This window comes from Echiichthys vipera (genome assembly GCF_963691815.1).
Source record: "Echiichthys vipera genome assembly, chromosome: 12".
NCBI classification, from domain to species: domain Eukaryota; kingdom Metazoa; phylum Chordata; class Actinopteri; order Perciformes; family Trachinidae; genus Echiichthys; species Echiichthys vipera.
The window spans coordinates 6,651,295-6,795,473 of NC_139837.1; the positions used below are offsets into that span (position 1 = coordinate 6,651,295).

The following is a 144,179-nucleotide window of genomic DNA, read 5'->3' on the forward strand; positions in this document are numbered from 1 at the left end:
CTCGAACCTGTGATATTTTCTAATAAGCTTACGCAAAACTGCCCAACCTGTGGGTTATGGGTCCACACAACTGCAGCTATTTAGCTAGTTCCAGTATTATCTAATAGTGATAGGCCGATACATCAGCCGGCCAATATTTGCAGTTTTAGATGTATTGGTATCGGCCAACTGCTGCTTTCGCCAATATTTTTTTATTACAGACAGGCGTCCACAGGCTGCTGCGTGTTGCTGGAGATGCCTTTTTTAAGTCCAATAAATGTTCCTTTTTTTCTTAATTCTCGTAACATTTGTTATCATAATTGTGTCACTTTTATGATGTAAATTGAGGGAGCAAAAGTCGTATCGGCTCCAAATATCGGCTCAAGAAAATTGGCTGTCCGTGTCGGTCATCGGCTAAGGCTGGTGGAAAAAAAATCGGTATCTGCCCTTAGAAATCCATATCGGAAAAGGTTACAACTTACAAATTGAATTTCTGACCTTTTTAGCATCTTTATGTTTATATGCTTATGCCATGCAAAAAAGACAGATTTAGGATGAAGCATCCAGTATGTTTTGTATCTGACTTTAAGCAGGATGGACATTAAAAATACGCAGGATTTCACACAATCACTGTTTGAAGTAATTACTTTTCCAGTTCTAAATCATGAACGCCTTTGAGGTGAATCTGTCCAAAACAATGTGTGGTCATTTGGAGAAGCTATAAACACATTAACTTTTAGATAGAGTTGGACATCATATCGTACAACCTCGTTTGTTTTAAGCGTACTCAGGAATTTAGAATCTCTTCAGCTGCATTTTAAGTTGTAAGTTTTACCAGCAGCACTTGAATGCAGCATTTCTCTCCCTATGGGCCAGTCTGTGGTCTTGTCATAGCCAGCCTATAGGCCAGGCGGGAAAGCTTTTTGAGCAAGTTGTGGGGCAGTCCACCGAGACACATGCACTCCCATTTCCTTTTCCCCCTCTTTTCCACAAGAGGAGTAGGAGTAGTGTTTGGTTGAATCACAATGCTCTCTTTCAGAGTGAGTGACTCGTAGGAATTTGTTGTAAAGGAAGACGCTGAAACGTGGCTCGGGTGGATCGGCTTTCCCCTAAGAAGGCTGCTGGCTTCATGACAAACTAGGCCTACTGAGGGAGACAGGCGGACCTGAAAAACAGCTTCTGAATTTCTAACAATCCACAATGACAAGTCCTTGTTGCATTCACATATGATGACTAATTATACGAAATTATCTCGTCATACAACAGTTTGTTTGCCTCTTTCCGCTTGGGCGTCTTCACAGTGACTGAGGTCATCTCTTTCACACATGGGTGCTGTCTGGTCTGTCTGCTTAGTGACACAGTGCAGGTCCCGGTCCAGGAACAGACACTGATATTTCCCACATCTGTGTCTCAGCTGATTAGCACCCGTCAGCAGCATGCCTGTAACCGGTTCCTCCTTATCTCTGAGCTTACCCTTAAAAAAAAAAAAACAGCCAGCTTGGAGACTCAACTGTGTCTTAAAGGCAGCAAAACTGTTCACTGGGCAACTTTTGGGTGACCCTGATCAGCAGAAGATGTCACAGTGTGTACAGTCGGAGTAGAGAGTCTCTGCCTCAGCGCGCACAGTGTGTGTTTCACAGAGGACGAGAGTTCATTACCGTTCACCTCCAGTTGTTTGCTGTGGTTGCAGGTTTATTGCCGGTTCAGCTGCGGAGCACAATCCCACTCAAACCTGCTGGGAGGAAAGGAGGAGGTCAAATGTAGAGAGAAATAGAGACAACGAGGGGGTAGGAGATTGAGAGTGAAAGGACAATGTTCTCTGAAATCTTTGGCTCACTGAACACATGAAGATAAAAGTGTATATTACTCCCACTATCTTTAATATAAAAGAATTACGTGAGGCTGAAATGGAGAATGTACAATCAGCAAACCTTTCCTTCAAGTAAAAAGGTTGAAGGTTGGGGATGTATGGAGCAAAAATGACTGACAGGTGAGGGAACAGATGCCCCTGACAGGCTTGTGCTACGCTTCTGAGGAGGGCGGGTAATCCCGGTGAGACTGCAGTGGACGTATCCAGGCCATAACTTCTTACGGATCTGGTGCTGCTCGGTTCAGATCCCTCATGTTTCTCCAGAGCAGATCAAGCATTCAGCCCCACTGGGGAAAGACACATATAGACAGAGAAGGGGGGGAGAGAGAAGGGTGAGGTGGTCCCAAGAGCTTAAAAGCATGTTTGTACTTTTGTAGACTTAACACGGGGGAAACAAGGGTGGAAAAAGTACATCAAAATGTGACACATCCAAATCTTTTCTTTATCAAAAAAGTGATCTTCTTCTTCTGACACATGGAGATCAGTTTGCACGTCATGAGGAGCACAACCTGTGATCACGGTTGTCTTCTCTGGCTGTGGAGGAGTTTTCGAAAGCCTGAGAAAATAATCCTGGTAATGCAGTCAGGGTATCGCAAATCAGCTTGATAATTCACATTAATGGCAGAAAGCTTTATCACTGTGGGCATTTACAAGCCAGGGAGAGTCTAACCTAAGATGCTTTTCAGATGCATAATGGGATTTTGTAGGATTTAGTGTTTTTCGGAGCTTGACCTACACTAAGGAGTCAAAGTCAGGATATATGGACCTCCTGTTGTTAAAACATGTCTTTCGAATACGTTATCACAGGAGCACCCCTTTAAATATTGCCCTACAATGGGAAAGTGGTGGAATATCCCTTTTGATTTTCTTACAATTACATCATTGTCTTTCCATTTCAGAAGCAGTTGAATGCAATACTTTAAAATCAACATGAAAACAGAATTACAGGTTTTTAAATGCACTCAAAAAAGTGAATGTATCAGAACTGAAAATATCATTTTATTACTTCCAAAACGGTGAGTTTAAAGCCCCTGAAAGGTTTATTTCAAATATTCATTATTTCTCTATAACAAGACAAAATGACTAAGGCTATACCAAACAGTTCAAGACTTGGAGGCTTCACCCAAAAAGGTTGACATTTGAATTCTTAATAAACATTTGAAAGCCGATTTAATGGTCTGCCTCGAACTTTACTGAGCAGCCGCCCGCTCTCACAAAGAAGCAGGCGACGACAAAGGAAACCTCGAGGTGTGTGACAAGCTCATGAACAAAAATCAAAGTTGAAATTTGAAAAAACACTCAAAAGAAAAGTGATTCAATCAGATTTGGCTGTCAGTGCTGGCAACGTAAACAAACAACTCCACAGCCGTCGCTACATTTTTGCTTATTCAAATGTCACCACATCCTAACTGGTGCACTCAATATATGACATAATTATTTTCCCTGTTAAAATCTGAGATAGATACAACAAAAGACAAAAAATACAGAATTGTAAATGTAAAAAAAAATTCTAGATATGTCAGAAAATAATGTGTTTATATCTGGAACCCAACACTCACAGAAAGTAGCTGATAAAAACAAAGGTTTTCAGGGTCTTTAATAGGTCTTTACATCTCTGGCATGCATGATCCCAGTGGGAGACCAACTCTGAACCCTTGAGGTGTTAGTGCTCGACCCTTTGCCCACCAGACGCGTGAATTCCGGCTGCACACCTGTTCCGAACACCACTCACGCCACCCAACATTAAATAAGCGTTGTTCCCCAGGGCCGAACAGATGCCGAAGCTGCCCCAGACAGGGACAAATTCTCAGTTCCTTCCTATTTCCTTCCTGTCCATCCCTCTAACACATAAACCCACACATTCACACGCTTCACAGATGCAAATGCAGGCATAGTCCACACCAGCCACGTGACATGTCGTTCCCAGGGAGCCCGCAGAACAGCCAGCCTGAGCCCAGCCCAACACCACAGTGGCCTGCTTCTTTCAGCCAACAGGCACAAGTGCTGGAGAGAGGCGACCAGACGATTTGAGTCGGATTGAGGGGTTCTGAGGCCTCTATTTAAAAGTGGACAAGCACATCATTTAAAAGACCTCAGACAGCTGTGGTATTTCTGAAAATGTATAAGGACACACTGTTTGTATGAACGACACGTGACCTGCTGCGTGAGCCTGTGTGTGTCTTTGAGGAGAGGAGAGAGAGAAAAAAGAGCTGAATTAATTATTCAAATGTTCCCGTCGCACACGCTCAAGAGTGGCGATTATTTTAGAAACTGTAGCCTATGTTTAGCTCTGCTTGGAGACAGGGGTAAGATTAAACACTCTCGGCAGATGATAAGCTATATGTTGAGTGTTCAGTGAGGTTTTAATAGACAACAGATACTTTATCTCTTTGGATAAGACGGAGAGGACGCTTTTATCTGCTGTCTCTCTCCGGTTCTCAAAATGCGATGGACTTCATCTCCTTACAGAATGCTGTCCTCTTGTTGAATTCAAGTCAATTCAATTTTATTTAAAGTGTCAAATCATACCAAAAGTTATCTCAGGACACTTTACAGAGTAGGTAAAGACCACACTCTATGATTTATTTAAGATTAACATAGACCCAACAATTCCCCCGTAGAGTACGGTGGCAACGAAAACCTTCCCTATACAGGAACGTCTGTCTGACAGGAACGTCAGACAGACCCAGCTCTGTGGAGGACGGACATCTGTCTGCACCGGTTGGGGAGGAAGAAAAGGAGAGAGAAAGAGAGAAAGACAAAGACAGACAAAAGACAGAGAGACAGACACACTTCCAGAGATGCAAGCAACCAAAGAGTAACATTAACTCTAACAATAACAATAGTAATGTGAATGTGACTCATATGTTATGGCAGTTAATACAGCAGAATAGTAGAAACAAGCACATCTAAGGTGATAGAATGAAGAAGAAGAAGAAGAATCCCTTTATTTGTCCCGCAATGGGGAAATTTCATTTTACACACACACACACACAGGCCCGAAATACACAGACAGGTCCTATATACATACAACTAATGGAGAGATGTTAGAGCGAGGGGGCTGCCAGTGACCGGCGTCTTGAGCAGTTGGGGGTTCGGTGCCTTGCTCAACAGCACATCAGCAGTGCCCAGGAGATGAACTGGCACCTCTCCAGCCACCAGTCCACACGGTTCCCAGCCAAGTCACCTATGGACTGAGCTACTGCCGCCCACAATGATAATAATTATGACTAACATGATCAGTAGCGGCAATAGCAGCTACGATACAGCTAGACACACCACTGATGGTGTTTTATGGCTACAAATGTTATAATTTATAAGACTAGTGACAGTAAAACATGACTTATACTTATGGAAGTAGAAGGAAGCGTCATGCAGGACCACGGCAAAAATACAAACAATCTGATAGAAAGTCCACCTAATATACTATATAATCAGTTTAAGTTTAGTTATGAAAATGAACTTGTAATTGTCTTACATTTAAATGATTAATAAACTGCCGCTGGTCACTTTTTTTGTATCTAATCACAATGTTTCAGTTGGTAGACCTCCATCAATGATTCAGGTGTTAGACAGCACCGGCTCCATACAATATACTACTAAATTCACTATATGGAAGTACCACCATAGGCTTGTCCAATTGTAAACAGTCCTTGTGATCTCATAGGAGCCACATTTAAACCAAAATTAAAATATTATACATGAATATAGTACTATGCTGCTTAAAACAATACAAATTGTGGACATGGTGACAAAAAAAAGGTACTAGTAAGTTTAAATAATTATTGAAATGATTATGAAAACATGCACTTTAACCTTTAGCTGAAGGTAACATGAGGCTTCGGCAGTTTGGATTTGATTAATCAAACTGGTATCAAAGGTTTCAGTCTCTTCAGGACTAAACTGTGTTTCTTTGATGAGCTGTGGAGGAGGAGGGGCATGTTAGCTGTGCATTTCGTCTGCAATCACTTACACCGAAACTGCTTTAAGAAGTATCCTCAGTGTTCCTCAGGAGGAACAATTAAAGTGATTGCACGAAACTGTGGATGTAGAAGTACTCAGATAGTGTACTTAAGTAAAAGTAGTAATATCACAATGAAATACTCTGTTATAAGTTAAAGTCATTTAATTTTTTCCTTAAGTAAAAGTACCAAAGTATTGTCATCAAAATATATTTTATCAAATGTTAAAGTACTCATTATGCAGAATGTTTCGTTAAGATTGATTTATAAAATAACAATTATTGATGCATTAATGTGTATATCACTTATATGTATATGTATATATGTATAGCACTAGAGATCATTTTAAACCAGTAGATAAAGTTATCAAATAAATGTCAACGCCCACTTGGACACAAAGATGAACTGATTCGATTTTGCGTCTCAGAAGTGAAGGTCGCTGTAACATTATAATGTTCCTGTCCATTATTCAACACCATAACTCAGGAACAGAAGGGGAGGCATTCTGTTGTTGAATTGGTGACTCTCAACCTGTGGTGGTTATAGATCTTCTGTGTCGCCAGGTAGAAGATGTGTGTAAGGTATCCATGTTTCACCAGAAGATACCCTTAATACCTTTAAATAAATGTGTTCAAAGTCTCCACTACATTCATTTTGTAAGTCTGCACAGACATGGATGTAAACTACAACTTGACTGGGCGGTAATTCTAGTTCTGACTGTTGCACGTTGCAAAACGATGACATCAACGCTGCTGAAACTTGCAACAAGTGTGATGATACCGTGTGCTCCACGCAGGCAGGCGTAGCAGGTTTTGTCTTTGAGACACCTGAAAACCTAAATAAAAGACGAAGGTGTACAAATATTCTCTTATTTCGACTGTGTTCAGACTCAGAGATAATAAAACAGTTGTGTTGAAGCTGTGTAGGCTGACTTTTCTCCCCCACATAGAAAACTGATCAGGAATCAAAAGGGGAATTGACAAAGAAGAAGAACCGAAACTGACATTAACACAAAAATTCCCATCCCTAAGTACCTCATACTTCCTGCACTGGTGCTTTCAACATCCATAAATACATGTGAAGATTGCTTTAAGACAGACTTGAAAAACGTGACCTTGTCCTTGGGCCTGTCTCATATGTTGGTGTACAGCTGAAGCTTGTACTTTGCTTGTGGTAATTTGATTAAATGCAATATTATTTAAGAATATGCACATTGCGGGCTACACGGTTAGCACTGTCGCCTCACAGCAAGAAGGTCACAGGTTCGCATCCCGGCCTCGGCCTTTCTGTGCGGAGTTTGCATGTTCTCCCCGTGTCTGCGTGTGTTTCCTCCGGGTACTCTGGTTTCCTCCCACAGTCCAAAGACGTGCACGTGTTAGGTTAATTGATGAGTCTAAAATTGCCGGTAGGTGTGAATGGTTGTCTGTCTCTGTTCGTCTCTATGTGCCCTGTGATAGACTGGCGTCCTGTCCAGGGTGGACCCCGCCTCACGCCCGATGTCAGCTGGGATCGGCTCCAGCACCCATGCGACCCCGACCCCGACCCCGGGATAAGCGGTTGAAGATGAATGAATGATGAATATGCACATTGCGAGCAAAATATAAACTCTTCTTAAAAATAGATTTTGACATTGGGCCCATCTATAAGACAGGGGCAAGATCAGGCAATGATGCAGGACCTGACTCAGATGATATTTCACTTTAGTGGTTCAGTCTTCTGACTTATTGTCAATCAAACAAATGACCTAAACTGACTGACATACAGCCTCTTTTGGTCCGGGTCAGGTACCCATTTACCAGGCTGGTAATCCAGCCCCCATGGTAGGCGAGAATATTCATTCATTCATTCATCTTCAACTGCTTGTCCCTGGGTCAAAGCCGATCTCAGCTGACATTGGGCGTGAGGCGGGGTCCACCCTGGACAGGATGCCAGTCTATCACAGGACACATAGAGACGAACAGAGACAGACAACAATTCACACCTACGGGCAAGTTTAGAGTCATCAATTGACCTAACACATGCATGTCTTTTGGACTGTGGGAGGAAACCGGAGAACCCGGAGGAAACCCACGCAGACACGGGGAGAACATTCAAACTCCACACAGAAGGGCCCCAGTCGGGATGCGAATCTGAAACCTTCTCGCTGTGAGGCGACAGTGCTATCCACTACACCACCGTGTAGCCCTTTAGGCGAGATCATCTGAAAATAATTTATTGAAAAAAAGGTTCTTACAGTTGTCTTGCAGTCACACCAGTTGGGAACTATTCATTATGAACACTTAGTTTTGAAAAGATTTACTCATGATTGATGAGCTCTCTGACTAAAGGGGTGCTCTTGTTTGTAAAAGTCCCCCCTCAGGTCTACATCCTCACTGAGACCCAGCTCTGGGGTGGCTTTTTACAGACAAAACAACAGTCTGCTTGTGGCTCCATCACAGTATTTCCAAGTGCAGATGGGAGAGTGCTCCTGTGTTTTCCTTAGCGGTGGACATTACATTTTAAAGTATTTTACTCCCACTTGGACTGTGAGGGCCTTAGATTCCACTGAAAGCCGTTTTTAGTGATGTGGGTGTATTGTTGTACTTGGCACGCGTCTTCACTGGTCACTGTTGTTCGCGGTTCCACTTCATGCACTTTCCCCTGCTCCCCTGCCTAATTTAAAAGCCTATTTTTAGCCTATATATTCAATAAATCTGTCACTTCATTTTTCTGCCCTGTGTTTGTTTACAAAATGCAGCGAAGCGAGGGTTTGGGGGGGTCACATGTGCTGTGGCGCTGCATGCATGTTGAGGGAGGGTGTGGTCGAGGCAGCTGGCAGCAGTTTTTGGAGGTTTTGATGTCTGTATCTACGCGTCCTGTGATCCTCCCTCTGACAGAGCTCCCTATCATTTCTGAAGGAATCTCTCAAGTGACGCACATGGGAGTTAGTCTTTAAACACAGACAACCTGCATGTCCTCTGGAGTTTCATCATTAGGAGGATAATTAACACATTAACTACCTACTCGAAGGTGAAAGAATCACTATTATTAAGCAAATCAAATCAATAAGATGTGTTTCTTTCTATTTCTCTGCCCTTCGTGTTATCACACTAAAGACCCAGGGGCAGTCCGTCCAATGTCTGACTGACTGATCAAGGCTTTTGTGTTTGTGCGGCAGCATGTTGTTAAAGTGAAATTGATTAATGATCAATACGTCCTGAAGACTACATTTTACTCAGCGGGTGAATCAGCGGTGAATGTGCTGCGCGAGCTTCCTTAGTCAGGCATCGGTCAGCAGCGGGCTACTGTATCAATCATGTAGTATGGATGACGCCTATAAAGTGTGACAGTTTGACACAAACATTACAAGAACGGTTTCACAGTTTGGGAAATACAATTGCTTTCTCGCTGAGAGTTGAATGAAAATTGATTCCACTGTCATGTCTGTACGCTAAATGTGAAGATGATAAGCATAGACTTATCTTAAATTAGCATAAAGATGGAAACCAGTTTGGTTAAGGTACATAAAAAAACACACAACTTGTCATCTATACATTTAGATATTTGTTCAAACAACGTTTTAAGTTAAGTTAACTTCAATCATGCTCGTAGGCAGACATTTTATCCTCGGTGTTGTGTGAGCCACGCTAGCTATTTTCCCCAGTCATTATGCTAACTTGTCTTTAGCTAGCATTAATTGTTTGCTTTATCAGCCAAAGTCAATTGCGTATTTTCCGAAATGTCAGTTGTTAGCATTTCTCATCTACTCAAAATTATTGTTTTAGCACTCACTTTTAACATTTTCTCTTAGTCTAAAGAATTGTAATTCTTGGTAATGACAATAATTTGGGGCTAATGTTCCCAATGCTAGTCTTTCAAAGTTACAACAATCACCTTCAGTCAGAAGTATTTGAATTGAAGCTGAAAATCCCTAAGAGAAACTGCCTACTCGTTCACACGCAGTCAAACTGACAGGCGCTCCCTTGCGTCTGTCCAAAAACAATATCACTCACTGTGACAAGGTCTTGCCTGCTCCCAGGCTCTCGACCCCCAGTTTCATAATAAAAAAAATCAGCGCTGGAAACTTTCTCTTTAGCTCTGCATTAAACAAAGCCTGTCTGTTTCTTCCACACCGGCAGGCACATTTCACATGTAACTGGTCATGTATGTTTTTTTTACACTAAAAGAAACACACTGGGGGTTGAGCTCTTGGGGTGTATAATTAGAGTCTCTGAACATGGGTGGTGCTGCAATGGAAAACAAAGCACACGCCACCAGATCCTGTCCTGTTTGAGGTGCTTGTGGGACTTTGAAGAGACTAACCTTGATTTTTACCTCCCGTTATACTTTGCAGGATTAAAAAGGATTAAAAAGTATCCCTACAGGCATCATAGCATGGATCTCAGGGCTTCATGCTGTCATCAAATGTAAATCAAGCGCATCCTAAGTGTTTCCCATTAATCAGTCGTGGATGTGACCTCTTGGCTAGCACAGGGTCCCCTAAAGAAAAGTTTGTGTTGAATTGGCAGAACAAAGAAATAATTATCTTGCTGCTAGAGAGTTGCTCTTAGACTTTTAAGTGAGCTGACTAATGATGAATCTGATTTTGTACTAATTAGATAACAGTGATGTACTTATTATGAAATAAAATGCCTCAAAAGACAAAAAACAGCCCATAAAAGCAAAATTACCAAGCAATTTTCTACACGTGTCCATCCAGCGTTGTTCAAACTGACATGACAACTAGAAGAGTGAACAAAAAAGTCTACTCAGTTAATTCAATATAACTGAAGGGGTGTCATATAATTGTAGTATTGTGGAGAGTCAAGAGAGATCAGGTTTTCCAACCAAACAGGAGGTGGAATATCCAATTAGCAGACTACAATGAAATCTGCAGCTTTTTGTGCTTGGATGGCAGCACTCAGACTCACACATGATTGAAAACCCCCAGTGATACATCACTTAAGAGCCCTCTTTGGTCTGTTTAGCCTTCGCCTTTAGTGGTCTTAGCACCTGTCTGTTGTGTGTCACATGAATGCCAGTAAATGATACACATCTGATTTATTTCAACGATAACACATCGTAGCACCTAGCTGCAACTTGTATTACCTGGTTGTATAAATGTGTATGTCAGAGTTTGAGCCTGTGGTCAGAAAAAAAAGCATGCATGTATCACAATTTGCTGAGTCTCTGTCCGTTAAGTCTTGACATCAGCTGGTGCAGCTCTGATGGCCTCGACCAATAAAATGACAAACATTCTTGCTGGACGGAAATTCAAGACTTGACTTTCTGATGCCATTTGCCATTCCAGTAATTCCTTTTTCATGTCTGAGTGTTGTGTGGGTTTCCCCCCCACATGGCACAGTCCTCTCACCAACTGCCAGTGCCTCTCCTTCTCTGAAGATGGAGACGCATTTGGCGGTTCACCAGCTGTTTCACAGAAAAATGTGGTGCTCTCGTCTGGCATTCTGGCACATGATCCTGTGGTGGACACTTCACTGCGGAGTTCCCTTGCAAGGTGGGGCCAGGGACCTACGAAGGGCGTCTCTTCGGGTGCCACATATTCAACAGTCTGCATCCATATCTGACGCAGTCTTTCTTCTCAGAGATAGCTACTGCGCTTTGATTCTGTGAAGGTCACAGTAACCACAGGCGCGATATGGTTAATCCCTTTGGATTAGTGCCGAGGTTTCTTGTGAGGCCTTCAAAGTATGGTTGAGTGTTTGCAGCTAAGCCATCTCTGCATTAACAGATGACCTCCAAAAGCAACACACGCTGTAATCGAGAGAGACAATAAAGAGGACATGATGATAAAGCTTGATTTGTTATCCTGGAGGTCTACAGTCAACATTTTTTGCGTGTCCGACAGTGGCATTGACCCAGAATTCACAATAACTCACTGAAGTCTCATTTCCTCTGTAAGGGATGGCCTTTCCCCCCTCCCACTACATCACTGCTTTGTTAGGGAGCAACTGAGGACAAAAGAAAAGCCTGTGTGAGCTATGACCCCTGCTGGTGATCTGAGGTAAGTGCATCTTCTTTGTCCAGTTATGCATATGAGAAATGTTGATGGTTTCTTACTGGCTTTGGGGCCTAAATGTATGTTTTACTTGAGCGAGAGATTACAGATGACACTGTTTCCAACAATGTAAGGCCTTAAAGCAGCTACTCTTTTGTCTCAACTGAGAATTTTTTCAAAAGCAAGACAATAGCCCCCCCTGTGGTCTGATGCTGATAATTACAAGCTGTATGTCCTGTGCAAAATTCCCTGTGAAGAACGACCGTGTCTCTTCAGTCGCTGATATATTTAGCTGTGAAATCTGTTTGACAGATCCCCTACAGCAGAGATTCCCAATTAAAGGGCTGGCGCTGCCTCGTGTCGGAGCGTTGAGAGCTGTGAAAACATGACTCGTCACTAATGAAGTCTGCAGCAGAGAACTGTCAAGTTCAGGACTTGTAGAGAATCAAGACAGACAACCAACAATTATTATCGTGTGACTTGATAGACTTCACCTTTTATGAGTATTTTCTTTAGAGTGCAATGATGTGTCTTCAGCTGGAGGTGCAGACGAGCAGTTTTGTGTATAAAGTGGAGATTGCAGAATCTCTTTGAATTGCTGTAGGTAGACTGTGGCAAGAGTAGTGTTTATGTCACAGTATACATTATACCAACAGAATGAGTCAGAGCTTGTCGTTGCCAAACAAACTGTGGTGCGGCTTGAAAGATAACTGTCACTAACCTGGCTGAAAGTGACGGGTGTATAGGAAACATCGACACAGGTATTGTTCCACAATAAAAATGATTGAGTAATTGAGTCTTTTCCCACTGTCAATACAGAAATACATCTATATATATAGGGAGGTTGTGCTCTAACAATAGTCCCTTTATTGCTGAACCTCCCATACAGTGTCTCTAGATCCAAGCACAACCCCCAGTGAGAGAATAAACGACGAAGCCCAATCAAAGATATGGAATTGTCTCTGCCAGCAAACAGGACTAATTGATTTCCTCTGTGTCTCTCCTGTAACACAGAGGAGTGGAGGACAGAAATAGGACAAGAGATGAAAGAGAGGGAGGCCATTAGAGGTCATCCTACGAGACTGCAACTGAACTGAGGGGAGTTTCTGCAGACGCTCTGTGTCTCGAGCCAATCCATCTCCCCGGACTGAGATTCATCAGGGAGAACACCTGCACCGCTCTGCACTGTATGCCGCTCTGCCTGCATGCTCGCCTGCCTGTCTTTCTGACTGCAGCAACATCTGGAAGAGGAGCAAGTGGATTCAAAAAGAACATCTGCACAGCAGCACGCAGCCAAGTAAACAAACACTCCCAATGAAAGTAGTCACAGTTCCCAAACACAAGGCTACATTGTTGAGCACCTATTTTCCTTTAATTAAGACCATATTAAGTATTGGCACTGTGGTCTTCACAGTTTATCTGGGAACATCACAACAGATTAGAAGACAGCCTGTTTGTGTCAGTCGCTGCATGATATATATCACACACACTGTGCAGGGATATGCTGCGATACACTGCAATTATAACTTTTTTATTGCTCCAAAGGAAAGTCAATTAGCAAGCTAAGCATATGAAATGAGTGCAAATCGGGGAGCAATATTCCAAACAGCACGCAACAATATGTTTTATGCAGAAATGCTCTGAATGTTGCACATAGCAGGGAGCAGCACACGGTATGAGAGGGAATAAATATATAATATGCAAAAAAAAATCCATTGGGCAAAAATGTTCTTTTATTTCTTTAACAGAACGTAGTTAGTTTTGTTCCCACTTTGCACATTGGCATTGAAACGCATTCTCAAATCCCCTATATTTCCTCGTGTTCTTTTCCATAAACGAGCCCCAAGACACAATACAGGATCCCTCCAATGCAGCACAGTTCCAACAGTGAGATTACACACTTGAGCAGGAGTGCATACTGTAAGTACACGCGATTGGCTCATGGCCGTCATGTGACTGCAGACTGTAGTCCCCTGTGTTAGGAAACAGTAATTGAGGCTTCCATATGGTATAGATCAGATGTAGCCTTCACCACAGCATTCCTTCAGCACAGAGGTTCCACGCTTGCATCCACAATGAAAACTGAGCTTATCAAACAGCTATCTGCAAACGACGATACTATATATTTTCTCTTGTTGTTATGTATCTCACTTATTGGACACCTTTGATGAACACTCTTTACGGAAGACAAAGGCTGTATTCTTGTGTTTTGATACTGATGTGCTGCAATAAAATAGTATAAGAGAAGATCTGGTTGTGGTGGGTGTTGAAAAGGAAAACAGTGGCGCTGGTGTTTGCAGTACAAAACACCCAAACTGCAAAATCCTGCCTACTTTCTATTTTTCTATTTGCCCACATGCATGCACAGCCACACACTGAACTAAGTAGGTGGTTATAATAACATTTACGTCCACTTCCTGGTGATGCTGTCACAAACCTGTGTATCCCATAATATCATATCATCACACAATACAGCATTTGTGAATATGAACTATATAGAACACTGTTTTAATGCACAACCTCCATTGCAGTATACAAATAATTTCCCAGCTTGATTGATAACACCACACCTTTGCAAATGGAAAAAAAAGGAAATGGATAGACAGGAAAAAGTGAAATTAACAGCATTATTTGATGTGACTTTATCAGTGAGCAAAAATAACAAAAACATTAATTTAAGTCACACACAATCCATTAAAATCTTAGCAAATACTATGAAAATCCCATGATACAAGACAGCTTACTTCAATTTATCATTATCAACTAAATTTGGGGGCGGAAGTAGCTCAGTCCATAGGTGACTTGGCTGGCTCAAGTCCCCATGTGGACCATGTATGGAGCATGGACTGGTGGCTGGAGAGGTGCCAGTCCATCTCCTGGGCACTTCCGAGGTGCTGTTGAGCAAGGCACCGAACTCCCAACTGCTCGGGGCGCTGGTCACTGGCAGCCCCTCGCTCTACCATCTCTCCTTAATTGCATGTATAGGTCCTGTTTGTGCATGTGTGTATTTTGGGTCTGTGTGTGTAACATGTATAATAATAAGAGTGAAAAAATCCAATTTCCCCTTGTGGGATTAATAAAGTAGTTCTTCTTCTAAATAAACATTTAAGCAACAGCACACCACACAATTAGACCTGATACCCTACATTATCTTAAACATAATCTTTATTATGTATTTATAGTCACTGTCCCAGTGGATAGGGATGAACCTGTGAGTTTGGTAACCATCCGTTCATACATTAATTAAATTGAATTAGCTTATTCCTCTTAAGGGCCCTCCTGTGGTGCCTCATGGACCCCACCTGACTCACCGAGCTAAGGGATTTGGGATCAGATTTGGTTTTAGGCATGCACGGGACAGGTTGTTTCTTTTTAGGTAAACCAAGTTCCAGGTAAGAACTTACAAAAGATACAAAAAATTGTATCTGGCATGTGTTTTATCAGTAAACTCTTTAAGGATATCACCTTAAAATATCGCAATATTATGTTTGAACTAGGATAACAACACTACTTATTGATATTTTATCCAGTTTTTAAGCCAGTTTCTGTTAGTAGGCCTATATCTTGTCACTCTGGTCGACTGCACCAAAGTCCCCCCCTCCATTCATCAACTAAATTGAACCAGTTGTTACATGAGAAACAATCAAATTAACCACACACGTAACTAGGTGACTAGTGAATGTTATATATATATATATAATTTATTTAAATATTTAATTTATACAGAAAGTGTCAAACACCAACATATAACACAATACATGGGAGAATATCAAATATCTTTTCACAGTTGTCTAAAAATGTTCTTTTTTGTTTTTGACAAAGGCTAGGGATTTATAAAGTGAATTTAATTCAATTAAAAAATGAGAAAATGTTGGTTTGGAGGCTGAATAATGTTTTGCTTGTGAATAAAATATTTACCAAATTAAATAAATTAAATTAACTAAACACTGACGACACTCGGGTGTCAATTACACCAGTAGGCTGAAAATGTTTTGCTTATGAATAAAATATTTACCAAATAAAATAAAGAAAATTAACATAACACTGAATACACTCGAATGTTAAATATAAATATTTTTTTATTTAAATATTTAATTAATACATAAAGTGTCAATTACACCAGGAGGCTGAAAACGTTTTGCTTGTGAATAAAATATTTACAAAATAAAATTTAAAAAAAATAAAATTAAAATAAATTAACTAAACACTGACGACACTTGAATGTTATATATAAATATATTTTTTATTTAAATATTTAATTTACACATAAAGTTTTAATCACACCAGGAGGCTGAAAATGTTTTGTTTGTGAATAAAATATTTACATTTTTAAAAAAAATAAAAAATAAAATAGAAATTAACAAAACACTGAATACACTTGAATGTTATATATAAATATTTATTTATTTAAATATTCAATTTATACATAAAGTGTCAATTACACCAGGAGGCTGAAAATGTTTTGCTTGTGAATAAAATATTTACAAAAATAAAATTTAAAAAAATAAAAATAAATTAACAAAACACTGAATACACTTGAATGTTATATATAAATATATTTTTTATTTAAATATTTAATTTACACATAAAGTTTTAATCACACCAGGAGGCTGAAAATGTTTAGCTTGTGAATAAAATATTTACAAAAATAAAATAAAAAAAAATAAAAATAAAATAAATTAACTAAACACTGAGACATTGAATGTTATATACAAATATTTTTTTATTTAAATATTCAATTTATACAAGTGTCAATCACACAAGGAGGCTGAAAATGTTTTGTTTGTGAGTAAAATATTTACAAAAATATTTATTTTTAAATAAAATAAAAATAAATTAACTAAACACTGAATACACTTGAATGTTATATATAAATATTTATTTATTTAAATATTCAATTTATACATAAAGTGTCAATTACACCAGGAGGCTGAAAATGTTTCGCTTGTGAATAAAATATTTACAAAAATAAAAATTTTAAAAATAAAAATAAATTAACTAAACACTGAATACACTTGAATGTTATATATAAATATATTTTTTATTTAAATATTTAATTTACAAATAAAGTTTTAATCACACCAGGAGGCTGAAAATATTTTGCTTGTGAATAAAATATTTACAAAAATAAAATTAACAAAAATAAAAATAAAATAAATGAACTAAACACTGACGACACTTGAACGTTATAACCGTTGGTCTTGGACGAGCCAGTGACGTCACTTGCTGGACTACAACAAAAAAAAAAGAGCCTGTGGCGCAGCTATATTTGTTAAAAATGCTAATAACCAACGGCGACAACATTAAACTAGTATTTAAACGAGTCATTTGTTTCACTACTTTTCCCCAAAATGCCGCCGAAATTGGTGTTTAGAAAAAGACGGTGTACTGTCTCTTTAAGGTTCCTCAGCTAGTCTGTTTCGTATTGATCAATCCACCATTTTCCAACACACAGCGGCGGCAGTGCTAACACAGCTCCGGCAGCGGCGAGAGAGAAGAGAGCCACCCCTCTCTACCTGGAGAGGAAGCCCGGGACCGGGGGGCAGTCATGGCAGCGAACATGTACCGGGTTGGAGGTAAGGTGGAGGAGGGGGGAACATTTCAAAACCTGTTTTTATAGCGGACTCGCCGTGCTCCACCGCGGGTCTTTGACGGTATTTACAGAGCGTGGTCCGTCTTTCCTTCCCTTCTTTTATTTCCCTAAAGCTAAAGAGCCTTGTGCTTCACAGATGATGATGGTGAAGAGGAGGATGGTGATGAAGAGTAGTGGTTCGCTTCACTACTGGATTCCCTCGTTTCTTTTGTGTTTGTTGCAACTTACAATGGTCCCACGCAACTACTTCGATATGCTGATGCACCTTAAGTACCATGCATTGTGGTTTTTTTGTATATTATTTAAGGTAACATGGCGAACGTATTGTAAAAGTTTTTTGCCTAGCATTCAACTATTGCCCCGCTACTTTTTCATAATGATAACTAACATTAGTAATCCACTAACCTGCAGAAACCCCGTAAGATTTGCAGAAAAGCAGCAAGTAGGTGATTTTATAGAGAACAAGGATGGAAATAAAAGTTCAAGCTGAGATGGGGAAATTGCAGTAAGAGTCTCGTTGCATGGTTAAAGATGCATTTTCACATCTGTAACAGGGTTGTATATTATGCAGAGGTGTCTCCAGTTCATACCTAATTAAGATTCCTGTTTTCTCCTCCCACTCATATTCTGCTTAGGTTGCTCTGATTCATATCCAGGTACTGTGTTTTGAAAAAAAGCCCATGAAAGTTACTGCAGCCATACAGTAGTTTAAATAAGACTGTTTTTTTGGGGCGGCTGTATATGAGTCTATGCGAAAGAACAAAATAGCACAAAAGAAAAGAGGATGGGACACTTATCAGATGCTCTACACAGTAAATATCTTGCAGAATTTGGACTCAATTTACCATAAATGTCACTGTCAGAGGGTCAGAACAAGCACTTAAAGGTGCACCATGACAGGTATAGTGTAGTAGATGGCAGGTGTAACTATTCAGAGGACGATTCCCGTACTTATTGGGAGCTGGCCTCGATCAAGCAGATGTGTTCATTAATGTTTTTGTTTGCAGTCTAATGTCCTTTTGTGTGGGTAGCTGAATTGTAGCCATGTGTATATCAAAGGGAAATGGACGGAAAGCAAGAGTGACTGATTACATTCTCAAGATATATTTACATGTGATGATGGACAATCGCTGTGACTTGGCAGGGTACCCAGCATCAAAAATAGCCCGAAGTGAACGCCATAGCCCTCCTATTTCGTCAAATGAAACAGGGTTTTCTGGGAGAGAACAGGATTATGTCCAGAGCTGGGCAGAAAGTTAACACTTCATCAGCCAAATGTTGCTCAATTTAGCCTCTTGCACTGAGATGCTAACCTGCGTGTGTTAGCGTTTGTCTTATCTGTAAAACAAACTGCAAAACAGTAAACATTTGTGATTTACACTATTTCTCTGCCTGTCTACCTACTGTACTTAGTAGCTTTAATGTGCTGTATTTTGTCCCTATGCTGTTGCACCCCGCAGTTCAAAGTGAAATGAAGGAAACTATTTACATTATATTTTAACAATGAGCAACCTATATCTGAGCTGTCCCGTCTGTCGAAAATCCCAGAGTCACGAGAGTCTGTTCACAACCTTGTGGTCTTCTGGAGAATCATAATGCCTCTCAGACACAGCAGTCAGATTTTTGACAAAAGCACAATAACTCCTGCAACTGTTGTTGTGGATGACATTGTTAACTCACTTTATTACAAAGCAACATTGTGCTGCACTCTTTGTTGATCTGTTCAAAGCTTTTGATAGTTTTGATGACCATAGTTGTTTTTTTTTAGAAAAAGCTTCTTTCTATGGGTTTCAAGGGAGTTCAAACTGTTGTTGATGGTTTCAGATCAAGTCCTTCAGTGGTTGATGAAGGTGTCCTTCAAGGATCGATATTAGGCCCACTGCTATTTACTGTGTACTGCAGTGCACATTTTTATGGATGACTTAATGCGGTTGAATGAGGTTCAACACTGCTTGAAGTGAGAGACAGTCATTCATCTGAGAGAAGCTTTACTAGCTTATATTTCCACTGACACTGGTGATTTGTTTAATTAGAAAGAGTGTGTGTAATGGTTGTTTTGAGTTCAATTAGATTTCCTGCATAAATAAAGCTTAACTAACCCAAACTAATCAGAAACCACAAAAGCATATAAATCATATTACAGAATAAACATACCATTAAATTGTTTGTACACAGTCACACTAATGCAGATCAAAAACAAGCCCAATTTAGGCCAAAAATAACCCTCATAATCGAGTGAAGTTTCTCCTGAGACCAATTCAACCCAACATTAGAACAAAGCAGAACCCTTGGAAAGATGGCCGCCACTTTGTAAGACAATGCAGGAGCATCTTGGAAAAGCAATGACTTCCCTTGTGATTGAACCGTGAACAAAAGCTGGCTCAATAGGCCCTGGTGTCTTTGTTTTTATCGTGCAGGCCACACGCCACTCTTCCTGCGGCGCTCCTTCCTAGTGCTTTCCCCCCATACACAGGAAAATGTTGGTGTCTAAGTATAGGCTATCATAAGTCTTATCGTCTTAATGGTGGGAAGGGAAGAGAAGCAAGTCCAGAGTTTGTACACTGGTCTCAGAAGTTTGAACCTCCAAACAAGAGTCACCAGAGCAGCTGTGGCTCAGGAGGTAGAGTGGGTAGTTATTTAATCTCAAGGTTGGCAGTGTGATCCCCTGCTCCTCTTGCTCTGTCTAGTTGCTCCAGATGGGAAAGCCAGCGCTTTGCATGGCAACTCGCCCCCATTTACCAACATACTCCAGGTGAATGTGTGTGTGAATGGGTTAATGAGAGGCAAATTGTAAATAACTTGGTCTGGAAAGGTATAAAGGTGCTGTGTGTAAACCGTATGCAGTCCATTTACAATTGACCAAGACAGGCTGCAAAGTTCACGCAAACATTACTCTCTCATGAGACAATGAGAAAATACTTATGAGATCTTGATTTGATTGCTTGAGGGATAGATTCACAACTTTCCAAGGCTCCAAGGTGTTAAAACGGTAGAAATGACCATATTTATACTGACCATTAAAAGATCCTTTCTAATGACAAAATCCACAGTCCTTGTTCTGTGCCAAAATGTTTATCTCAAGCCAATATCAAGCTTTGGTAGTCTTAATATTACAGACATCCCGAGGTTTTAGTCCTGTCTGAGTGCGCCGTGTCAGTATATATTCTGGAGAATGTCAATAAAAATATAGCGATTTTCACCTTTTCCTTAAAACGGTCTGGGAAAAAAACCCTCAGATAGTGCTAATTACGTCCGAAGACGACCCTCTGTAGTGACGTAGTTTCCACATTTTTTGAGCATGGAGGCGCTTGAAGAAGAACTCTTATTGTTTTTTAAATTTAAATTTAAATTTTTAGATAATCAAGTTTGTCCTTTTGGTTTTGTGTTTACTTCTATTTGTGATATTAGGAAGCTACATAGCACGCACATGGCGACAGGGAGGTGACGACAGTGCTTAATCCAGTAAACCCTCCCATTTCAGGTAGAATACAGGGGTTTCTTAATCCCGTGTGAATTGGCCATTTATATTACAGAGGTCCTGATGTAAAACTATTTTACCCCACGTCCCCACATTAAACTCATCCTGAATAGGGCTTTAGTCTTTCGTCATGAGGACTACCCCCATTCAAATGTCAGTCTGACATTAGCCTTACTTAGAAAAATCAAGTGGGTACCTTTCACAGTTACAGACTTTTTAGTAGAAACCCATTTTAGTAGCGCTGCAAAGATTGATCAATTAGTTGTCAACCATTGAACCAATTTCTATGGTGGTTTAAGTAATTTCTTCATAAAATAAAGAGTCTTAATGGTGAATCTGTTCTGGTTTATTTCCGCCTCTATTAGAGTAAACTGAATATCTTTTGAGTTGCGGACAAATCAAGAAAATAATCAACTGATTAATCAACAACGACCGTAATGTTAGTTGCAGCCCTACACCTCAGTGTTTCCTCAGTGTTTCTGTGCTGAGCTGCAGTGGAAGGGTGATAACACAAAGTGTGTTTTAAGACAGACTTGATCATTTGTTATCCTTTTAAATAAATTATTTTACTGAGGTGGCAGGAGTGTGACAGCTCTTGTACAGAACGTGCTTAATGTGTGGTAGTATTTACTAACTCGAAATTGACAAAACTGTTGTCATTGCCTCCATTTCTTTTGGCTGTTGGCTCGTAAAGATTTTCTCAAAGCTGCCAGTTATGATTCAGACCCTGCTGAAAGGTGTTGTACTGTTTACTCATCTACAAACCGACTAACTTACAAACTTTGACAGTGCCCACACTTTGTTTGGCTGGTGTTAATTTCCCAGGCTGGCAGGCGCCTCTCTCGAAGGTCTGGTGGGTGTACTTGCAGAGTTAAGTTTTGAGGCTTGCTCACCACGATCCAAATTCAGGATGATCCGTCGGACAGTTGCGTGACAAGTGTCCCCATCATCACGTGTTTAGAGTCCACACAGCACGTGCCTCCAACACAATAAACACTATTTGCTGCAAGCTAGACGTCTTGTGGCGTCTTTGCGGCACCTCAGCTATTTGCAACTGAAGAACTGGTCGTCTCAACTGCCCAAAAATAGTTTTTTGAGAGAGGAGTTACTCAGATTTGAACGAGAACAAGCTGCACTGGTGGCTGTGGCACAAGTGCACGACAGATGCATGATGGGAGTGAAGTTGCTGCCACTGTTTAACAACACAAAACAGAGCTTTCATGTGTTGCATAAAATTGTGTTCAGTGTGGGTGATCTCCAAGGTCAGTAAAGTGTAACTAGGTTAGGGCGATGGGTTGATCGTGTCAGTTAGAGTCATATCAAAGTGTGAAAATGAGATTCAGAAGATGAAACTACCTGCCATCAGACTACAAACATCCATCCATCCATCCATACTATGACAGTCTGAGCCATAATCTCTCCCATGGTTGCTGCTCATGACGACAGACACACATCTCAGTGGGAGTGTGTGTGTGAGTAAGCATCGGGTGGGGTTTGGGGGGGGTTTGTGCACATGGACAAGCGTGGGTGGAAGTTCATGTTCTTCACTTCCTGCTTCCGTCTCTTCTTCCCAGCTCTTTGCCCAGCACTTTTCAATACTGTCATATATCGTATGCTATATCTATAGACACCACTACTGTTTTTTTCTATGACTCCGTACTTTTTGAATCCCAATGAATTGTGTCCGTAAGTTAATGAAGTTGGCACTAGACTAGATACTTGATGTTTCATTTAGCTAATTTGGATTGTGTAGTTTAAATAAATAAAATAGGTTTTTAGGGAAAATTGCTGCACAGCTGATAGTGTCAAGATAACTTTATCCAGGGATGCACCTGAGAAGTTTGGTTTAATTTGTTGAGGTAATCTGTTGTACTTTGTGAGTTGGTATGACTCTGCTACTGGTGCCTCAGGCTTGTGTCTATGCCTGCTAGAACTGGTGCAATCCCATAAGGCTTTGCTGCTGGCACGTTGCATATTGCGTGGTAGCAAGGACAGGGAGTACTGCTTAAATGGAGTGCCGGTGCAGGCCGATCACCAAATGTTGGAAGATAGTGTAGTTGAAGCTGTTCGCACTAAAACACTAAAGCACCTGTTAACAACCTTTTTGGCCTGTAACCCTTTATAATATAGATTGCAAAAAGTTTTGAACGTTTTTTAGACTCCTGGAGAAATTAAATTGCAGTGTTTATCCAAAAAGTTGCAATAATATTATGTTGATCATCTTGCGAACTTTAGGTGTTTCCTGACCGTTTCACTGAGGTTTGGTAGAAAAAGGAAAATATCAGATATTACAGCTTTTTATTTGAAAAACAGTCTTTGCAAACTTTACAGTTATCTTTTGACAACTTTCAAGTGTTGGCATTGACAGGACAGTATAATACTTCTTCCATTCAGATGCCAAACCATACAAAGATCATTTTAGAGCCTTCACTGTCCTTCATGCATTTCGTACATGTGGTATTTTGTTTTCATAAGTAGGCACAGGTGGCATACTGGAATTATGCAAGTCAGTTTTTGGAAAGCACCCCCTGTAATGGTGATAATTCTGAGATAAAACTCAGATTGTCTGAAAAACATCAACAAAAAGTCAGATACCATCAGGACAAACTAACAGATACAGATTTAAGATCAGTTTTACCAACAAGATGAAGTGTGAAGACGTGTGTAATGGGTTGTGTGTAACATGCAGTCTTTTTTTGTTTTGTTTGTGTGTGTATGGTCATTTCTTTTACCAGTTAGTCCTCCACCGCAATGATAATTATTCTACCTTTTTACTGTATCTCATTTGAGGTGTTTACTTATTCGCCCACCTAACATCTCTGCTAGGCTGTTTACTTCTTTCCGTCCCCCTCTCTCTCTCTCTCTCTCTCAGACTCCATCAGTTATCTCATGTTTTTCCTCTCTCATCATTGCATCTTTCTGACTGTTTGTCTCTCTCTCTCTGGCCTGGTTTGAATCAGCCCAGCAGACTCTCTCTGTTCGGGCTCAGTAACATGCCATGATTGGCTCCCAGAAAATTTGACTGCACTGTGACATCACAGGTGCCGGAGCTTGCGGATTGGCTGACGCTGGAAGTGGGGGATGGAGAGTGGTGGAGGGGGGCTTATACGCGGGATTGAGGCGGCGGGAGGGCTGATGGGAAAACGGAGAGACTGAGTGACGCTGCTCAGTGCCTACAGTCTCTCTCTCTCTCTCTCTCTGTTGCTCTCATTTTGAGTTCCTCTCCAGCTCGCTCTCTACCAGGCTTCAGCTCCTCACATGGTGGAAACTGTCGCTTAACCGTTTTCCAACCATATTTGTTTTATTCTTGCTGGAGGCGGCAAGAAGGGGACATGAGTTGAACTTAAAAGTGATTCATTTTTTGGTAGCTTAAGTTCCAGAGCCAGGAAAAAGGAAGACTGTGCCCGATATCCCACCTTCACAGTGGTGCTAAATGTACTTTGAGAAGTGTTCTTGACACAAAAATAAAACATACTGTGTGGCGGCGAATCGCGCCCAACCCCACACTTAAACTGAATGTTTCACATGTGGTTCTGTTTCAGTTTGAAACGGTCGTGATGCAATTGGTCCCTCAGAGCTGGCAACCGATGAAGTGCCGCGGTTTGTCATGAGATCCGTTCTGTTTTTGAGCGTGAAACTACTTTTTGATCAGTGTTTTTGAACCCTGACAGTTTTATTTACCTTTTAATGTGTCCAGGAAATGATTTATTTTTTAGTAGGCATAACAGTGTGTCCATTCATCCAGTACGCACATTAACATTAGTGTCGAAACCACAACGGTTCTTCAATCTACCAATTAGTTGATTGAATGAACAATTTTGATCAATAATTGATAATTTTTTGTTTCATATCTTTTTAAATTTAGGGATGTTCCCTTTGACCTCTGGGAACTTTTCACAGTCATCTTTGACTGTTTCACATTTTATAGATGACTCAAACTCAGATGTTTTTGATACAGATGTCAATATTGGTTCAACTTATAGATTTCCTTATTGACCAAAAAGTTGGCCTACACAGGTTTTAAGCATCAACGCAGCTGTTTGAACACAGTGTAGATTAAATTAGAGAATATTTGTATTTAAAGCTCTCTCTTCTTTTTTAAAGGTTTTCTTAGTCAAAGAAGGAATTTGCTAGTCCTGCCTGCGTGGCGCTCAGTTCATTACAACGCCACGCTTTGGACCGATTCTGACTCTCTGCCGTGACTTCTTCTTGCTACAATCCTCCAGCAGCGTAGACTCAAGAGTTTGAGTTTGATGAACTGTCTGAAAAACAGCAGGCACTGATGAAAGGAATTGATACGCTCAGAGGCATGCGATTTTGGTTCAGATTCCAATTTGTTACCGGTTCTCTGCTGGAACCGGTGCTCGATTCCTATCCTCACTCAAATTTGAAGACATCGGGGCTGCAGGTGGCTCAGTGGTTAGAGCAGGAGTTCTCGAGGCAGCGGCCGAGGTTCGAATCCGACCTGTGGCCCTTTTCTGCATGTTGCCCCCTCTTTCTCTCCCCCATTTCCTGTCTCTCCTGTACTACAATAAAGGTAAAAACGGCCATAAAAATTATCTTTAAAAAAGAAATATTTTGAGGATATCACCTCAAACTCACAGAAATTTTCAGAAATTCACAAACGATAAATCTAAAAATAATCGATACATAAGTTGATAATGGAATTGATCGTTAGCTGGAGCCCTGATAGAAGAGCAGCACAGTGTTGTTCACCAGTGGGAATTAATCTTTTTTATCTACCAGGTCTTTTTTTGATTATTCAATTTCATTCTTTAATTCATAAAAATGAAGAAAATAATGAATTGCACCTTGGAATATCATAATTTTCCAGTGTGATGTATTCAAGCCCAAGGTGATATCTACAAATTGCAATTAATTCATGACCAACGGTCAAAAATAGATACCCAATTTCCTTGGTATTAAGATGAGGAGAAGTAGAAAATCCTCACATTTGAAGCACTGGAAGCATCATGTGCCCGGCCCTTTTGGCTTGAAAACAAACAACTGATTATCAACACAGCTAATTAATTTTCTTATGTAATTACTCTAGCATTAATCAAGTTTGCTGCTCCAATGCACTTTGGCCGCGGTTACTCATTAAATGGGATAGAGTCCCAGTCACTTTCTCAATCAGCAGTTTCACCGCCAGTCTGACGATCGCAGCTAGTCACAAGCCAGAGTCTCGAACCTCTGACCTCCGGGCCTGCTGCCTCTCCCCCTGTGTGTTAGAAAACGAGCGAGTCTAATATTTTGTCTTCATTTTCTGTCTCAGCGCCACTCAACTCCAAGTTGGCCTATTTGTTATTCAACAGCAGGATGAAGATGTCACAGTGGCAACGGAGTCTAGTAACAAGCTGTTCCAGGGTGAAGAGTAGACAGGCGTGATGTGACGATGTTGAGTCGAGTATGCGGCTGCCAGCAGAAGCTGTTATAGAAATTACACTCGACATGCTTTCTGAACTAGTGCCGCTGCTTTGGTTAACCCATGAGATGAAGTTCTTACATCTTATACAAATGATCATATTAGGAATTGTTGAATTGAATTAATTAATTTATTTTACACTGCACGTACCTACTGTCAGCCTTTAGTTATTTTAATTAGAGATCACTTACACACGGGATTTCTCCCAAAGACGGGGTGTGAATCCGTTTAAGTCTGTTGTGTAAGTGTGGGTGGAGATTAGAATACCAATAGGGTGAGTGAAGCAAAAGGTTTTCCAGTCGAAGGTGTGCCCCTTACTCAGAATCCCTTTGCATTGTCTGTAAGAGATGCATGTGGGTGGAGAGATTATGTTCATCTGCCTATCCTGTCTCTGAGATTTCTAATTGTTTCGGAGTTGAAGTTGGATGCACAATGTTGCGATCAGCTGACATAATGCTTCAGATGCGAAAATAACTCTTTAGTCTATAAATTGTAGACACGAAAAATGCTTTTCACAGTTTCCTAGAGCCCAAGGTGATGCCTTCAAATTGCTTGTTTTGTCTGACTAACCGTCTAAAACTGGAGTCCAAATTAGAGAAAAAGAGTATGAGGGCTGCACGCTATGAGGAAAATATGCTTTATGTGATGGTGATTATTTGCCATAAATAAAACAGGCAGTAAAGTGTACTCAGGTGTGCCTTTCTGCTGCTTTCAGTATACTGCCAAAATACAACAAATTACTTGTTGAATTAAAAAATAAACTGAAAGGAAATTACTTCCAACATTACTTTTATTGAACATTGAAGTGAACACAAAAGGCACCATGAAAACAAATAATAATCCAGTGCAGTTTTCTGCTGCTACTCTCTTTCAACAAACTCAAAAATTCCCCGAGTGTGTTTGTATTTTGCGATGCCTTTATTGTGCAAGTTTTATCGCAACGACGATAAAACAAAACTATTTATTGTGCAGCCCTAAACTGTAAATCGAATCTCATTACATTCCTATTGTGTTTTTGTTTTTTTTAAATTTGGGAATGGAACAGGAAGGAATCTGAATTTGCTTTTTATGTTTATTTATTTGCTACAATTGTTTAAAAAAGTTTGTTAAAAGCCCGAAGTATATTTTTCCACACAATTGTTCATAAAAAGGTGTAAAGTAAGAAAAAGGACTTTGTATAAAAGAGGCGGCCGGGACGTTATGACATAAAAACGTCTTTAAACAGAAAAGTAACCAAATCTGATTTCAAGGATGATGCTTACCATTCTGTTGGTCCAACTTCTCCGATGTGAGTATTTGTTACATCATTGTTAATCTAATATTTTCTGGTTTTGGACTGTCGGCCAGCACAAAACAAGACAATAGAAGATGTCACCTTGGTTTTATTTTTGAACTATTTTCAGTTTTACAGTCCAAACGACTTGTTGATTAACCAAGAAAACGATCTGCAGATTATTTGATAATGAACATGATGTTTAGTGGCAACCCTACTTGAGATTGATAGAAGACTTGAGTGCTATAATCATGTCCAAACCCTAAAGATATTCAATTTGCAATAACGGAAAACAAGAAAACCAGCTTTTAGTTTACACAGCTGGAATCAGAATATTTGGGGTTTATGCTTCACGATCTATCGAAGTAGCTTTAATGTTTGTCTGTTCACTGTTCTCGTATTCAACCAATGTCTTTATTCTGGAGCTACAGTATCTGTACCAAAAAGAAAGAAGTGGTCAGAGATGGACCATAGCCCACTTACTGCTGCCCCTGCTGTCCACCAAAGGCTTCGGAAAAGCTTCCTTTTTATGTTTTTTTTTTTTTTTGTTATGCCTAATGATGGCAATATAGGCCAGGCCTACTGGGGGATAATACTGCTCCTGATACTCTGAGCTTTTATCCTGTCTGTCTGTATCATTCATGTCTCATCAATGCATGTTAATTCATCTTCATATTTACCACTACGATTGTAATTGTCATTGTCATGTTGTCACCTTGGCTGCGCCTGTTTCTTGCTGTTCTGCTGTATTAACTGCCATAGCATGTAAGTCATATTTACATTACTTTAACGTTACTTTTGTGGTTGCTTGCATCTCTGGAAGTGTCTGTCTGTCTGTCTTTGTGTCTGTCTTTGTCTCTCTCTTTCCATCTGTCCGTCTTTTCTCTCTCTCTCTCTCCTTTTCTTCCTCCCCAACCGGTCAAGACAGATGGCCTTCCTCCACAGAGCTGGGTCTGTCTGACGTTCCTGTCTGTTATAGGGAAGGTTTTCTTTGCCACCGTACTCACCGGGGGAATTGTTGGGTCTATGTAAATTATAAATAAGTCATAGAGTGTGGCCGATACCTACTCTGTCAAGTGTCCTGAGATAACTTTTGTTATGATTTGGCACTATAAATATAATACAATTGAATAGATGCATTAAAGATGGTTGTTTTAAGAGTGTTTGTTCGTGGATTATTCCATGAACTCTGGCTAAGTCATAATAGAGCAAGATAGATCTGGATCTCAGTGCAGATCCTGGGTGTGCGATCATGATGAGTGCGTGCTTAAACCAGTAAGTGTTGGAGGTGCAGGAAATAAAAGCAGGAGTCATTGTGTATCGTGGTTTTGCTGGTGGAATTTCGGGCGATCTCTGGCCTCGTCGGTCAAGGAGACGAGGGCCTAGGGGTAGTGTGGGGGATGGGCGGGTGAGGTTCAGGGTGAAGGCAGGATAGCTCTAGCTCTAGGCAGCCAACCAAGTGTGGGGTATAATCTGACAGCACTCAGCCAAGACACATGCAGGGCTAAGACCAGGCACCCTACCAAGACTGGGGCCTATGGGGACATCCTGGTGAGAGCTAAGCCTCCAATGGCCCTGGAGCAATGCCAGGAGCCACACACACACACGCACACACACGCACACACACACACACACACTCTTGAATGCATGATGAAGTCACACATGCACGGTAAAGCTTGTGCAGTCTCTCATATACACACGCACGCACACACGCACACATGCACACATGCACACGCACACACGCACACACTCTTGAATGCATGATGAAGTCACACATGCACGGTAAAGCTTGTGCAGTCTCTCATATACGCACGCACACACGCACACACTCTTGAATGCATGATGAAGTCACACATGCGGGGTAAAGCTTGTGCAGTCTCTCATATACACCCACACAAATGTAGACACATCGTGCATGCAAACGGCAACACACATGGTGGGGTGGGGGGTGAACGGTAATAAGACAAAGAAAGCATGAGGAAATACAAGGCTGCCGTCTGAATGGAAAGCTTTGGAGAGCCAGATTGATTGTGTGTGTTGGTGCGTCAACATCCCATTCAGTCAGACCTCCCAACTACAACTGGATTTCTTGTGTATGAAATTAACCTAATCGAGTGTTGCACCCTCCTGTTGACTTATTAGGCTGTCATTGCCTGGTCCAACTGGAAAGCACCCTGAACGTTTGGATGACCTCGAAATGCTGACTGATGTTTCTCTTTTCTCTGTTCCTTTCTCTCTCCGCTCCCCACTCCCTCTTTCTTCCTCCTTCTTTCTGTTCCTCTGCAGATTATGTTTATTTTGAGAACTCGTCCAGTAACCCACTGCTGATCAGGAGGATAGAGGAGTTGAACAAGGTGAGTGTGTTTGAATGCAGCACAGATCTGACTGCTGTACATCCAATTTCATGCCTCTGTCTTAACCCTGCAAACCCTGCTCTTCCTCAGTCAGATTTCTTAGAGATTGAAGCAGATCAAATCAGTTTCATTAGTGACCATATCTATCCTAAATGCCTTTGTGTCTTCTCGACTGCATTCCTAAAAATCTACATTTGGCTTGTAGTGTAAAACAAATCTCTACTTCAGCTTTATGAGATCCCAAAAGGGCATTTTACAGTGGATTTTGGAGCCCACTTAACACTATACACCCCGGTCTGTTCAATGAAAAGGAATTTTTTTATTTGGCGAGTAACTAAAATATTAATATTGCACAATACTCTATCTTTTCCAGTTGTACTATCTATGTTTTGATGCTGAGGAATCAATACATTTGTCAATTAACATATTTGAATGAAAGAACAATATTGTTAAACATACTATAATGAGGATTATTTTTCTTTTTGAGTGTTCAAAAGATCCCAAATTTATTCCTGTAAAGGCCTGAAATGATTAGACGCTAAATCGATTTGTTGATCACAACTACTGAGCGGCTATTTTTAATAATCGATTAATCCTTGAAGTCATTTTTAATGCTAAAATACCAGTAAACCAGTCCCATTAACAGATAATCTAGGCCGTACATCTGTACTGATCAATAGCCTGACTCTTCAGTCGGTTTGTTTCACAGAACCATTTGAGAAGCTGTCATTGGGAACGGATTTAGGAAAGGGCAGGCGCTTTCAAAACATACCCGGCAGGTGATTGGATGAACCATCTGTTTTTCAAACTGTTCAGCAGAAGAGAGAAAAACATCTTTTCCATCGAGAAAAGCCTTCAGTGTCTTTTTCTCCCCTCAAGGACAAAAAACGCTCCAGTTCTGATCAAACTGATGCTTGGTTGCTACTCACGGGGGAAATGTTGGGTCTATGTAAATCATAAATAAGTCATAGTGTGTTCTTTACCTCCTCTATATGTGAAGTGTCTTGAGACAACTTTTGATATGAATTGGCAGTGTAAATAAAATTGAATTGAATTGCAGCCTCAAAACTAACCTCTTTACGAGCCGTCATTGTTGTTTTGAACGTTTTGAAGATTTCACCTTGGTCCACGAAATTGTAAAGGTGTTGTCTTTTACTATTTTGTCAACTAAATGTTCAGCCGATTAATAAAAAAAATGATCAGCGCATTTATCGACAATAATAATAATAGAAGTGTCAACATTTTGTGAGATGGTCATTAGTGATGATCAGAGGCTAGTGATGATCATTAATGGCAATAACATCATAATAATGGTTATTAGTGCTGACAATACAATTGCAGTATACCATTTTAAATGCAGTTTATTGCACTGAAAGCAGTAAAAACAGTATTGTGTTGCTGTCAGGTAAATCCCAGCCTGCCATCTTGTACATTGTTCAGTCAAGGAAGCAGAAAAAGAGGCCCGTCTCTGTGGACTAGTTACAGGTGCCCGCTGTCTGTCCCCCGTCCCGGGCCTGCGTTGGATAATATGGAGGCTGTTTAATGTGATTGACACAGAGCTCAGAGTGAGCCCTCTCTTCTGCCTGTCACTGCCACTCTCTCTGCTCCTCTGGGATTTCTGTGTTTCTTTTCCATAAGGTTTGAGATACACCTTAAAAAAGGAAACAGTGTAAGGGGAAAGTCTCGACAACTGCCTTCTGCTCAGGACTATTAAAACACAGAAAATTAAGAATCGGCCTCAAAATGAAAGCCTTTGTGCGTAATGCCAGTACAAGCCAATGCCTTTTTAGTTTTAGTGAGAATTTTTACGGCGTTAGATTGCTTGTTTTTTCTGACGAACGCCTCAAGACCAAAGATATTAAGTTTATTATCATATACGACAAAGGAAAGCAGAAAGTCCTCAATATGGAGGAGGAGGAACCAGAGGGTATTTGCCGTTTTTGCTTAAAAGAACTGACAGAAATTATTAATTTGTTATTAAAATAGTTTCTAATTGTTTTTCTGCCAATTTACATATAATTCAATAATGCAAAAAGAAGTAAGACTTTAACTCAAACCTGCCAAATGCGGGCAGAAAATTCATTAACTTGGACTGTTTGACCGCCACATGCTTAAACTACACTTTGATGCATCCCTGTGATCATCGTATGTCTTTTACCTTTCCTTTGTTTTTCTTACACAATGGCCCTCATTTATCAATCTTGCGTGAAAACAGGCGCAGATCTGAGCACAGAATTGGTCGTACAATAGGACCCACGTGTGATTTATGAAACATTCATATCTGACCAATCTCAGCGTATGAATGAGCGGGCCTTGATAAATGCGGCGGCTGAATTCGATCGTCATTAACATGTTACGCCCCTAAATATTCCTGGTTCGGAGGCCTCGCCCACTGAGGTCAAACACGGAGACAAGGAAGAAACTTTTCCGACACAGAGATCGGCATCCTGACACGAGATGGAGCAAAATAAAGATGTGCTTTTTGGCAGTCTTTAAGAGTGAAACAATTTGCGTTCACGATCTCAGACCAGATGTGAGATTTGATCGTAGCTCCCACTCACATCCAAGGAAATGGTCATACGCACGTTTTTCTGCCGTACGTTCGTTTCATTAGGGCCATTGAGTCTAATACCACCTCTCTAATCATCTTCTGTTACGTTCTACTTTAACTGGGCTCGAGTTAGGTTCACAGCTTTGAGTTACATGCTCATATAAATATTTATGAATTTATAATGGCAATGTAAAAGGGAATCATATTCCTATTCTGCTTTAATACGTCAGACTGCGTTAGGAATTTGCTGAAATGTAAGATTCACCAAAAAGACTTTAACTTACTTGAGGTGTTTTACATTTTTATTAAGTTCCTTATTTTTGCTGCTGGATGCCACAAGTTCAAAGTGCATCCTAATGATGCTTTCTCTTCTTATTGACTGTAAATCTGTTTACCTAATCAGGTCTTTTGTTATTATCCTCCGTTGTGGTCTGCTTCACTTAGCTTGTAGTCCAAGTAAGGACAATGCATAAAGAGAAAATTGCTTAATAATAATCTACATATTAAGTGCGGCTGCATCTGTACTCGCATAAAAAATTCCATGTGAAACATGCAACAAAAGAGCAAAATCTAAGTCAAAATGAACTTCTGCGTTTCATTCAGAACTTCTTTCATGTGTAAAGAGAAAATGGCTTATATTCTCATACATGAGAACCTTGTGTTTTACGTGTTACTGCAGCATTTGTCAAACAACAAAATGTGCATGTCAGTTATTCTCTGATTGGAAAAGTAGAAAGTGTGGGGTGTTTAAAGCGTCTGCAGAATGTAAAGAAATATGAAATGTCTGCTCTTTTTGCATTTTCTCTCTATCCATTCATCTTCCTCTCGCATCACATTTCACTTGTAGGATTAATGAGAGAGATTCTAATCCAATATGCTCGGTCTGTATCAAGATACAAATATGATATGTAACACTTTAAAGAATGACACTTTATCAATATTGTGATTTATACTCTATCATTCCATTATATTTGATGGGTATGGAGTAGTTCTTTTACCCAGAATTGAGTTTTTTCAGGTAGCATTTGATCAAACATTGTCATGCGGCTCCTTATTGGAAAACCAATGTCATCTCAGCATACCAATGTGGTATTACGAGGGAGAAAGACATCTCAGTACTGCACAGACAGCCCCAACACACCACACTGTCCTGAGAAATGCAACACTTATTGTGATTTTGGTGAATTGCTGTAGTCTCACACTGTGTTTTCAGCCATAGTTAAGAACTAGCCTTATCGATGTTTTTTTTTTTTTTTTTTCATCCGTGTGTGTGTGTGTGTTTGTGTGTGTGTGTGTGGGTGCTCTGTGTGCGGCACCACTTGTTGCCGTGGTAACGCCGATTGTCTCTGGTTTGCAGACAGCCAATGGGAATGTGGAGGCCAAAGTGGTGTGTTTTTATCGGCGCAGGGACATCTCCAGCACACTCATCGCCCTGGCAGACAAACATGCAAGTGAGTGACCGACCGACCGACCGTAACCCAGCCAGAAAAACAGCAGGCATTCAACAATTAAAACAAAAAACCCACCAAAAGAGTTCTTTTTGGGAAACCCTCTTCAGTTATTTTCCACTGCAATGTTATATGGCCTTCAGTCAAATTGAAGATTTCCCTGAACTGGAAAATACAACTCAATTGGCTGATCTTGTTATTTGGCTGTGTTGTTGTAAGGCTTGTTTACACACCAGGGGTGATACGAAATTGAATGAGTTTTTGTGCACTATTACTGGGCAGAGAAAAACAGTCCAGACTGCAGCAGCCCCTCCTCTGACAGGCCTGATTGCAGACAGCATTCGATCTGTTGGGCGTATCAATATGACGACACCTGTGCGTGTGTGCGTGCGTGTCTATGCATATGTGCTCTTAAGCTCGGGTGTGCAGCGTGTACTTGAATGTGGTGCTGTTCCCCAGAGCATGGAGCATATACTGCAGTATCTGGAACAGCTGGCAGACTTGGACTGGGCTCTCCTTCAAGCAGCCTATTAATGTTACGGGTAGAAGGATGTTTTTCACAGAAAAAGACATTAAAACAATGACAGATTTAAAAAACAAAATAGACCATAATGTTAGGAATAACACCCTCCGCAATGCCAAATCGGGCCAGGGGCGTAAAGTGGAGGGCAGCTGCGCCTTCTCTACTTTATACCCCCATACAGTACTTCTGGTGTATGCTGACTCGTCGGATGATTTGTTACACAGAATGTTGTAATACTGTTTTTGGTCAGACGTTTACACTGAAATAACAGTCACATTAACATAATTACCTGAATGGCATACAATATGTCTTCTTTCATGGTTGTCCAGTCTTTTTCTTGCATCTCTTAAAGCACTGAAAAGAATAATATCTGCAGTCCAGCAACAATTCAAATCTAGCCAGACAACCAACACAGAACATCAAAAGACAAAACACAACAAAACCCTAGAAGATATACGCCGCACACACATTCCGTATAAAGTTCAAATACCCATCATGCTCAGGTAGTTAGATTCAACCTTTCATATCCAATAATTGGGCAAGAAATGGGCCGCATGCTTTAAAAAGGTCTTCCCTCCATGCCGCTCTGTAAGTAACCTGCTCTTAGCTAGCCATTGCACTCAGCACCTCAATCTATTTGTCAAAAGTGAAAAGGTAGGCACTTCCACAATGTACCAGGCAGGTGATAAGATGAACCATCCGTCTCAAATGTGCTGCTGAAGCCGGTCGGGAGAAGAGTGAAAACATTTATCCATTGAGAAAAGCTATCAGTCCCATTCTTTGCATTCTTCTGAGGAAAAACTCTCCACTTCTGATCAAACTGATGCTATTGCAGCATCTACACTAACCTTTAGGAGATGCCATTGTTATTTTGAACATTTTCGCCCTCGTGCCCCACCCTCACTTTAAGATACAGTAGTTAGTGGTAAAATAGCATGGAAGAAGTGTCAGGTAACAAAAGTGTTTCTCTTAAAGGCCAGAGCCATTCTTGAATGCCCGGGTCCCCTCCCCACTGGGTGGTGGTAAATGATGCCTTCAAGGCACTGCGCCAGAGTGCCTGAAATCAAAGAATAAAGAAGTACAGAGGGATGCAGGATTGTTTCCCACCTCAGGATGCATTTATTTCATAACATGACACGATATGACATCTTTTGACCATGTCTCAATCTTATCATCTGTCTACAAGCCAACCTTAGAGGAGAGGAGATAAATTGTGAAATACATGCATTTGAATTTGATTTGGAAAACGTACATCTGTCATTTGAAAGAAGACCTGACTGTGGGCAGCATCCTTTCTCTTGGGTAACTGATGGTTATCCATCTTCAGTATAATCTTAGTGGGAAAATACCACCACCAACCACCCACATGCTGGCAGATTTGGGCTGTAATTTAGGCATAAAGAAAAAAAAAGTTTTAATGCAAAAAAGCAAGAGGGATGAGATGATGATGATGATGATTATGATGATGATAACACATTTAGTGTGAGTCCTGTTAGAGTCTTCACGATGCTGCATAATTTCCACTCCCATGTGCACATATAGAACTAAAAAGCATGAATGATACGTTCATATTTGTCAGAGATCTTCTTATTTTTCTTCAGCATAGAATATTTTCAGACTACTCGCACATTTTAGACCTGCTGTGAGGAGAAACTTGACTCGGTTCAAGACTGAGAATGATTGTTGACGTAGATATTTTTGGCACTCTACAAAGCTGTGATTGTGTATATTAATGGCGAAATTTTCATTGTTTTGTCGGTGTCATTGTATTGTTCAAATGGACAGAATTATGTTTTTGGACGGTCTCTCGACTTTGTGGTGTTGCACTCAGTTGTGTCTGCGTGGGTTTTCTCCGGGTTCTCCGGTTTCCTCCCACAATCCAAAGACGTGCAGGTGTTAGGTTAATTGATGACTCTAAATTGCCCGTAGGTGTGAATGGTTGTCTATCTCTGTTCGTCTCTATGTGTCCTGTGATAGACTGGCGTCCTGTCCAGGGTGGACCCCGCCTCACGCACGATGTCAGCTGGGATCGGCTTCAGCCCCCCCGCGACCCGACCCCGGGATAAGCGGTTAAAGATGAATGAATGAATGAATGAATTATTTTACTGACAACTTGACTTTAACAGGCCACATGATCCACTATGAATGTGCTGCACAATGCAATACAAACATAGAATAGAGGTTAATGTGTGTGACTTTTCTACTTTGTTGCATTGGGTGTTTTAAAAGACCAGAGGTGCAAAATAAAAAAATGTCAAGGTTGTTGTTATTTTGGGAACACAGTGACGCAGAGTCACTGTGTCTATTGCACATCTGGGCTGAGATGACAGGTTGTAGTAAGAGTATGTCGGATTAAAAGACACTCTTTAGTGTCCAATCTGGCCTCCTGCTTGTGCACATACTTGCGTGAAATAGAGCCACTCTGACTTACATTAAACATATACATACCTATAAACTTGAAAGCAAACAAAAATGGATCAGGCGAATCAAATCAGTGGTTAATTTTAGCACACGTTGATTTAACTCACTACACCATTAATGCAAGTAGGGCTGTCATACTAACATTAGAAACACTGCCATCCTGTAGTCCAGGCTAGCAAAACCAACCGCTAGACTTTGACTGGGTGTGGCAGGCTAAATGTCCGCGCTCTCTTTGTATGTGTGCGTGTGTGTGTGTCCTGTTTGAATGGAAGCACATGTGTTTGTGTAACTGCATGTGCTTATGTTGGTGTGTGTGAGGCCTGCGCCGTGTGTCCGTGGTAGGAGATTGTTTGTTCTGTTGGACCACACAACATCAGTGTGTCTCTTTAAGAAAAGTCTGTCATTATCTGCGCAGCACTTTTTTTGCAGCTTTAATTCTGTTGAAGATTTCAATTTATACATATTTTACTTATAATCTATGTTGCTTAACCTATAGAGTTGTATGTAGCCTGAAAATTGGCATATTGAATGCCAATAACACAATTTCTTCCTGAAAGTTGTGGAATTTAAACATCACATGTGTATTTGGTTTGCATAGGAGCCAAACAAAAATAGCTACAAACATACTGTAGCTTGGTTTACTTTACACAGAATTCCCCAAATGGCCTGGACAATATTATTGGCACCTTTTCAGAAGTTGCAAGAAAAAATTGGATTTCAAACCGGTGATTCACAGGCAGAATTGCCCGAGGACAGCAGTTAGAAAATCGTAGCCTGGCGTGGACAATGTCAAGACTTCAAGTCCATCTCCAGAGACATTGATGTTCCTGTGTCTACCATGTGTGATGTGATCAGGATGTTTAAGTCCATTGGTACTGTAGCCAACCTCCTGGAGGAGGACCCAAGAGAAAAGTTGACTAAAGATTGCAGGATTCAATGGTAGAGAAAGGACCTCAGGCGACTGCAAAAATAAATTCAAGCTGACCTTCAGACACAAGGTACGACTGTTTCAACTAGCATCATCTGCCGCCAACTCAATGAAAGGGGGGTTCTGTGGTCAGAGACCCAGGAGGACCCCGCTGCTAAGAGAGGGACACAAGAAAGCCACATCAAAACACATCATCTGAACAAGCCAAAATCCTTTTGGGAGAATGTTCTGTCGACAAATGAGACCAAATTAAAGTGTTTTGGTAAATCCCATAACCTCTGTTTACAGAAAAAAAAAAAGGTTCACTGACGTTTTGGATTGGGTTTGGCCCCCGGGGCCTTGAATCTGTGCGTGGCATCATGAAATTAGGAAATTAGGTATTTTGTAGAAAACCCGTTTCCGTCGAAGATCACGGTTCATCCAGCAGAACGATGACGCACATCAAAAAGCACCCAGAGATGTTTAAAAAAAAACCGCAGGACTGTTCTAAAGTGGCTGAATCCCATTGATCACCTGTGGAGCGATCTGAAACTCGCAGTTGGATGAAAGCACCCTTCAAATCTAAAAGAAAGTGGAGTAGTTTGCAAGAGAGGAGTGGACCGAACTGCCAGTAGAGAAGTGGAGAAATCTCATTGAAGTTAAAATGAAGTGTTTGACGGAGGTAATTTTCTCCAACAGCCATGCTACTAAATATTAATTGAGGGCATCAATATTTTGGTAAATGCCATTTCAGTTTATTTTATTATTTGAATAAAAAGGTTCTGAATCAAAAACAAAGTTACTGTAGTATTAACAGTGGAATAAAGAATTGTGGAGACCAAATACAGCACTTAACACCCTGCATCATATGATTGCATTGGCACACTGACGGACATAGCCAGAGCGGAGTGAGGTATGTATAGGCTCTTCCTATATAGGTCTCTTGGTTTTTGGCTGTTCTTTGCCAGCTGCAGTTCGGTAGGGGCTTCCAGACATTTGCAATATGTAAAAAATGCATGGCAGGAATGGCTGTGCACCGCACGGGTGTGGGCTGTATCCTGTCTGCGTTTCTGTAGCTGCCGCCCGTGTGTGTGTCTGTGTGTCTGTGTGTGTGTGATCTATATGCATGATGGACTTGGGTTTTTAGCTGCGTGTGTGTGTGAGTCATTGATCAAATATTTTGCTTCCAGACATTCTGAGCACTCCCTCAATGGGGCCTCCGACTCCGGCATTAGCCCCTCCCCTGTGAGCAAAGCAGCCTCCTGAGTGGTCAGCTTCTGTGGCGGACTTGGCATTTTACCTCACTGGCCCCTCCCTTCAGAGGTTTGAGTTTGCCATGAGTCGAACCTTTTTCTATTTTTAAGATGTGGCTCCTAGCTTCCATAAACAATAGACAACAATGTTGCCAGTGAACTGATGCACAAAGTAGAATGAGTGAAGTCAAGCTGGTCGTTGGATAAGTGTAGAATATCATGTTTTGCTCCAAAGTGGGTCATTAACTTATGTCACATCCCGTTTTTTGGATGCTTTTATTACTGTTTTATAAGTGAATTGAGTTGCAGTGTGGCACTGCTCCCGCTGGTAGTAGTTGTTGCACCACTTGAGCTTTGCAGCCACTCTATATTTGACATGAGATGAGGATACAGTATGTTATAATGGAACTACGTCCTACAGCGAGAGGATGAATTTCTCATTTGCAGCCCCAGCTGCAGAGCTTTATGAACTGTGTCCTTATCAGCGCTAATGATTACAAAGTTAAGGCAACATCCACACCTCATGTAGACACAGTTGTTGTGCCTTGTTATGGTGCAACGAGTTCATGTTGTTGTTGCTGCTGCTTTTTCATCTTATTTGTTTAAATATTCTAAACATGTAATTACTTTGCATTGTTATTGTTTGCAGGGAAGAAAGGAGGAAATGATGCTCAAAATTACCTTGTATGCTGCCTTTGTTGTTTGCAAACAAAGAGAAATTAAGTTAAAAATACTTGTGCTGCAGACAGAATGTTCGCATTATGTGCAGCAATATAGTTTTGAGGATGCTTTTATCATTCTGCTGTTAAACTAAACTTTTGTTTTAACGACTTGCCAGCTTTCATGTTTTTTGAAAAGGTTTAAATGTAACCCGGGTTACTGTTTACTGTGGTTACTTTTAAGAGGGAATCTCAGTGAGACCATCCTGATCTCGCAAGCTCCATTGTATTTTACTCGCAGATCAGTCTGGTAACGTGCGGCGGAGAAAATTTGGAGAAGTTAGCCAAGCGACTGAACCGATCAGAGTTGGTTTTGAGGGCAGGTTTAAGTGTGGCGCAACGAGAAGCGACAGTTCAGTGTAAACAACATGGCGGCTTCCACGGATGAGATGAGCGCAGCTATCGAGTAAGCAGCACGCTAACACTTTTTTCTCTTGGATCCTTCTGTTGGAATATGGACCGGGCAGCTGTAATTGTGCAAATATCCTTTGCTTTGCTTCGCTCCTGTTAGTACATGTTACGCTTCGTTGCTCTTAGTTGGTTTGGCCTGTATGTTGGTGATGGTTTATCCAATCAGCCACCAGCATTTTCGCCCCTTCCCAGAAGCTCTCCAAACGAGAGTTCCCAGAGGGATATGCAGAGCAAATGCGAGTTATGCGAATCAATCCATTTGGCGGAGTCAGGTTACTGACTTTCACACCAAAGTGTGTTAATTGGAAGAATCTATCCTGTGAAAAAAAGCTGTTTAATGTTTCTCTTCCCTGTCAGAGGAAAATATCCTGTGTGATGTCAACAAAGTTAACTTGCCTTGGTGTTTAGAGAACATAAAATTAGAATTTCGGAAAGCCTGCGTTACACAGTGGAGACGTACCAGCCGGGGAGGGACTAATGAAAAGACACATTTCAGTTGCAACATAAGATGTATGGGATCCAACTTAAAGTTAGGATCCTTCAAACTGTGTTTCATCAGTGTTGACTATAAAAAACAAATCTTCAGGACTAAATCTATTAAATACTAGGGGTGCACAATTCATAGGCCGCACATCGGTATTGCCCAATATTCGCCGTGCTGTCTGCGAATTAGGTGAAATTCACTGATGGCTGTGACTGATGTTTGTCTGTTGTGTTGCATCAATTTTGCGCTGGCTGAATATTGTGTTGGTTATTTGCGGTCGGACTCCAACAACAGTACCTTGCATATTCTGCTATTGCAGCTACTTTTTCAGAAAAGAAGCCGATCACTTTTACATTTACATTTAACAAAAAAGAAGGTTTTTGTTGGGCCGTGTTGGTACTGAAAATTTTTTCTCAATGACTACGGAGTTGTATTGCAGCAAGAAAAGACTTTTTCATTTGAAAAAGGTTATACTTAAGGTTGTTTCATTAGTTTTTATAATTGAATTTGTACCCATTCAAGCAGGACTTTAACGTTCTCTGGCACCATGCCTTATTTCAGGCATAGAGCAGTTTTAACTTATTAAAATACTTAATTCAATACATCATACACATTTTCTCCTGGTCAACTTTTCAGGCTCACACTTGAGTTCTTGCTGTAACCCCTGTCCAACATACAGTAGTGTAATGAAATGCTGAATGGCACATGGGTGAATAAATAACAAAACAACAAAAACAGCTATCGGACATATTGTTATTTTAAAGATCAATATTTTCCCATCTGTAAATCCGTATTAAGTACTCTTTTAAGCGCATGTAAACACACATAATGACACATACACCTTTCACCCATGCACCTCAAAGCTGAAATGATCTAGACATTATCTGGCAGGGCTGTTTGTTGGAACGCAAATGTATGAATCAGTCAGACCGTGTAGTTACTGTCCCAGCGAGCAATGGGCTTGTTAATGCCGTTTCTACGAAGCAGCAGCTGACACCGGAAGTAGACAAACCTCCGACAGTGAAGTAGAAGGGTGATTACACAAAGACGGCCATGAAAATGTTTAACTGGAGAGACAACAAGACTCAGGAACTTTATTAAATAGTCAGACAAATTCAAACAATGGATAGTGACAAATATACAAACGGGCTCCGTCGGCGTGGTTTAATACGCGTCATGTCCTGCCTCCTGAAGGTTCTAGTCCGCATTGACATATATGAGAATGACTCAATGTTAAGGACAGGTCATTCAAACATGATGCACTCATTCAAATAGTAAGTCCTCTTCTCACATTAACCTTATAATCCCGAACAGTGTAACAATGCAGATTTAAAAAAAGAAATTATTAAAATTTCCAGATATGTTCACTTCATAAAAGCCACTTTTTTACTTCTCTCTGTTGTTGTTATACTTTCCTCTGGATTAAATGAACTTGAAGCCCATTGTAACTGTAATACAGGGGACACAATGAGTTATCAGCACTACATTGTCTTGTTGTACCGTTTTGTTTTCTACTGTCTATGCTGCTCTTCACGATGCAGTTGTGTAAGTTGGAAATACTTTTTTTAAACTCGTCCTTGACCTGGCAAACACTTCGTAGCCTACAAATCTGAAGACACCATCTGAATCGCCTCATTTCATCTGGGAGTTAGAGCTAGGCGGTTTTGAAACTGTGATGTTTTGGGTAAAACTACCAATGATTTCATAAACTTAATTGTTTATAGGGGTTGCTAATTGAGTCATGGACAAGACAGTTATATATTGTCAGAAAATTGTATTGCTTTACAATAATGCACCCTGTAAGACCAAGTTAAGACCATATTTAACTTATGTCACAAAATTACCTCATTCAAACCCCCAGGTAATGTCTTCTCATGTCTACTTATTGATTTTATCTCGATAAATCTCCCCGCTTTAGTAGGACTTGTGAGTAAACTGTTATTTTCCTTTTGAGCAGATGCATCACGTAGCTGCCTGTGTCCGTCTCTAGACCATCACCAGACAGACAAACATACACTGTATCATAGAGGTGCAGTCAGTTTAAGGTAATAAGCTGTGCTGTGCTCTCCTCGCCTTCTCTTCTCACCCGCAGGCCTGCTCTCTCCTCTCCTCTCCCCTCCCCTCGTGGTCTCTCAGCCCTGTAAGGCGACCCATTCATCAATAATTGATAATTGGCTGGGACAGGTGAGATGGAGAGGCAATTTGTAGAGAGTATGGTGTCGGTGCGCTGCCAGGAGATTGGCTCGGAGGAGGACTGAGGTTGGGGAGTTGAGTTGCTATTCAAGGACGCTCAGCCAGGGGCCAGTTGGAAGAGCCAGCCAGCTGATGTACCACTACATATGCGTGCGTGCGTGCGTGCAGACCCTCAATTCGGCTAAAGAAAAACAAAAGCAACAAAAAAATACCTTGCACAAGGATAATAAAGGGAGAAATCGCAAAGAGCTGCAAATCAGGACCCCCTCTTCCAGGCTGAACAGATTCTTTACAAACACAGTAGATGAAACTAACAATATTTAAATTTTTAGCTTCCAAAAGAAGAGTTCCTCCTCGTTTTTTCTTGAGCCTGAAAACAAATTTCTCCAAGAAAGACATCACAGCAACTAGTACACCCCTCCCTGCTCCAATAAGGTATTTTATTTAAGTGAAAATAACGTCTTATCATGACTAAATTCCTTTAATTTCATGCAAGAGCACTCCCTTGTTTAATATATGGTCATTTGGAGGTCCGCATATTCATTTTCTTGCTTGGACTATTGCACAGGTCACTTAGTTTCCCTGCAGTGTTTTATAGTGTCGGCACCCTACACACCTTATTACCTTTTTATAAAATCAGGTACATTGAGCTTCAGGTGTAACGAGCAGAGGTGCATCACACAGCAATCAATCTCAGAACCCATCGGCTATCTGTCCGACATCAGTTTAACCTGTTGGGGCAACGGCTAATATTTTGGGCTCTCCGTTGCACGTCTGGGCCAAGACTTCCTCTTCCAAGCTGCAGTCATTGTTTACAGTCCGATTAGCAACTTGAGACTGGAGAGTGGAGTTGGGGTTGAGAGATGGCGTCTTAATAAACGGATAGCTGCATATGAATGCAGATCAATAACAAAAAGCCAAATTGTCGTCCCACAACAGCAGGGGCTCCGTGATTGCGTGACAGCTAAAGTGCTCCGCCTCTTTTGCTCTCCACATGGACAGATTACCTGTATGCAACCAAAGTCTACTCAAATATTCCTACACAGAATCTGTTTATAGAGATTACATACCAAACACCACATTTTTTTGTTTGGTTACAGTGCCGACCATGAAGCAAGACATCCCCAGTTTGCGTCCTGCAGTTTTTGTTGTTGTTGTTGTTGTTGTACCCTTATTTCCTGTCAAATCTCTACTATTGGCTGTCCAATCAAGGCACAAAATGCCTGAAAAATAGTAATAATGATAAGAAAAGTGTTCTTGCTACATAAATAATGAGACAAAAGGTGTCCGGCTTTGCAGCAATAAATCAAAGCAAAACATCTCAATGATGGAAGAGGGGGGAAAAAAAGCTTTTGAGTTTTTGCAAATTGAGAAACCGTGGAACAGCTCAATCTGTCGCAGTCAGGGTGGGCAGCTCTTACTACCTCTGCCAACCGATTTCCTGGGCGAAACCCTAGATGAAGTCAGTTATCTATGAATTAAGATTGTTTGCACTACAATTTTGCCTGGCATCTGTTTTGTTTGGGAGCTTTTTGTGTAGCGCTATTAAAAAGAAAAAAACGCCTCTGTGCCATTATGCTGTTATTATTCTTCTAACACACTTCCTGCATAACTTAAGTTGCTGCCATTCATTTTTCTTGAAGTTTGTTTTTAACGCTTCAACTGATCTGCTGTCAGGGAAAAGTGCACAAAAACATGCACATCTTGGGTTTTATTTTGCAGCAAGTCTTGTGTATTGCCCATGCCTTCCTCCCCTTCACAGTAAAAGCCAGTCCAGCCAGTAATTAATACACTCCTTTTGCAGTTTGATTCAGTTTTTGCAGTATATGAGATTATCATGCTAATTTAGTGCCTTGTAGGGGAAACGCAACCAGCACTACCAGTTTTGAGCTCATTATGAGCCGCTGTGCTGGATAACTACTGGAACATAAACCCATAAAATGTAAAGTAAAGTAAATGCAAAAGATGTGTTCATGCATTTAATGTAAAATTAGTTACCAGCAAAGTTGCCTCTCTAACGCACGCGCGGTTTGTGTTTGTTTTCCTGCTCACCTTCCTACAACTTCCCATCTTCTTATATTCTCTTTAATCTTGTGTTTTTCTTTTATTATTAATAACATCAGTCCATATTTTGTTGCTTTTACACGGCAGAAGATGGCGTGAGGCCCATGCTGCGAGTGTGTTTGTGTGTGCTTAGCCTGGGCATTGATGGTGTGTCTGCTGGGTGCTGAGTGCTGGGCAGAGTGAGTGAGGGAGCGAAGGAGTACTTATTGATTTTGGCCACACATCTCTGCTCCTGAAAATCCCTTGATTGCTTTTGTTCTGCTCCCCGTCTCCCTCTTTCTGTCTCGCTTCCTCTAATGAAACTCCAAATGAATTGGAGCACGTACTGACTGCTCTTCCTTCTCTCTGTTGCACTTCCTCTCTTTACCACTCTCTGTCTTCCTCTCGCTCTCCCCCGCTGATTTCTCTATTTCTCCTCTCTCTCTCTCTCTCTCTCTCTCTCTCTCTCTCTCTCTCTCTCTCTCTCTCTCTCTCTCTCTCTCTCTCTCTCTCTCTCTCTCTCTCTCGTCGTGTCTCTGTCTCTCGCCGTGTCTCTGTCTTCATCTCTTTTGTCACAATTTCCTCCCTCTCTGCTCTTCTATTTGTCTCTCTGTTTGTCTATTTTCCTGTCTATCTCACCTTCACTTACCTCCACTTTCCATTTCTCTCACCTTCATTTCCTCGCTCTCCTCTTCCACATATGAGGAGGCGAATGTGTAGTAGCGATGTTTCCTACCAGCAGCTAAATCTATTCTTATAGGATGACTCAGACACATGACCCACTCAAATGGGCTGATAGCCCTTCGACAGTGGCTCTGTTCATCCATTCACTCTCGGACTGATTATCAAGGACTGTTTTTCATCAATTCTGTTAACCCAAGCTACCACGATACTCAAGGTTACGCCAGTAGTAAAATCTAGGTGAGTACATGAACTCCCAGACACAATGTCGGACATGCCTAGGCTGACTTTAGAGAAATTAACTCAATCAAAAACACAAGTCTAAAGCGAAACGCCACCTGTTTTGCACACAAAGGTCAGTTTACTCCACTCAGCCTGTGAACACAGTTGTATACTGTTTTCTGTGGCTCTGGAGGAGCGTCATCAAATCTGAGAAAATAAACCTGATGGTTTTTTGATTATAGTATGAGGCCTGCATTAAAGACTGGGTGTGAGAAGTTTGAAAGGCAGTTTGAGATTGTAAACGTATGCGCCAGCGTTTAAGAGTTCAAGATCCAGAGTTCCTCCACTTTATAAAAGTGCAGTACCGAATTACCCCAAGCCTAACATGTTTATGTTAGGGGCTGGGGTCTGTCTATCCCAAATTATCCATACTGTAATCTTATGCTAACACGAATGTTTAAGCTGAAGCCAGTAACTTTCTATGTACCAGATTTTTTTTTCCACATCTGCTATATCCCAATGAGAGAGAGACCATATATGAATAAAATCATGTAGCTCGGCCTCCACCTTCTGCTCCCTGTGAGCTCCCTAATGGCATCTGCAAGATCCCACCGCGCTCGACCTACAAAAACCAGTCAGAGTAGAGGAGTCTCTGAAGCAAGGGTGAGGACTGCTGTGAACCCTGATCAGATGCGTGGGAGACTCCTTGGCTCGGATTGGTTGTCGGTCAGGTGCAGTGGAATTTAACAGATGACATTAGGAGCAGACAAAGAGAGGTAGAGCGACATTACGTTTTCACAGATCATCTATCTAATTGTGCTGTTGGGAAACGTTTTCACAGAAAGTTACCCACTTCAGCTTTAAGGGTCAGTTCACCCAAAGTCCACACATAGAGTTTTTTGGCAAGGACAACTCTCTCCAGAAACAGTGTCCCTGTTACTCTGGATAATCCAAGGAACAGGTAGAAAATCAATCCAATAAAAACTTTTGACAGTGCCATCGGGGATTACCATAATAATAGGGGGCATTGTTTCAGGAAACAACATTGCTGTTTTAAGGGGCTTTAGTGTCTTTCAAGGTGTTCTTTCAGTGCATTTAGCGCCAATAATGAAATCCCTTTCAGGTCTGTTGTGTTGGAGTGACGGCAGAAATATCCCCAAACCTGGGAGAATAAAACTGAAGCTATCTGCATTCATTGAACTTCTTTGTTTGTGTTTGGGACGGGTGTAATTGGGTTAAACCTTTTAGAAATAAAGTCCTAACCTAAAAATAGACTGTTGGTGAAATTACCTTTCTTACGGTTTGAAACTTAAATTCGTTCTCAGAAACGGACGGATTTAAACACTGTACACGGATCTTTCCTGCCGTGGCTGTCAGGACAAGCAGCCCAATTATTTTCAAGGACCAAACATTATGCTTAAAGTTTTTTTAACAACTGTTCTGATTTGCCCCAAGGTAGTTCACATGCTAAAAAGTCTCAAAGCTGGGGCTTACTGTGGGTTTTTGCCTTTGCTGGTGGGCAAAATTGTTAAATTGTTGTATGTATTTATGTGTTTCTTCAAATATCAAGATGGAGTCTAAAAAACTAATCTCTATCCTCCTTTTCAAATAAGCTACGTGTTACTTTAAATAATAAAAATAGATCTTTTAGGTCCTCAAATTCCAAGAAAAAGTACCAAACTTTTGTCCTTTTGCTGTTCATGTATTACATAAGACTAGACTCTATATTGCTGATTGTTAACAATCCATTCAGGTACTTTTAGCCGTTTTCACGTTTAACATAAAGCAGATTACCCAAATAATAGTATAATTAAAAAAACACAGTTTGAGGGCATTAAAATGATGGAGAATCGCTTCTCCACTTTTGTAATAAGGGTCGAAATGAGATGAGAAAACCTGAACCAGATGTGGTTTGATTCAAACTGCAGGTCTCATGTAGACATGCTCACTGAGTTTTTATGTAAAATATCTGTACACAAGTCTCCTTCTCCCTGAGGACACTATTGTTCTGGCTCATCAAGTGTGCACCCTTGTGCTTAATATCCCCCTTGTTGTGCACCTGACACTGTTCGTGGTTGCAACTGATGCATCAGCATCCCCCTGTGGATGTCATTGTTCCACCTCATCCGATGGGTATATGTTTGACCTTTGCCCCTTTTCCCGCCCAGGGGAGCTGGAGGAGGAGATGGAGAATCCAGAGATGGCGGACCTCCCTGAGAAACAGAAGCACCAGCTCAGACACCGAGAGCTATTCCTGTCCCGCCAACTGGAGTCTCTACCTGCCACACACATCAGGTACACTGCTGTGACACCAGCCTGTTTCAGTCTTTCTGTCTTTTATTTATTTATTTTTTAATTTCTTTCCTTTTTTCCTTCTGTAAATAGTATAATCATCTCGTTTTATTGACAGAATTATTTTCACTTTCCTAAAATAACGTAAATTCAATTTTAATCTGTAATCCTTAAAATCTATGGTCCTGGATTATTTGGCGATACCTGTCGTTACCATAGTAACAGCGAGTACTATACAAAACACCCTTTTAGCTGCAAATACAACAGAAGAGAAACAGGGGCACGTTCAATCTGCAAAAGGTGTGCACTGATCCTGGTTGAATGACCTCCTAGAAACGGTGTTCACCAGGCTTACGTTTAAATCTCTGATCTAGTTTTGTACAAAATATTGATCTTTCGATACATAGACATACACCATTGATAGTCTGTCTTGTCTCCGGCAGTGAGTGGACACACACACACACACACACACACACACAGAGGGGCTGCAGTTCCCGCCTCCTCTCGCTCACTCGGCCCTGTCTTCTCGTTATTCATCGCAATCGCTCCGGTTGAATATAATAATTAGCGGGTTTTGTTAGGGTGTCAGCTCATTACATACGTAGAGCTTCTGCGACTGGGTTTGGTTGATCGAGCAAACAGCAGGATTGCTGTTTGGGAATACTTCACATTTGAGGCCAAGGAAAGGCAAAGGATGCAAGCAAGCCCATCTATTATCCCCGTGGTAACGAACATTCTCATCGTAACGAACATCGATATATTTTCTTTCATGGTATTGTATCGAAGTAAGAACGTCCAGTATTGTGACAACACTCTTCTGATCACACTGTTTTTTTAATTAACAATTTGACACCTTACCCATTCTTTCTGTGTTCATACTGTTTTTGAACCAACACATTTCTGCCTTTTGGACTCTGCGCATGTGGCTGTAAAGACCAGAGTCACTTGAAAGGGATGATCACGACAATAATGTGATTATTTACTGATTCCTTCACTCATTATCTGTCACACATGAGGTTATGTGACAGCTGAAAAATGTTTGGGATCCAGTCAGCTTTGATTCCGACATAAAATAATCCACTCGTGCAGCGTGCACGTTGAGCACCAAATGTCAGAGGAAAGCTGTTTCTACATATAGAACTGCCTCCGCTCATCACTAAGCTCCAGACAAACCCACTTAATCATTACCACCTTATTACTTGACATTTATGAAGAGCAAACTGACTTGAATAAAGATACTCGGAGTCTTTTTGTTTAGTGACGATTCAAAGTTGTTTTTTCTTTTTAACTTGTGTGGTGCAGCAGCGAAGTTACACAAGGTGGTTTTGAGTTTATCACCCTGCTGATTTGTGTTTGCTTCAGGGTAGAGCGTGTATGACAACTTAGCTGGTAAATAATTTGGATACAGACAGGAGATAAGTGCCGTCAGTGACAACACGCTTAAATAAGCCGGTACCGAATCAATATCACTGTTGCCATTTTTGAGACTCATCCTACAACAAAGTGTCCTCCTAGACAGTTAGAGCAGGGCAGCACTTCTGCATCATGTGATCCCCTGGACTTTTGTCTGTTATTGTGTTTCACGTGTTCACTATTTACTCTTTGTTCCCTCCGTGTCTTCTCCCTCATGTCTTTTCCTCTCCCTTTTCCCAACCTCACTTCCTTTCCTCACACCCTGGCTGAACTCCAGGGGGAAGTGCTGTGTGACTTTGCTGAACGAGACAGAAGCCCTGAAGTCTTACCTGGACAGAGACGTGTGTACAACCTCTCACTACCTTCATGTTAAATAATAAGACGGGATTTTGTAAATTGTGTTTAGGTGTGTTAGATTTCAGCATGATCTAAGAGAGGGCGTGTGTAAGAGACTTACGAGTTGAGAGATTCTTGTTTTCAGATTAATTATTCACTGTGTTGACCCAGAATGTTCTTTTCACATAGTAATGAGGAGACAAGAGACTAGCAGAAGGGAAGATGCTCTCTCTCTCACACACACACACACACACACATATGCAGAAACTCACACTCAGTCTTTCGCCTCATCGTTTGCCCGTCTCGCTTCCTGTTCCTTTCATACCCTCCTCATGCCTCATCTGTATTTCCCAGGATGCCTTCTTCTACTCGCTGGTGTATGACCCTCAGCAAAAGACTCTGCTGGCTGATAAGGGGGAGATCCGCGTTGGGAACAAGTACCAGGCAGACATCACCGACCTCCTGAAAGAAGGTACATCCTACTTAAACTTAAATCTTGGCCATTTTTAATTGACACGGTTTTCTGCAGAAGCTTATTCACAAAGTAGCACATTAACATTTTCCTGCAGGGGTCTTTTTACCCTCCTGTGTACTGATTTCTTTTTTAGCTGTTTTTCCGCTCTTTTCGCATGAATATTGAGTCATAATGAACTGCTTAACTTTTCTGCTGAACGTTTATTTAATTGCTCAGTTGTCAGGAACATCTCATGAACTTCAAGGGGCCTTTTCTGCCCCAAGTCACCGTTTACCTATATTTTGTCAAGTTTAGTTTAAAAAAAGAAATTTAGCACACTAGGTAATGCTCCCATGATATTTATTTTACCACTGAGGAGAGGTTTTGTCAAGCGTCATACTTTTTTTAGACTTCGACAGTCAAAAAACGTCCCCCTGGAAGTAAAATGAATATATGTTCACAGGAGCATTTTCTAGTGTGTGGACCGAGTATTTTTCTTCTAAATGTGCATGCTTTTGTAAACGCTTTTTGCATTAAAAAAAAAAAAAAAAACTAACCGGGTTTCCATGGCAATCACAGCGTGGCATCATGATTATACATAATCAAAGCATTTACAATAACTGCTTTTTGTTTATGTGCTGCACAAGTGATAATTTTAAAGTCACCCGGAGAGAATGGAAAAGATGGGGGGGGGGGGGGTATGTATGATGAAGCAACTTTCACTGTTGCGACACAAAAGTTGCTAGAAGCTACCATTTCTCTTTAATACAGGATAACGTGTACACTTGCATACAGGCAGTAATTTGAACAACTGAATGTAATGCAACCTGGACAAAACGACACATAACAGTTTAGTTTCCGGCCAAACTGTGAAGGTGCTTTCAGACAGCGAGTGGTTGCTGATGTGGTTCCTGCAGGCAGCAGGGAGCAGCGCTGCCACTGGTTACCTCCGTTCCTACCAGCCTGTACACCACATGCTGCTGCTATCTACCTCCTGTATTTTCTTATAAAGAGGTGTTGAATATACAGGAAACGATTAATATGACACAATTCATTGAGAAAACGTTGCTAACTAGTGTTATAAATGTTGTTTAATGTCCCACATGGAATAGTCAGACATAACAGCTGCAAGCGTTTCTCTTCATTCATTCGAATGTTCTCTACTGATGAAGACGTGAATCATTCAGGGGTCTGAGCGCGCATAGTTTCTAGGGTTGCCATGGTCACAAGGCAGCAAGCTGAAAAAGTTGAACCATTGTAAATTGCATTATAGGCAGAGCCTATTCGCAAGCTGCTGCCACCGACCTCGGTTTACAGTGAAAACAAGGGGGGCGGTGTCAGCAACCGCTCACGGTCTGAAAGCATCTTAGAGCCGTAACTAATGTAAATGCTCTTATTTTAAACTGTATTAAAGGCAGTTTAGACAGTATATATCACACATAAAAGCTTTTAATCGTTAGAACTTGTGAATAATGTAAAAGTCCATAATTTAATTTAAGCAGTCTGAGAGAGATTTTCCAGGCCTTTTGTGCCAGTATTGTGTGCAGATATTCAGCATTTTCAAATGTGACTATTTGTCTGCCAGATTTAGGTTTCAGTGTTTTGCCAGAATTTTATTCTTAGCAGGTGGGAAAACCTCTGAAATTGCAATTAGGCACCATGGGGACACCAAGCTCTCTAATTAAACGCATATAAATGAGATTCTGTTACATGTGTTAGAAGCTCAGGAAGGTTGGCTGGTTTGTTCCCAACTGGCAGCTTGAAAGACCACACCTATTCAACCGCGGGATTCATTAAAGCTTTGCACACGCTAATATTTTAAAAAAAAAAAGAAGAAAAGGAAAAACCAGGAAGAAAATCAAATTTTATTTTGGATTTTCAAACTCTTGTTGTACATATGTGCTCAATAAGGAACAGAAGTGGCCTTGGACAGCGTAAAAGTAACTGTGTGTGTCTGTGTGTCTTCTGGGTCTGTGTAGGCGAGGACGATGGCAGAGAATTGGAGAAACTAGAGGAGAAGATCTGGGACTCCAACAGCTCACTGACGGAGAAACAGATTGACCAGTTCTTAGTAGTAGCTCGGTAAGTCAACATACAAGTGCAAAACCATACAAATAATAAAAAGAGCTTAAAGAGACAGGCGCTAAAACGGAGCGTTTCAGACAGAGGTTGAAAACAGGTATATTCAGAGAGAGAGTATGAGGGAAACTAATGTGTCGTTTGAACATTAAACCATGTAAACGTGTTCTCGAAGAAACCCAAAATACCACAATGAACCTGAAAATAAGTATAATAGGCCGCCTTGAAGGTAATAAAATATCTGTCTACCAGTACCTCTAAAGCACATTGTAGATCAGTATAATTCAGGTGCAGTGACTTCCTGGAGTTACTGTTGGCAACCTCTCATAGGTGACAAGACTGTTTTTCACAAAACCTCATGTAAAACCTCAATGTGTCATTTTTACACATGTGGTTTTTGTATGGATTTAAAAAAGAGAGATAAAACGTGTTAATGAGTGAACTTTAGAGGTGCTGCTGGACGGATTGATTTCCTTTGGACAGAGCCAGGCTTACTGACCTGATTCGTTAGACGGTTTGTTTCACAGAACCATCTGAGAAGCCATCATTGGAAACTGATTAGGAAAGGGCAGGCACCTTCAAAACATACCTGGCAGGTGATTGAATGAACCCTTTGAGGCCAGTCTGTCCATCAAACCGCCGTCCGCGTCGCTCAGAAGAGAGAAAACATATTTTCCACCAAGAAAAAGCCTTCAGTGACGTTCTCTTCTTTCATTACAGAAAAACTCTCAAGTTCTGATCAAACCAATGCTATTGCAGCATCTAAGCTAACCTCTGTAGCTCCTCACAGGACGCTGATTGGTTGACTCACTTTGGATCTGAACACAAACGCATTAGTTAGCCTGGCAAGATAGATTTTTGTGTGACATGTGAACGTGATTCTCAGGTGATTCTCAGGTGATTCTCAGGTGATTCTCAGGTGATTCTCAGGTGATTCTCAGCTGATTCTCAGGTGATTCTCAGGTGATTCTCAGGTGATTCTCAGGTGATTCTCAGGTGATCTTGTGTTATCGTGAGAATTTGGCTGTAAGCTAACAGGCTAGCTGTTTCCCCTTGCTTCCAGTGTATATGCTAAGCAAATAAGCATACTCCCCAAAGTGTCTCGTAACTATTCCTTTAAAAAAAACTAAAACATTTCCTGACATTTAGTGTTCCTCACTTCTATTTCTTTATTTGAACTATACATGGTTGCTAAGCAGTTTTACCCCGTTCAGTGCAAGTTGGCTGGTGTCCTATCATTGTCTCTGCAACACTACAACACTGAATATTTTATCAAGAAGCACAGGATATTTTTTCTTTGTGTGCATGAATTGTTCAGATACAGTCAATGTCAACTATATCAATCACCAAATCAGATTGATAAAAGTAAAACTTGAATGTACTATGAATACGTTTTCTTTATATTCTGCTTCTTACCTGTGTCCCGTAGGTCAGTAGGTACATTTGCCAGAGCTTTGGACTGCAGTAGTTCTGTCCGGCAGCCCAGCCTGCACATGAGCGCTGCTGCAGCCTCCAGAGACATCACCTTGGTGAGATACTCATACATACACACATGAAAGTGGTCTTGGGTTAATTCAGTATCACATCACAGGTGAAGAGCTTAGCAATTGTGTCAATTACAGAAAGTGCTTGTAGTGCACATGTGTGTTTGTGTGTCTGTCAGCAATTGTTAAGGACAGTGTCTGGTTAACAAGCACATGGCTGGGTCTATTCTGCCCTAGATCTTATCCTCATATATAAAACATGATGAGAGGCCTTCTAGCCACACACACACACACACACACACACACACACACACACACACACACACACACACACACACACACACACACACACACACACACACACACACACACACACACACACACACACACACACACACACACACACACACACACACACACACACACACACACACACACACACACACACACACACACACACACACACACACACAGCCCAAAGCCCTGAACAAGGGGCTGCGTATATATAAGCTCTTTGGACTCCACAAATCAAACAGTCCTCATCTTCCCAACAATTCAGCAGAATATTCATTGCATAAATGCTTCAAACAACTAAACTAAGTCCAAAGACTAACATGTTTTTCTATCTTGTGTTTAGTTTCACGCCATGGACACCCTCCATACCACGGGCTATGACATGACGCGAGCCATCGCAGCGCTGGTGCCTCAGGGTGGGCCCGTCCTCTGCAGGGATGAAATGGAGGAGTGGAGCGCCTCAGAGGCCAACCTGTTCGAGGAGGCGCTAGAGAAATACGGCAAAGATTTCACCGACATCCAGCAGGATTTTGTGAGTAGCAAAACAATAAAAAGCATATGTAATGAATTTGATATTTTGGGAAGTAAAATCTGAAACTGCAGCCGATGGATGGTTAGCTTATCTTAGACTGGAAATGAGGGGAAATAGCTAGCCTACGTAAAGCTACAAAATATACGTCTTCAAGAGTCCGGCACATACAGTAAATAGCTGTGTAACCACAAAGTGTTGTTTGTACAGTTTGATTTTGTACGGATTAAACAAGCTAGGTATGACATGTTCAATGACATGTTCATTAGTGACCTTTTGATCTGGTAGGCGTGTTTACAGAACTAAACCCAACAGCAGGGGCTAATCAAAGACGTTCCATTATAAAAATCCCTTATTTCAGTACCACGGTTCTGCAAACCACGGATAGGATTTAATCTTGACGTTTGTGAACAGCAGCAACCCGTTCTCATTCCCTACTCGTCACGTACCGACGCTTGGTCACGACCCCTTGGTGTCACTTTTTTACGTACTGGGTAGTGATGCTCCACGGTCGCAGTTTTAAACATGACTAATGTTCAAACAAAAACTACTTAGGTTTTAGAAAAGATCGTGGATTTGGTTTGAATAAGTACATCTGTTGTTCTTTCACACAATTACATGAACAGGACATGAAGCGCTTCCTCACAGGTGAAAGTCCAGCGTGCGCACGTGGGGTTTTTTTGCCAACCGGGCTGCCCATTGATAAGTCGGTTGCAAGATAAGATGATTGTGATGATCTCATTATTATCTACAATAGCTATTTTGATTTAAACTAATTCAATGGCTTTAATGAAATTATTATTATTATTAACACAATTAATTGTGGAAACGGTATTGATTTCAGCAAGAACGTGAACAAGATGTTGACTTATCCTTTTCTATCTCTGGTTGTTTTTCAAGCATTTCAGCCTAATTAAATTGTATAGTGGAGATATGTGAGAAGAGGTATCAGTCTGTATGTTGGTTACCCAATAGTCTAATTTAAAGATGTGTGCATTAGATATTCAGTGCACCACATTATAAGGCGCACCTTCAATGAATGTCTTATTTTGAAACTTTTTTCATATATAAGGCGCACCACATTATAAGGCGCATAGAATAGACGCTACAGTCGAGGCTGGGGTTACGTTAAGGACCGCCTCTAAATTCATTGATAAGTTTGCGTGCTAGCGCTGTTGCCTTCAGTTGAATAGTGATTGTACTGACACTTCTACCTGCTGCTCTCTGTTCAACAAGCCACTGTTCGAGTTTGTCCTCCGACTGTAGCCATCTCGCTCTGTTCCCTTGGAAACTCTGTTTAGTTTTCTTTACTTGGCGCAGGTCATCTTGTTGCTTCCTCCACTTCGGCACCATTGATGGTTCATGTTAAACTCTCTCACTGCTGCTCTATTCCCGTGTTCTGCTGCGTGACTAATCGCCTTGAGTTTAAACTCTGCGTCGTAAGCGTGTCTCTTAACAGGAGCCATTTTGGGCTCTTTACACAAACACACAAATGGAAATGAAACAGCACGCTTCGCGCGGTCATATATCTCAACATGCACCGCGCGTTACTTCTTCTACGGGGGAAAATAGAGTCGGCGGCTGCTCACCATAGTTGCGAGACCTGTTGTGGCTCAATATTGGTCCATATATAAGGCGCACCGGATTATAAGGCGCACTGTCGGCTTTTGAGAAATTTGAAGGCTTTTAGGTGCAACTTATAGTGCGGAAAATACGGTACGGTAAGTTCAGAAACCACAGAATTAGAGTTGTGTAGCAGACATTTGTGCTTTATTTTGCTATTTAGCTGACGTTAGACCGAACGACTTTCAAGCACAATAGTAGTCTTGTGAGCTAAGATGTCAGCCAGCCCGTAGTAAAGAGTTAAAATGTTTAGGCTAAGCACAATGACCATTTATCCAGAGAGACATTCCACAAAAATATCTCTGAGAAGTGTGTGCGGTTAGTTAAAAGCCCAGAGAAAGCTGCCTTTCAGCCGGAGAAGAATGATGCTGCCGTCTGTGGACTCTAATGCACATTGTGCTGCTGAGCGCTCACTGTGTGCATCACTCCACCACCTGGTGGCCGGCTGCCGTCAGTGCTGCTCACTCAGGTTTCCACCCAGGCCTCTTCTCAAACAACAGGACCACACCACCATTATGGGTGGGGCCTCAACTTGACAGCTCATTTTCCTTTCAAACTTCTCAGTGGGTTCAAGCCGATTTTGTGGCCAGTTGTGTTGTTTTTGTCATTCATATAAAGGATCCATTTGTACAGAATGGTATTTCAGCGACAGATGAGTAAAATACAGTGGGCTAAACGCATGAGTATATCCGTGTGGGAGTGCTAAATCCACCGCTTGACAGTCAAGTGTGTTGGAAAATGCTCTCACCATTTTAATAACGACTGCACTGTAATAATGATTGTGTGCCCTCTCTTCTTCTCCAGCTGCCCTGGAAGTCCCTGACAAGTATTATTGAGTATTACTACATGTGGAAGACCACAGACAGATATGTACAGCAGGTAAATCATTCATTACACATCAGAGATTTAAGCAAAATTGTTATCTTAATGTGCATTTTGTCAACTTTAACATTTTTCACACATCGACCTTTTTGTTTGCTTTATTGTTGATCCTTGTTTAATCTTTTACACTCTACTTTCTCAACCTTTTCTGGCCAAGGAAAGGATCCCGTTCTTTTAATTCTCCTTTTTTTTCACAGTTTAGCCTGTTTCGTTTTGAGTTTATATGTTGGCGTTTATCTGTAGTCTGTCATCAGAGTAGCTCAGAAATAAAACACACCAAAACATAATCAGAACCCTATTATTCTTATTAGAAATAAGTCAATTTTATTCGGAAGTTTTACTTACTTTGTCTTAAAAATCCATTAAATCCATATGGGACGTGTTTGGAGCTAACCTCTCTAATCCCACCATTCTCCCTCTTCTCTCTCCCCCCTCCTCTTTAACCTCTGTCTCTGCTCCAGAAACGATTAAAAGCAGCCGAGGCAGAAAGCAAGTTGAAGCAGGTCTACATCCCTAACTAGTGAGTACCTCGGTGCACGTTTTCTATTATATTCATTGGAGATCATTTGTGCGACTCTTCCATCTGAATACACAAAGATATCGAGAAAAGTTTTGACCCTCTGCAGCAACATCTTGTAGTATTTCAAAGCTCGACATCTGTTGCTGTCGTCAGACCACAAACCCTTCTTTCACGTTATTAGTATTCATGACAGCTTTCAGTACAGTATCAGTATTATGAGATATACGCTGTCTCTGGCAGCAGGCTGATGAATGATATCTCTTCTCTTTGGCCTGTATTATCTTTGCTGGTCTGACCGTCTCCCCATTCCTGTGCCGCCTGCAGTAACAAGCCAAACCCCAACCAGCTGAGTAACAACATAAAACCGCCTCTGGTGAATGGAGCGGCGGTTGCAGGGGTCCAAGGTGTCCAAGGTGTCCAAGGTGTCCCAGGGATCCAAGGTGTCCCGGGGATCCAAGGTGTCCCAGGGGTCCAAGGTGTCCCAGGGGTCCAAGGTGTCCCAGGGGTCCAAGGTGTCCCAGGGATCCAAGGTGTCCAAGGTGTCCCTGGGGTCCCAGGCGTCCCAGGGGTCCCAGGCCCTCCAGGCTCGGCTCAGACCCCCGTCCTTGGCAGAGCCTGTGAAAGCTGCTACAGTAAGTCACTTACATGTGTAATGCGGCTGTCCTTTAACGGCAACGGCTGCCGCTTCTTCCACTTCCTGAAATAAGCCTGGTTTCATAAGATTCCAGAAAGTCTAGTGAAATTGTACGTGATGAACTTTGGATAATTGCTTTGGCATTCACAGCTGCAATCATATTTAAAGGAGGCTGTTGCGTGCTGAATATGTTTTCACCTTGAGTTAAAACAGAACCGTGAAAATGTATTTAATTTAAATGTATCTTATAAGAAATCTGTGTAAAGATGAACATTCACAAGCTTTCTCTTTTTGCTCAAAATGCATTGTCTAAGATCTACGACTAAGGCATTCAAATACACCAGACAGAACAACCAACACAACACAAATACATGTTAATGACTTTGTCTGTGCTTTGTGATCGGCTATATTGGCATTTAAAACGTCAGAGAAAGTTAGAGTGGAAGAGACGTTGTCCTGTTAAATTTACTACTACACTAAAACACCAAGCAGGCCTTTTTAAAACGTATCCGCTCTGGAAACCACTGTGGAAAAGTTTGATGAGAAAATTGCTGGTTTTCTGTGGAAGCTGGCAGGGCCAAAACCGAGTCAACCAGCTTAATGTGGACGTAAACTAAAGTCTCTCTATTGATGTGAGGAGACACGGGGCTGTTGTTTTTACTTGAGTAAATATGATTTGTAATGTGAGTAAGTGTACATTGTCACATTATCTGGTTATACTCATTTTTTTATTTGTGAGTTCTAACTTAATATCTCCCCAAATACTAAACTTTGTGCTCTTCAGTAGTCGTCCTTAAATTGATATATGGTATTTTGTATTCTGGGTTTCTCTCTGGGAACATGCTTTAAAGCTGCAGGAGGGAAAAAGCACAAAAAAACAAAACAAACAACAGAATTTGGAGCAGAGTGAGACTTCTTTCTGCAGCGCTCCCTCTCCCCTCTCTGTCCTGAGGCAATAGGAACTCTCTCTCTCTCTCTCTCTCTCTCTCTCTCTCTCTCTCTCTCTCTCTCTCTCTCTCTCTCTCTCTCTCTTCTCTCTCTCTCTCTCTCGCTCTCTCTGAAATGACCTGTGATTGACCAAACTCCCATCACAGGCTAGATTTACTACAGCCTGAAAACAGAGCCAAGAGGAAATGCAGAAGTCTAGTTTTCTTTCAGAACACTTGAATTTCAACATGATTATTATTATTTTTTAACCAACAGTGCCACAAATAAACTTCCTGCCCCCGGTTTAATGTTTAAAAAACACATCATTTTTCTCCTACGGTCGGTTTTGCTCACAGGGATTTCTTTTGTATGTGTTTACTTGATTTTTGGAGAGCTTTGGCTACGCTTCATGTGAACATCCAACATTTTAACATCATATTTATGAAAATAAGGAAAAGCATAATAGGTCCCCTTTTAATCATGGAAATTCAGAGCACAGATTGACGCCGTACTCTCGCTCTGTGGCACATGTTTGATTTTTACACAACGGAGAGGAGAGAGAGAGAATAGCATTACGCGCCCTGCAGCAGGGTATTATTTGAGTTATTTTAATGGTTGTAGTTAAATCGGGGAGGAATGATTAAAGGCTGTGCTCTTGTCTGCATGCACATGAGCATGGCTTTATGATTATGTGTGTACTCACTTTCTTCTGTCTGTCTGTGTGTGTGTGTGTGTGTGTGTGTGTGTGTGTGTGTGTGTGTGTGTGTGTGTAGCCAGCAGCTCCTACCAGTGGTACTCATGGGGACCTCCCAACATGCAGTGTCGCCTGTGCGCTTCATGCTGGACTTACTGGAAGAAGTACGGAGGGCTGAAGATGCCCACAAGACTGGATGGAGAGAGGCCTGGACCCAACCGCAGCAGCATGGTACAAACTAACCCACGCACACATGTGTCACTGGACATTTAGCTTATTTATTTTGTAAACCCCAAACAACAGCCTTACTGTTTGCCTAAAGCCTTACCCTGCCCTTAAAAGGTGTAATCCTCGAGAAAAAATCTGCTTCTTCTTATCCTCCTTTAAGTTGCTCCATATTTTCATTAACATCTTCAAATTGCCTTTTTTTTATTTTATTTTTTTTAAATCCCAAACCCAAAGATCTTCAGTTTACTATCAAATACGACACAGAAAAGCAGCAACTATTCCCATTTGAGAAGCTTTAAGCGGAAAAGGTTTTGTAGGTGTTGTTGGAAAAAGATGATCGAAGGAGTTGAATATTCTGTTGATTGACGAATCAATTAGTCGACTATTTGTTTCAGGTCTACGTATCACAAATGTCTAGTTAGCTGGCATGGATTGGATTTAGTGTTCCTCAAAACAATTTGGAATTTAGTGTAAAAACAGCAAGAAAAGCAAAAATGACCATGATACACTGGATTCAAACAGGATCATTCAAATGTTCCTTTCACAAACACTCAAAAATACAGTAATTGATGGAGGTTAACATTTGATTCACCCCATAACCCTTGACTGTAATGTTTTCTTAAAATTGTTCCTACATTATACAGCTTCTACACACTCTACTAGCAGTTCTAACAAGTAACCATACAGCATTTTAGTGTGTAAATACTGTTAATGTGTGTGTACCCATTGATACGAACTATGTCAACAAGCTATATTAAGTACCACATACACTCTGAATGGAGATATATATTGTTGAGCAGTGAACTCAAGTAAATGATAAGCATCTAAATGACTTTGGTTGTCGGGCCAGTGTGTGAAACGGATTGCGCATTTTGGGAAGCAGTCCAGTAAGCTCCATGTTGCCAACCAATATCAATAAATAGTGATCAAATCCACTTCAGTTGATGATTTTACTCGCCATCAGTCGCTTGATGATGTCCCCAGTCCATTTCATTTCCAGAACACAAACACACATTGTTGTACATTTATGGTATCTATCTGTTTGTGCCTCCAGAGCCCGCACGGTCTGCCCCTGCGGCACAGCGGCAGCCCCAAATTCGCAGTGAAGACGCGACAGGCATTCTACTTGCAGACTACCAACCTGACGCAGATTGCACGCCGCATCTGCCAGGACATCATCCGGCCACGATATCTGGCCAGGCACCCCTACCTCCCTGTCAACACAGCAGCCATAAAGGCAGAGTGTAAGGGCCTTTTCTTTGTCCTCACCGGTTGTCAGTGTTTGTATTGAGTTTTTATACAACTGTATTTTTTCAATGAATTTCTGCAGGTGCCCTGCGGTTGCCAGATGGGCCAAAAAAGCCTTCGCCACTGAAACCTGTGGAACGTAAACCTCTGGAGTCTGTAGTTCGGTATTTAGGTAAGCGTCCCTAGCTCGCATCTCTTCCTCACATCTTAGCTCCACCCAGCGCAGATGTGCGAGAGAGAGGCTTATGACGTAATGCACAGCTGTATCTGTCATGCGGAGGTGCGACATTTACTGTATACGTCACGTCACCTGATAAGACTTCACCGTAGGATGCACCTGTGTTTCCTCGCTCTTAGTCCTCCGAGTAGTCTCCTCATCACCTCAAGGTGCTTTTAAGAGATTAGATCCTCCACGAAGGCGGACGGGGAATGATTTCGGGTTCTCGGGTGTACTTCATGTATAGTGCTTATCATCAAACGTTAGCATGCTAAACTTGGATACATCGGCAGCCTCACGGAGCTGCTAGCATTGCTGTCGACTCTTAGCCTTGTTAAACTGCTTTGATATTGCTTTGAAACTGACTTCCAGAAATGAACACACACATATTCTATGAAAAGAAAAACATTTTGATCCTCTCAAAGGATTAAAGTCATGGTCACTGGAAGTACCTTCGTAAATATGTTTCAAAGTGCAAATATGTCGTGTTATTTGGAATCAATGAGGCATTTTCGATACCTCAAAATGGATACCAACCAAGTATCTTCTGCAATTTCACACTTTGTTCCAATTCAACAGTTGGAAATATTCTGTCGTTGTTTCTGACTTTCCCTTTCTCCCTCCACCTTCCTTCGTGTTTCCTCTTTTCTCACCTACAGAAGCACATCCCCGTCCAGCCAAACCTGACCCCCCGATTCGTGGAGCGTCCATCTCTACAGGCAGTCTGACACCCATAAAGGCCTCTCCCATCCTCAACAATGGTTCACCCACTATCCTGGGCAAACGCAGCTATGAACAGCACAACGGACTGGATGGTGAGTGAGCGAGTACAGTGTGTTCCTGTTTGTGCTTTTTCATCTTCAGAGTATTTCACTGAACTACATATGTTGAATCAGGATTATTTATTTGTTATCATCTTGTATCGCCATTATATATTCTGATTTTAGCTTCCGCATTTAGTTTGTATTTAATATTAGCCCACTTTAAAACATATAAATGTATGCTGTAGTTTGAAACAAGCATGATATGAGACGAAAAAAGTATGTTTTCCTTAAATCTGATCATCATGATCACCTAATGTAATTCACGTGGTTGCTTTAATTGGATACTTTTAACAAGATATGATATTTTATGAAGGAAATGACTTGGTTTACGTGCAAATTTGACTCTAAAGGCGGTCGTTCATATGTTTGAAATACTTGTCATCTAAGCCTTATTGAAATTATTTTAACTGTATTAACACAAACACACAGAAGTATTATTATACACATAAATGTTAAATCTCTTAACGTGTTTGCTAAACATTGATGATTTGAATATTTAAAGAGAATGTAAAGGCGTGTCTGAGCTCTGTGGCTCATATGACGGCTGCAACGCACCGTGAAGAGCCACCGTCGGAGGGTTAAGAGTTTGTGTGGGGCTCTTATTTTTTTGGGTTATGTCCCACTTTCCCCTCTCCCCTGTGAAATGAGAGAGGGGTAGAGACAGACTGAGAGATCAAGAGAGGGAGAGTATGCCAGAGAGAGAGAGAGGGAGAGAGAGGGAGAATCGGCCTTGCTGCTTTAGCTGGAGGCTACAGTCTATGTTGTCATGGTAACAGCGAAGAGGAGGAAGAGGAGGAGGGCTTGGTAAGTGTATCCTGAGGGAAAGCATCTCCACTGGTCTGTGAGCCCACCTCAGGCCCAGGCTGGGATAACACACTACGGGGAGAATTAGGTTGGAAAGCAGCCAGGATCAAGAACGAGGGATTATCTTTTATTTATTTATTTATTTTTTACCACCAATTTATCAACTTAGTCATTCATATCACGTATAATTTGTCAGAAGACCCGAATGGTTTCTGCAAGTATCAAGTATTTTTTATTCTTTCTAAATATATAATTACAACAATCAATGTTATTTGTTTAGTTGTTGTTTTAATTCTTTAGACTTTGATGTTTCCAAAGAATTCAAATTGATCTTTTTTAAACTTACTCTTTTATGGCGTGTGTCCACACAGCGTTTTTTCCTGGCAGAAAGACGCTTGCAGGGCGCCGGGCAACGATTCATCCCAGGGCCTCGAAGTGCTGTGACAACGGTATTTACGTTAGCTAGGTGGCTACACAGCTAACAACAAGCTTACAATGCGAACAGCGGTAAAAGCAAAACTCTCACCAGCATGAATCAGTGTCCGGACAATCCGCTCCCACAAATTGGCTTTCCTGTCTCTGTTGCGCTAGTCTCCAACAACAGCAGCGCCTGTGATGACACCAGCGAGAGATTTTCAGATAGAAGCGTCTTGCAGTTACTTGAATTTGTCAAATGATTTCGGCATCGTCTCTCCAGTTAGACATTTTCGTCGCCGTCTTCATGTAAATCAACCTCCTTCTTCTCCTTGTTTTCACCTGCTTTGGTGCCGGCCGCATGATAGAAATGTCCTCAACACACCCACTCACTCGCCTCGCTGTGGATTTTCTGCATAATGAGCTGCTCTTTTCCCACATGGGCTCACTCAGACATTACACAGAAAACGGTACAGTCCATTTAATGTCTGATCCAACTGATTCAGACATTTGCGTTCTCGCATACAGCTCCTCCGGGTAATGTCTAGACGAGTTCAGGGTTGCGGTGCATGTGTGAAAGGTACTCTAGTCTGTTTTAAGTATGGAGCTAGAGACCAGGAGGCGGTTAGCTTAGCACGAAGACTGGTGACAGGTAGCAAAGCACATGGTGTAAAAATAATGCTGCCTCATGTTCAATGGTTGCTTTGTAGGCTGAACGCTGAATTATCGAAAATATAGCTCTGTCAGAGTCAGATTTTTAACAACATGATAATAAATATTTTAAAAGATAATTTGCAGAATGTATTATTGTGAACTGGTATTTGCCAAATAAAGGCTGCCGATTGTTTCTGAGATTGTTTCTACTGTTGATAAGGTGCAATTTTAGGGCTTAATTCAAAACTAAACCTTTGCAAAACTTAACTCTTTACTCATTGCTGTTAATCAGTTTCTCAGTTAAAGAAAGATTAATGCTATAAACATTGCTGAGCTCTGACTGGCAGTGTAGGATAAAAGTGAATTGTGGGAAACTGACGTCAGTCGTGCTGCAGGAAAACAGTATTTTGTCCAAACTAGATCTGGTTAGAGTAATCGGAGAATAAAGCAAAACACAGGCCTGAATAATAATGCTTTTTCATGAGATATGAGTACTCTGTGGAGCCACCAGGGGGCAGGAGACTATATCCTTTAGTGATCCAGTAGCATCAGTGGACTGATGTGATCTCTTGTTCTCCTCGTCCGCAGGCTCTAAATCCAAAATCCTGGCTCCACAGTGGGACATCATGGCCAAACGTCTGAGCGAAGCCGGGCGGCCCTCAGTCTCCATGCAGGACGAGGTACATGAACTAGACTGATCACTCTGTGGGAACCACCTCTACTACAAACCCCAGTGAGGTAAGGTTTTTTTCTTCTTACTCTAGGTGTTTTAAAAATCAAAAATGTTTGATTCGGTTGACAAGGAGGTGCCAAATATTGGTCGGGATTTAGATCTGGTTTCACACCTATAGTTTGGTTATTTCTGTCTGGACCAAGGTGTAAAAATAACTGTTCAAATTGCGGTTCATGTTCACACCTACAGAGCTGTAATAATGAAGTCATACAGACTGCTCTGGAACGTCTCGGCAGGTGTTTTGCTCAGGACAAAAGGAAGTGAAGGGTCAAGGAGTTGTTTGGATGAGCGGTTGAGAAAGATGCAAGCAGAAATAAAGGAGGCCAAGCAATCTGCCCGATCCAAACAAGCGTTCAACAGGCATTGCTCTAGACTACCACCATTTAAAAAGTGGGTCTGGCTGCTGTAAAATCCGTCTGAAATCCAACTCTGGTGGGGACTAGATAACCGGAACAAATTCCATCTTTTTTTAAGTACTTAAGTACTTAAACTACCACACTTCCGCAATGGATGAAATGTAAATGAGTGTGTCTTGTGTTTTCATGTGTGTGAAACGAGTGAAAAGTAGCTACCAAACTAATATTACTGCCCAAAAAGCCTCCCGTTGGTCCGAGCTGCAGCCTCGACTTGTGAGCACCGTATCACATCATCATCACCTACAAATAAACATTTATACTAGTAGAAATTAAAGAGCGCCATGACTCGCTGTTAAGTCACCGGAATCTGATTTCCCCATGTGGGTCCATGTAGCGATGTTGATGCAGGATGTCATCTCCAAAACTGTCCAACGAATGAGTTCCCCGTCTATGCTAGAGTACACGTGCCATGTGATAACAGCTAGCTATTTCCGAAAGCTACATCGCTGATGCTTGACATTGTTAAAGTTTGCTGCGATGTAACATCTCCGGTCTTTCCGGTCGCTCTGTCTTCATCTGCTCTTGAGTGTACTTAAGCGAGCTGTACCCAGCTTGCTGTTCAGTGGTGTGACAGTTCATAGGGGTCCCCTCTCATTACGCTACAGAGTGTGAATAATAAAAGTGTGCCGTCGATTTCAAGAGCTCATACTTGACACTGCACTTCTTCATCAATTTGCCCACCGAGTGTGAAGTCAGTCAATGTAAGGTCGAATGAACGGTAGAGGAAACTGAAGGACAGACACACGTGCGTGGAGACTTTCTGTGACGACAAGGAAACCGCTCATTATCGCTTTCCTTTTGTGTCTTTTCCGCAGCAGAGGGTGACATTCAATGGAAAGGCATTTTCCATCCAACCATAGCCGAGGGCAGCTGAGGAGACGACAGCATTGGCCACCTTTCTCCAGTCAGTACGGGTCTGTCACACTGCTGAAGACCAGCCGAGAATCCATCAGTTCGGTGGGGGGGGGGTCGATCAGAAGATGAGCCTGACTGTACAGGACTGTGTTTATTACTTACATTTCTCGTTATTACTGTCATTGTAATTATTGTTATTGTTATTATAATTTTTTTTACCAACTATAACTCCGCTTATTGTTTGTCGATCAAACGATGGAACTCGTGAAGTTTCATGAAAACGCTTGCAGAGCCCACGTGGAAGAGGGTGGAAGGACTGTAACATAAGCCACTTCAGCATCTTCTCCGTTTGTTATTTCTTTTGTTTTTGAACAAGTTAAATTCCACGAGGAGATGCACTTTTATTTCAGCAACACAAGTTAACTCCTTGTCTTTTGTTTCGATGAATTTGAATGCTTCACAGGGAGTCTTCTGTTTTGTGAGCCGGCCCCGCTCTTCGGCCAGAGAGGTTTAACTTATTGAGAAAGACTTGCTGTTTTTTCTACCTTTTTCACAAGTAATGCATCTATGCTTAGATAATGTAATTAAAAAAGATAATTGATTTTTCCCTCTTCTTTTGGTGTCTGTGCACAGAGGTGAAACGTGTTTTCTCGCGCACACGGTTATGCAAACAGGGTATATGCAAAATCCATTCCAAATTGCTTTCTACGGTGTGTTTTGAACTTTAAAAACAAACAACTGAAAATCCGTATTTGAAAAGAAATCAATGCACAAACACAGCCATGTTTTGTAAGCAAACGTTAAAAAAAACCTACCAAAAATCAAAAATGTGTTCTGCTTTCATGTCCAGTCATGTTGTCGATGTATTTATCTTTAGTTTATGTTCGTTAGTAGCTTGACTTGATATTAACATCAGTCGGAGAAAATACAAATATCCAAAACATCTGCTGACAGTTATTTTTGTTTGTATCCATCTCTATCCATTTAGATATTGTCCATTCATCCTGTTCCTTGGAAACAGCCGTAATAATAATAATAAAACGAATAAACTTTATTTAAAAGTGCACTTTTTAAAACAGTTACAAATGGCAGAATGGGGAAATCAAAATGAAACAATGCAGCGCAATGAATTAAATGGAATAGAAATAAACATTAAAACGGATGAAACCAAACAAACAGGTGACATTAAAAAAAGGCTTTTCTTAGAAATATTTTAAGAAGTGGTTTAAAAGACATATACTTGCTTAGATATGTTGTTTTTTTATGTATTATAACCAGGAGAACATTTTCCCAAAGAAAGTGTTTGTTTTAGTGTGTATCACATTCAATTCCATTTTATTTACAGTGTCAAATCATAACAAAAGTTATCTCCGGACACTTTACAGAGTAGGTATAGACCACGCTCTATGACTTATTTAGGATTTACATAGACCCAACAATTCCTGTATGTATACAGTACGGTGGCAAATCTATAACAGACAGGAACGTCGGACAGACCCAGCTCGGTGGAGGACGGACATCTAATCTCATGTCATCTTCATCCGCTTATCCGGGGTCGGGTCGTGGGGGCAGCAGCTCCAGCAGGGGACCCCAAACTTCCCTTTCCCGGGCCACATTAACCAGCTCTAACTGGGGGATCCCGAGGCGTTCCCAGGCCAGTGTGGAGATCTAATCTCTCCACCTGGTCCTGGGTCTTCCCCAAGGCCTCCTCCCAGCTGGACGTGCCTGGAACACCTCCCTAGGGAGGCGCCCAGGGTTCATCCTTACTAGATGATCCTGAACCACCTCAACTGGCCCCTTTCAACACAAAGTAGCAGCAGCTCTACTCCGAGTTCCTCACGGATGCTGAACTTCTCCCCCTCTCTCTAAGGGAGACTCCAGCCACCCTCCTGAGGAAACACATTTCGGCCGCTTGTACCCGCGACCTCGTTCTTTCGGTCATGACAGGACGGACATCTGTCCAGACAAAATCAGCTTAAAAAAAAACAACATAGCTGTAAGCTTTATCAAAGAGGAACGTTTTGAGTGTACTCGACAGTGTCTGCCTCTCCAATAACACTGGAAAGTCCCTCATGAGCAGCTCCACTGTGAGGCCTCTGTCTTTAAGTTAAAGCCTCTGGACATTGGGGCTTTAATCCTCTGTCCGAACCCGAATGGGCCTGACCTGCTAGATTCAGGTCGGGCTGTAATTTCTCAAAATTCCCCTGGGCTTCCATTTCCCAGTGTTTGACCCTATAGTCTGTTACGTCATCAATAATGTATGGGCTGTGTACTGCTGTGTGTTTTACCGCCATCTTCTGGATATCTACTCAACTGACACGCAGAGATTAAGAAGGTGTGGAAATTCAGCTTTTTGTTCAGGCTCTGGCCCAAAACTGCTGCTTGGGTCTGGCTTGGACACAAACTATGCAGATTCATGTAGGGTTGGGCCCAATCATAGCTATAGCTATAATGAGTATATCTAGTAGCATGTCATATTTCCTGTTTTATTAGCTAAAGCTGTAAACACCTGTAGGAGCCGGGGAGTACGAAAATAGAAAGTTGAGTGAAATTTAACAGCCCTCATTCAGACAATATTACACTGTGAATGTTTGCAAGAGGTGCTAAATATGATTCTGTATAGTCTTGTTTCCACTCTTGTTTGCAATCCGGTTCAGTTAGGATTTTCTCACATTACAATGGTTATTTTTGCATTTCCATCGCCAAAGGTTGTGGAGTGTACCAACAGAACCGCTTCCTTCCAAACCATTTTTTCGTTCCCCCTCTCTGAGGTACCTAGCATACTGATGCTAAAAGGTGGAGCTACAAACACTGCAGGCTGCGGTGAATTGACTCTGAAGAGGAAATACGGTGAAGGCTGGATGGAGCAGTGAGGAATCAAAAGGTTTTTCAGCGCACTGCCATCCACGGCTCTTAAGATCCTGTAATAACCCTGCCTACATTTAAGAGAACCGACACCTGTGGAAACGCAAAACACATCTAATGTCAAGGTAAATGTACGTATGGGTTGCATACTTTCTAAAGGTACTATATCCAGAGGCACTGCTTGCCAGAAGGTGAGGCAGGAAACTGCTTGGGGTGCCAGGCCAGTAGGGGACCCCTGAGGGCTGCAAACTTTAAACTACAGCAGTGACGATACACACAGTTCGCAATGACAGGAGACCTGACCTCAATAAGGGGGCCCAACCTGACTCCACCCACTCCTGTTGCTGTTTTTTTTATTTTTTTACTCCCGTTGCAAATGACGTGCATGGTTCATTCAAACAAACCTATAATGGTGATGAATGGATTTTCAAGGGGCCCCCTGTGAATCTTTGCCCAGGGCCCCAACAGACTCTAGAATCCCCTCTGACTGAAACCAAACGTGTTTGATGGAAACACGGCTCATGGAGCTGTACTTATAAAGCGCCTTTCTACTCTTCTTCACAGTGTTTGTCACATTCACCTGTTCACACAGACGTTCACACTGATGGCAGTGGACATCTACATACCATCTGATCTGACCATTCACACCACATTTATACACCCATGCAAGGAGCAATTCGGGGTTCAGTGTCAGTCCATGTAGTATTCAAAAGAATGTGCAATTGAAGAAGAAGAAGAATTACTTTATTTTTATCCCACAAGGGGAAATTGAATCTTTTCACTCTTATTATTATACATGTTACACACACAGGCCCGAAATACACACATGCACAAACAGGACCTATACATGCAATTAAGGAGAGATGTTAGAGCGAGGGGGCTGCCAGTGACCAGCGCCCCGAGCAGTTGGGGGTTCGGTGCCTTGCTCAACAGCACCTCAGCAGTGCCCAGGAGATGAACTGGCACCTCTCCAGCCACCAGTCCACGCTACCCTACGGTTCCCAGCCAAGTCACCTATGGACTGAGCTACTGCCGCCCCCAAAAAAGCATGGATTTTAATATCTTTCCATTCAAGGCTTTGGCTCCAAATGACTTGAACTCATTTCATCTCTGAGAAACTCCATATTTATAGGATCTGCTCGTTCTTATCAAAGCTGAATGTTCTCGGCTGTTATTTTCTGTTTTGGTCCCCTCGTGGGTCGATGCCGATTGCTAACGTAATGATCCTGAGTGAGGGCCCCTCCTGTCTTTACGAGGCTCTGTGGAAAATGGCTACAGTGAGGGTTTTTTTTTGTTTTTTTAGTATCTGCCATTAACGTCCAATTGAAATCCTATCTGGTTAGTGAGCGTACACATAACTTTATTACAATGCTCTTGAAATCACTGAGAGACCACTCATGTCTTGTTGAAAGGACATTTGAAGACCTCTTAAGTAGAAGGAATGAACACAGTTCTCCCGGTCGATATTTCAGGTACATCCTGTATTACATCAGCATACATCATCAGATTTAATCCTTTCATTCAATGTACTTTTCGACTCCTGCATAGTGCATCAGAACGGGCAGTGCAATTACTGTAAATCCACCATGGAGCAACCATGAGCTGATCTGAGGTACCTGTACTGTACTTGAGTAATTCAATTCCCTGCTACTTCATACATCTGGTGCAAATATTGTACTTTTTTACTCCACTACATCTATATGACGACTGTTGTTACTTTGTAGATTCAGATTAACAATACAACATATAATCAACGAGCCAATTATGATGTATAAGTAGGCTTTACCAGTTGCAACATTAAAGTGATAAAATAACACATTATTCTAAAATGTGCCTTTCTGCATAATGAGTCGGCGACTTTTACTTTTGTACTATTTTGATGCGAATACAAACATTGGATGAGCCCAGGACTTTTACTTGTTTAGTATTTCTACACTTTGGTGTTTGTTCCTAATTATTGGTGCCTCGTAATGACCTAGTGATTACAAGGAACCATCTAAAAAGAAACATAAACCATCAATGTTCAGAGCACCGATGCAGAAATTAAATAAATATATTGTAGTCCAAGGCTGCTCCTTTGCGTTGAAAGGAGCCAGTTGAGGTGGTTCAGGATCATCTAGTAAGGATGAACCCTGGGCGCCTCCCTAGGGAGGTGTTCCAGGCACGTCCAGCTGGGGGGAGGCCTCGGGGATGACCCAGGACCAGGTGGAGAGATTATATCTCCACACTGGCCTGGGAACGCCTCGGGATCCCCCAGTTAGAGCTGGTTAATGTGGCCCGGGAAAGGGAAGTTTGGGGTCCCCTGCTAAAGCTGCTGCCCCCGCGACCCGACCCCGGATAAGCGGATGAAGATGAGATGAGATATAGTCCAGGGCCTTGAAAGCTTTTGGAAGTGAGCAACATTGACCTTCTTTAAAACACAAACCAGGAATAAGTTTTTGGCAGAATATAAAATGGAAAACGAATTATCTCACAGCCCATTAGACCAGAATGAATTAACAGGAAACAGTAAATTAAAGGGATGCCACTGATGTTAATGACACGGATAATAATAGGCCTTTTAACAAACATCCAAAGAGAAAGAGGCATTATTATTGTTGCAGGTGTCACCTTTTCTTGTGTCACTGGATTCGTGTGAAGGTTCACACTTCGTCAAACTGCTGAAATATGCATCACGCTGGAAACCCACAGAGGATACAAAGGGTTACTACAAAGGTCTGAAAGTGTGGGGACACGACAGGAAGTCTTTGAGGGTCTCGGGACAATCGTCTAAATAGGAACAAAAAAAAATGGGGCGATTCTTTTATGTTTTCTGAGAATTACATATATTTTAGATAGAAATTTGAGTCAGTATCAGCGACCATGAGAGTCAGGCACAACAAGCATTACAGCTTGATCGGCTCCACGCACCTGCGGCAAATTATGTGAACGAGGGCAGTAATTACCCAACATTTTTAATTACCGTTTTCTTTTCTTTTTTTAGTGATTTGGTTACACTTTGTTTTAACCTTTCCTATTTAATAATACTACTAATAATTGGTAAATAGTTGATACCATACTTTGGGGAATATACAGGGGAAACGCAGTACAAAATGTCTTCTTTTTTGGTCTCCCATTTGTTAAAAATCACCATAAAAACAATATACTGAACTATTTTACACTATGATCCAGTTAAATGTGATGATTGAAAGAAGCCTAATTGCTAAATTGTGAATTCTATATGGCAATTTTAGTCTGTCTGTCTATAGTTGGTGACTGTATTTTGCGAGTATCTTATTTAACGTTTATGGGATACTATACTAAATTACCCATTTGTTAGTTAATTATCATTGATATATTTTAATCACAGGAAACAGGAGTTGAGTACATTTAGCTTTAGCCATGGCTATCTAACTTTGCTAGCTAGCTGGATTTGGCACTCTTGCTTTGACTGTTACTACGAATTTGATATGCATTTTCCTTTAAATGTATATTTTTATATATTATATTTACAAAATGTGTTTGATGAGAAGATTGAAAGTTGATACAACTCTCTTACTTATATATTTATTACAAAGCTATAGCTAGCTGCCAGGTGGTTTAGCTTAACTGTTAGCTAGAAATTGGGAAAAGTGGCTCGTTGCCTGGTAACCAGAGCGAGTCCAGCAAATAACCACTCAAAAAACAAACAGTTATTTTTATACTTTGTTTTTTGTTGTTGTACTTAATCTACCCACGAGATATGACCTGTTAATTTGTGAGTGTACGAGTTGCCGGTAGGTATATTTTGTTATTTTGGGGCAGTGTCAGGCTAACTATGTCCAACGTTTGTCTTTGCGCAAAGCTAAACTATGCTAACGTAACTGTATCACCAGTCGGACGCCGTTCGCTGGTATTATCCCTATCCGGACGGATCTGGTCTGCCGCAGTTTCCGGTCTTCTCATGGCGCTTTTACTGGGTGACCGCCACCGAAGTGCAAGTCGAATTAATTTACACACTTCAAATAATCTACAAGGTAAATTTCATATTTGTACACGAACATTTACATGTCAAATTAGTAAAATTAAGTGACCTGAAGAGAGAAAGCAGTGAGGATGTTTGGGCGACGATCAGCCTGAGTGGCTCAGGTGGTGGTTTGCATTAAAAATGGAAATTAAGAAGACTTTATGGTATATTTTTGAAGCTGATAAAGCATGTCATTTTATTGTGAAGGACTGAAGTATGGTCCCGGATGTTTGGACAGCATCTCCCGGTGTTTACGGCGAGGAGATCGGGGTGTCCGACTAGGGCCGAGAGGAGCACACGGCTAATTCACCGGTGTTAGCATCTTTTTGACCACTGTTGTAAACACAAAAGACGATATATGGTTACAAAGATTAGAAGTTAATTTTACACTATTAAATTAACTCACTAGCATTACAACATACTTTTTATTTGTAGGTTAAAACAGAAAGTTTGATAAAATTTAGCCCAAACTAAACTGTCCGACTGGTGACACAAATCGTTAGCTTCCTGTGTCGTGGCTGTAGCGTTAAGCTAACGTTAGGTTCTTTTTGTTTTAGTACAAGCACATAATCAGCAAACATAACGTTAGATATGCAAAACAAATATCACCAGTGTGCATATAATACATATTAAATGATAAATTAACCATAAAGAATAACCAATTTAAATATAAACAATGACAACAATAGTAAAAACAGGTCAAACAGGGGCCACATAAAAAAAGAATCATCAAAATATGTCAATGACCACATGAATCCATGCAACGTTACACATTGAGTTCAACTACGAGAACGACAATGTAAGAGAAGGATTACGGTCATTTTGCTTTGTAGGTGGGACATGTATGGTGTAATTTAATCAAAATATCAAAGTGCTGTTTTATCAGTGTCCTTGATATGTTACTATGTTCACGATGGGGATCTCCACAACGATTACATCTAATGTTTAACATTTGGCATGGCCCCTGTGCTTGTCCACCGCACAGACCGACTGCAGAGCCGAGCCAAGTAAGCAGCAGCCTGGAGGTCTGCACGCAGAGCTGCGGCGAAGAAATGGTTAATCAAAGATGCAAGAAGTGCGTGAGTCTGTCTGAGCATGTGCTGCTGCTGCCGCTGCTGCTGCTGCAGTGAAGTAAAATGTGTCAATTTCCACCGGACAGCAGAGACACCGTGGAAGAAGGAGAAGGGAAAGCCGGGGACAACAGACGAGCTGCTGCACACCGCGACATCCTGGATCATCTCCCCGGGTGATGCGTTTGATCCGCCGGCCTGTGTGCTGAGGGAGACACCGCTGAGCTCAATCTGAAGGTAAAAAAAAACTGCACTGTGGATGATTCATGTCCGTCTACTGGAGCCGACATATTTGCATGGCTTTGCATGATCACAACATGTGTTTGGAAAGCCTTTGAGTGATAAAATGTGTTTTCTTCATGCGCCTTAGATTGGAAATAGCGTTCGGTTATCCTAAATGAGTGTTTGCCTGCAAGTTGGCAGCTTTACGAGCCTGTTTTTAAACTATGTCCTCAATGAAACGCAGCGCGGTTGATGCAAAGTGAATAGCTGCACACAGTGAAAGGATGCACCCATGTTCATTCGGCATATTTTGTATGCACAGTTGGGCTATTACACCTGTTCAAATATGCATAGGACTGGCGATTATACGGAGAGAGGACATTATAAGCAGCCTATGTAATTGTGTCTTGTATATGTCAGTGTTGCTTTGTAAGGGATAACAGCGTTACCAAATCCCCCTTTGTCGAGTTTCAGAGGGATTTTTTTTTATGAGTTACTTGTAGAGGATAACCGTACCGCACTGCTCAGTGGGAAGGAGGCTGCTGATGCTGCAGCGGAGTCCCATGAGCCGGGCCTGCGCACTGGCCCGCAGAGTTCCCGGGGACAATATGATGACTTTGGCCGTCCACCGTCATTACAACCCATGGAGTTTTATCAACAGAGCCGATTCATGCCTGTATCATGATTTTAATTTCTTGTTCACGTTTATGGATGCACACGAATTGTGCTGTGTGTGACTGTGGGTTGGATTCCCCAAATCCCTCATTGATTTATTCATATATAAGGCCCGCAGTTCACTCATCCCTTCCACTGCTGCTGCCTTGGTAGCCTATACCCCCCCCCCAGCTTTAATCTGACTGTATTGACATTTTGGACCTATTTATAACCCAGGCACCAACCTTCACAAGGAATCTCAAAATGACCCCATGGCAGAAGACACTGGTTTAAAGAAAAATAATTCAGCTGTGTGGACACTTGGTGTAAGTTATTGTAGCATTAAGTACAGGCCTGTCATAATAAAGCACTCATGCAGGTTTTTCCAGTTCCTGCTTCTTATTATAACAGACCATGTAAGGTATGTTGGGGATTCCCCTTGATACAGCAGGTTAAAGGTGCATAAAAGGTCATTGTTGAGGCAGAAGAGAGTTTCCAAAGCAAAATGTTTCTCTGTGAGTGAGGATAGAGGTAGAAATCACAAATGCACTACACGCAAGCGTCTCAAGCTGATCCATGAAAGGGCCTCTGTGGCTGCAGGTTTTTATTCCAACCAAGCAAAAACACACCTGACTTGACTTATTCAACCAACTGAATCGCCTTCACACAGTTGTATTTGTTGGATCAGGTGTGTTCTTGCTTGGTTGGAATGAAAACCTGCAGCCACAGCGGCCCTTTACTGGATTAGTGTGAGCCACCTGCACTACAGTATACATCCGTTAGGGAAGGCAGCACCATATATCAAAGGTCTGCAGCCTTACGTCAGACTGTTGCTGGTCCAAGCTGACATGTTCAGTTCAGTACAAAGCGAACCTATAAAATCACTGTTTATAAGCTCCTCATTTGGTCAGTGACAGTTAAAAGATGTATTGATTTGTTCACACGTGCTGCAGACCTCTTGGGACTCCAAGGTTTCAAATGATAATTAAACAACTAGCAAATAAATGAGTGCCCAACAGATATATATAGTATAAAGGTATTGGCATCTGCGTATGTATGTTAGCTAATAATTGCCAGGAAACTGCATTCTAGCAGTGCCGAAGATATGCTTGAGGTCATTTTGATGTGCTGACATTACATTATTCACCAGAGATGACTGACAAGTTTAATTTTTAACAGAAAAATACCAAATTTAGAGGGTCCGTATTAAAAATTTTTGTTAATGTGAAAAAATATCAGTCAGGCTTCACTTCCAAATATAGTTTTGTGTTTGCTTTAGAAGAGGTCTCTGCACCTTTTGACTTTGGGTACGCACAAAACACTAAACAGCATTTGACTTTGTTCCAAGCAGGTGACAGTTTTGCTCAAAACCTCTTTTGCTTTTCAAAGATCTTTGTTCCTTAAACCTGCGCAGAGCAGCCAGCATCAATTATGCATTGACAACGGTCGATTATAAAGCTTCTTTGTCTGATAACAGATTAACATGCGCATGCATCTCTCCATTAGAGTCAGTACTCTCCACTGCACCAGGATGACCATGTCAGCAAATCTCCTGCTTTCTCTGTAGCTGCTCCAAGATTTCTAATCTATGGGGCATGACCCACATGCTATTCGGGACAGAGGGCTTAGCTCCCATGTCTTAGGGTCTTTCATTAAACTGCAAAGAGCTTAAGAGCTGTAATGAGTGTGGGGGAGTAAAATAGGCAGAAGAGCGAGGGATAGAACATACTTTCTTGAACTATAAAGGTCAGTTTGTTCAAAGATAATTTTGTGGATATGTTTTGGGTGGTGAAGCGACAGATGGATGGGCAAACGGACAGACAGGCACTCAGAGGGGCAGTAAGTTACAGAGAATAAGAGACAACAGAAGACCAGAATAGATTAGGATAGATTAAAAGTCAGAGCTGATAGCAGCACAGTGTGCACCCTGCCCAAAAGACGAGGCCCCATATGAAAGAGTAAACAGACTTTGTACTAGATCATCAATGTAAAGGTTTTGTCCCAACACCAGCAGAAAGTGAGGCTTTAAGCAGCCGGTATGCTTCATCAGAACTGCGTGTCAGATGGTCGTATAGTTTTGTAACCCCCCCCCCCCGTGGGAGAAAAAATAAATGAAAAAATGTTTTTTTTATTAATCTTTATTGAACAGGTTAAAAAATAATAATATTACAAACCAAATACAGCGAATGAGCAGTAAAAAGGGAAGCAAAAAAAGAAAACAAGCGAATGGGATCCTCAGAATCCCAAGCGATTAATACACAACGATAAATACACGACTCAAATAATATAGTTCATGTTCAAAGGGATAGGAGGAAGTTAAAATCCTTTCTGGTCCTACCCCCTCTGATTTTTTATAATAATTAATTAGAAACAAAACAAAGTAAAGATTAAATTTGAATCAGTCAGACAAATCACAGCAAAACAATAACAAGGAGAAGAACGAGATACACAGAGGAGAACAGGATTGATGATGGAGTTATGTGAATGTCATCATGACCACTGTATGACGTTCAGAAGCCTCAGATTCCTTTTCTGTCCGAATGCATGTGTGTAAAGAGACTCTAGCTCAGGGGTGGGCAATTCCGGTCCTGGAGGGCCACTGTCCTGCATGTCTTAGGTTTCTCCCTACCCTCACACACCTGAGTCTAACAATAATCAAACTGTGACGAGCATCAGCTGCTTGATAACGAGCAGAGCATTAGAATCAGGTGTGTTAGATCAGAGAGAAACCTAAAACATGCAGGACTGTGGCCCTCCAGGACCGGAATTGCCCGCCCCTGCTCTAGGGTGTCCTCCTAACGCCTGTTCTTCTCCATCCTGACACCTACCAACAAACCCACACAATTTTCACTTATATCTGTGTTTTTGCTGGATTTTATACTTTCGTCCTGAGAGAGAAGATATTTAAATTCATCTCATCTCATCTCATCTTCAACCTCTTATCCAGGGTCGCGTCGCGGGGGCAGCAGCTTTAGCAGGGGACCCCAAACTTCCCTTTCCCGGGCCACATTAAGGATCCAGAGACGTTCCCAGGCCAGTGTGGAGATATAAAACTCTCCACCTGGTCCTGGGTCTTCCCTGAGGCCTCATCCCTTATCGTGGTATACGTTATTGTATATCACAATAGAGGTATATATATTGATAGAAAAATGAAATTTAAATTTAGAAACTACTTTATAGCTACATGAATGCATATTTCCAGATGATAAACCAAGTGGTAATTAGTGATGACATATTCTCCAATATTGTGACATTTTTAATAACAAACAGATGTATCACTATACAATGATCTAAAATGGGGTTCATTATTAGTGCTTTAGGAAACACTTTACTCTTTTATTTTTATTTTGATAGCGGAGGAGAGACAGGAAATGAAGGAAGAGAGAGGAGGAATCTGTCCGAACTCGAACCAGGGACGTTGGATTACATGGTCTTAACGTTCTTTACGAAACAAACAATCCGTCCAGAACTTCATGCAGGAATTGGCCCATTGTGAAGAGATAATGGATTAGGGGGCTTTAACTTCTCCCTAATTCTCTCTTTTATTTTTACTTCCATCAATTTCTGCGCGTACAAAAAAGTGCAGCACCATGAACACCTGTACTGTGAGGACGTGTGCCGATATTTAAATGATCATTAAGGCTTTTCATCCTGCGCCAGAGTCTGACCGTTGGGCACAATTATAAAAGATTTTGTCCGTCGATGTGGTCGGTCGACACTTCAAGGTGTTTTTCAAGGATGTTTGTTGTTTCAGGGGTAATCGATCTTTCTTTGCAATTGATCAGGATCGGTTTATTTTGTGCTGCCTCAGAAAGTTCTTCTGCCCCCCCCGAACCCCCCCCCCCCCCCCCCCCCCCACTTGACACACACTTCTCGTCAATCACTCAATCAATTTCTCATCACGCGCACAAAGAAGCAGATGGGATCAGGATCAATTGGTGGTGACCCATGAAGCCATAAACCCGTCTTACTATGTGTGCAGCATCAGCTTTCAGGCTAGTAGTCCTTTTTTTTCAATTAAATTACCAATATAAAAAGATATAAACGGAGAAAAAGCTGCAAATTCTCATATTTTAGAAGCTGGAACGTTCTAATATTTAGCATTTTTGCTTCACAAATGAGTAAAGCAATGATTCAATCGACAGAATTGTTTTTGTCTCTCGATCAACCAATGGATAAATCATCTTAATGTTTCAGAAAATACGGTGCAAAACAGAAACATTAGCCTTAAATCTGCTGGAGGACAGATGCAACTACAAAAGCAGCTTCTGTTTCCATCAGTGGTCATGAAGCGGTGGTTAGGTCACCTTGGTCACTGGCACTTAAGCGAAGCGCATACTGCTGGTGAATGCTGCTGGTTTCTATATGCCACGCCGCAGCCTCCCAAAGTGACCTTCCAGAAGTCTGCATAGGCCTTGGATCCGTGCCACAGTCAGGGAGCTTCAGTACATGAACAGGGATTATGGTGTGATGAGAGGTCAGCGATGGGTTAGGTTTCTGATTTAATCACAGAGTCAGAGTTCACAGCTGTCGGCATGTTGTCCGCACAGTAAAGGCACCGCTTTGTTTTTGTTATTTTTTGTATCCAACCTTGGCCGACTTTCATACTGGTGTGTTTTCTCTACGCTTGTGTTGGTTAACCTGCTGTCAGCCGAGCGTCAAACTGACAGACGTGTAAAACCTCATTTTCAAGCTCAGGTCAAAGCTTGTTCTCGGACACTCCCTTTCTCTGTCTCGCTCTTTCTCTTTCATTTACAAACACACACCCAGTTGGTGTCTTCCCTCTGTGTCCTGAGATAAACCCCTGGTGCTCCGGGGTTTGACTTCTCTCCCTTTCAGTTCAGACGGCACCCTGCCTGCGCGGTGTCCCCCTGCGTTCATCGGGATGTTTACAGAGCCATCAGCTCTATCACATTCGCCAGTCTGATCACCATCACACTGTGATGTCCTGCAGCGGGGTTCAATAGAGTGCGATGGCGAAGCGGGTCGCCGCAGCAAGAGCTGGTGGAAACCTTGCCGATCAATACGTAAGGCAGATGAGGGAGCTGGTGTGTTGGTGGGAGATATCCTACAACAGCTGCAACAACAACAATAACAACAGAAGAATCAAATAGCACCCGATGTGTGAACAGTGTCGTGCTGAGGCAGCAAGTCGATAAATGTGTCTATACACACACACAGAAAGGGTAAGCGGCGGCGTCCTGGTGGCTCATGGTTTTGAGATGCAGACCATGTAATCATGGCAACTTGGGTTTGAGCTCCGGCCAGGGAATTAAATTGCATCGCACCCCTGATAAACATTGGACTGTCCAAAAACAATCGTCATGTCAAAACACAAAATTAGATGACGTCCCTTTTAAACATCCGTATATCATCGTCACATGGATTCTGAAAACAGTGTGTAAGTACAATAAATGTTTGAGATTATTAAAAGGTTGTTTTACCCTAATTTCATTGTTCCTGTGCTGTAAGTTCACATTTCAAACTTCATATACTGTATGTAGCAAAGAGGATTTGATTGACGCATAATGTAGTAAAAGTGGTCATTCATTCACTCTTTTCATCTCAGAAATCCGTTTGCTGTGTGTCAATACTCTCTCTTCCTGTCTCATGACATAAACAAATCTGCCTTTGCACAGTAAAACAATGTGAGGGACTAATAATGAAATCTGAGCGTTTGTGTCGACAGTGTGAAAGGCAGCGTAAAGACGTGGAGAGGCTGGCAAACTCCCTAAGGAATCATCATGATAATCCATTAGGATGTCTCTGATACTGTATTGACGAGAGGCATGGAGGACACAAGATACTGATTTGATGTAAAAACAGTATGTTTACTTAGCTTTACCGCTCCTGCAATAGCAATTCATCGTGGGTGTATACAAAAGACGAAAAAACTTCTAAACACATGAACATTTTTTTTAAAATGTTGATTATCAGCAGCGTGTGAGTGTGAACTCTCTTTTTTTTACCTTTTGTTTGTACGTGTAGGGAGCTCGGCAGGAAGTTCAGTGTTACCCGACTGAATATTGCATCACACATTTTTCATCGTCTGCAGCTTAGTGGGCATGTGAGTGCTGCACAAATGGTGTCTATGCCGGCGATGGAAAAAGAGAGGCGAATTGAATTGTGATAAAGTGAGAGAAAAGTGGATCGGGAGAAAGACAGGGCGTGATCCCCGGGGGAGAGATGGTGGGGGTAAAAAATATCAAGTAACAAACAGAGCGTGCTTTGATAAAGACCAAAGATCATTTAGTGAGGACAAGATTAATACCTCATATCTGTCCGTCAAGTATAAGACTACAGCTGGTTAGCTTAGCTTAGTTTAGCTTAGCACAGAGACTGGAATCAGGGGGCGACTGTGGCTCAGTAGAAGAGTGGGTCGTCCTCCATTTGAGAGATTGGTGGTTCGATCCCCACCTCCCCCAGTCCACATGTCGAAGTGTCCTTGGGCAAGACACTGAATCCCGAATTGCTCCCCGTGCTGCGCATGGGTGTGTGAATGTGGTGTGAATGGTTACATTAGATTAGATGGTCTGTAGATGTCCACTGCCATCAGTGTGAATGTCTGTGTGAATGGGTGAATGTGACAAACACTGTGAAAGCGCCTTGAGTAGTCAGAAGACTAGAAAGGCGCTATATAAGTACAAGTCCATTTACCATTTACCATCTACTGTAGCTTGTCTCTGTCCAGAGGCAATAAATTCCATTTCCACACCTTTGAATATCACAAAATAAAACAATATATCTTTTTTTTAACTTAATTTAATCTGCACAAGAAATAAAATCATTGAGAATTGCAGTTATACGGGTTAAGTACAGTTATGTTCCACACTATTTTTTTGGATGGTCGCGGTGACTTCCTGTTTGTCACAGTTACATATAGCATGTTAATTAGTGAGCTCTAAAGGTGCTGCTAGGTAAATTCTGTGAACAGAGCGGGTATGGATCTTATCATCTACATCAGCAAGAAAACAAATAGGCACATTTCCCAATATGATGAATTATTCCTTGTAAAAGTTTTTGCATGGATGATTTTGTGATTGAGGTTTTGTAAAGTCACAGGGAAAAGTCAGTTAAGCATGCTTTACTATTACTATGGTTCTGATGTAGTAAACCTGCTTCACTGCATCCATTTCTCTCAGGAAGAGAAAACATTCAGCCCACAATATCAAACCCAGCATGCTTGGCTCAATGAGAGGAGAGGGAGAGTTTTCAAGACAGGCAGTAAAATGGTGGCAAAATGGGTTTAGGGAGGTCAGTTGGTCCATCGCTGTGGCCGGGTTCCTAACATGAAACCCTTGTTCCTTGTTTTGGGAGAAATGTGCTAATCCCCATGGGCCCACTCTGGGCCCCATCCAGCCTTTGAAGACAAAAAGAGCCAGAAAAATTGGCTTTTGTTCTTCAAACAAGCTTTTGTACTCCTAACCTCTCTCTGAGCTTGTATTTTACAGAGCGCTTATGATCCTTTGTACAATGGTTGCTGTTGACACGGTTTCCTCTGGAGGCATTGTATAGTGGAAGGTATACTCTCTCAACCATGTGGTCTTTGAACTCCTCCGTATGATGCTGTTTGCCTTCAGTGTTTTTTATTAGACATGCGGTGTGATAAATGGAGGAAGGATCCAACCCTGCGTGGGCCTCCTGACACCTGATACCAAAGCCTGTGTGCGTCAAGCTGCGGGATTTGGAAAAAGAGCACATGATGTAGGCAGTCAGATGATAAAGCTATACCTTACATAAGATACCCCCTCAGTCAGTCAGTAAATAGCATCAAGTGAGGGACGGCCGTAGAGTTAAAGTGTTTCATCGCTTCGTCCTTAATTGAACTTTGGCTTGACACCATTTGCAATTCAAGTTGCCATCATTAAGATTGATTCGGGGACACCTGTGGTTACTGAACAGCTGCTTTCAACACAAGAGCAACTGGTGTATCTGTTTACAGTGCAACCAAAAAAAACCTGTTTTAAGAAAGAAGTCTGTCAATGATCTTTTTTTTTTCATTCAGTAAATATAGTAAATATTGCATTATTAAAAAATGAACTGCGGTCAAAAATACAGAAATAACTCGTCTTGTTTTATGGACGCATCTTTGATGAACGATGGTTAGTGCTAACAGAGGCGACATATACTGTGGCTTCTTCACAATAAAAGTCACCCAACACCTTTAATGTGAAGCAGCAGCAATAGGATTTTAAGTTTGTATTACCAGTAACTTAATAAGGCTCAATCCCATTTCACCCCTTAGCCCTACCCCTTGGTTTTGCGCGTTCACGTGTAGGGATAGGGGCGTCTCAGTTCCCTCTAGCATCGAGGGGTAGGGCTGAGGGGCAGGACTAGATGGCCCTCCAAACGGAGAGTTACCAGACCCACACTCCAAATGGAGGGCTATGAGATATTATTTATTATTATATAAGATCCAAAGAAACTAATGACACATATGCACTAATGAGCATGTTTTGGAGCTAGGCAAAGTACAAAACGTTTTTGCAGTCTATACTTCATACCATTAACTCGTCCACCAGCACTCCCAGGCGTTGAAGACGCCTTTGTTTTCTGTTAAGTCTTCACTTTGCTGCAGATAAACACAAAAGGATGCCTACAGCCCACGCAAGCAATATGATAAAACAGCTGAAGACGACATGTTGATTCTCTTGCAATAACAGGACGTATCTGCTTACGTAAAGCCATCGGAGACTACTGATGACGTATCACGCTCGAAGAGGTGTCCCATTTTGTAGGGGTCGAATTTTAAGCGTAGGGGTAAAAATGGGATTGGGCCTAAAGCTCTGACGGCAGAGCTGATATCAAGGAGATAAAATTCCGCTGGATTACCTGCTACATCGTTTCCTGTGAGTCCCTTATGCGGAAATGTCGGACTCTGCCACTAAAAATAAAACACCTCTATAGAGAAGACATTGCTAAATGTAAAGACCTTAAATGTCTGTTGGATGGAGTTGATGTATTGTACCATGTTGCCTTTGTGTCTCTTTCTTACACCTTTCTTTCACTCCTTTCTCCTCAGACCTGCATTATCACAGATAGAAAATTTGCGTGAAAGCAAGAAGAAGGATGGTGACCGTGGAAACCTCAGAGGCCCCTGTACCTCTGACAGTGCTGTCACGCTGGTACCTCTACGCCATCCATGGCTACTTCTGCGAGGTCATGTTCACAGCCGCCTGGGAGTTTGTGGTGAACTGCAACTGGAAATTCCCCGGTGTGACCAGCGTGTGGGCGCTCTTCATCTACGGCACCTGCATCCTCATCGTCGAGCAGATGTACCTGACGCTGCGCGGCCACTGCCCCGTGCTGCTGCGCTGCATCATCTACACTTTATGGACGTACCTGTGGGAGTTCGGCACGGGGCTGCTGCTGCGCCAGTTCAACGCCTGCCCCTGGGACTACTCCGAGTTCCGCTACAACTTCATGGGACTGATCACGGCCGAGTACGCCGTGCCCTGGTTCTGTGCTTCCTTCATCGTGGAACGCTTTGTCATCCGCAAAACGCTGCGGCTGCGATTCCATGAGGGGCCTGAGGACGGTTGGTCAAACGTGGGCGGTGGGAGGAGGAGAGAGAGGAGCAGAGGGATGGGTAATGATGCCAATGGCTACCTTAAAGGAGAATGAATGAAGGTAGAGCACAATCTGAAACCAGCCCTAATTGCCCTGCTACACCTCCTCTACCTTCCTCAGCCATTTTCATAAGCAGTCCTCCCTCATTAACTGCATGGGGTGAAGACAAACAGACATGTACGTTACACAGAGCAGGTGTGCAGAGGGAGAGAGTATAGGAACAGCCAGAAAACAAAACCTAACTGAGGCTTCAAAAGCCAAAATCACCTACTGTGCGCTCTACTGTCAACAGAGGCACAATAACTCCATGCTACCGTGTTCGCTGCATCTCATAACGCACCCAATCATTTTCATGTGGGGTTGACCTTTAGGAGATCAAGGTCTTGAATGTCCAGGATTACACTTTTTAATACATCCTGTCCCACAGACTGCAAAGACCAGGATTAGAGAAAAAAGAAATACTGTTAAGATTAGTGTCATCATCCTGCGAAAGAACAAATTCCAGAACAATATTTTGTCCCTGTTTTCAAGGGCACATCAGTCCGAAAGCAGAATGCTTGCTGCATAAAAATCCTAAAGGTAGCTACAGCTGTAACCCCTTTTTAAAATGTACATATTATTCAAAGTACTGTACTAATGTAGCTACAAAAAGCTCTTTAAGAACATACCGTCCACCCTGAGGCTCCGTGTGTCGGCTTACGTCATGAGGAATGTTTTAGTGAATACCCACAATGCCTGAAAAAAAATGCATGAACACTGTTGTCTTCCAGTATAATATACATTTTTACAAAGTTACACTGTACGTCAGGCTGCTGCTTTTGTGTGTGTGTGTGGGGGGGCAGCGATAGCTCAGGCAGACGAGCCGGTCGAACAGTTATCACGGTCGATTCCCGGTTGTCTCCTCCTGACCGCATGTTGAAGTGTGTTTGAGCAAGACGCCGAACCCAAAACGGCGTCCGGTGAGCAGGTTCACAGCCTTGCATGGCAGCTTCTCGACCATCCGTGTGTGAATGGGTTTGTGTGTGTGTGTGTGTAGACTAATGTGAGGTATTTTAAGGCACTAAATAGATGCAGTCCATTTGCCATAATAGCAGAGGCGCTTTTCTATTAACGGCAATGAGTCATGAGCAGCAGCGTAAAACACCCGAACCTCTTGGTAATCTTTTCAGTTTTTCAGAGAAGCTTTTCATGTGGGCATGTCCATTTTGTGTGCTTTAATGTCGTCTCAGATCTGCCGAGCCTCATCTCAAGCCTCAATCACTGCAAATCAATCAGTCAAGTCGTACAGTTTTCCTGTGAGACACTGTTTGCCGGCTGCCACGAGGTGAAAAATGTGTTTGTTCACTGATAAAGTAGCAATAGTCCATTTGGAGTGACGCAGAATGACACTTGGATCAGGTGTTAAGTTGTCACATCAGGTTTCAGATTTGATCTTTTTGACTTGAAAATACGTTTTAAGAACAAATGTCACATTCACAAGTTTTGCCCATCAGAGCGTTTGTTCAAAGTGTTTGAGGTTGTCAGGTTCATGACCCTTTTCTTTATTTGCATGACAGTTAGTTCAGATTGTGGTGATTCATTTATTAATCTCCTATAGAAAGTATCAGAATTGCTGCTCAGATGTCCAACATTAATGATGTAGGAGGCACAATTGATTTGATTTCCTTGGTGAATACTGACCTCCGTGACATTTTACTGGACTTTGACATGTGACACAATCCTCTATATATGGAACTGTTTAACCTCGATAAGATAAAAACTAGTCTGAATGCTCAAACTTAACACTTTTACACAAAAATTGTATCATAATTATATATTATATTAGATGATCTGCAACTGGATTTTTGAATGATCTTAACTTCACATCTACACGGCAACATCCAGACATCTAGTACTCCGAGCAGGTGAAAACATGCAAAATGCGAATAATGCTTGTTTCCTTTGGTGTCGTTACTTTTAATGCTGATCCCAAGACTTCCTGTGCTCTGTGAGTGGAACGAGCGAGGACTGTGTACGCTCACCTTCACGCACACGGGAGCTGACGGTAACGTTTTAGCATGAGTCGGTGGATCTGGTGCTACTGGGTCAAGCGAAAACCAGGTCGGACACTTCACTCTTCGCAGTGATTCCAAGGTACCAGGGGATTAACGCCACTGATTCCTCAGGAGGACCATTTATGTTGTTGTTGACTCAAATACATCATTTTTGTGACCGTTGAACTCAGATTTTCTCCATTTAAACAGAAAAAAAATGCAACAAAAAACATCTAAATCCATGTTTCCACCACACCACGGTACGGTGTAAAGGTGTGACCATCATCGTTGGGGCTGCAGTGTTTCCCACCTCACCGTCTCCTCTGAGGGTCCAGAGGGTGGATGGTTCCACATGAGAGATAAATGGCTGCCACCTAGTGGACATATTGAAGACTGCAGCTGGACAACAAAGAAGCTAAATAATCCTTATAAGGATCACAAAGAGAAGGATGTTTTTGTGTTTGTTCTTTTATTTCACACATGACTCAACAGGCTTAAAAGCAATAGAGGCGTCTGACCCAGCGACGATTACCCGGCTCAAGGTCGTTCACTCTTTCTCTTTAAAATCTAGCAAACTACATTATCAGAACTGGTATGCAGTTAATGTCTTTATCCAATTCTACTGCTTTATGAGACAAATCACAAAGAACAACATGCAAAATGAAGATGAATGTGGATTTGTTCTCTGCAATATATGAATGAAGGAGTATAAGTTGAGTGTGTATAGTGTGTTTTACAGAGACGCGTCCTCTGTATGTGTATGTGCATGGATAGTTAAACACTGAACTGATTCTCTGGTATTTTTTACCTCGAGGCTGCATGTGTCCAAACGTTTTCAATTTCTCCTCCCAACAGATGTTATCCAAGTGATTACTAGCCCCATGTACTGTGTATCATTTCTCCATTAACATGTGCAGGCTACTAGTCAAAACACTGTACTGTATATCACTCACTTTATGTTCCATGTATGATTTATCAAACGTTGGGATTAAAGCTTTTTATTTGGTCATTAAACCTGTGTGTTTTTGAAACCATTTGTTCCTGTCCGCAGGTCACACATTTACATTAAGTCTAGATGCATAGGTTTTTAATAAATAATATATTGTTGTTGTTTCATGCAGCACTTTTGGGACAAGAATGTTTCTGTATTGCATATTCCATGTATGGTATTTTTGTTGCTATTAACTTGTTAAATAGTAAGAGCGGGGTCAGTGGGTCTACCACCTTAGTCTAGACTGAAATATCTAATAGGCCTATGACCTAGATAATATAACAACAACGTCTTATGACATTTGTGATCCCAAGGGGATGAATCCAACCGACAGTCCCTTAAACTTTCCTCAAGCGCTATTATGATGAATCAGATCCCTGCAAAACTAATGACATACCCAATTCAATTTCAATTCAATATTATTTATAGTGCCAAATCATAACAAAAGTTATCTCAGGACACTTTACAGAGTAGGTAAAGACCACACTATGACTTATTTAGGATTTACATAGACCCAACCATTCCCCCGTAGAGTACGGTGGCAATGAAAACCTTCCCTATTACAGGCAGGAACGTCGGACAGACCCAGGTCTATGGGTGGGTAAAACATGACCCATATATATTTTATTTTAGAGATATTTCCTCCATCACCGCTCACCAAAATAAACTTTTTTGTTAACATTAAGAGAGTATTAAATTTGATACATTTAAGTGCTGCCCAGTTTAAATCTATCAGCCTCAGCAAACAAGGCCAGCAAATGTTGCCATGCTAACAGGCTAAACTAAAAGAGTGAACATGGTACAAGATTACACCTGCTTAGCACATAGCCTGTATAATGAATGATACAGTCTATGGCTTAGCATTAGCATGTTAGCACCACGGTTAGCATGCTGATGTTAGCATTTAGTTCAAAGCACCACTGTTCCTTGAAGTACAGCCTTGCAGAGCTGCTAATATTGCCGTAGACTCTTGTTTATGTAAATGTTATGCATTAGCCCAACTGTTCAGTTCAGTGGGTAAAACATGACCCATATGTATTTTATTTTAGATATTTCCTCCATCACCGCTCACCAAATATGACATTTTTTTGTTAACATTAAGAAAGTATTACATTTGATACATTTATGTGCAGCCAAGTTTAAATGTATTACAGACTGTAGCTCTTGTTTACTGCAGGGTGAGTCCTAACATAGACATTTAAAGAGTGCTAACGGTGCTAACCCCATGGCAGCTTTCCATAGGAATGAATGGGGCGGCCATTTTTGATACTCTGTCCCTTCTTTTTTATATGTCCATGGCGCTAGCACCCGGTAGTGAATTAGCATTTATCTACTTCCGGTACCCTCATCGCACGGTCAATAGGGTTTGATAAGATGAAATAAGGTATTTGTTCAACACAAACCTAATATATTTTAACATGTTTATTCTCCGAGATAAAAAAAACTGTCAGTCAATGTGTCACTCGTGAATTTTGAAGCTTGTACGTGTCTTTAAAAAGGCGGTTGCTAACAAGTGGCTACATGAGACTACAAACGTCATCACGCAAAGCAAAGTCAGTGGGAAGTGTAGTTCGTTCATAGCCTAACATTATCTTTTTACTTCTGGTGATTGTTTTAACACTTCAAAAATCCCCAAATTGGTGTTTATTGTTGAAGATTAACTTTCTGCACTAATCCAAAATCCAATGGACAGCCCCATTGGCCTGTTGTCAAGGGAACCAGGGCGACGCTAACTTCCGGTTCGGCCCAGAAAAGTCTTTAAGGACCCTGAAAACACCATCAGAACAGCGGTAAGTGTTTCAAAGTGTAGTAGCCTACTGTCTTATAAAGCCGACCCTATTAGCATGCTTACATGTGTTAATTACAGCTCAACACAAAGTACAGGTATTTTACATCATAAATCCATATTTATATATTGTATTTCTATGCATAAACAAATGTAGGCTATTCGACAAATTGAAATTTTGGATCATCAAATGTATTAAAATCAAAATGAATTCTGAGGGGAACAGGAATGTCTGTACCAAATGTCATGGCATTATATCCAATAGTTGTCAAAACTTTTAACTTAAAACCTCAAGTCAACTTCCTGGAAGTGCTAGAGGAAAAGTCACAGGAACACCAAAGTCAGTAGCTTTCATCCTCTGGGGACCACGAGTGTTTGTGCAAAGTTTCATGACAATCCATCTAAAAGGTGTGGAGACATTTCTGTTTGGTTAAAAAAGAGTGGACATATTGACATTTACAGAGCCATGTTACTGGCAAGGCCTAAATAAAGTTTTAGACAAGTTAAAAACTTTATTTGACTCAGGCTGTTTAAAATGTGCCTGCGCAACTAAATGTTTGTGTCATAGAAACATTTGGGTGGTGGTTAGCACTGTCACCTCACAGCGAGAGGGTTCCTGGTTCGAATCCCGGCTGGGGCCCTTCTGTGTGGAGTTTGCATGTTCTCCCCTGTGTCTGCGTGGGTTCTTCGGTTTCCTCCCAGAGTCCAAAGACATGCAGGTGTTAGGTTCATTGATGACTCTAAAATTGCCCGTAGGTGTGAATGGTTGTCTGTCTCTGTTTGTCTCTATGTGCCCTGCGATAGACTGCCGTCCTGTCCAGGGTGTACCCCGCCTCACGCCCGATGTCAGCTGGGATCGGCTCCAGCCCCCCGTGACCCCGACAGGGACAAGCGGATGAATAAATGAATGAGTGCTTGTATTTCTCAGTCAGATAAAAGCATCACTAGAAGCTCCCAGCCCGTTCTTCTGTCTCTGTTCTAAAGACCTTTTCAAATATGTGAACGTTAACATATTAAATGTGTCCGAGTCTGATTCCTGTTGCAGTGAATGTGAAGGACATCAGCTGACAGGAAGTTAACAAGGACCGAGGCTGTTGCCTATCAATGTAATCCCATTAATGAGTAGAGACGCACCGATCTAGTTTTTTCCGATCCAATCCAATACTGATACCTGGTGCAATGCCCTTTCAAAATATGATTTCCGTGCACAAACTGCTCCGAGCCTCGTTTTTCTACAACATCTTAGTTTTTAAGAAACAACTTCATTCTCATTTTACCTTTTTCTTATGGATAAAAAAGGTCTCTAACTGACGAAAGAGGTGGTCGTAATTGTTCACATGTTGGCCCCATGTGGCTGTTTTATTTCAACGGAGCGTTTGGACCCGGAAATCGTATTTTGAAAGGGTGTTACGTCCGACTTAACAGCCGGATTGCTGTGTATGATATTAATAAAAAAGAAATGACTCGATCTGAATGCTGAATCAGCCTCATTCGTCCGAAATCTGATCCAGCTAATTAGTTAATATGTGGAGACGATATCGGTTATCGGATGGGTGCATGTCTATTAAAAAAGGTCCAGAGACCATTGCTATGCAACAGCCTTGGTCCTTGTTAACTTCCTGTTACCTGATGTTGTTCTCATTCACTGCAACAGGAATCAAACTTGGGCAGGCTATTATTTAGGAAAGGCAGGAAATTGGGTGTGAGAGAGGGGGGGGACATGCGGCTTAGGGATGCAGGTCGGAGTCAAACCCGCGTCCGCTGCCTTAAGGACCTTCTTTACATTGGGTGACTGCTCTAACCGCTGGGCCACTGGCTGCCCCGAGGATGTCTATAAATTTGAAAAGGTCTATACATTTTATCAGCACATACAAATATTAACACTCTAATATTAACACAATAAATGCATATTAACATCTCATGTAACAGTTGCATGAAACTCTTCCCATTCCCATCTAATGGCTAACAAAGGTGACATAATTAAATACAGCTCCTGTAGGCGGAAAGATCTAAAGCTGCAGCACCTTCATTTGGCCACACGATGGCTCTTTTTCACCAAAAAAGACAAAGCAGCTGTGTTCATACATCCTGCAGATCCAGGTTCACCCTGAGTCATCAGTTTGATTTGTTTCCTAAGTAAGCTGTTTTTATGACCGGGCTTTCTAAGCAATGGGAGAAATACAAAGTAGATATGCAGGACGGTTGTACAGTTTTATGTGAACCAACATGCCCTGTCATTTCAGCCAAACTAAAGTTTACTCCTCTTTGATTTCATTTACAAACACTAAAAAACTCATTTCATTTGTCTAATGCTGCTCTGACAGATTTCCGTTTGTTTCCAATAGATGCCTCCAGCAAGAAATTTCCTCCCCCTCGCTGTTTTTCTGCCACTCCTTGCATCAGGTATAGTGAGAACCTGGGTTATTTACGTGTCTTGGCAAATCCTCTAATTGCCTGCAAGTTCCCTGCGGGTGCTGGGCCCTGCACTACAGCAATGCCTACCTACCGGTATGAGGGTGTGTCCGCTTCACACACACACTCGGCTGCACCGATGGCTTGAACCTGCTGTGGCCCTTCCTCATTTGGCGCTGTCAACGTGTGGTTTCATCGCGCCTCCTCCAATCACTCACTCACACTCCAAATATGGAGATTCACAGGCTGTAATCTGTGCTGCGGAGATGACATGTGTCCTCCCCGAGGCAAACTTTAGGGCCTGCTTTGTGAGTGTGTCGCTGTCATTTGTGTGTTCAGATTAAGTTTCACCAGGCTTTTCTTGTGTGACTTCATTGTTCGCAGTTTCTGGTTTCCTGTTTTCTGGAAGACAGTTACATAGATGTTGAGGGATTAATATAAAATTCCCTTAACAGTTTCTGCTCTGACTTCATTGAAACGACATGGCGAGGAAAAAACAAAACACTTTTAACAGACTAATAATTCAGCAACTGTGTATGTTGCCCTATTTAGCGGCTTTTTTGAGATAGAGAAAGATAATCTTTACACACATGATGACCTGTTGGGCAACTCAGATTGATTCATTTGTGGAAGAAGATACTTTACTTATGTAAAAGTATAAATATAGTGAGAGAAAAAATAATGTAATAATAAGAAAAATAATGTGTTTTTCGGAGCATTAAAGCATATAAACATGTAGAAACACCAGTAGAAACCCAAAATACAAGTTTGAACCTGAAAATGAGCGTAATATGGGACCTTTAAGCTTGAGTGTGCATGTCTGAGGGCACGGTGGCGTGTTTTTAAGTCTGTCGGACAGTTGAATGTCAGTATGGCATTGGAGAGTGGTGGGGCGAGTGACAGCGTCATGGTGCATTTGTTGAGCGTCAGCGGTGGTGCGGTGGGGGTGCGAAGGTTTAGAGGTGGAGGGCGAGCTGACAAAACGAATAGTTCCATAAAATCAGGGTAAGACGTTAACATTTGCATTTCCACTGAATCAGAGTCGGCGAAGAAAGAGCCCTCCATTGAGGGGAAAACTTGTTTGACGTGTGAATGAGCGAATGCGTCAGGCCTTTTGCCGAAACACATTCATGCCTTCAGGGCTCTGGACAGAGTCTGGGTCTTTCGCTCGGCTCCTGCTGGAAAAACTTTAAGGCCTTTAAGTCACTTTTTCCTCCCATGTAGGCTGCTTGGCAGTCAGGCCCTCCTGCAGTTAGGGTTGGACTGGCAGCAGAGGGAGGACGGCGGGTCGATCACACCCTCTTCTTTCTCTTGACCTTTCTGCACTGTACATCTTTACAACTGTTATAGGGAGGACAACAAATCGTCTGTAAGAGCCACCAAGCGCAAAACACGTCATCGACAAACCTTGATCAGGGGATGTAAAAGGAGGTTAAACCCACTTTTGGATCCCAACTCATCTCCCTTCTATTTTTCCAGAATGGAAATTTTCTTAGGTAAATAAAGCAGCATAAAACAATATAACATACACACTTTAATTCTACATGGGCTGAATTAACGTCTCTTTCATTCATTCATTCATCTTCAAACACTTGTCCCTTTTTGGGTCGTGGGGGGCTGGAGCCGATCTCAGCTGACATCGGGCATGAGGCGGGGTCCACCCTGGACAGGACGCCAGTCTATCACAGGACACATAGAGACGAAAAGAGACAGACAGCCATTCACACCTACGGGTGATTTAGAGTCATCAATGAACCGAACACCTGCACGTCTTTGGACTGTGCGAGAAAACTGGAAAACCCGGAGAAAACCCACACAGACACGGGGAGAACATGCAAACTCCACACAGAAAGGCCCCAACCGGGATTCGAACCAATAACCCTGCCTCTTTGCACTCCAAACTGTGTTTTGCCTTTTGTTACTTCACTGTGATGTTTGACTTTCACCGTGCAGAATATTGTATGTGCAGAGTTTGACGCATTTATCTGCTGAAGAGGGAACGTTTCTGTGATTCTCTTTAAGCCAGATTTTAAGACCTGTGTGTACAAGAGGATTTTATGTCATCACAACCTGTCCAACTGGTCCAACTCACACAAGACAGGTGGAAACGTCTTCACAGTGACACGGCAGACATCTTGTATCCAGTAGTTGAACTTTTAAATTCTAAAATATTTTGCATATCCATAGCTTCTGGAGTTTTTTAAAGGAGGTAGAAATATGCAATGTCAAAGTCAAAGTCAGCTTTATTGTCAATTCTTCACATGAACAAGACGTACGAGGAATCAAAATTGCGTTTCTCACTCTCCCATGCGTAGACTAGACAAGACAAAGACAAGACACAATTGGTAAAGTGGCAAGACACAAATGGTAAGTGACACAACATAAATGTTGTAATTGCTATAGTAACAACAAAACAATACAATAGTAATAGCAACAAATAATAATAAAAGTGCAGATGGTGGCATAATACTCTTAATTTTAACCAGGTAATTGAATGTTTTTGTGGACAAAACACATCAGACATGCATTATTTTTCAGACATTTCTGTAATGGCTCTTGATTTTTTGATGGTGTAGTTTCCTATATATACTGTATAAATATTATTATTTATTATTTCTGTGTATTTTATCCGTTTATTTTGACAGTGACTGTGGAGAAACGACAGAACACGCGGTGAAAGAAAGTTCCCCAGCAGGGAGCCCTCACTCTTTGTGTGCTGGTGAATCCTTTCTATGTGTATGACGCACATTAATTTTATCATGACATAGGGGCTGGACCATTAATCTCATTTTCTTTTCAAATTATGATTCCAGCCATTATGAAAACAAGAGAAAGGAGATAAAACGACACTCTCTCTTTGTCTCGTGTTATGAATCCATTGCATCCGTCCATCACAGCGGTGCACTTTGACCCTTTTTTACCGATTTACTGATTTTAAATACGTTGAATATAGTTTACCAACATGCTGGAAATATGATTTTGGAGTTTTCAGTGAGTTGTGAGCGACACATGTTGTAGCAGGAATACACAGGCGAACGCTTAACCGTGGCTTTACTTGTCATGACTTTATTTATACACTTAACAAAGTCAAACCAGCATGTTTCCTTCTCTGAAGTCTGCCTGCTGGTGAAAGACATGCTTAGCTGCTCAAATAATACCACAGTCAAGAAAAACACATTTGAATTTGCACATTTAAAACTTAAACTGGTATAAGAATGTACTTTTTATCCTACAACCATGTCAAACATGAGGAAATGACCCAATAATGAACCTCAGTTGACCTGATTTTTCAATCTTTGAAACACTTTCATAATAAATCCATTTTAAATAATACATGATATATTATGTATTTTATTGATTCATCTATTTTTTGAACATTTACAATTCATTTTCACATGAATTATATTTAAAATCCACTGTTAAAAAGACCTATTTTTTTTAAGTTCAACAAATTTTTTCCAGATGACTCTAAAATCACCCGTAGGTGTGAATGGTTGTCTGTCTCTGTTTGTCTCTATGTGCCCTGTGATAGACTGGCGTCCTGTCCAGGGTGTACCCCGCCTCACACCCGATGTCAGCTGGGATCGGCTCCAGCCCCCCCCCCCCCCGTGACCCTGAATGAATGAATGAATGAAATCTTTCCAAGGCCAGTGAGTAATCGTGTTAAATAATCGGGATTTGAGTGTCGACCGAAATAACTGGGGTTATGATTTTTGCCCTATTTTGACATAGGTTATAAAATGTATGCCAGTCTTTGTGAAAACTAGGAATAATAGATAGATAATAGATATATATTTTAAAAAACCCTTCATCCAATAACTTTAAAACATCTCTCCTCATTGCATTAACACAACAACTGATTTGTGGATTTCCTACAAACTCAGAGAGCGACCTTTCCTTCTGCCCAGGTGTATTCCCAGAGGTCACTTCATGCATTTCCTGTGTCGAGGCATGTGAAAGGAGACCATGAGACGACAGATCCTGAATGGATCTGTCGCTCTGTTGCAGTGCCCGTGTGTGGGATACATCTCCCTCTGCCTCTCAACCTGCCAGTTAGTAAAATCACACATCATATTTGGCAGGGCTCCTAAGTAAAGCCACAACAACAGGCGGCAGGTCTGCGCTCATTTGATGTTGACAGTTTGAACCTGTGGCCAGCTGTAGCGCTCCAGAAACCCTGCCGTTTGATTAACGGTCACGGCTTATCTTCTGCCAGGCTTTGCATAACGAGGAGGAGCAGCACTTTCCCACGCTGCTTTACATGTATTTAATTTCAGGAGTAATTGTTTGAAATAGAAGTGTGTTGAGGACGAGCGATCACGGCTGCCTCTTAATGTCGTATAAATTGCTAAAGATGTCGTAGAAGTGTTATTACCAAACCATTTGGTGAGGTATTATTGAATATTATATAGAGGAGGGCTTTTGCAGAGATCTACAACATAAACAGCCTCGTGGCTAAAAGTGCTTTCATAATCATGCAGGATTTTAAGCACGACAGATCTAGGCATGAGGTCAATACGGAGAACCTGCCAAGTGGAATAACACGTTCCACCGCCCTGCCCATTTATGTGCTCACTGTTTTCCATATGCAAAATGAGTTTGCACTGTAAACAATCAAGTTATAACATCCTGGATTACAGTATATCAGACAATAGTCAAATTAGATGCACCGATTATGAAATTCTGCGCTGATAACAATATTTAAGATAGCAATATGCCCGACAGCCGATGCTGTTGTTTTGTTATTTATTCCCCCTTTAGTGCCAGGGGAACAAGGACATCTTCATTATAAAATAACTGTTTTAAAGTCATTCAGCCCTTCATTACGCTATCTCTCAAAGAGCACAGATTCAGTCATTCAAACAACCTTTAATATGACCTTCCTTCATGTGAAAGAAAACACTTTTTATGAAAAATAACTGCTTCAAACACCATTCAGATTCAGGCAGCGCAGAATCGATGCAACGCAGCAGATCAACATTGGCCACTGCACTTGATGAATATCATCTTAATTGTTCATTTAAATTTCGGTCCAGAATTTCATTATGGGGCGGCTGTGGCCCAGAGGGTGAGCAGGTCATCCTCCATTTGAAAGATCGGCAGTTCGATCCGATCCGATCCTGCTCCTTTGCTCCGCATGTCAAAGTGTCCTTGACCAGTGGATAAAAAGTGTCCCCAAATTGCTCCCTGTGCTGCGCATGGGTGTGCGAATGTGGTTTGAATGATTATATTAGATGATGGGCAGGTAGCCTCTTCCATCAGTGTATGAAAGCGTGTGTGAATGGGTGACAAGTAGTGTAAAAGCACCTTGAGTGGTCAGAAGATTAAATTTACTATTTACCAGCCCTTTGCCGATAGGAGGTAGCAGAATAACCGATGTTTGGCTGATAAATCGGGGCATAGGTTAAATGTTTCTGACGCTTTGCTTCTATATCAGTTAGCCGGTCAGCTTCACTGTGTCGCCTCTGTTGTTGTCTTTTATAGTTACAGTGCTTTCGATACCATTGAACTGTATCGTTTCAAACGTGGTATCAAAAAAGTATTCAAACTTTGAATACTTCTGACGACCTCATACCAAACTGTATATAAATGAGTTATGCTAGCACCACCTCAACAAGCTGCAACAGTAAAATGCTACTTACACTTTCATGCATTAGTAACAATCTAATAATGAAACAGTCACAGGAGACATCAGACACAGCGGAACAAGTTACTTTTGATGCTTTTTGATGCATTTTGATGATAATACTAATGGACTAATAAAAGTTGGAACATGCACACCACGCGGGAGTGTCTTACATTGTTGCATTGTTACTTTTACTTGAGCAAAGCATGTGAGAACTTTTTTCCACCACTGATTATCCTTCCTGTCCCCTCTCTTGTGTTGTTCCACCGCCCGCGGTGTCCTGGACTATTAACAGCAGTTCTGCTCTCCAGGTATGCGGCAGAGCGTGAATTATGGTAATAGCTGCTGGCAGGAGAGAAAATAAGAGCAGTTATTAAAATTAATGTGGTGCTGCTCCTCCTGCGGTCCAGGGGTACAGCCTCAGGAAGAGCTTGAACTGTGTTTGGGTGCACCGAGCCCATTCAACATCTATCCTTCCTCTCCTTCAGAGGGCTTCAGTGAGTATGTCTGTGCGTGTGTCATCCCTGTTTAATCTCGAGTCCCGCCTCCTTTCCATTTTGCCTTTTCAGATGCAAGTTCTTGGGCACCGATCAGAGTGTCTTATTTGTCCAACGTAGCTGATGCCAGCTTCCTCAGTCAATCAGGCCCAGTCTGCGTCGTGTCTTAACATGGTCCGCTAAGCTTCAAACAGACGCCACACTGTACTGGAGCCTCGTTCCCTACTTTGAAGTGGGAATCCTTGCACTTAGCACATTCTAACGTCATCATAGTTTGGTTTTGATGGGATCCAAATGCTCAGGCTGGCTCTGTTATACTGGTTTCTTGTGAACTGCACATTTGATTCCTGCTGTTTCTCCCCAGTAAACATGACCTTAGACACTCATTTGACCACCTAAGCTGCAGGAACTGACTTGTCATGCTAATAACGTGTATGTCTGTTCGCATTAAAAGCTATTAGTCCCATTTAATTTATCCGCTGGCTGAGATAGGAAGTACACTTTTAACAGCGTATAACACCAACTCCACTCATTCTGGGGCAGTGGCATTCTCTGGGAAATGATTTAAAATGTTATTTTTCAGTTTATTAAAGCGGGCCTACTGTATTTTACTTGTTTCAGGCTCATATGTGTATTTTGTGTTTCTACTCAAACAAATTTACACGCTTTTATGTTCAAAAAACACTTTATTTTTCTCATACTGCTCATGGCTGCTGCACCTGTATTCACCCTCCGTCTGAGACGCTCTGTTGCAGTGCCCGCCTCTTTAAGACCCCCTATTGGTTGGATTGCCTTGTTTAAGGCGCGGTCACACGTGCGCCAGATAAGCATTTTCCTCCCAATCACTTAAATTCTGTGCGAGCGAAGGGGCGAATAATAGATTCACTTCAGGTGAATTCTATCATGGGAAGCACTTTGTGACTTTGTCTATAAAAGGTTCTACATCAAATAAACGTATTCTGACTTTGACTTCTCAGCAGGCGGTGGTCACCTGCATTCGTGTGTGACAGTGCGACCGTGGCCTTAATCTGCAGTCAAGAAGAAAACTATTTGGCGCTTGTTTATCTCTGTGTGAGAATCTTTACTTTGGGATTAAGAAATTAAGAAGAAAAGTGAGGAATCACTTCTGGACTGTTTAAGTCCATGCACAGACTTTTAAAGTCTTAAGTAAAATGTGCAATGGCTTTATGTGATTGAAATAATTAAGTGTAACTGGGTCAGACCAGGGTTATCTGACCCATGTTCACACCTTCTTTTGTCATTTCAAACCAAGCCAATCAACACGGGTTAAACCCTGGTCCCAACAATTCAGATATGTCTTGGGTCACAACTCAATATTGACCCTTGTCCAACCCGTGTCCGACCCACCTCTTGACCTGGGTCTTAAAGCAGAGTCAGCCCCCGCAGCTTTACCCTTTCTAACAGTAGCAGGAAGTGTTGCAAGTGGTGTTTTTTTCCCGCTCATTCCTGCCTCTCTGTGTGTAACTAAGGCATGTCACTGGAAACGAATTAGCTTCAGGTACAAGTAAACTGTCATCTCCATGTAATTGCCTAACTGTTTTTAACGGTATTTAGTCACATTGCTTCTCTGTTTACACTGATGACAGCTGCGGGTGCACAAGCACACCATATTTCATAATTCAAACAAGCAAAGATAACACTCAAACTGTATTACTCAGCCCCTTGAGGTAAACTGCAGGGGCTCCTTGTTGCATAAGCCTCCCGGGGTCATCATCATGTTTTCCAACTGTGGGAGAATGACTCGTCTGTAGAGGGAAGTGTTTGTGTTTTCCATGTGAAGCTTCCAGGCTGCCGGCAGCGGCGGTGGTTGTGGCTGAGTCTGACACAGGCCTCTTGAGGAACTCCAGGATGCCATTAGGTTAAATGTGTGTGTGTGTGTGTGTGTGTGTGTGTGTGTGTGTGTGTGTGTGTGTGTGTGTGTGTGTGTGTGTGTGTGTGTGTGTGTGTGTGTGTGTGTGTGTGTGTGTGTGTGTGTGTGTGTGTGTGTGTGTGTGTGTGTGTGTGTGTGTGTGTGTGTGTGTGTGTGTGTGTGTGTGTGTGTGTGTGTGTGTGTGTGTGTGTTTGCTCTTATTGGCTTGTTGCCTCTGACCACCTGACCGGGCTTTTGATATAGATGTAGACCTACAGTTGTGTTACCTCAGCTGTGGAGACAGTGTGAGCACAGTGGTCGAGGGTAACTAAGTACATGTTCTCAAGGACTGTAATTAAACCTGCTTCGTGGCGACTTGGGGCAAGCGGAAACAAGTTGTAAACAACAATGACATATTATCACCCTCTAAAAGTGACGGATTATGCTCTTCGTTATTTTCTCATATATATATATATATATATAATGTTGCAATGTTGGATGTAGCTTCAACTAATGAGCTAAATGTATTTAAGAAATAATCCCTGAGCAAAAACAACCTCTTAACCAACCTAACCCACAGTTTTTTCCACTCTCGGTTTAGGGCGACGTCCCAGATTTCTTTATATGATCATCTGGTCCCGACACGTTACTGCAGGGTTGACACTTTACATTCACTGCTACATGTAGCTACATGCTAAGGCCAGAGGAAGCTGTAATCTTGGTTGCTGATTTCCCCTTAATTTCATTTGGTTTAAAAGCCTTTATTGGTAATTTTTTTGAACAGTGCCAAGTACACCCTGGCTGACTGTACCGAGGCGGCGAGAACGGACCGGAGACTCAGAGACCGGGAAAGCTGACCAATCAGAGCAGACTTGGCAATACGGGTGCAGCAACCATGTGCTGACAGAGGGAGAATACAGGTACTGTATGTTCAGACAGACAATAAACTGTACGAGAAAAATGTTTTCTTTTATTTTACATGACAGCGTTTAAACATGTTTGAGCAGCAAAAAATAAGTAAGTAAGTAAAAACAAAAAGAGGTGCATCATAGAGCCATTTTTTGTTTGATTTGTTGGCAAACAGTTCCCAATTAACTGTTCACATCAATAAGACACAGAGCAACATTATTCATTTGGAGTCACAGGTTCAATATCGGCTGTCTTTTAGCTCTTTTTTTGGTCTCTACCAACTCTTTAGGGAGACATTGTCTCTTTAGCTGCTAAATGCTCCACTATATTCACCAGCTAGTTCTGAGCAGGGATTGTACAGTTGGTTTTTAGAGCATTTCACTAACAACAGCTTCCTGTTGTGGCCAGAAACGACTCTATAAGAGCAGTGGAAGTGAATCAAAACTAATTTTGCAGCCAGACAGCTGAACAATGAGCTGAAACCCACTTTATAAAGCTCCGTAAGGTCGTTCACAAGCTGCAAAATCAGATGATAGTTATCTATAGGTTCATCGGTACGAGTGACACCTTTCACAATTGTTTGTTTTCACATTAACATTTGGCACATTATTATCAAGTACAAGTTACTTTATTAGTACCCGGAGGTAGATTGTGTTTGCAGTAGAGTTCACAATCACATATAGGATAAACACATGAAGCACATACAGTATCACGCATCATCCAACTTCAGACAGTAAAAAATTAAAAGGAAATGGCGAATTAAAAAGTTCTTACCGGTCCAATAGTCTCTTAAACCATATCATGTTAAGATGTAAAAAATAATAGTACAAATAGAATACAAATAAAACCAAATGAAACAGTAAATCATTCAGGTTGTTAAAATTAAACAAAAATAAAATAAAAAAAATGAAAAATACAGTAAAAATGTAAAGAAAATCATAAATACAGCACTCAGTATATAAATAAAATCAGAAGTGAATAATCACCTATGACTTATTATAGCTATGACTTGTTCCTCAGTGTGACGTCTGCAGGGATAAAACTGTTTTTGTGTCTTTTTGGTCGTCACATGAGGTCACCCTGCGCCCAGAGGGTAAAAGCTTGATTATAAATAAATATAGATTATAGCCGCTTTAAAGTATGAAAAGTGAAAGTATTCATTATGCTGAATGGCCCCTTTTAATAGTCTTATTTATATATATATATATATATATATATACCGTGTATTATATATATACTGTATATACTATATATATATATATATATATATATATATATATATATATATATATATACACACCGCTATATATGCTGTATTAAAGGATTACTGTATGATGATATGTTAGTCACAGGACCATTTCCTGCATATTTATACTTTTGACTTAAAGTGTAGTAATAATACTTCTGTACTTTTGCTTAAGTCACATTTTAAAAGCAGCACTTTCTCTTGCAGTGGAATGTTTTTACATTGTGGTGTTGGTACTTTCACTCAAGCAAAGGGTCTGAATACGTCTTTCACCACTGAGCACGAGCACACGTGCAGTCTTATTTCTGAGACTTTACATCAACATCTTAAACCACACCGTTTCAGCCGTTTCAGCTCGTACCTTTATCTCGGTGGGTGAGCCCTGCAGCTCGTAGCCAACTGCTTCTTTTAGTTTTCAGTGTTTAAACTTCAGTTTTATATGCAAAACGTGCGTTAGCCCAAACACGGTGCGGCCTGCTGTATGAACCGCCAAGGGGGCTTGTCGCTGTGTGCGCGGAGGGCCGCCGTACAGGAGGCTACAGTCGGCTGCTGTTTGTGCAGGTGTGCTGCAGTATGACGTCTTGTTATGAAATATGCTGGACCTTCATAGCTTTTGTTTTTTCAACCATTTGGAGTGTTCAAAAAAGCCCCCATTTGAGAGTCAAGGAAAACAGTGTGATTTCCGGCTCGGGTCTATTCTGCGGTTTAGCCCCCCGACCACTCCACCTCCTTCACCCTCTCAAGCTGGTGAAGCTGGAAGCCGAGGGGGCACAGTCAGCGTTTATTTATAGAGCGGCTACTTTGTTGTGTGGACTGACAGCTGATATTTCCAGCATTAAGCTGTGGGCAACCTCTGAACTCTGCCGAGAGCCACCTGTGAGCTCTGCCTGCGTATTCCTCCTCTGAGAGATGGAGAGAGCTCATGCTGTAGCTGGAAACAGGCCAGCGCTGGGCTGTCACTCTTCACGTTCATCATAGAGGGAGACGTCTTTATTTCATGTGTAATGGGACGATATGAAGATTTCATATGAAGCAAATCACAATATTACCCGGGTAATCATCAAAATATATTAAAACTCTTACCTTTACTTTGCCTTTTTGTTAAGACACAAACATTTAATTACATGATATGATGCTTTGGGAACATCCGTTTTGGTTCCGCGGTAAAAACGATTATGTCCCCATACATGTAGCATGTGGAGGATAATGCTTTGTATGATTACCTCCCTACATGCTTTAAAGGTTTATGACACACTATATAGTAGTTCTAATTAGAGATGAGGATATTTAAGTGTAGTCATTCAATAATACATAAATTAACTGAAATAACCAAATTACATTGATGGTTGATACTCAATTGTTAAAGTCCTTTAAAAAAATCCAAATGAGGTGTTTTTAGCTAAATTATGAATACATTTTTTTTTAAAAAAGGTCAATTAATTGAGCAAATAATGGACAGAATAATCAAATCTGAAAATAATCATTAGTTAGAGCCCAAGTTGTAAACATCAGATATGAATATTTCATGACAACTAAGTGAACCCCACCGGCTGATGAAGGCCATGATGCTTCGGAAGAAATCTCAGGAGGGTTAAGTGAACCCCCAAGCTTTTTAGTTTTGTTTCTTTTTAGATAACTGTTAAGTAAAAATGACTTAAAAGATTTGTTCACATGTGTAATCAATCATATCAAATCATTAAATACTCTGTGCTTTAATTACAGGTTGTATATTAAATGTAAAAAGCATAATTAAGGGTTGGATTACTTAGTTAGTTACTCCATTATTTATTAATGAATACAATAATAAACCCTTAAAAATGATCTTATGTGTGTTTGCAACTGTGTTATGTGTTTTAAGCCATTTATTAAATATGCGTATGCTGCTTGTAAATGCTAAATAGGGAGGTTAAGGTAAAGTGTTACCAATATATTAAAAAATGCATCTTTGCCCATCTACAAAAAGGTTCAAGTAGCAGAAAAGCATGATTTGGCATCAACTAAAGCAACATCTGCGTAGTTGAGTCATGTTGATTTTGGCGCTGAGCTCAGGTGGTTTGTGTAGTCCGACTGTGGTCCTCAGCTCGCCTGTTCCCCTCATGGGAGCTTTTCCTTCCTCCTGCCCCCTTCCTCGCCTGCCTCCCTGCTCCCCTCTTGCATTTTATGAAGCAGTTAAGTTATTTTACATCATGTCTACTCCCCACAACAACCCTCCCCCTTTCTACAAATCTCTCTTGTCATTATGAAAATAGTGCTGTGCTGCAGCTTTGCACGCCAGCGTCTGGCGATAGAATGGCCCCTCTGTGGACGTGGGGTTTGGTATGGTGTGTTTAAAGGAGTGTGTAAAGGTGTGTGTTTCATGGAATAGGAGAAGGGAGATGAGTGATTGCTCACAGGTGACTGCAGCACAAGCTGCTGGATAGGAGCTGTTCTGAGTGTGACAGGAAAAGTTTCCAACGTCAGGTGTAATTATGACAAACGGCCGGGGTCAAAGCTCAGGTGTGCTTGTAAAGGCCTTGAAAGGGGGAGGACAAATCCAGGGCTCCCCCCGTGAAACTTGTTAGGCCTGGTGGCAAGTGTTTTTTTTTTTTTAAGGGGGCCCAGCACAGACCACTGACATGGCAGCTTTAATGTAAGGTATAGCTTCTATGATCACAGAATCATGGACAGAATCGCCAAATTAAAAAAAAGCTATAACACGGATCGCATCATGGAGATTTGAAAATATAACATTTCTGTACCACTCAGTTACCACTGTAACTGTAGTTTATAAAGTGTCTTAAAAATACATTAAAAATGTTCCCCTGAAGGATAGATCAAATCAAGCAATCTGATTGGTTCATATCGTTGATATAATAACCACATAAACGACTGAACAGTTAACCAACAATAAGAATTTTGACTTTTGCAAGCTATAAATTAAACAATCTTCTTTTATTTTTGCCAAGCACTAGCTGAGTGTTTGTGTGTCTGCCTGTCATACAGTGTGTTACTCCATAGCTATCTACTGTAAGCGCCCTCCAGCCGCCATTCTTGAGAGCCACAAATTTAGCAGGAAATAAAGAGCTTGCTAGAGTTTCCTTGGGCAAGTCGGAAGACTAGAAAGGCGCCATATAATAACGAGTCAATTTACCATTTAAACTGGCGTCCACTTGCTATTTCTCGTGACTCTCGCAACAATTTACCGACACAAACTGGAAAATTCAGAAAGGTTTGCATGTTGACGGGAATTAAAATCACTCTATAGTTGGAGCAGCATGAGCACATTCACCTTATTCACTCTCACTCACACACACACACACACACACACACACACACACACACACACACACACACACACACACACACACACACACACACACACACACACACACACAAATCACGAGGGAGAAGTTAAAGGGGGTTAATTGTCTGAATTAAGTTTAGCTGAACTGTGTGTCACCACTCTGAAGCTGGTGTTGGCGATGCGCATGGATGCATCCTCGCTGACGTTTTCACCGGTCATCTGGGAGCATGCGACAGGGCTTTTGTACAGCAGCTACCTTTCACAGGCAAAAAGACAACACATTGACACAAATATAGAGAAGCCAATGGGAGCTTCTTGCTGCTGCATCTGTAAAAAAAACTTTCCCTAATGTGAGGTTATTCGCACACATGCTCCTAAATACATTTTCCGGTTAGCACACATCTTTTTTTAGTTGCAAATGCGCGTTAAACGTGCGCACTGTAGAGCCCTGGTACGACTGGAAAATGCTACGAAAACAGCAGAAACAGCAGAGGCATGATCTGACCTGTTGGGTGTGTTTTTTTTTAATCAGTGCCAGTTCCTAATAGTCTTTAATCCTCATCTATCATCTTGGCAGGGCCTTCCCTCCATCCAGCTCACTGACTGGCTGAGAGCCAGTGGCCAGACATGACACAGAGTTCACAGCCGTTGTGTTGCAACAGTGGGAATCTACCTGAGGGCTCCCTTTTGTCTCTCCTGAGCTGCTTTTGACCTCTGTTAGTCAGCATGCTTTACGTTTAGTGATTGATATCGTCCGTACACACACAAACACACACCCTTCAACCTTTCATTAGCACTCACAAGCCTCCTTTAATGTTTACTCTGGCTGTTCTGACTTGTCAATCACACAAGAGGGCGGGAACGCACACACAGACAAACGGCACACACAAACACACACACACACACACACACACACACACACACACACACACACACACACACACACACACACACACACACACATAGACTTGACAAGTGACAGAGGTGGAAAATAGGTTGTGCAAACGGGAATTGCAGGTTTTGGGGCTTTCAACAGAAGCAGCAGTGAGTTGTGTGAATGGCCGTCTAAGGGTTGGATGAGTAAGCAGGTTTGTCTCATTGTCTGTGAGTTCATCACTGACCTCATTCTTTAATTTCCCCGGAAAAACAAACTTGGCCAGGCTCACATGATGGAGCCAAAATTACCAGGTCTAGACAATGACTGTGAAACCGGAAGCACCAAGTGGGGATGCTGATTGCAGAGACTCCTGTTCCCATGTCAGCCACTAGTTTAGATTTATAGGACAAACTGTTGTTTTCAATATTGATTAATCTACCTATCAATTGTTTTGTCAATGAAAAAATGTCTTCTGTAATTTCCCCGTGACCAAGGTGACATCTTCAAATGTAACTTTTATCCAACCAAAAGTCCAGAAATAGCTGTAGCTATTCAGTTTATTAGGACCTGACAAAAAGAAGCATCAAACTCTCGCATTTATGATGTATGATATATATTTATACATGAAAGCAGCAAATGACTTAAACGATAGTCTCATCTCATCTTCATCCGCTTATCCGGGGTCGGGTCGCTATCTATCAAATGATAGTTTGATTGCCAATATAGTTGCCAATAAATTTTCTATCAATCGACTAATTGTTTAATTGACTAATCGCTGCAGCTCTAGACATGAAAACATATGAACATATCCTTCCACTAGTTTTATTCATTTACTATAACATTGGATGAAAGTTTTGAGACCTTGGTGGTGGACATTGCTGGTCCTCCGTAACTTGTTGACAGGGCCAGACTGGTGCTACAAAGGTTACAGGGTCACAGGGTTGGGGGTTCACACACACACACTACAAACTGCCCCTTACCCTTCCTCCCAGTCCTTTCCAGCAGGTGCCACAATGTGACCTTGACTGGGGAGCCTGGGATGCTGGGAATGTGAGTGGGACGAGTGTTGGTCCTCGGGGACAATGTGAGGCGGATCTGTGACAGCGCGGCTGTGATCTCAACAGGCCGGCGATACAGGGGGTGACAGACTGAGCCAGACCCGGGCCACGGGTCACTTTCCACCGCACGCCCGGCACCTTTGATGTCTGCTCATCGTTGCTCGCTGACAGTTGGTGCCTTTTCTAGATCCTCGCCTGTCCCACATTACACTGGCAGACCACCCATATCTGAAAAAATGTCCTGCCAGGTTTAAGTTTTCTCAAGAATGCGGCCCATCTGAGCATCCCCCGGCCCATCTGGACCCCTCTTAACCTGGGAAACCCTGCGATGATTGCATTCTGTATGCGTTTTTGGTGTGTGGCCCCGTCATTGGGGACAATTGAGAGCCTCTGTAAGCTAATTCCAAAGTCTCAATATCAACTAAAGAAATGCACATGTGCTCGCTCGTATGAAGTCGATAAATGCCTCAGTGATTGATTTACACCAAGAATTCATGCAGCTCAAGATACGTTTGTTTGAATAATAAAATCAAGTATTTCTTTTCCTTGTTTCACATTTGTCACACACTTACTGTATGTACAGCAAAGATTAGATGAATAGAGGTTGATAGATTAGTCTCAGCGGGTTAAAGGTACTTTCCCCTTCCCTGGTACTTAGTTTGGAGTACTTTAACCTCGGTTCACCGTTACTCATTCAGGGCCAAAGTCTTCTAGCTCTGTTGTTTATTCAGACCAACGGCAGGTGATTGACTTTGATATGGAAAGCATTTGATAGTGTTTATGAGAGTTTGGTGGAGCAGATGTGAAATGTTCAGAGCTGTTAAAGAAGTAGATAAAAAAGTAAAATGCCCATTTGAGCAGATAAGGCAGAGAAGAGGGCGGGAAGGCAGTTGTCTGACAACTTGACTGTTTGGGTCACGCACCTGTCTGTGTCAGTGTGTCGTGAGTGCACTGTGTGTTGGTGATTTACTAGCAGGACGTGACGTGACAGTTTTTTTGTACAGACATTCATGGCCACTTCAGGAGGAACAGTAGCAACTTTGGTGACCCCATAACTCCTCAACATATTCCCATCACGCAGTGTCCACTGGGGGGGTCTACTTGATAAATTAAAGAGCTAAAAGGGGATTTTTCACAACCTGGCAACTCAATAGTTGTTATCAGTAATGTTTTATTACTTTATAACTGATCTATAAAGCATCAGTAGGTGATTGCGTAACAACTCATAAAGCAACATGTTACATCATGTAACCCTTCGTATAAGTGACTCATTCAAAAGTGGTAGTGTTTGATGTGTTTCAATAGAAACGTGCTTTCTAGGCCATGATATAAAAAAGTATGACCATAAACACACACACACACACAGTTTCTTTATTATCTCTTTTATTTTAGCATTTCAAAACGACTTTGTTATAAACTCCTATTCAATTGTATCTATGTGAGCCTTTGACTTTTCTTCTTTTTCTTTTAGTCAAAAAAACATATTTAAATACACAAAATGATGTCACAAAATACTTCTAAACAATCAACCGTCCGTCCAAAACACAACCGTGTCAATTCTAGGAAGTGGCAATAAATGAGTGTATTATCTCACTCACACAAATTGCTGTACTAGACATTTTATGAGTGTGTGGTGATATGAGTCAGAGGTCATTCATTACCTGTGAGACTCTGTCTGTCACTGTTGTTTTGTTGTGGCTGTGCTTTTGAGACTGAATGCGTGAGTTTGAAGACTTATCAAACACCAAAACACAGCATTCATTCATCTTCAACCGCTTGTCCCTGTTGGGGGTGGGGGGGTGCTGGAGCCGATCCCAGCTGACATTGTGTGTGAGGCGGGGTACACCCTGGACAGGATGCCAGCCTATCGCAGGACATATAGAGACAGACAACCATTCACATCTACGGGCAATTTAGAGTCATCAATGAACCTCACACGAGCATATCTTTGGACTGTGGGAGGAAACCGGAAAACCCGGAGAAAACCCACGCAGACACGGGGAGAACATGCAAACTCCACACAGAAGGGCCCCAGGAACGAACCAGGAACCCTCTTATTGTGAGGCGACAGTGCTGACCACCACACGACCAGACGACAGGATTTCACAAAAACTGTGATGACAATCATTTCATCTTTCATTGACGTGATTTCCAGGCAAACAGTGGACATTTACATAACAAAGCATTCTACCAGGAACATGAGCTTGGATGCATTTTATTGGCCAGTGCTACACTTTGCCAGGAGACTTGGAACTGCGTTATTCCAAATGTTACACGGTTACTGGCTGTTCAGATCGCCAAAAAAGCCCAGTGTTAAAATAATACAAAGGCCTGATGTTCGTGGAGGTGTGTTATGCAAGAACAGTAGTACTTTTGAAACAGTAAAAAATATGATGAAGGAAGTCCAATTTGAGTAATAGAGTGTGAAGGCTTATCAGATGGGAAAACACTGAGCAGCTGTTTATAATAATACAAGGAAGGATTCTACAACTGTGGAAGGTTATCAAGTGCGCCATCATTTTATCTTTCTTTGATGATTGCGCAGTTAACAGGAAAGGTACAGCATTCAAGAAATAATGTAACACCATTGTGAGCTTGCACAGAGTTGGCCACCTTACTGGATGATGTCACATTGTGTTGTGACAGAAAATGAGCTAAGGCTGCATTCATACTGCTATGTTTTCACTTAAAAACACATATATTTTGCTACTTATAGGCCTTGTGTCAAAACTAGAACGGAGACATTTGGAAGTGCTGCTTAGTTTGAAAACTGCTGGGTTTGGACAGGAATGAAGACCAATGGAAATGATGACGCAGCTGCCCGCGTCAGACGGTTTCATTAGTTAGGTAGGCTTTTATACCTTTTGTGGTTTCATCTTTCTTGTGTAGGTACTCCTTTCCTTTTGCCATGGCTTCTTCCGGCTATGGATAATGCCACCAATGCTGCTCTAATGTGTTGCTTTGTTTGCTATACAATGACTCCTGGTCCGTGTTATCTTCTGCCGTTATCGCCTCATACCCCTGTAGTCCATTGCAGGAAGAAAACAAATCTTTGGCTTTACTGTTCCTCCGCAGAGTACAGGCACGCCCATGCCCAGTTTAAGCAAATGGACATGGGATATGCGTTTTCAGGCATGTCAGTATGGAGAATGGAGATTATTTCCGATATGGAGCTAAAACGCTTGTGCGGACAGAGATCGTTTCTGCCTTGAAACGATGTGCAAGAATGAAAACCCAGTCGCCTGAACGTAAATCTAAAGCTTTTGCCAGATTTTGCCTCCAAAGGTTTTTTTTTGCCGGAGCCCTCCGCCTTGGCAACTCCATTGTGTCAATGTCTTTGTTTTTATTCCTTTCATTCATTTTTGTCAATCAGTTTGCTTTCCTTTTTGTTCGTCTGCATGTTCCTCTATTTTTGCACTTTTCTTCACCCCATGGGGGGTAACGGGACGAACGAAATCCAGATGGCAGACTTTAGTGCACTCGAAATCACCCGTGGGTTAGGAACACAGATGCATGTTGGCCTTCAGGTGGCTGTGAGCTGTCGTCCCTCCAGTGTGTTCAAATGTGACCTTTTAATAGAAAACGTGACAAAGCTTGTGATCAGACCAGCCAGTTCTTTGCTCTTGGCTTGGTGTGTCAGGCTGTGGTGTACCCTCATGATAATTTAGACAGTTATACTGGAATACCTTAAGTCACAGTTAAGGATACTTAATTAATTTGCTTTCCGTCTTTATCTAAACCCCACCTATGATTATAACCACCTATTGCAGATTTGCTACAAAAACCGGTATTTAAACATATTTGCTTTTCAGTGTCTATAAAAGCACCTTCACATAAAAACACACCCAGCATATAACCTTGCAGCAACCAAATTGAAAGATCGATCTGCATGCTTTTCTCTGACCTTTGCATAGATCTGAGAGTTACATCAACAGCAACCAACCAACCACACTGGGAATAGAAACTGTGTTTTTCCATTAAGCCCGTCAGCAAAATTGTTCTTTTTTCTTGGTTTTATAAAACAAGTGAATTATCCCACAATATATTCCAAGCTTTTTACAGTGTTTTTTTTTTTCTCCAAAGGTGCAAAAACAACCACCGTCCTGTACAAATCCCCCATCAACACCACACAAACACACACGTACACACGTAATGTGGCTTAATAGCGGTTTTAAAAGCCTTTTTACAATAATGCTCACTCCGCAGCTTGCTCACAAAGCTGGCAGGCTGGCAGGTCAGAGCTTGTGATTGAGTCAATGAGACCATTATGTTCCCCCAACTGCAGCCAGAGCCCATAACCTGCTCAACCCACAGTGCTTATGGGCCCATAGGAAAAGCAGAGGAAGCGCACACACTTGTTTAAGCGCACCAGCACTGGCAGTTATGAAGTACACCAAGTTTTTGTTTTGTGTCAAAAAAGTGTACAGTCATGCCTGTGAGGCCGCAAAGTTGGATGCTTACTGCTAGAAGGGGGAACAAATGAAAAGTCTGGCCTGAGACGGCACCAGAGGAAAAGACAGGCTAGGCTTTGTACATTATCACCCACCGATGGGAGACAATCCCAGTTGATTTCCATTGAAAGATTAAATGGAACGCAACTGTGCTCTGTTTCATGTCTGAGGTGGGGATGTTGACCAGATGTACATTTTGCCAAACCAACCAGTTTGTGCTCATACCATAGTGTTCTTGGACAAACCACACAAAGATGAGAGCTGTGTTTTATTGGAAGTGGTTTTAATAAGTATGTTTGAGTGAAAGCTTAAATGATGAGGACTAACTGGTTGGTTCAGCAAACGTACATCTGGCTCAGATATACCTCAGATAAAGAGCAGCGCACACTCACTCGCCTCAAGATGGATTGATTCAGATTTTGATTTGGAGTTCAGCGTCCGATTTCACCTGTTGATAGCACCACTGCACTAAAAGACAAATTCCTTATATGTTAAAAAAACCATACCGCTAAACAGTTTACATTGGAAAACTTGCTTCGTGCTGTATTCACTTTGAATAATCTCTACCGGCGTGGTCAACATGTCGGGGAAAACACACAAGCAGCTCATAATGACCAAATACAACTCTTGCGGTACTTGCAGTGGGCTCCTGAGCTTCATACTAATATTCCCACTCGTGTGAACAAGTTAAGATTTATAAGTTTCTGTGTAAATTAGATTGTATGTCATTATTCCTACAGCTACACCACTAGCTTATAGCTAATAAAATAGCTAGTTTGCTGAGCAGCTATGGTTTAAGTTACAGCCTAAACCAGGCAGATTTTATAAAGACATACTCTCAGTTCAGTTCCTTTTTTGTCCCTCGAGGGCAAAAAAAACAAACACAATGTACATGAAGACATGGGACATTAATCACAGCAGTTACAGTAAACAACCAAAAAAACATATATCTGTTCATTAAAAGTAACAAACCATTTGAAGTGCAGCCCGGTTTAGTGCAAATGAAACACATTCATTGCACTTGGAACAAAGGGAAATTGAAACCCGATGCTTTCCACCATTCCCACTGATAATGCTATCCATAAAGTTTACATAACACATGTACATTATATCCTACATAATGCTCACGTATTTACATCCAAGACACAAGTGACCGTACATTGCACACACCCAAGGCACAATGGCAGGCCCAAGGGTGGTGCAACAGTCTCAGGTAGATCGAGTGTCGTTTTTCTGTGCCTTCACATTCATTGCATGTTATAATCAGGTCGTAACCTAGCTGATGTCTTTATAAAATAACCTGCTGCACTGCAGGCGAGTACTTGTGAAGAGTATAGAGTGGCAGGGTGTGGAAACCCATCGCCGTCACGCAGGGGCACACTGCAGCTCCTCCGACTCAAACCTGAGCGTTGGCGAGTTGTCTTTTTGTGTAAAGTATACACATTAGGGTCTATGTAATTACAGAACGAGCGCGGCGTATAATTTGAGTCATCACAGAGAGAGTCAATGCAGAGCCCATGGTGTTACTGTAGTGTGGGAAAGAGGTGTGTTTAAGGGGGTCATTGTTGGGAGGGTTATGTTGAACGCCACCAGGGGGCAGTAGAATAGTTCCCACAGGAACCAGGGGGCTTCACTGTCAGGATGCACGTCACACTCGAGTTATCTCCCGTTTCCTTCTCTTTCTTCGTCCGTCTTTGTTTTTCTTACACTCATGTCGTTTCCTCTAATCCTGCTCGCCCTCCCTCTTTCTCCGCACTCCCTGCTTTCCCATTTTCAAGCTCAAAGCTCGCACAGTTGAGTTATTTTCAGTAGAAACACCTCCAGAGCACTAACCAAATTACTGTGCGTGTTTGTAGGCCCACTCGTGAGAGAGCTGTGAGGTCTGCATATTTCAGAGGTGGAGGATGGAAGAAGTGAGCGGAGTACAGTAAAGGTGGGAGGGGTAAATCAAGCGAGAGGGTGAGATCTGCTGTATTTGGTGGGAGAGAGTGTGGGTTGTAGGTGAAGTGAAGTGGTCTTCACATTGTGTTGACTTTGAAACACAAGATCACATGCCGAGGGTGAACGGCCAGAACGAATGTCTGGCCAAAGCTGTCGTTTTCTCCATGAGCGCCGCTGCGGTTTAGGCGGAACTGAAAAGTGTGATGGTGGAGGAATTTATCTCTGTTCAGTTGTGGTCATTTATGAGGAGAAGGGTGTGAGTGCTTGTGGCTCTTTGTGTGCATGTGTGTGTGCAATGTGCACTATTAAACCTTGAGATTTGGTGTAAGCAGCAAAGTGGCAGAAGTACTCAGATGCTTTACTTAAGTAAAAATACCAATACAAAAATGTCAAAATACTTGCTTTCAAGTAAAAGTTGTGCATTCAAAACCTCTACTTAAGTAAAAGTACAAAAGTATAATCAGCAAAATATACTTTAAGTGTCAAAAGTACTCATCCCTTAGTAAAATGGACCCTGTGAGTGATATATTATTATATATGACATTATTTGATTGTTAATACTCATGCTACAATGAGTAAGCAGCATTTACTGTTGTAGTTAGTCGAGATGGAGCTAGTTTTAACTGCGTTATCTACAGTCTAGTGTAGTGGTTCACAAACTAGTGGTCAGACCCATCCATAGGGTCTCAAAATATATATTTGAAGGGTCTTGAGCTGATTAATCAGACAGGGAAGAAGAAGTAACAAAGTTCTCCGACACAGATGTGTCCTTATGTTTCGGACTTTTCTCTTGCCTTTGCTTTTTGTAAAAGTGCCAATTGAGGTAACATAATGATGATGACTGAGCCTATGGTGCACTGATGCAAGCCTAGGGATACACATTTTAAGCAATTCATTTAAACAATGGTTTGCTGCCTTTACAAATGATTATCGATGATTACGAACTGGGTCGTCTGTGGGGACATTCTCGGGAAAAAGTAGTTCCCAAACACAAATGCATCCAAGAAATGTTTCTTCAATTCAACGTGCATCATTGTTTTTCTTTTCCTTTTTGCCGAACAAGCACATTTTTATTTCCACCATGTTGAGACCAAATCTAAAAATAAGAGCTTTAATTTGACATACGTATATTCCATCCCCCAGTAGCAGTAGTCGACTCATATGTTTTGGGTTTTTTGCCGATATTTAGAGAGCATCATGTTGTTGTTGTATTTGCCCCTAAAAGACAGTTACACTTGCTTAGTCCTATCACCATCCTAAATGACAAGTCTGATCATTTTTTTACAGTCTGGGGACACCCATATCATATTAGTTTAGCTGGTTAAAGGCTTGTTACTGTGACACTGATTTCTGCCCGTAGAATGGCCAAATATACACGGGAGAAAGCACTCACTTCGTTCTACAGCAGCCTCACTGACAGGGCTATATTTTTTGTTAATCGGCCTCGTGAGCGCAGTCATCGACCAGTGCTGATTATCTCAAAATGGCATTAATCGGCCAAATTAATCTTCTTTCTCTACCCAGTAGTGGTTAGTCCGCCAGAGACCCACTCAGTAATGTCACACAGATGACATTGTTTGGATCTCAGGAAAGTGAGATCCAAAAACACACCTGCAATTGCCGCTTGTCGCCATAGATACCGCCAAAGACAAAGAGACAGAGATCTTTGAGATTGTAACCTTAAATTCATCCATATGAGATGCTGAGAGTGGAAATGTCTTCTCGGTAGAACTTCTTGTTAGAAGCCACGAGCCAAAACAGCTGGAAACCACTGGTTGAATCTTTAATAATTTGTTGCATTTTGCAGCTCATCATGAGTTCTTTTATTTCAAATACAAAGTAACTAGTAATTAAAGTTGTGGTATGGATATAGCTGAGTAAAACGTACAATATTTCCCCCTGAAATGAAGTACATGTACTTAGTTACTTTACACCGCTGGGTGTCAGTCAGTTTGTGTAGGCATGTACTGTTGGCCCGACGAAGTTTGAAAGGGTAATTGCTCAAAAGCAAGTGGTGGTGTGTTTGTGTCTGGGTGGGTGCGGGTGGTTTTTTTTAAGGGGGGTGTTGCATCCATTCCCTGCTGGATGGTGAAAAGTGCAGCGCAGCAGAAATGCATTCCAAGGTGGGGGGAGAGCTGCAAGGGTTCCACGACTATCAGGTTCTTTGGCTGGGCTGCGGGTTTGGCTCCATCGGGGCTTAATGGCAGGAAAAGAGGGGAGAGTGTATAGATGATTAGTAGTGAAGGGGCCAAACCAGAGAAAAATGTTTTAGCCCCAACCTTTTATTGTTTATAGATAAAACGCTTTGCCAGAGCCATTAAAAAGGCGAACGAAGGGGAGAAAAATCACAGCCTTTAAGAACAAAAACTGATTCACTTTAAGAAGAAAAAGCTGCTTGTTATGTGATGTTCAGTGTGTCTTTGCATGCTGATACATGTGTGTTTGTGTGTGTGTGTGTCATGTGTAGCTTGGAGAAGCCTGCAGCAGGCCCTGTAGCCATTCTGACTGCTAATGAACTTGGATCGACGTCCGTGAGCGTTGGGGCTGAAAGGGCTCTTTCTCCCGCTCTGCCACAGCCACTCAGCTGTCACTAGCTGACCTACAGCTCTCTGATTATGTCACTGTCGCTTAGAAGGCTCTGCATTCATCCATCATTAGGCTACAAGTCTGGACACCCCAATCAAACGCCCTATTAAAACCTTCTACTGGTCTCTTTCAGTTCGTTCGCTGGTTGCAGCTGCTGCTCTGCACGCAGAAAACCAGTGTGCCAAAATAATTCACTTAATCTCTTTTTCTCTTATTCTGGGATCAAATGAAGGCGAAATGTAGAAAAGTACAAAACAAGTGTTTTTAACTGATGAAATTAGAAGTTGAGTTTCACATTTTTACTCTTCTACCAACTTACAGTTTGGCAGAGATCAGTACCCAGCAGCTCGTTGATTGCGGTCCTTTCTGTCAGTGACTTTAGCACATTCATTTATTACTGTACCTATTAAGTTTTTCCACTGAATGCCACTTTACTCCTTCTCCATTACTGGTGGAGCAGTATGTGAGATTGCAAATGTCCAAATGAGTTGGAATGGACTTTAATCTGACGTTACTCTGCCATCTCCTCTTTACAAAGTCCATGTAATGTCAGATTGAGCCCATGTGTGAATAAAGCGGGTCACTCTTCTGACTTTGTCCAGAGTCCATATGAGAACCTGGCTCAAGTTTTTATGGGGGTACAAGATTTACCGTGACCCTTTTGGAAGGGAGCATAACCCCACTAGACCACTAGAAAAAATCAATCACAGCGGCAAATTTTCTGCAGAACTTAAAGGTTCTCCGTGTAATATCCAGAAAACCTTTGTTATTAGCGCCGCAGATGGCTGTTAAGTGAATTGCATGTGAGTTGTCCGCGCTCACATGCTCGGTGCAAACAGTGATACTGAGCATGGATGACTCATGTTGATAGAATTAAAATCATATCAAAAATAGGACTAGCTTGCTATTTGCAAATCACTCTATCAGCCCGTGCCAAGAGGCAACCGTGGCATTGGCATTTGTAACTTTTTAGGTTGCGTAACAACCCGTTCGCCCATTTGCAATGAAATAAAATGAATAAAAGGCCTGCATGTATAAAGTTACACACACAACGTTTTAGGAAGTTTCTTTAAGCACATTTTGCTGATAATATTCACGTACTTTTACTCAAGGAAGATCCAGTAACACTGAACAAAGTATTTTTTCTAGTTGTGTCAGTACTTTTATTAGAATAAAGAACCTTAACACTTCTTCCAGCACGACATGCTGTGTGTGTTTGGCCTCTTGGATCTGGAGGAATCCATTGAGCACTGGTTGCTAGGAGCAACAGGCCTGCGGGAGGAGAAGGAGGAGGAGGGGTCTGGTGTCCAACCGTCTACACCTCTCTCTCTCTCTGCCATCCTCCCCTCCCCTCCCCTCCGCTCCCCCTCACATGGGCTTTGCCTTTGGCTGAACGCTGGGATTCTTTCACAGAGTCTGCCGGTTGCCAAGAGAGAAGGAGCCCCAGAAAAGCTGGGCAAATGTATGTGGGTCACTGCGAGTCAGAAGGGGGCTTTTCATTCTCTTCTTCCCTTCTTTTTTCTCCTCCTTTTTGTTCCTTTGTTCTTTTTTGGCTCTTTGGCTCGCTCCTTCCACCCCCATGAGTGAAAAGATAACATTGATTTGTGACGGTCCCGTTTATTATTTTCCTGGACGAGACACTAAGACAAGGCCCAATAAGATAGGGAGCTGTGTCCTATTGACTTATTAACTTCTCTCTGGGTGCACACATCTCTGAGCCTGTCTTTGTGTGTGTGTGTGTGTGTGTGTGTGTGTGTGTGTTGGCTTGTGTTCCTGACAAACCATGGACAAACAAAACAGTCTGCAAGAAGGGGACGGACTCCACTAAAAAGGATCTGGAGCAGATGTTTCGTTGGCCTCAGTCTCACTTCCTTTCACCAGCTCTCGACTTCTTCTTTCCCTTCCTCTTTCTCTCTGATGGATGCTGAGTGGTTGTGCTGTTTATGTGGAAGCCTGTTGGTCCGGCCAACTGCAGCAACGCGGGAAAGTAATCCAGGCTGTTGACACTGCGGGGACGGATCAGGAGGACAGCTTGTGCTGTTGGCTTTACCTTATATGTTTGTCTCTGCCTGCCATATGTGCTCTTTCTCTCTCTCTTTGGCTGTTTACCTTTCTATTAGTTATCGACAGACAATCAGAAAAACAACCCTCACTTCAATCAGACCTTTGAAAGCTCTATCTGTGGTCACATCTACAGAAGTTTCATGTTCAGGGGATTTTTGTTTTTTATTTGACATGTGTCATCTCCTTTTGGAGGCAGTGAAAGTGAGTGTGTGCACAAGAGCTCACCGCATCGTTTCACTGTTTCACCCTCTTTGTGTCTCTATGCTTCCCAAGGTCGAGAGCGACTTTGTCAATGGGGTATAAAGTCTAGATATCCCAGATATCCACATCAGAGCGCTTGCTATTATTTCATTAGATTGATATCAGGTTGTCTGACACCACCCTCTTTCTCCCCCGTTCGCCCTTCTGCGGCAGAGTTTCTCATTTCAGCAAAGACAATGGCCTGTCTATCCTGCAGTACTAAGTAAATGTCAGGTACTGTCTACCCTCCTCCTCATCCATTCACTGAAATGCTCTAGGGGCTAAGGGCTAGATATCCATCTACCAGGGTCTGTATACATGTGTGCTACATGGTACAGCTCTAGTCAAGTCACCATATTGAGTTTCTCGACATGTGAATAGTTTTCAAGAACTAACACAAGCTAAGGGACAGATTTCAGGCTTCTTTATTTAATTTGATCAGTGAGTTTTTCGGCTTGTGTTAGCTAAATAAGCAGGGGTGCAGCTAGGAATTATGGAGGCTTTTCTTGGGCCCAAACATATTTCAGTTTTATAAATAAGAGCTTGGGGCACTGACCTGAAACCTACTAATCTCCTAGTACTAGTGTGTAGGATATAGGGGGGTCTAAAGAAATGGAGTATAATATTCATAAATATGTTTTAATTAGTGTATAATTACCTGAAACTAAAAATTGTTGTGTGTTCGTTAACTTAGAACAAGCTCTTCGTAGGGAGTGGTTCCTCTTCCATGGAGACTGCCATTTTGTACCGCCATGTTTCTAAAGTAGCCCAGAACGAGAAAACCATACATGGTCTCTAGAGAGGACCTTTTGTGTTTTTACAGGACCTGAAGGCCACTGTAGGTTCTTCTTAGGGCTATGATTTGTCAAAATCTTGTGTCATGAACGAGGAGCGGGACCCAAATGCAGACACGAACACGAGAAAGATTTAAACAAATATTTAATGGGGAAACGAGAAACAAACAGGATCCAGATCATAAGTACTGGTAGCCAACCAAGAAAGACAAGATACCACAAAGGTGAGCCACATCTGGCCTTTTATTCCTCCAGCGCTGACAAGTTGATGATCCACAGCTGGGCGGGACCACGCCTACCAGCAAGGACATACAAACACAAAGGGAAAGACACAAGCAAGAGAAAACAGACAGAGGGAGACAAACTCACACATAAGGAAGAGGGAAGAGCCTGACAGGACCGGGAGCCTGACATAGGTAATTTCCTATCTCGATAGCGATATCTATCAAGATATAGCATGATTTCCCGTTATTTAATAGTCTATATGAAATGACTGATATTGCAGTGCCACCAGTTGTTCGAAATTTGTAATAGAAACTATGTAAATAATATATATACGATAGACATTTTAATATAATTTAAACAACATATATCTGAGCACCCTACTGTCTGATTTTGACATCTTTTTTTGACATTTACCAAAAGTCTAATGTTGACATCCGTGGGATCTTCGTGTTAGGGCTATGTGGTCCACATGTGGTCGTCTTTTCAACATCAAAATTAGACTACTTCTATGATAATGATAATGTGGCACTTTTCTAGGTTCACACACCTTATGGCCACCACTCAGCGCCTACGCCCCGTCAGACCATTACCTCAAACGTACAGCATTCAAACGAGGCAATGTTGGTGAAGTGTCTTGCCCAAATACACAACGATCATGACACAAGGCAGGGCGGGGATCGAACCGCTGACCCTCTGATCATTGGCCAACCCGAGAGAACCTCCTCAGCAACAACAGCTACAGCAACAGGTTATTTGATGCTAGTAGAGGAGCTAACATCAACTTGTTTTTCCTGACCTGCATTTTCTGGCTCGGTAGTATTTGACTGTTGGAGAGTTCTGTCATAATAACGTAAATAGGCTACCATGAAATTATTTTTCACAAATTGCATTCCCAAATAAAAAGAACAGATAACAGCTAAAATACATATTTGCATAAATGCATAAATAACTTGATTATTCAAAATAAACCAGTTAAAGTAACACAGGAAAATGTAAAGTAACAAAAAACACATCATGTACATTTTCTGCACCTGTCATAGACAAAAAACGTACCCAGTTCAAAGGTCAAATGATGAACGTCAATATCAAGTTGGGCCATGATTGGACGTCCAAATAGTGGACCCAGTTTGGACGTCGAATGGATGTCCAGAATTGGTCATGGACCGACAGAGCCAATAAAGACACGATCCGCACGTCTATCCTGCGTCCAATGTATAGTGGGAAGTCCTGTGTCTAGAGAGAGGATAATTTTCAGCTTCAGTCTGCAGAGGATTTTTTTTCCCTGTTTGTGCCTGTTTGACTCAGATAATTCGGTACATAAGTGATTCTTTCTAGTCAAATTTTGTGTTCAATTTAACAAGTTTCAGTCATACTAAAATCACCAGTTTTTCATTTTTCCATTTTTCAATGTGTAGTGTGCGGCTAGCAGTGATGAAACTACAGAGTGTTATCACCTGACTGCAGTTCCCCACAGCTCTATGGACTGATTGAGCATCTTTAAGCTCTTTGTTTTTCTTGGGCTACATTGTTATATTATTATATATATAATTTAAACTTTTAGCAAATTCACGACATTTGATGGTAGTAGATGTGATGTATTTATATGTATTGCAGCGCTTTGTCATACAACACTTCTATTTTGAGTGACTTTACTCACCATATTGACTGTATGATTCAATCTTTTTGTACTTTCAGGTACAGTCTGTACCTGAAAGTGTGTTAGTCCTAGATGGAAAAGGAAAATCTTTGTCATCAACTTCCTCCTCCTGCTTTTCCCAAAAGGTCAGCTAAATGAAACGGGACGTGGCTCTAATATAGACGGGGGGTTGTTACTCCTGGAGGGACTGACGGCATGTGTTATGTTATATCATTAGGATAATAATTCCTCCGATATAAGACACCTCTGGCAGTCTTCAGCCCTTTCATATCCCCTCTTTGCTTTGGACATCTGGCAGACATACGCCTCAGGCTTATGGCAAAGTGAGGATGTGGGGGCAGGGATCGATTCCATAACTCTATGGCCTGTTGAACGAGAACTTCAGTCAGGAGAAATATGGCTCTTTCAGGTGTGAGCGTGAGCATTTTTGTGCCGTTTAGTTTGGCACTAATCACCTCTTTCTAAGCCAGAATCTTTTTCTACTGTAACTCTACGAGGGGAAAAAGACAATAAAACTCTAGTCACCTGATTTCCTGTCTCTCATCTGAAGGTTTTTCTTCTCACTTCCTGCTCAGCTGGTTTCCACCAGATATATCTAGAAGCCCTGTCTTAGTGGTGATGACAACAACATGTGTGCCGCAAACTTGTTTTAGGCTTCACTGTGATGTGAACAATAGGTCATATGTATTGTGACTGACTTGTTTATGAAGTCCTCTGAAGCATAATTGCTATCAGACCTATCCAGGGCCTGCTTGCAATGATGATAGAGATAAAAGGGGGCACATTATGAAAAGACATTTGAAATTCCTGCTTGATGGATAGGATGAGATAAACGTTACTTAACCCATCAGGAGGAAACTTGCTGAGCCACATCACACACAAAATGTGGAACAGTGAAAAGAAGATTTAGATATCAGGCATGATAATCTCCACTGCTATGGCAAATAACAGAAACGGCAATACATTATCACAACTTTGCATTATCTTAACCTTCCTCTCAGCATCCCTCTGTGGCCCTCGCAGGAAGCTCGTCCACCTCCAGTCGAGCTCCATTCACCTCCCCGTTTATTTTCTTTCCACTGCGCCTGTCCAGTGAGAGCTTTGCAAATGACCTACTTTTTGTCAAAACTCAATAGGGATCGTTGTGCCAAGCATTTCTGATGTCAGACAGGTCCGGGGACTGGCCACGCCACGCCACAGCATGAGCATGAGAGTGGATGGTCCCTCAGTATCCACAGCCTTTGGTTAAATAAAATTACCAATACCACACTGTTAATACACCTTTACAACTGAAAGTTCTGCATTCAATATGAACTGTACCAATCTGCTGATTATTTTCAATGAATTGTTTGGTTCATAAAATAGAAAATAGTGAGAAATGTCCATCAAAATTTAGAGCCAATGTGACACCCCCGCATGGCTTGTTTTCTCTAACTAATAGTCGGACCTGACAATTATTTGGTTTCCTTCAATTTAAGACAAAATAAAATCTGAAAAGCAAAATCATGCTCTATTGAAGAAGTCTTGAAACTAGCGATTGAGACCATAAACTCATTGGGGAAATGTTTACTAAGGTAATAAATCAAGTGAGAAGTAGTCTCATTTTCTCATTGACTTCTATACAATCTAAGCTCAATGGGAGCCAGTGGAGTCGCCCCCTGCTGGACATTAGATAAAATGCAGGTTTAAGGCACTTCATTGACTTTACTTTTCAGGCCCGGAAGCTACATCCGTTATTTCTTACACTCTATGGTTTTCCATCGCGCAGCAATGATCAGGGAGAGTAGGCAGTGCAAACACAACAGCTTTGCGCGCTTCTCTGGGACGTGAGGTCCAAAAACAAAACTGAAATTACTGCTTAGCGCTAAAGGTGCCCCCAAAGAGAACAAAACAGAGGTCTTTGAGACTAAGTACAAGTACTTTAGTAAATGTACTTGGTTACTTTCCACCACTGGAGACACATGCCCTTGGAAGTGTGGGGGTGACCGGAGATAAAGAAATCAAGAAAGTCAGTGTCTGTATTTGTGTCTGACTGCTATAACCAGCCTCTGTGCTGTAAGCCATCTCTCCAGGGTCCGTGTTCTGCATCGAGCTCTTTGTTAGCTAAATTAGAAATTTATGGTGCACAAAAATTGAGGGTGGGAAAAACAAGATCTGCAGATCATGGCAGGGTCTATTTTGGTCGCTTGGTATTTTAATGTTGCCATTCTCATCAGTAATGTTCAGTTGGCTGTTCTGGGCTTTTAATGCTGGAGGGTACACAGCAACCTACCTCATGGAAAATGTGCATCATTACCACACTCGGCCTGGCACACAACAAACATGCTGGCGCACAAGGACACACATTCAAGCAAACACACACAAACACACACGCAGGATTTGTCAGCAAAGCCAGACAGAACATAAAGTAACTTTGTTCAATGCTAGCATACAATTTTTCAAATGTCTGATCCATCACTTCCTGTTCCAGTCAGAGTGGAGGTGATGGGTGCTCGCGGTGATGGTGTTGGGGGGAGCTGGGCGTATTCCTGGGCAGCCCCGTCTAATGAGCAACTCGTTCAGCGAACCAGACAGTTTATGGGGTGGCTGCCAGCCTCATTAAGAGCAGCTCTTAATTGCCCTTTTCTAGCCAAAACCCAAAAGCTGAAACATCTGCTGGCCCGTGAACCCCGTTCCTCCTCCCCTGTACCCTCTTCCGCCCTTCATTCTGTTCTGGCACTTGTTGATCACTCGCAACAACCACCACCACCGACTTCCATAACAACAACAGCATCCAAGCAGCAGGCCCCCCTGGAGCTGAACAATACACTTACAGTGACGTATTTTGCGGTAACATATGCAGCAGTTTAGCACTTTTTAAAAGTCACACAAAGTCTAAGGCTTCTTTATGTCACATCAAAATTGTGATTAAGGTAATGGAAAAAATGAGATTAGAGCCCAATGAAATAGCATAGTTTAGATTATGTTGCTCTAATGTGATTATGTTCTCGAGGTTAAAGCACATGCTTTTAGTCGAAAGAGTCCTGTTGGGAAACACACTGTTCTGTATCACAGTTGTGTTTACATACACTCTGTGGCCACTTTATTAGGTACATCTATACAACTGTTTTTGGGTAACATTGTCCTGAATGTGTAGATACATTATATTATATAGAATATTAGAAAAACATATGAGTATAATGCACTCTAATATGCTAATTATGCTAACTTTGACCTAATGATGATGCCAAACCATATAACAGCACCTCAATGACTGTGTCGACCGAAGTGAAATATTATAGTTATAAAAGTAGAAAAGCTGGGTTGCATAAGACAATACAAGTGTGCCAAAATTGTCTATCCTTGTACATCTGATGAACACATTTCCTCCCTCCCTAAAACAATTGCAAACACGTTTTTGAAATGTCTTGAAACCTCCATGGTTTGAATCCATGTTAACATCATCTGGTAGTCTTCTTCTGTACCTTTTGTGACACATTTCTTTCTTTTTTTAACATTCTTTTCATTTCAATTCAGTTTGGACCTTACATCTTGATCATATCTGGGACATTTGTCACATTAAATATATTAACTGACATACAGTAAACATACAAAAGACAAAAAAGAACAGTGTAAGGTATATTAAAACGGTCTGGCAAAGACAAAACAAAAAACAACAACAACAAAAGAGAGGGGGTGACCACTGATTAACTGTTATTACCTTATGGTAACTAATCGCAACCTTATGCCGTGGAGTATACTTTTTCAACACTTATTCTAAGGTAAGTGTGGTGTGTGTCAGAAAAGATCCCCAAAATTTGGTGTAGTTTTTTTCTGATCCTTTCAAAGAATTTCTTGTTTGAGGAAGTAAAGAACGCTTTCACACGTTTCTTGACGTGATTTCTTCACCAACTGTTGATCCGTGGAACAGCTCAAAACCGTTGGTAGGAATGTGCTCAAAAATACCACAGAATAGCTTTAAAGCTCCTCTCATTGTTTTGTTTCATAGCCCACCACTTTGTCTTTGTTGACTACTCATCAGAGTAGTTTCAAGGCTCAGCGGACAGCTGTTCTCAGAGACGCTCAGATAAATCTCCTTGCTAACTGGTGACAGTGGAGCATTGAGCAGCTAGAGCCAGATATTCTTCTCGGGAGTTGTCGGAGACCAAAAAATTTAGATTGGACATCTGGTGGACACAAACACGACTCCACATGATTGCTAATGTTGCTTAATGTCGGCTACAAGATGGACGACTCACATCTGGATCACCCCCTGGTGGCTGGCTGCGGTATAGTCGCCCGCCCCCGTGTTGGGGGATGGGACATGAGCCAAAGTAAGAAGTCAAAGTACACATCAAATATCAGGCTGATGTTTGTTCAAGTGTTTTTCGGATAAATTTGGTTTTAATTAGATATTTGATGCTCTAAAAACAGAGTGAAACATCATGATTAACAGCTGTGATTAATTTAAGATTGGTCGGGTGGATGTATGGGTGGCCTTTCGATGGCGCAGCTCATCTGCCCGACCCTACTGCGCAGCCTCTGGCTCCAAAATGATGTGGCAGCGACTGTGGATATTTTGTCTTCACTTCTGTACAGTGGGAGGAAGTGGATACACGTCGACCATCTTTATACTTTATACAGTTTATGGTTTTCCATAACAACTAAAGATATGTCAGTGTTGTGTTTACCTCTGTCTGTGCTGCCCTCAGAAGGCCAAAAAAATCAGTCAATGCAGGTTAAACTCTGCCTGCACGTGTCCTGCACCTCTGTTGTGTGTAGTTGGTAAGAAAGTACAGACTGTACTCAGACAGACCAAAATACCATCTGTATTTACAAAAAAGATACAGGTGTACAGTTTAAAGATAAAAATAAATATCGTAACACAAGTAACAGTCTACTTGATTTGATCTTCAGCACCATGAAACAGTGACACTGAGTTGCCATGGTTACTCATATTTTCTCATCTCTGAGCTTGGGAGAGTAGAAGGCTGTGGGAGAGTTAGCTTGTTGATAAGTGTCCCAGATACAGACTACTAGACTGCCAGAGGAGACTGATAAGACAAGCAAGTTTAGACAACTCCTCATTGTCCGGTGCCCAAGGTCACTAATTCCCTGTGTGTGACAGAAGTGTTGATAATGAGTCACTGTGCGGTCAGAGTGGCCTTCCCTCCTTCTGTGCGAGATACAGGAAACAAAAAGAGCTTCTGGGCCAGACCATGACCACTTTCAAGTAATTCTTGAAATCAGGCAAAGGACTTAACTTCTGAAGCTCACATATACAGGAGTTTTGATAAAGGTATTGTCAGTTTGTAACAATAAAATGACTGGTTTGGGGGTTTTTTTCAGGGTAAATGATAGACAATACTCGGCCTGACCCTTTTATGCATTCCAACATAGTAAAAACAAAAATATTGAAAGAAATGTTTCACAAAAAAAAAAGGTTTGAAATCAGTTTCTTTATTCAGGGCTGAATAAACTGTTGCATTAAGTTTGAAAATCCAAGTAGTCTCTTTCTGGACAAGTGTGTACAAACAGTCCCCACACCATAATACATTGTTTGACCCATTTCAGACACTCAGTTCTGCAATTATTCTCTTCAGACTGAAGGTGTCTTTCTGTGTGTCCTCTGTAAAATCAATTACACAGGAAAGCACGACGATGTTTGATATCACACAGACTTGTTAACTACTTACACTACAGTATGTTTCCATCTTCAGTCTGACATTGCCTGCACTCTGGACCCATGCAAAGACAATGTCTCATCATTTAAAGTAAAGTATTTTCAGTGATATTGGAGCAGGTATTACATTGATGGCCTCGCTCACTGGGTATAAAGTACCTGGCTTTCTCCTCTCCTCTACTGGGCTGTGATTGGTTGAATGAAATACAAAAAAGTCTATCCCACAGTATAATATCTCCAGTACTGAAGTATGGTGGCAATGCAAAACTATTACATTAGAGGAACTTGAAGGTACCTAAAGGCGTCCTCGGGCGTCTTCAGCTAAGTATCCCTTCTGCATACTGAAAGATTTTCAAATGTTTTTTTTTTTTTATCTTTGACCTCCTATCAGTGTTTTCTAGCTGTGGAATGAGAACAAGCAAAGGGACATGCAACATTCAACTGGGAACATGGTTATCCAGCCAAGTGACAGATTTGTTTGTGGGGCCTACATGTCACAACAGCTCGTCCTGATCCCTCTCACAGCCATGTTGTGTTTGGGTGTGCATTTCCCATTGATAACCTGGCTGGGAGACATGAGACAGGAGGGGAAGGGTGGGAGAGTGGGTCTGGGAGAGTATGTGCGTTGGAGGTTTTCTCAACTTTGGCAGGCTGTAGACAGCTGGACCACCGGTTCGAGTTTCTCCTCACAGCGAGGCTGAAATTTCAGCCCCTGAAAATCGAGGGTAATAAACGATTGGGGTTCTCAAAACAACCTCTCCGTGTGGTTTTTTTTCCCGCCCTTTCCTTATTTTTCCTGTCCCGGTTCCTTCGCCCGGCCTCAGCTCGGCTCCGACGGGCGCTGGTATGATAGCAAACATGATTATGTCAAAATATTTTACTCAAACATAGTCCAATGGTAAAAAATCCCTTCCACAGCGTTAGTATTATGTTGAATCAGCAGGGCTCACAGCTGTTCTGGGCACAGCGTGGTTCACGTGGTTGGGATTATTCCTTGACCACAGAGTCTGTGTTCTTCCTGATCTGAAGTCAGCCATCCAGCCATGTTTTTCAAAGCTTTTGAGGAAGTGAGAAGTGCTGACGGGACAGTTGTGTGCAGCAGCGCTGGTGCAACTGGAGTGAGTAACAACAGGATGGAGCAAGGTTCTGGCCTGGCCTCGGACGTGACTGGGGAAGTGGGAGCAGAGTGGGGATGCATCGCAGTTTGAATCATGCTGACAGTAAAGATACAGTCAGCGTGGGTTAGTCATCCTCCACTTGTGTGCATTTGGCAGTTTATTTTGTATGTTTTGGTTGCCCGATAACAGCCTGACATATTCGACTGGTTCTACTTTCAACAAACTGTAACACACCATGACTAGTTTGTAATGATAACAGCTGTAAGAGAGATGTTTCCTATAAGTACTCAAACGGTCCGTGTATGTCTTCAGACATTAGCATGACTCCATACCCAGGTGTTACTCAGGCCTCACAGGTTCCGGTCTGTGACTTGTACAGCCTTTCAAGGCAAGCTTTACACATAAGCTTTAGTTAATGCTGAAAAGATTAGTTCCTTCATTGATTAAGTGATTTACAAAAGATAATTTCTCATAAGCTCCTCAAATGCTTTAATTTGAACAAACTTTGCAATGGGTAGATGTCTTTTCTAATGGGCATTTTTTGGACATTTTATGATAAACAATAATTCCTAAGAGTTTAATGAGAAGATCAATACCATTCTCACAGTCTTTTCTTTAAACTAGGGCTGCAACTAACCATTATTTTCATTATCGATTCATGTGTCATCCATAATTTACTTGATTCTCATTGAGTTAACTGTCAGAGAGGGGAAAAGGAACCAGAAAATATTCACATTTGAGAAAGCTGGCGATTCATTTAATATTTGACAACTTATTGATAAATTCACTAATTGTTGCAGCTCTACTTTAAAGCTACCCTGTACAGTTTCTGACCACTAGTGGTGTTATAGAATGGTTTTCATGACCGTGCTGCCATCTTGTTTGTTCTCGTGCATGAGGACACATATGTATGAACACGGACACATGGGTGAAGCCGAACGCACACCTGCTAATGGGTTTCGCTCTATTACAATGATCAAAGATGCAGCAATCTGCCATTAAGGCTAGTGAAGAAGATGACTGCTACCAAGTAAACATGGATGTTAACAATGCCGGTTTAAATTTCTTTTTGCATTTGGTGAGTAACCCTGAATGCATGCAGAACTTGGCAACCTCACTGTAATCTCAAGACCCCAGGAAGTCACCTAAACCAAAATTGTTCCAGTAAGTAACTTATCCTAAAACCACTTTTGTGATGTTGTTTTTGGATGCACATGTATCAACTATATCAGATAAGTAATTTGATTATAAGTGAGCTTTAAAAGTGCCGGTACGCATATTGTTTGAACCTTGGACGTAGCCAGGCTAGCTGTTTCCCCCTGCTTCCAGTCTTTGTGCTAAGCTAAGCTAAGCTAAGCTAAGCTATCCAGTTCCAGCTCTCTACTTAGTGCGCCCAGGGTGGTATCAATCTTCTCATCTCACCCTAAGAAAGAAAATTAATATATTTCCCAAAAACCTTGTATTCAAAAGAACCAAATTGTTTTGCGATGTGAATCACGTTGAATAGTTTGAAAACGACACATCCTTACAGAGAGCGCAAAACTGAAATGACTCCGAACCGGACTGCTGCAAATCTAAGGTGACTTGTACAAAATGGTCACATAAATGAGGCATGAGCAGTCAATCAGTCGAGCAGAGGTTTCACAGCCCAGCTGTCAGAAAGCTGAGCTTACCTCTCTCCTTACTCAGCAGAGCAGAAAAAAAACACACACTCTTGTCTCTTCATTTCCTCGCTCTCTCTTTACCCTCCACCTCCTTCTCCCCCCTCCCTCTCCTCTGTGATGAATGGAAGGTATGAATTCTCCACGGCCTCCCCGGGTTTCTCTCTGAGGCCCTCGGCAGCTGAACAAACAAAGTGCTCTCAACTTAAAGGCGCAATCAGGAATTTATGTGAACCATGTACGTTTTGGGTATATTTGTGTATGGTCCTGAAGCGCTCCAGAAGGAACATGGAAAATAGATTTTTGTGGAGCTGTCATAACTCAAAACTGTAAACAAACCTTTCACAAGCTCAGACTAAGCAATTGCATGCTCATTTATCATGAATGAATGATTAATCTGATAATGAATTCTAATGAATGAAAGCCCAAAATAAATCATTACGCAAACGAAGCCAGTAATGGGGAAAATGTCTCTCAGGGCACAGACTCAGAGAGTTGACGGAGAGGGAGTGTTGTTGGTCAGGTCTGGAGGGGTGGTCCTGGTCAGGAGTCAGACCCAGCTGTTGTGGCCTATTTATCCATGCCACAGCACCAGAGGTTGCGGTGTAGGGTTGGATGGGTTAGCGAGGCAGAGCATGAAACAGAGAGGGAGAAGGAGTCTGTATGACAGGGGTGGGGGGGAGGAAGAGGAGATGGATGAGGATGATGAGAAGCAGATGGAGGGTGTGTTTTTTATTTTTTCTCACTATCTGCCTGTGACGCAGGTTGAGCTCTCCAGGTGCATTGTGGGTAGCTTGCATGAATACATGCCCAGCTTCTTGTGGCTTCAAATTGATTGAGGACTGGTTGTGGCGATGCAGCTGTCTGCAGAAGTATGCAGATCATTTACTTAAAAGTACCAGAATCCTACTTAAGGAGGAGTGCAGATGTATTATCAGCTAAATGTACTAAAGTGGTCCTTCTGCAGTACAATATCCCCTAGAGTGATGTATTACTATATATGACATTTTAAGAAATGCTGATGCATCAATGTGTGAGTAGCATTTTACTGTTGTAGCTGCACGAGCAGGAGCTAGTTTGAACTACTTTACTTTCCACACTTCAGTAGTACAGTCCAGTGTTTCCCAAACTTTGGGTCTGGCCACCTCCAGATAGTCACAAAAAACAGTTTTATGAGGCGTTTGTAAACATTAGTTGATGTTAGTTTAGCTGTGATCCCAGATCTCGCAAGAGTTTGTTGCTGAGACCGAAACAGTTTCAAACTAATTTAGTTTCACCTGATTTCTGTCTGAAAATTCCAGAATATTAAGGAGATATGTGACTTGTGAAAGACGGGTTTCTTCACAGACTATGGGGGCTAATGGAAAGGTCATATCTGTGATCATATCATCTGTGTTCATGCTCACTTCTCCCATTGGAATCAAAACACTCAAGACCTGCCTCTAGTCTCCTAAAGATGCAGGGCCGTGACGAAACACACGTGACACGGATATAGGAAATAGCTGAGTTCATCGTCCTTGCTTCTCACTCGCTTTTGGCAATAAGACCACGATTCTTCGGCCATGCTAACAGCTCTTTGAGACTCTGTGAGGGATAGTTGTGCTATGAGCTAAATGCTAAGGTTGGGAATGCTAACATGTTGATGTTTACCATGTTCACCATCTTCATTTTTGCATGATAGCATGCTAACTTGCACAGCTGAGGCTAATGGGACGGACATAAAAGTGAAAGTTTAGGAAGTTTAGGATTCATCCACTGGAGACCATGGCTGTCTGTATAAAATTGCATTGTAATCCATCCAGTAGCTGTTGAGATATTTCAGTCTGGAGCTGACTCCCATAGCTATCCCCAGTGTGCCTAAAAAGTACAATCTTTCCCTCTAAACTGTGGTAACTTAGAAGTATAAAGTAGTATGAAATAGATACTTATATTTCATAAAGTACTTTGTAAAAGTACTTAGTTTCTTTCCACCGCTTCCAGGCAGAAAGGTGAGGCTGTAGCTGCTCGGCGAGATGATGTGAAATACACAGTAGAACGCTGGAGGCTTGACAGCTCTTTAACGATCTGCAGGCTGTGTTATTCGACTGGTCTTCACTCCCCCCACCCACCCATCCATCCACCCACCTCTGCACGCTGCAGCAGCCAGAACATTCCTCACACATCTGGCCCCCGAGTCTTTCCCAAACACTCCCTCTCCTACCACTCTGCGCCGTAATTACCCACAAGCCCTGTGTTCTACTTTTCTCTTTTCTTTTTATGATCCTCAGCCCCCTCCCCGGCTGAAATCATAAAAGCGTGGAGCATACAAACGTCATTTATAGTCATGATTTAGAAGGAAAGAGGCTTTCTGGTGTCCACAGAGATGTGCCATCCAGAAATATGTTTTTTCCTCCGCGGAGTGTGTGTTGCCAGGACTTATAAAAGCAAGACAAACATAATGAACCAGTTACCCACTTTGAACTGTAATTTATTCTCTAGATTGTTGTTTGCCCCTTGAGATGTTTGTGCTGTTTGGAAGCAGCAGAGTGAAGCAGGATTCAATGAGTGGGAGTGGGAATGAGGAGTATTGCCAGTGATATAGATGCCTTATGGGACTGTTAGTGTGTGTGTGTGTGTTTTCCAGCTGTTAAAGTAACTAAGTACATTTACTACATTTGAAGTTATTTTACTTAACTTGACTATTTCCATTCTTTGCTACTTTATATTTCTATTCCACTAACATTTCAAAGACACGTATTGAAGTTTTTAGTAGTTAAGATTTTAAAATTTAGAAACATGTGAAAGCTTATAGGAAGTGTCTAAGTGGGGCATGTTCAGATGTCTGCGAGTTGTAAGCAGCTACAACAAAGAGATATTTCACCTCTAATCTTCTCACTTGGTTTCATTTAAATAACTTTTGAGTCCCACAAAAATATTATCTGATATGTCACAAAGCAAGACTTGAGAAAAATCCCTAAAGTTAATACAAATTTGTGTAGCAGAACTTTGCTCTTTCTTCTTTTTCTCCTGTGGGTCTCATGACCCAGAAATCTCACAAATCTCCTGGAGATGGGTTGATGGGTTGATGTAATACTATAAACTCAGAGGAGGCTTTTTCCCCCTACGGAACCAGTACTTCAACTTTTGATACTTGAAATACATTTTTACCAGATGTGACAGCGATGCTGGTATTGTTTTCACCTTGTGAGTCTGTGTGTGTCATTGCGGCAAAATGTGGTCCTGGAGACATCCACTGTAGCGGGAACTACCACAGAAGAGGTCTTGAGTACTTTGACAGGTGTGTGTATATGTCTGCGGTCAGATTTTGACACAGCTGTGCAACTTGTAGATCAATAAATGTAGATCAAAATAAAGGACAAGTTTGAAAATGGGTGTGGTACAGGCATGGATGCTCAAAGAGTGGGGTAGAAAGTGCGCCCCCCCCCCCCCCCACATACACACACACACACACACACACACTTTACGTTCTTGTTCTGATAGCTATGCAAAACACAGTCACAAATCTTTACGGGTGTGTAGTGGAGATTAAATAAAGCCAGACTTTGAAGATGGGTGTGGTCCAAGCAAGAGCACCTGATGTAGGGTGGTAGGAAGTAGGGAAAAAGCCAATGCCACCCCCCCCCCTCCCCTCGCCACCCCTGACCCAATTTGCAGCTGGTGTGATCCCATGACAAGACGGTCTCTTGTGTCGATAATACTTCTGTACTTAAGAGCAGTATTTTAAATGCAGGACGTTTGCTTGTAAGACGGTATTTTTTACATTGCTGTATCATTATTTTTATCTGACTACTTCTTCCACCTCTGTTGTGTGAGAGCGAGCGGTGGAGGGGTCAGAGGTTGATGTCATGTGGGGTCGGCCAGTGCTGATGCGTCTTCAGCGAGCCACATGTCTGAGCGTCCACAGGAACTGAGGGCGCATGCAAGGGGGCTTGCATACAGGAAGGCGCTTTGTTGTCGCTCCCTGCCAGGAAAGAACTATTGTTAAAAGTACCCGGCCGTGTTTTTTTATCTGAAGGCACTGTTTACTCCTGCTTTGTCTGTAATCTTAGGCCCCTCGCTCCTGTACCTCCCCCCGCTGGCTCTCTGCCACACATTTGTCTTGCAGCTCTTGTGTTTTTCAGATAGTGGCTTACTTTCACACTGTGGGAACAATTGTTGCGACACTTGAGTGCCTGCTATCTGAATTGGATTAAAGGTTTGTTTGGAGCCGGATAACACCCACTAGAACTGATATGGTGGGAATACATATAAGTAAAAGCGGCCTGTGACAATACCTGTAAACTTAAAGGTGGAACAGAGAGGCAGATCATAAAGGGGAGAATTGAAAGTAAAAGTTCTTTCAATCATGAGTTCTCAGTTCCTCAAAAGCAGTGTTTAAAGCAGAGACCGTGGCATTGAAGCTGCACTTATATCTTGTTTTTGTTCTGATGAGTCAAATCGTCCCGTGAGGAGAGAAATCAGACACTTTTCATTGTCCTTTCCCCGAGAAAGGCTAAGACCCTCTCTGCACTTAGAAAACAAAAGTTCCCTGGCTAACTGGTGCTAAACAGATTTATGACCAGTAACTGAAGGACTCCTTCAACACCTACATGGTTCATTTGTTTTATTTGAGGAACATTTCATTGTTACATGTGGCTCCTGTTAGTCTGAACTTTTTTTTTTTTAAACTCCAAAAGACATCTCACAGTTTGGTGTTGTAGTGATCAAATTGTCTGTCTTTGCAACAAGCTAGTAGCTATAAACTTGTCTCTGAGTGAAAATGCACGTTAAGATCTCGATATGACGCTCTAAAACTCTCAAAACAACACTAAGACAACATAGCATCACTTTAGCAAAAGACTATCTTAGTATACAAATGGCTTCTTTTCAAAGGCTATTTCTTGAACAGTGTGTTTCCCCCTGAGATCTCCCCTGCGACATTCTTTCTCTTCACCATCAGACTGTACACTCAGCGGCCCTACAGTCCTCTCCATGCTCAAATCCCCCTCAGTCTGCCTTCAATAGAAATGGAAATTTGAGGCCCTCCCCTCCCGCGGCTCCCCCGTCTCCTTGCTCCATTCCCCCAGAATGAGCCAGGATGTTTTGAGAAGTGGGATATTGCTCCTAATGGATTCCAAACACCACAAAAGTTTATTAGGAAGCAGGGCGTCGTAAAAGTAGGAGGTGGGGGTGGAGTGTGAGTGGATGAGGAGGAGGATGGGGGGGGGGGGGGGGGCAGGGGGTAATGTGTGGGAGTGTGGATAGTTTCTGTTTTCTGTTGTTTTTACAGAACATTAATTTTTCTCTCTGCTGTAGGAAATTATCATTAACCTACTTTGTATAAATGACTGTGGCTGTATTTTTTAGTTAAGCCAGGTGCTTTTTCAGCCTTTTATTTCTCTGACGTGGATGCAAATCAAATAACAACATCTGCCTTGTTTTAGATGTAACCTCTGGCTGTGTCTCAGACATTACTAACTGTGTGAAGTGCAGATAGACACTATTTCGTAAGATAATTTGGCAATTTCCTTGGAATAGTGGAATTTCCCAAGTCTGAGAACTTCTGTGTCTATTTTACAGTATTTTTCTCACCAAATGACCTTCGTTTTTGTGATTCTCCGAATGAAGGGAAAGTTGATTAAGCACTTTAACCCCAGATTCTATGAACATATGTGTATCCTTCTGTAGCTTTTGCTATTGGGTTTATCCCAGTGTGCATGCGCAGTTGTGAAGGTTTCTTTCGCTCCACTGTGCAAAGCAAAGTTGACCCCTTCAGGTCCACCTACAGTATATACCTGTGATACCAGCGGTCTGCTCCCAGGCCAACTTTTCCTTTCCTGACAGAGATGGAGCAGTGGGGCCCAGATTTTACGCCCCTTTCAAACATGCACTGCAAACCTGAAATGATCTAGACATTAACAGGCGAGGCTGTATGTGTGAACGCAAATATCCAATTGAGTCGGACCGGACTTTAAACAGAGTTTCCCCAATGAGCTCCTTAGTACAAAGAGCGGGTAATCTCTGAGTGGGCCCATGTGGGAACGCATTCTCCGCTTTTTTTCTTGGAGTCGAATGGGCTGTCTTGATGACATTTGTACCATGCGTCAGCTAACAGTGGAGCAAAACAAACCTCCGACAGGGAAATAGAAGGGTGATTTACACAAAGACGGCAAAGAAAATCTCTAACTGGAGAGACGACGAGATTCAGGAACTTCTTTGGTAAGGACCGACACTGAACTCATCAGACAAATTCAAAGAACAGCAAGAGACTCTCCTGTTTATAACCAAGTAATGAACTAGCTCTGATGGCGCATTTCAATCCACATCATATCCTCCCGCCTTCATGCTCTACCTAGCACCACCCCTTGCCTGAATCGGACTAGGCACAGTGGAATCGCGGACTGTTTGCACTTCCGGTAACTTTGTCTCAAATTGGGTTTTTTGAATGGGTTTTTGGTTAGATGCCTGAAATAAGGTGAAGTCTGTCTTTAGTAAGGCTGAGACAAGGTTTGAACAAATACCAAATGAGACGCAATTCCATTCGCAGTTTTTTTTTCTCTACAAATGAAACAATCTTACAAATCATCAATCTTTTGGTCAAGATACTTTGAAGCTAAAAGGTTTGTGAATCACTGATTTAAGTCACATTAAAACGTTTGCCTGCCGTTTGTTTCTGACTCTGAAAACCAAGGTGGACCTCATCACACAGGGCCACTGTAACCTTAACATCTTGGGGAATAATAGTAGGTCATCAAAAATGGGCAATGTGGTGAAATACACTTATCACGTTTTTCCCAACGCCATTACCCATCCTTTAAACAGCAGGTATAAAAGTAAACTTGAAGCTTGAGTATTGTGTGTTTGTGTGCACATTTGCCTCTGCATAGCTGTGCCTGTAGACATCCAGTGAAAGCCAACGGAAAATGTGGAATTAGATTGAATGCCCTTGCAGTGTGATGGCTTGCGTGTTGAAGCAGTTTTCCGTGTGTGTGTGTGTGCGGTGTGTGTGTGTGTGTATGTGTGTGTGTGTGTATGTGTGTGTGTGTGTGTGTGTGTGTGTGTGTGTGTGTGTATTCATGGCCTCCTCTTGGCTGGGTCCATCCTTGCGTCAGAGTCCCTAATCTGGTCCTCTCCTCACAAAGCCTCTCTTTGATGTGCTGCTGCTGCTTCCTGCCATGTTCAAATAAAGCTTCACAATCAAATTGAGTCTGCCTCCGCTGAATGCATTAGTGTTTAATAGCGTTATTGATCAGGCGAGAATAACTCTACAAGACCCTCTTTCCATTCTTCCACCTCCTCAAGGCTAAACCCCCCGCCCGGGCCTCGCCAGCGCTGTCTCAGAAGTGAAGCAGTGAGTTGAGGAGTCCTGGAACGAACAAATACCCTCCACTGACTTTCCCTCTCAATGGGTGATACGCGCCTCTTTAGAGAAAAGGTGGGATTGCGTTTGTGATTTCCTGCTTGATCCTTTAAGCCTTTAGTCTCTTTTCGTGGACAACAAAGTCTAATTTCACTCCTCAAATCCTTGTTTTGCTCTGCCGATATTGTGAAGTTATTGTTGATTTGCAGAAGGCACCTTAAAGCAGGCTGTTAGACGACTACCTCGACATTTGTGGGAATACATTTGCTTTCTTGCTGAGATTTAGAAGGTTGATGCAACTCTAATGTCTGTAGCCTACAGCCAATACGCAGCTAGAGGCTGGGGCTGGTTAGCGTAGCTTAGCATAAAGACTGGAAACAACTAGTCTGGTTCTGTCCAAAGATAACAAAACAACCACCAGCCTCTCTTAAACTCATTGTTTCTCCTTTGTTTAGTGTAAGGATTACAGGGCATGTTTAGTAGACTATTTATTGGCTGTCAACAGTAACTTCCTGGTGTCTCTACAAAGCAATTTGATTCCTGTGCTAGCGTAAACGTAACAAAAGTGTATAGGTCATCCTGTAGCGCACCCACACACGGTAGCATGCAGCTAAATCCTGCTTACCTGAAGTCATCATTATGACAACATATTGCCTCTCCTATGAGTTATGTCAACGAACAGTAATGCTTGTGGGCTCTAATGGGACTTCATGGTACATCCAAGTGCACCTTAGAGAAACTGTTGTTGTAAAGTACCCTTCTGGCATCTAGAAGTGACTTTTTCTGTACCAGCACATGGGTACAGGTTGCTAATACATTATTTTGTTTGCCTATCTCTTTTTAAAATTTCTGCAGCGGTATCGAGCATTGTTTTTTACTAGTATTGTATCAAAGTTAAGACGAAGAGACGACCTTATTATAAACCTCGGTACACCGAGGTCAAAACGATCTAAATGCTGCTAGCATATTTTGTTACAGCTATCAAAATAAAGCATGCAATAAAGTATGTTAAACGTTTGCAGGAGCAATTTAGCTAACAATTCCTAATCAGGTGTGTACATTTTGGGAAATATGCTTATACGCTTTCTTGCTTGGAGAGAACATTCATACCACTTTTATATCTGTCCATTCAACATGAGTCCGGAGAAAGTGAGCTTAGCATAGCATAAAGACTGCAAACGGTAAAGATCAAACAAACAACAGATAGCAAGCTGTTTCCCCCTTTATGCTAAGCTAACTGTCCACTGGATCCAGCTACGTATTTACCGTTCTCATCAAACACAAAGCATGAGAGGAATATGCATATTTCTGAAAAATGCCAAACCGTTGATTTAAGTAAGACCTTTTTCCATGTGTGTACAAGATCGTGCGTTGAGAGAGTTGGTGTCTCTGTTCCTCATCAGTGGACTCCTGACAGACGTGCTCTCCAGCCTCAGGAATCAACCCCCCCCCCCCCAAATGAGGGGAGATGTTTTCTCTCTTCTGCTCAGTGGGAACAGAAAAGCGCGGTGGGAAGGGAAGAGGGGGAGAGTCAGCTGAAGCCTGGAATTCTCCGAGACGTGCTTGGCCCCCACCTCCACGGGCCTTCCTGGGCCAAGTTAGCCGTTAAATCCCCCTTTCTTCTTACTGATGACCCATGAGTGATGTTGGGGAGGGGTTACAGGGTCATGGAGGAGAGTGCAGTGGGGAGGAAGGGGATGGTGGTGATGGTGATGATGAAGGTTGTAGCGCAGGGGCTGGGGGTAAAAAACGAAGATGAGGTGAAGCCAGGCGAGGAGGCGCACTTGTCTTTCCACTCCTGTAATCCCTCCAATTTAGATTATTAAATCTAAATCTGTGTTCCGGATTCATCAGAGCCCACATTGCTGGCAAATTACTCCCAGGTGTCCCAGGGATATTAACCTCGCACGGAGATGAGAACACGAAGCAGCAACACGGCTGCTTATGGATGCAATCACACACTGCGGTGAAATAGTATGATGTAGTTGGTTATGCATTATGAATTAGACTATGTTGCTGTTGGGCAAAACTCCAGTCTTAAGAATATTTTTGGCTCCCTGGTGGATTGAGAAACTTCAGGGGTTGGGCTGAGTTTGTGAAACCTTTTAGATGAGCTGAAATAACAAAACAAACAGTTACATAATGTCATACGTTTGTCATTTGTCATGCAGCTGTCAGCACCAGAAAAGGTGATAGTATAATTAGGCAATTACTCATGACATGCCGTGTTTTGTTGATCGTGAATATATCACAGCTAAGGGGCGTTACTTCACGTTGGGCCAAACACAACATTCCAAGGCCTGTCGTGAGTTATTGCTTTTATAAAACGGTCATTAAGTTGGCAATATTAAAATTATAGGCACATTCCAATTTAAATAGATTTTTATTAGTAAATAATAATGTTAAGAATAAATAGGCCCTCATAGCCTGGCTTCTATACATAACCTTTATTGAGGTGGTTGCTATGGAAGTAGCCTACACTAGCAGCTAGCATAGGCTGCTTCTTTTGGTTAGAGAGATGGTTCGGATGCACCACAACAACTCAAACTAACTAACAAATCAAAGCAGCTGTTGGCCAGCCACTCCTTTGTCCTGTAAGGTAAAATTACTGTTTTTATTAAAGGAGTCTGGTGGATTTTAAGGGAGCAAAGGTATTTTAGTTCCCAGTTCTGAAAGGAGTCAGATGGCAAGGTAAAGCAGCTAAAATATGGTCAATATATTCTGTACACTTCAAATTATATTGACTTTTTTAAGGAGATTGGCACTGCTAAATTCACTCCTTAGTCTTACTTTTTTCCCCCTCAGGTGCAGAGTGATACTGAACTGATATCTAACTGTGCAAAGGAATTTAGACATAATAGCTGTTGTATGTGGTTATTATACCATAGCTATGAGCCATTCAAATAGCTTGATTTGAGCTACCCATACATATTAACAGAGGGCATAATACTTCTTCTAGTGTTACTGTTAGTGTGGTAGATCTCACCGGGCACGGTACTGTATGTTCCAGAGGTGCTTTGTGAAACTGAGAAGCGAGAAAAAGACAAAACTAAAGCGAAAAACGAGTGGGAGTAGTTGTGGTTTCAGTACCTTCTCTAAATGCTGTGGGACTGAATATAACCTTTATTTAATCAGGTAATCTCACTGAGAGCGAGATCTCAGCAGACAGAAATAGCAGTCAAACATAGCCAGACATAAGAGAAGGAAAATGCATACACTAAATTATTGAATGGCTTTTGCTAAAATTGTATTTGAAACTTTTATTAGCTTAAAAAGTTGTTAGGCCATATTAGCAAACAGGTATCTATATACACATCCAGCAGACACAGCTCAACATTATCATTCATTTGAGTTGTGCGCCTGGCCACCTGACCCCAATGGGCTCTGTTTTCGGTCTCCACCAACTCTCTTGTGCTGCTAAAGGCCCAAATTTGTTCTCAAGTAAACTTTGTACTGTATATCTGCTGTTTGGTGCTATGCAGATAGTGTATAATGTTTTTATTACAGCCTTGTTGTTGTTGCTGGAAACAGCTGCTCAAAAATCACACTCCATCAACATGGAAAAGGTTCTGGTTCCATTCCTGCACCTAATTTTAAACCAAATATAGACATCTATCTAAAGTCTGACTAGCAGTTAGATCGAACCCAAAGTCAAAGTCAGTCTTTGTTAAACCAGCCCCGGAGCTGAGAGAGTGAGAGAGAGAGAGAGAGCTACTTTATAATAATATTACAGCCGTGTTTCTGGCCTTTAAGCTCTGTTAAAGTTGGGAGACCAGAAAATCAAAACAATATGCAAAAAGACCCTAAAATGCTCTGTAGAGCCGAGAGGAATTGCAGGATTGGGTGATCGTTTTCTGTGGGTTCATCACTTATAGCAACCCCTTTAACATCACATGTTGTTATTTGATCTGTGGTTAGTATAAACATTGATAAGTGCAAATGAAGTCATCAAACATCACACATCTCTTATATATATCGTCTATGGGTATGATTTTGTTAATAACATGTATTAAAGCCGTCATAAAGAACATTATTACTTTCTCATTACTTAAGAGAAGTAATAAATGGATAAGTGGTATTTGTGGTGAAGTGAGGGAGGAGTGAGTTAGACGTCCTGCCCGTCTGTGCTCGTACGATCCAGGGCATTAACACAACTCAGCCAATAGGATCAATGCCAAGGTGAAATGCGGCACGCCCAGAATGTCTTCTAGTATTTATTGAGATGAGTATCTATTATTAGATCTGGCTTAGCACCTGAGCGAACTTCCAGGTCTTCTTGTTGCTTAGATGTTGTCTCATTTTAACCAAAATTTCCAAAACAGGTTCACACACGGATAGCTTTAAAAGATGTATTGTTCATTTCCATGTCGCACAGCTTTTTCCTAAATAAAATGCGTGTGGCTCTTTTGTCTTTTTGGAAGGGGACCATTTGTGTTTTGGGCTATAGTTATGAAGAAGAAGTAAACAAGAGCAAACAAGACTTTTGGCAAAGCCCATTTTACTCCGTTGATAAATCCTCTGCCGAGCTCAATTCTTTTTTTATCATTTGTGCTGGGATCAGTGTTGTTGTGGTTGAAAAACAAAGAACCCAACTCCCGAATCACAACAATAAACAACAATACAACTGTTTTTTATTGAAGATACCAGACTTCCAAGTCATTTTGAGTTGTTTTTACCCTCCGCCATGCCCGTTTGTTGTGGTAAACTCCTCTGGTGGAAACATACAAAGTAGATCTTTCCATTCAGTTATTACATAAAGTTAATCAAAGTTTTCCAGCTAATAATAACTACAGGCGTATAATCCGTGCCAAATTATAACTGCACCTAGAGTGTTTTGCCGGGAGCTCTCCCTGAAGCGAAGTCAAAATGCTGCCAACCAAAACATTTCAGTGTCAGCGGCGTGAGCAATAGCTGAGAACTGAATTCACTGTAAATACTGAGACAAAGGACAGAAAGGGAAGTGGGGGGGAGAAAAAGACGAATGGGACACAGAGGTCTTGTCCACAGCAGGGTGTTTCATATTTTAGGACCCTGTTGAATTGAGTCCAGTGTCTTGAGTGCTAGCACAGTGCTGCCGGGGTCAAACCCTTCTCCGCTGTGACCGAAGGAGCGTGAAATCTGGACTAGTGCACCCATACCTCCCAAATCCTGCTATTGTCTAAACAGAGAGGTGGTTGAATGAGTTGTGTTGTGTTGTGTTGTGTTGTGTTGTGTTGTGTTGTGTTGTGTTGTGAGGGGATTCAAGATGATTTATACGTAGAAGTAATTCTGCAACCAAGATGCAATATGAAACTTAAGTTTTCCAATAAGTTAGTTAGCTAGAAACTTTATTGTCCACAATGTGGAAAATTTCCTTTGGTTTCACCACACAGTAAAGAATAAAAAGCCAATAAATTTAAGATTGGCATCAAGAAGAAAAAATCAACAAACAAGGCTTTGAAAAAACAGATTCTGTTAAAAATAATAAAAAATACAGAGAGGGCTGGGGCTAAATTTATTTTGCGCTCAATAAATATTGCATTAGGCTTTGGCAGAACAACAAAAACAATGGCTTTACTTTTTCTGTGATGCAATACACCGCCATCCTGCGACACACTGCTTTGACTAACTCAATTCCTGCATGCTCACATACCATATGAAATATCATGTTCAGTAGTAGCATTGTGATTATCAGCAGCTTAAATGTCAGCATCAAGGTGGAGAACAACAACTGTATTGGACGATGAAGTTTGCAATCTGGCTTTAAGCCACTGCGCGGTGGTTTGTCATTAATAAACATTTGCTCTCTAGCAACACATCCACATAAACACACACACGCACACACACACACCATCTTGTGTTATACTACTGCAGTGGCACTTTCAGTGTGTAGCCCCATGCATCTGAGTTTTAGATAATATATTTTGTATTTACAGTGGCTAAATACTGTATGTCTAATGTGACTGACTTCCAGTATCAAATTGTTCCTCTAACTAACTCTAAATTGCTCTCTAACTTTGCTAGCTTAGTTATTCTCCCAACTTAAATTTTCACCAGACCAGATAACTTGCCAGAATAGGAAAGCTGCTCTTCTCATCTTAAGCTAAAACTCAGTATGCTGCTACCAAACTAGGCCAAACAAACGGACTTCCTTTTTTAAAATCACAAATTCTGAACTTGATCTCAGAGTTAATAGCGATGTGGTTTCGACTGAATTTCTCTTAGATGTCACCGTGTCTCATCTCTCTGCCTTCGCCTTACTCTCTCGCTCTATTTTATCTTTCACACTTTCTTTGTATCATTTGTCATCTTCTGTGTGTCTTTTTCCAACCACATTAGAGTAGCCGACCACAGTGTGTTGTATCCGATGCATCACGACTACTCTGGCTCTTCTCTAAGTCTTCCAGAGGAAGTTCTTTCACAGTCCAGCTCCACAGCAGTGGGTATGGAAACCCAGGTCCTTGGCCATGACCGTCGGCCTTTCAGAGATGTTCTCCATTTGTGGTTTGGCCTTTTCAGACTCGCCCAACACGTCTTTTTCACCCACAGACAACCAGGCCAGCGCTTGATGATGTGTGGGAGGCCCATTGCAGTGGAACACAGGTAGACAGGCAAAGATAGTAACAGTAGCAGTGTTTTTGTGCATCATATGTGGTATATGTTTAGTGAGTAATAGTGAATAGTTAAATGTTAAACCACGCACACAAAACAAACTTAGAAAAAGGTTTTTGAATTTGAAGAAATAACCACATTTTTCATAAAGGACTCATTGTCAAATCCACTAATTTGTCCCCTTTGGGCCACTGTAGTATTAATCTGTGGTGAGGAGATTTTTCTCAGAGCACATTTTGACCCAGAAAGATAGGTCAGATTTTGATCAGAAACCCACAAAGCATGCAACTGAACCAGCAGAGTTGCTGGCACTGAGCAGCCAGCAGTGGAACGAAAGGTCAACCAACACCCACAGAAACCTCCACACTAATGAAAATGTTACTATCCAGCAGCAGCTCACACAAACACATTTAGCGTACATTTGCCAATGAACAGGTAAACCTATTTTAAAGCATGATGTCATTTTCTTTAAGCTGAAACCTGTCATGTGTTTTAGATTTACAAATATCTTATCATATCCACCTGTATGGAGAACTGCCTGTATGAACAGTGGC

General features: G+C 41.7%; 2 protein-coding genes across 3 annotated transcripts; both read left to right on the forward strand.

Moving 5' to 3' along the window:
* Nucleotides 1–17,255: 17,255 nt before the first annotated feature.
* mta1 (metastasis associated 1) lies at nucleotides 17,256–67,070 on the forward strand. Of its 2 annotated transcripts, XM_083923916.1 has the most exons (19): nucleotides 17,256–17,385; nucleotides 29,865–29,932; nucleotides 33,841–33,934; nucleotides 47,957–48,083; nucleotides 49,771–49,834; nucleotides 50,184–50,301; nucleotides 52,263–52,365; nucleotides 53,792–53,891; nucleotides 54,484–54,672; nucleotides 57,097–57,171; nucleotides 57,636–57,694; nucleotides 58,019–58,326; nucleotides 60,029–60,180; nucleotides 61,232–61,421; nucleotides 61,508–61,597; nucleotides 62,302–62,457; nucleotides 63,642–63,719; nucleotides 64,927–65,076; nucleotides 66,303–67,070. In XM_083923916.1, exons 1-18 carry the CDS (start codon nucleotides 17,358–17,360, stop codon nucleotides 65,034–65,036), a joined length of 2,109 nt encoding a protein of 702 aa, XP_083780042.1. In that variant the 5' UTR covers nucleotides 17,256–17,357; the 3' UTR covers nucleotides 65,037–65,076; nucleotides 66,303–67,070. The 2 variants fall into 2 exon arrangements, with proteins under 2 accessions (XP_083780042.1, XP_083780043.1); XM_083923917.1 differs by lacking the exon at nucleotides 63,642–63,719.
* Nucleotides 67,071–74,376: 7,306 nt separating this feature from the next.
* tmem229b (transmembrane protein 229B) lies at nucleotides 74,377–84,762 on the forward strand (the record flags this gene model as incomplete). The annotated part of the gene is made up of 2 exons (XM_083924814.1): nucleotides 74,377–74,499; nucleotides 84,161–84,762. Exon 2 carries the CDS (start codon nucleotides 84,208–84,210, stop codon nucleotides 84,760–84,762), a length of 555 nt encoding a protein of 184 aa, XP_083780940.1. The 5' UTR covers nucleotides 74,377–74,499; nucleotides 84,161–84,207.
* Nucleotides 84,763–144,179: the final 59,417 nt, after the last annotated feature.

Bases quoted from the DNA above. Each gene is read 5' to 3' on its own strand.
- mta1 (XM_083923916.1), top strand. From the start codon at position 17,358: ATGGCAGCGAACATGTACCGGGTTGGAG. The intron at 17,386-29,864 runs GTAAGGTGGAGG...GTTCCTCTGCAG, and splicing joins GAACATGTACCGGGTTGGAG to ATTATGTTTATTTTGAGAAC. The intron at 49,835-50,183 runs GTGTGTACAACC...TGTATTTCCCAG, and splicing joins AGTCTTACCTGGACAGAGAC to GATGCCTTCTTCTACTCGCT.